Here is a 144,179-nt window from a genome sequence, read left to right on the forward strand (position 1 = left end):
CCTCATATGAAAGGAGTTCACAAGAATCTGGTGAAACATTATTCTTAGTCTGGTAAGAGTTATTTTGGAAAAAGGTGAAGGGTTTGCAATTAATTCTTCCTATGGCTGTTCTCTCTTAGCTCTTTCAGTTGCCTTAAAAGTCATATTGGATCACATAATCCAGTATTATTCAGTTAGTCTAGATGCTGGGAATCTCATATTCTGGGTATGTTCTTGAATTTGTTTTGATTTTTTGGTAGCAAGAATTGGGGAAGCTCTACAACTAAAATGGCTACACTATCAGAACTCTGTAATAAACAACTTTTTAAAATACTACTAAAAATCTGAATCTTTAGAAAGGATGTACTGATGCTTTACCTGTGCTCCAGAAGAAGTTCTGCAGTAGGCTGGTAACTGAGTTAGTAACTTCTTATCTGACTGTCACCACAGTTTTTCCTGTACCTTAAAATGTCCAGATTCAACCGGATGGTTTAGAGGAAGTCAACTAGAAGTAGATGTGCTCCTCACCATATACCAAATAAAGTTTTAGCAGAGTGTTGTACATGTGAACACTCTCAAAACCCCCAAAGAATCCCCCTTATCTTCGGAATACACACCATTAAGAACAAGTTTCTTCTGAACAAGTACACAATGGAATGCAAAGAGTTAACAGCACAATCATCTATGTGATCATCACACTACAGTAGTCTTCTGTTTAACTAGGAGGCCTAGGGGGATCTGCTACTTACAAGGAGGTTTCTCAAGAGGGAAGGCATTTTCTTTTCGAAGTCCAAGAGGCATCCAAGCTGAAACAGAGCGAGCTTCAGTTGTGCACGGTCCAGATGGCTGTTCTTGGGAAAGCAGCTCCAGTACAAGCAGAAGTACTAACCCTTGGGATTGCAAAGGTCATGAAACCTGCCTTGCTTACAGAAATACTCCTGTCTTATTTGAAACAGGAAAGCATCTGATAGGAGTCTAAAACAATGATTCCTCTCAGATCAAGTGTGGGGCTCCAGCTGGCCTCGAGCAAAGCCCAACACAGTGGCAGCGTCACTTCAGCTGTTGCTCATTTCCCCCTTGCTACCTGTCAGCTTGAAAAGAGTGGAAGTTCTTAATAGTGGCCACTGTCCACAGAGAGCAGGCTTCAGACAAAACCCACATTGTTCCAGAGAGCATCTCCTTTCTTGTACCACGCCTCTCCTCCATGCCAGTACTGTCAAAGAGCAGCAGAGCAAGATAAGATATCGGAAAAAAAATATCCAAACTCACTATTTCAAAGCCAAAAAGAGACTTTTCAAGAACAAGGACATCAGGATTTACTATTCTGCAAAGATTTTGCTCTGTCCTGTTGGTATTTCAGTGTTTAAAAGAAAACACAAACCATCTGGTTTTGGTCAGTAAAGTGTCCATTTAATAAACTCCTTAGCCACGTTTCCCACCCTGTCCTCCCACCCTAAAATGTCAATTCACACTTAAGCAGCAGATGACATAGAATTTGATGGTGTATAACAGAAGTTTTTAAATCTGCACTCTTAATACTAAGAGTATCAGAGGCTAATATTTTACAAAATTACCTAGAGCTCAGATGTGCCCATGCAAAAAAGCAGATTTTTTTATACACAGTCCCTATTTTTCTTACAAATTTAAATATTTTACAAAACTGTATTTTCAAAATGTATAAAGTTTAGTGAATACCCCAAACGTATCTTAAAATAAAATGTTATCTGATTTCAAAGGTTATTTCAACAATGAAGTCTAAATTGCACCAGATAAAAGGCACTTGTGCTGTGTGATGTCTTGAGCAAATATATGTTAGTTTATAATACAGTAATACAGTGTCTTCTTGAATTCATGCAGTTGTCTCCGAGCATCAAGCATCATTAAAGCAGCCAAAAGAGATCGTGAGTAAACTTGATTCCACAGTTGTAAAAACATTTTCTATCGCTACGTCAAACGTGCAGCATTGCGCTCCAGCTCTGACTCTACAATTAAACGCTACAGGAAAACCGCTGTCATTCACATGGGAATTCAAACTACGTTTCATTCTCTCATAAGTTACAAGAAGTAGTATGCCATTTAATGATGAAACTAAAACACCAATGAACAGCTCAGTGTTCAAATAGTTTGTGCCAATGAAAGTCTGTATTTAAAACCAAGCTAGGGGCTAGTTATTCAAGGAGCAGTGCATCGTATTTTCCATTTCCACTTCACTGTTGAGATAAAAGCGCAGTCCTATTTGCCTTCATCTTCTCCAGCCTTTTCATTAAGTGGCTATTGGTCATCTCCATCTCTTCTATCTTATCCAGTGCTATTCTTAACTATAAAACGAAATGAAAGCAAAAGTTACGATGGCTTTAATTTTACTGGGACTTTCTGCTGTTCTTAAGCTTTGACAGAAGAAATTAAATCAGGAATACAAGTATTACATGCTTTAGAAGAGTGACAGATAAGTTAAGACACAGCACTTTAATCATTGCAGTCAGATGAACCAGAATTCCACTGTCAAAATAAACATAATTGGAAAGCAATTGAAACATGAAACATGTACTCATTCCAAAAGAACCAGATGCCTGCAAATTCCTATTACATGCTATTTAAAGGTAAAGTCCTCTTCCCTATCCACGCTGATGGATACATATTCCTGTGAGTAGCAGGCCTCATGCTAGCTAGTCATGCAGCAGCTCGCAAGCATGACCAACAGCTCAGTTAAATAAAGCTTCTTCCCAGCACCCTGTGAGGTGCATGCTGAAAACTCCCCAGGCTGGCACTTCACATAGGGAGCATTCAGCTCTCCAGTAATTTTTATGGAAGCATTAGTTTAGAATAGTACAAGTTATCACATACAAAAGAAAATACAACTTTAGACCCTTTCAAGCAATGTGCTACAGTTGTCTTCTGAATGCAACACTGATAGACTTGGAGGTCTCCTCAAAAAACACGTAAAAGCTGTAACTGAAGATTACAAAAAACCACAGAGCTTGGAGGCAAAACACAGAGCAGTTCAAGACTGAAAGAAGCATACAGCTGAAAAGGAAATCAGGTTAATTACCTCTCGTTGAAGCTTCCTCTTTTCAGCTTTGAGTTCATCTTCTACTTTTTCTGCATTTTCTGCTGCATTTTTATACCTTGCAACCTGCCCCTCAAGTCGCCCAATCTGCAAACCCAACCAAGACAAAAGGAACAGTTACTCAGGTGTTCCAGCCTAAGCTCACCTGCCACCAGCTGTTCTTCCCTTTCTGAAAAGCCACCATAACACAAGGCATCCTGTGAATTATCCATAGTATCTCCCTCTAGAAAGAGGAGGTTTAGCAGTGTTAGCAGCAGCCATAACTTCAAAGACAGTGTTTAAAAGAACTAATAAAACAGTAAAATGGATTGTGGGCAGAAACTTCGAATACCCTTCACTGCCTGTCCCTCCCCTGGTGAGGGTCACAGGAAATGGTATAGAATGGAACAGCATAGAACACAGTTGACAAGATACAGAAGGTTAAATAACTAAGCAAGGACAGAAGAGTCTGAAAAAGAAAAAAAAAAAAATCAAGAATTGGGGAACACATGGGATTAAAAACAAAAGCTGGAAAGTAGAAAAGCCAAGACCACATGAAAAGGTGCAAAATAGACTAACTGTTATCAGGACATGATGCAAGAGGTCTTCAGCTCAAGCCTAGAGGTCAGCAGTAAAGAGTGGGCTCGAGACAAATCCTGGTTGCCATCTGCAGGTGTTAAAGCCCACTCACTGGATTGTTATTGTTATAGCTCCCTGCTACCCCCAAATCCATAGGGCAGGCTAGCAGCCTGTTGCTGTGCAAGAGAGAACAACTATGCATCTCTGATTCGTTCATATTGTAGTCATTTATGTGATTTTTAGGTGAGCTACACAGATGCTGAACTATAATACCATGTTACTGACTTACAATCACAAAACATGAGTAAATCACTGAGACATATGTATCTCTACAAGAACAAACTCTTGAATTTCAGAGAGTAAATTATGTACCTTCCACAGCCTATACAACTTTCTTACAAGTAATTAAGCTACATAAACTGATTTTCTGGAACTTCAGTTCCTCTTCATATTCTGCCATACATTCACGTGAATTTTAGTAAATTAACTCCAGATTATTTTCTCTTATAGTTACACTATGCACAGGTATTGAATTGCAGGAAATATGAAAAAAAACAAATGTAGTGCCATTCTGTGCCAACTAAAGAACAAAGAGTAAATCAAAGGATGAATTTTTTTTTTTTTTTAGTTTTTGTTGCAAAAAGTATTCTAAAAGTGTGCAGAGCAAGCATAATGATAACGATAAATATGAAGACAGACACACTTACATTTTGTTCCAAGGTAGTTATATCTTGTTCAGCTTTTGAAAGCTTGAATTTGTATTCACTAATTTGTCTGTTGGCGTCCCCTAGACAAACATTGACATGAATATATTACTCAAAGCAACTCTCTAAACTGGCAGTTTCCCTTTTAATTAAAATTCATTAAAAAGACCATTTCATTGAGAAGCCTGTATACAGGACTATAAAAAGGTAAATGTTCTTTCAGAAATCTTTTTGGGGTATATGAAAATGAAAGAATTTTCCTGTTATTTAGAGAACACAACTACTGTCTCTGTGAGTGCATTAAATCTCAAATGTATAAATGAGATACACACCTTTTAAAACATACTTATTTAGATCAGCAAGCTCATCTCCCAAAAAAGAGAATCAACAATAACCAACATACACTATAAAATGAGTCAAATCACAATCATTGTAATACCAGCAGCATTTAGCATAGACATCTGTAATAACGGTTGAATGCTGAGAAAAAGTCTTGAACCCGCCTGACAAACTCCAAGGAGCTTTGCAAATTATTTTGGTGTTATATTTCAGCCTTGACATTGCCAGTGGTCTGTTCATGTTCATTGCCACAAGCATATTAAATGGCAATCTGTCAAACAAGTAGAGCTCTCAGCTGAAGAAACAGCTTGCTTGAAATGGAAAATAGCAATGAAGCAACACTGGTTATATTAACCTTTAATAATTTTTGATGGTTTACTTCAGAGAATGGGGCTTTTAGATTAAGTTTCTGTATCAAAGATTCAACAAAATTAAAAGATCAGGTAGAATATATTAACAAATTACATCAATTAAAATAATATAATTTTAAAAACTGAAATTGTTCGAGTAGCAGCACCCATACTAGGTAAGGTCATCAACTGAAAAATAACTGCCCAGAATGTCGTTGCTTGACACTGAAAGGGGCAGATTTTTAAGCTATTCTGCAGTGAGAAATTCCCTGCAAGGAGACAGACCAAAAAATCTTGCTGCTCAACAATATATAATTCACATTACCACTGCACAACAATATAGGAAAAGAAGATGAAAGAGTCTGTTTCCCCAGTAAGAACACATGTGAACAGTAACCATATACCTACTCTGCATTTCAATCAGCTGCAAGTCAGAACCATTCTCTAAGCCTACGATATCTGGATTCATGCCATCGCTTCGAGAATATTTCTGTCGTTCTTCTTCCAACTGCAGCTTTAGTTTTCTAACCTGAAAAAGAAGTGCTCGTTTGTGAAAGAGAGATTCCCAGAAGTTCAGTAGTTGTGTATCTAAGCATTCAGTCTCCCATCCCCATTGCTGGGTGAGTGCCCTCTGCATGCCAACACACAGCCAAAACCCACCAGCCTGGTCAGTGCTGCAGGGATCTTGGCACAATGCAGGGGCACCCAGTAACTCTAACAGAGCTGCCTTGCCAGAGGAGGAGGTGGCATTAAGCTGTTTATGCATTTCTCCTACAGTATACCTTGTACATGCTAAGCCGTATGAAGCTCATGAACAATATCCTGGTGAGTTTACCGAAAGAATAATGCACAGCTTTTTTGGGATCCTCTCTTTTACTCCACCTGGAAGCAACAGTCCTAGGCAAGTCTGTAGTGCGCATTTGTCTTAAATGGTTCCATTTTATGATACAGCAGCTGTCGGGATTTTTCCAGTCGTCACGGAACATAGATTTCTCAGCTATGCTCTCTGTGTCTGGAGTTTATGAAAAAAGTGGGAGCTACTTTTTTGACTCTTATAAAAATATTGCCCTACAGATTAGCGGTACAGGAGTTATACTTGCAAAACTCCCATTCATGATACAGATCAAATATTTTAGCAGTGATTTTTACAATTGTATAGTGATAAATATACATATACATCATTATATACTTATATTTAATAGCCTTGATTCAATACTAGAATTTATTGGCATTCTAAACCAAGTATCTGTATTAAAATGACGGTATACTCCCAGCAAAAACAAGTGTTAACAACATCACTCTAAATTTTCAATGTGTTCAACTAGAAGTACAAAAACTATGGTATTCTTAATTGCTCAATGGCTGTATGTTTTCATAGATTCATAGATTCATAGATTTCTAGGTTGGAAAAGACCTTAGAGATCATCGAGTCCAACCGTCCCTAATCCCCATTAAACCATATCCCCAAGTAGATCATCCACCCTATTCTTAAACACATCCAGGGATGGGGACTCAACCACCTCCCTGGGCAGCCTATTCCAGTGGCTGACAACCCTTTCAGAGAAGAAATACTTCCTAACATCCAACCTGAATCTCCCCTGACTAAGCTTATACCCATTTCCTCTTGTTCTATCACCCAACACTAATGTAAAGAGCCCTTCCCCTACCTTCCCACCATCTTTTCTCAAGTATTTGTAGGCTGTAATCAGGTCTCCCCTCAGCCTCCTCTTCTCCAGGCTAAACAGCCCCAACTCCCTCAGCCGCTCCTCATAAGTTTTATTTTCCAGCCCCTTGACCAGTTTAGTCGCCCTTCTTTGGACCCGCTCCAGGAGCTCAATATCTCTCTTAAAGCGAGGGGCCCAAAACTGGACACAATATTCCAGGTGCGGCCTCACCAGTGCCGAGTACAGGGGCAGGATCACTTCCCTATTCCTGCTGGTTACACTATTCTTGATACACGCCAGTATCCCATTGGCCTTTTTGGCCACCTGGGCACACTGCTGGCTCATATCAAGCCGGTAGTCAACCAACACCCCCAGGTCCTTCTCCGCCAGGCAGCTCTCCAGCCACTCTTCCCCGAGCCTGTAGTGATGCTTGGGATTTTTATACCCCAAGTGAAGGACTCTGCAGTTGGCCTTATTAAAGCTCATGCCATTGGCCTCAGCCCAACGATCCAGTCTGTTCAAATCCACTCTTCTTCGAGTCCACTCTTCTCAATACCAAACTGTATTAAGAATATATACTTCGATAATATTAATTTTCTATTTGAGTAACTTCGATGATGAAAGAAATAGTACCACTTATCAATTTAGAAGAAAGCGCACTTGACCTTATGAGAATGTCATTTTACTGGCTTTAGTATTTCTGCGTAAGACAAAATAAAAGAAAGAACAATGCTGAGTACGTGCACTAATAATAGAGCCAGCAGCAAGTTAGATTTCAGCTAACCAGTTAGTGAAATGAGGGTTCTTTACCAACCAAGATCAAAGTCACATGGATGTCCTAGTGAGAGGAGCTGATAATTCCTGGTACCCAGCCAGGTAAGAAGTTGAGTTATTTTATTTTGCTTTAGTGCTTAAGTATTTGATTAAGAACCTTTGGTGCTTAATATTTGTTTATTTCTCCTATGTTAATACTCTGCAAGAGGACACACAAAGGTCTATTTCTGAAAAATAACAGCTTATTTTACCTGGGACAATAATTCCTCCTTTTCTCCAGCCAGTTTTCGTAGCCGCACATCTAAAACCAAAGAACCCAATTAAAAACCAAAGAAATCTGTAACTAAGAAAATACTTTTCATATTTTTTTTGTTCATTTTCCATTAAAATGCTCTTCGAACTTAAAGCTGATAGCACTGGAAGCTTAAAACTTTGATATCTCACTAATAGCAACATACCAGCCTTCAGTTAAAAGCAGAAAAAGGGGAAAAATATTTCATTCACAGTGTTTATTAGTATAACAATTTTAAAAGACCTTTGAGTTTAGTAATTTCCCAAATAAATTAATGACCGAGATTTTTTTTTTTAAATGGTAAAACATAGTTTGCCCCAATATCTGGAACAGCCATTTCCAAAAATATTTTCTTCTGATTGTATAGTCTTTTCCCTGCTTTATTCTTAAATATTGCTGTCTCTTCAGGGAAGGCGCTAAGCTTCCCCATATGTTAAGAACGTTTGTAGAAAGTGTTCTCAAATAACAAAAGAAGTACTTGGGAAAGAACCCACAGGAATGTTGCAGTATCTCTAATCAGTCAGAAGATTGGTAATGGCTACAAAACAGTCTCAAGCAACATTGAGCAGCTCCCTTGGAAATTGTAAGTCTGACAGTAACAAAGCATAAAGACATCTGTATTTCACTAAGATGGAGCCAGAGCAGAAACATGTATCAAGTCTAATCTCTGTCAAAACTAAAATATGTGACTACTCTATATTACGCAAATGTAATGCAAGTCTACAGAGGTTTTTTTTGCATGTTACCTAACAGGTTTACAGGTGATGGACTCTGCATACAGTTACTTGTTCAACCTAAGCAAGTTAAAATAAATGCCTCCAAAATCATTCTATCTTTCTGTTGTCCATATCTTTTTTTGAATGTTTTTAACACTGTTTTTTTTCTAATGAATGGGATTAAAGACTAAACTTGCTTTACGCTAATGAAGTCAGAAGTATTTCAAGGAAGGGGAAAGAATATACTATGCCTTACTTCCACTTTCTATAATGGAAGTTCTTTCATTGATGATACTTGCTTTTAAAGAATTTCTCTTTCATGAAACACAATGAAAAACATACTAATCCTAAAGATTATACTTTTAGGCAAGATATTTTCTGACAGTAATAAAACAGAAATTGGACCAAGAGATCTAATCAGCTACAAACATCCAAGCACACACCATTATTTTTTTTACTCAAAATATACATTTGTCTTTTACTCAGCATAAAAAACAAACAATAAAAAAAAATCACACCAACCAAAAAACCCCAAAACCATAATCTTGAAAGTTGTGTAATTGTGTATTCCAGAAGCATCACAGGTACCTTTTTGTGGCTGTAAAACACAACCCACTGTGAAGAGGAGGGAAACAAAGACTTCAAACACTCTATGAAGTATGTTGGGATATTTTTACCTAGTGGTCCTTCTCCTGCAGATTCCAAGACTTGAGCAGCTTCCTGTGATACAACTGTTATTGCACCAACCACTGATTCATGGTTTACATCACCATTTGGTGTGCCATCTGGAATTATAACTAATCCATGTTTCTGAAAATACAAAAGAAAAAAACCCTCATATTCATACAAGAGCAGTGCTAAAATATGATTGGACAGAAAAGTTTTAAAGAGCTTTTCAAGTTGATCAAAACAGTTATGACAAAATGTGCTGTTTATCCTACCCTGAGGTCAGGTTTTGAGACTGCACAAGAAGAGTAACCATTCTTCCTCTTTTGCATTGACCTTGATTTCATGCCCCATTCCTGGATTTCTGTTACTATAAAGTAACTACTACCAACATACCTCTCCTCTCGTCATTGTTTCCTTCAGGTCAGCCAACTCCTCTCTGAGCTGATCTCGCTCATTCTTAATGCAGTCAAAGTAATCTTTCTGTCTTTCTAGGGCCTGGGTTCAGGCAGATAGCAAGAAAAAGAATGGCACAGAGAAAAAGCATATGACAGATAGCAGAGAGATCTTCTACAAGTAAATACAAAGAGCTTAATAAAAGTAAAGAAATTAAAAGGAGTATTTAATATATGTCAATACACATCTCTGATAACTACCTTTTACAAGCTGCATATCTAGCCTCATTGTTGCATGTTTGCCATGACAATTTTTTTCCCAGGTGAGTCTTATTAGATTCTATAATAGATTTTTATTTAGCAGATTTTATTTTTGGTAAATTTTGATAAACTAGATTGAACACCAAAAGAGTAAGTGATTCTTCTTAATACAGGCACTCCATGCCCAGAAATAAAATTTGCTGGAACTCAATTGGCAAACATCCTAAAACATTACATCTATTGAACTAATTTGTCTACCTTTTGCAGGGTACAGAAGTAGAAATCTTACCTCATAAAAGACCTTGGATACATAAGCTTGTCATCCACTTACAAATACTGGTTTATTTACTACTTGCTTAAGTATTATAACCACCCTTTACTAAAACCAAAGCAATCAGTCTTAGGGGAAAACAAAAAAAGCAAGCACTAGCAGCACTATTTTAGCACAAAAAGGGATTGCAGCTAAAAGCACAACGTGGACATAGATGGGTTTGCCTACCTATGCTGCAGCTGTGTCACCTGGCAGCTAATCAGACACTTTCACCTGATGGCAGCATCCCAAAATTCCTTTCAAATTCAATACTGCATGCATTACAAATAATCCTGACCATACAGCAACTGCAAAAGTGTACACACACTTTGCCAAGAAAATTATTCAACTGAACCTTATGTCATGCACGACTGTTTAGGAATGGACTGATACCAAGAAAGAAATGAAGGTGTATACCTGTGTATTGTAATTGCCTAGTTGCCCCACATAACAATTGAAGTACGCTGAATTCTAATAATTATCTAGAACCCATATGCTACAGCAATGTTTTAATGCATTTCTCAATTTCAACAGTAAAATTTGAGAAGTGGTGTTGCATTTGATTTGATTTGTTGATTTGATTTATTAGTATGTAAATGTAACCTTTAAAATATAGGTAATTCAACATGTGTGAAAGCATTCGCTGTCACATCATAGTTTAAGAATTTGTAAGTTGTCCTTTTATTTCCTAACACATCCTAGATGTCTAACTACACTGTTAACAGTGGGAAGAACCTGAATCATTACGTTATTTTGTGTTCCACTTCAAGGTACATACACCTTTGCCGTTTTTGAAGCACAGCAGCAGAGATGGAGGGGAAGTAAGCTCACCCACTTGCGAGAACGCACACACAGGCCCACAATCACACTGCAGGCACAGATCCTGTGCGCTTGGCAGTGCCCTGTGATGCTGCTGACCTTCCCATAACATCCTTCCTATCCTCACTCCCTATGTGCAAGTGTTGGAAATCAGAAAGCTTTCATGGGGAAGGAAGTGAAACTGATATAACCCTGTATCTCCACCTATGGAGAGATCAGTAATCGCTAATCAATGTTGAAAAGCTTTAGTAAAACTGCTAGTGTTTGTGTGCTCAGGGATTATGATATATGACATCAACTTTGCACTAAGCCTACTTCTGCAATTCTCCTGTTGGGGGGGGGAGCAGCAATCAGGACAACTAATCTCTGCAGCCATGTTTTAACATACCAGTATGATTAAAATCTGATCATTTGGCAGAAAGTAAATTTGTCTGGGGTCCTATTTTCTAAATATTCCAAAAACCTTCACAAAATTTATACCAAACTCAGACATGCCATTGCTAATTTCAAATGGGCAACGCATGTACAATTTGGAGCCACACCAAACAGTAAAATAGCTGTATATTTCAGGAATGTAAGCTGGAAGTTATAGCTAAGTGTCCTCAAATTGATGTAATTTAACATCAAATACAACCATAAATTTCAATCACTTTGTAGAAGTAGGACAATATAAGAGGGCAGGTGTAAAACAAACTCTTGCTTTGTCTGTTCTGCTTCCCTCCCCTTCTTCCTCTGAGGCAGCATCAGTCTTGCATACATCGTAAAACTAGGTTACAATTCTAGTTATAAACTACTCCTTTCTGAAGCTGGAGAGTAAAAATTAGCAAAGCTACTCAGTATTGGGGAGAAAGACTCAAAAACTGTGAGCTAATAGAAGTATGCAAATGGTTTTAGGTAACAGAATCGAGAAAAAGAAGACAGCAGCATTTTTACATTTTTTGAACTAAGAGATTTCAATTCCAATACAGTAAAAAAATAAAAACTAGGGAAAAAAACACAGATATTGTTTACAAAAACACAGAAACTGGCAGCACAGTTTTAGCTAAAGGAAAAAAAATGTCTGTCTTGTCAATCTGGGTGGTAGCTACTTTTTGAACACTAGATAAATTAAACGCTCTGTACTAACTCTGGCAACATATTTGAAAGGAAAAAAGTGCTTGCACGAAAGAATTGCACAAATTGAGACAGTCTAGTTGTCTCAAGCCCCGAGGGGGATGGGAGTCCGGTGTGATGGGCAGCTTCTGCCACCCGGACCTGCCCCCCCCCACTTCAAACCATAACACTAGTACACAAAGTTGAAGAGTAAGTACAGAAAGAATATGGTTAAAGATAAAATCTTTCGGATGAATGTTTACAAAAAACTTAAAAGATGAAATACTATTTTATGATGGAAGAGAAGACTGCAATATGGATCGAAGGACTGAAACATGAAATAAATACGGATTGAAAAAAGACTGTATAAAAGGACTTTTTTTTTTAACTGGGCATCATTGGTTAAAAGATAACTTTTCCAAGTGACTTGAACTCTAGCAAATACAGCCATTTTCAAAGAAATCTGCATACGTTAAAATCAGTGTAAAATTCAGTAAGAAAGAAATGACCCTAGAGTTACTAAAAGGCCAAAAATTCCTTTCTAAAGACTTTCCAGTTAACTCCCTCTCACCACCAGGCAATCTACTTGTGAGATCAGAGCCATGTAGTTATCACCAAGGATGAGGCTGACTCAAGTTTTACCAATTCTGTGCTGCCCAGAGGCAAAGCTGACAAACCCTGCTTGACCTACGTCAGCTGTGCAGTCATTACCAACACCGTATTACTGTACGCCCTCCCTTCCTACACAGGAGCCCTACAGATGCTCCTCAAAAGGTCCCACACGACCATTGTTTCAATTCCAACTCTCAGTTCCAATGGTTGGTAACTCTGGTGTTTTGTGTATCACAAAACCAGCTTGGTTCAGTGTTGCATCCAAGCTCACCAGCCCTGGAAGGATCAGAAGTGCAATACAGGAACGCACAAGTTGGCTGCAAAAGTCAAGATTGCTTTTTTAGCACTAGGTATGTACAAACATTCACTGAGGCTTCTCTACATTTTGACCCTTAGCTCCTACAGCTCTCTAGGTTTTCCATTATTTGGGTTATTTCAGCTCTCTCACCTCAGGTAGTGTAAACCAGACCATTTCAAAATCCACTAATTCTTATGCAAATTGTTAAGATGACGACAGAGGCAAGAGTCAAATAGTGAGCAAGGCTTGAACTGTTTGACTTTTGAAAAACATGTTTGCCTCTAAGGAGATTAAAAGCTTTAAAATCAATTTCAAATCTGTATAAAATTACATTATTGCTACATCACTATGGGTCAATATATGGACCCAGGCCATTTTTACTTTTGTTAGGAGTAAGGAAATGATGACTTTTTCAAGCCCTGAATACAGTTCAAAAGTATTTTTTAAAAAATTATAAAATTGTATGCATAACAGCTTATTATGTTCTAGATATAATTAGTATTATTCATCCTTATACAAGTAAAGACGAAGTGGAGCTCATTTTCTAAAGAGAAAGACTGTAAAACATTACAAATATTTCAACTGGGAGCAACCTTCATTTCTTTGGAGTACACAGCATTCCTTTGGGTGTGGGGGACATCCGTCTACTTCTAAAATGAAAAAATACCTTTCCCCCCATATTTGATTCATACCCCTATTTTTTTATCTTTCCAATTAATTGTCTCCTGGAGATCAAACATCTCTTTGGTTATGGAGTCTATATTCTGCTGCATACGTTGATTCTCCTGTAGTAAATAGGATGAGGGAAGAATAAAAGAGGAAAGAGAAGTAAGGAAATGGAAAAAAAAACATTCAAATAGAGAAAGGAAAAAGTCAACCAAAGAGTTTATGACAGTGAAGTTAAAGAAAAAGGGTGCAACTTAACATAATATATTCCTTATGAATTCATGCAAGAAAGCGGTAATTAATTTTATTCAATCAATGTTGATGGGAGAATTTAGTGCAGCTAGAGCTACTTTTCTTCAGTAACAGTTCCCACTGCAGACTGAGGATAACATCCTTTCTACAGGAAAACAATCACCCTGATACTTCCAGATACCTCCAAGTCCTGTGTGGAAGTGAATCTGAACGTTAACACATGGCTTTATTCATGTTTTAAATAACAGAAAACCTTGAAAGTACAAAGAAGGAAGTTTAATCTAACACTGCATTTTGCTGCTTGCCCTGCAAACACTACTAAAATTCTGTGCTATGCTTGTACAATTGTGTGTGAAGATGACATTAAGAATTTTTAGGGCTAGAGACAATTTTTTTGCCCTCCTAATAAGTGAGCTTGATTTTACATCTGCGAATGGAAGAGAATGTCTTTCTGCAAAAAGCTAAATGGCTTCAGCTAGATTTTCTGTTACTGTTAATAGATGGAGAAGTTACTCAAATAAACGGTAAACACGGGTCAAATCTTTGAAGGAACTGCACACACTTGGTGAATACTCAACATATATGCTACATTCTACCGAAGCAAACACTCCAGACAAATCTATTGTCTATTCTTGATTCATGTACTTAAAAACAAAAACTAACCACCTCAAAACAAATAATAAAAGAATAAAGTTTTTTTCAATTTGCAGTGAAGTCAAAGAGAATCCAGAGCAAGCAACAGAGCTACAAACAGAATTCGCCAAGTTTTTTTGCTTGTCAGCATTATTCTGCCACAAAATGCTGCTACTTAAGTTAATCTTGTTTCTTTCCATCTGCTAGTTAAGTCCTACCAACTCCAGTTTGCAAAGCATATTATTTTGTCAGTAACCATAACAGACCTGAGACTTTTCAGAAGTCTTTTTGGAGTTACTGTACTACTACCTGGAGAGCATCAGAAATTAGTGTGGAAAGAAGTTGATCAATGAAATGCAGTATTACATAGGTTTTGAAAATCAGGTAATGGAGACTTTGGCCCATACACTTACAGACCATCAATTTTTACCGAAACCAAAAGGTGGTGGGAAAATGACACGTTAATTGAATGACAACTATCAGTGCTAGAACTAAAAATCAATGGGAAACGGACACTTGCATACTGTTGACAAAATACATCTCTGTGGACCATTTGAAAATGAAGACTGATAGTAGCTCTGGGATTTTAGGGCACATTGATTTGTTTCCAGAAGAAAAGGGTGAGAGGGGAAAAGGACACACCACACACCCAGCAACGTGGTTTGACCCAAGAACATACTGACCAGTGTTGCTATATTTATGCTTGACTGGTAAGCAAACAAACATTCCCTACTGCGAACTTCAGTGGTTGATGCTCACAAAAATCTGAAAAAACTGAAACAAACTTTTGGGAAAAGCAAAGAATAACATTTGGTATTCTCTGTGCATCAGAACTTCTGGCTTCGCAAAAAGATTTTGGCCATACAAACCTAAGTTCTGTTCTCACAAGGAAGAAAAGATACAAGAACATTCATGAGAGAACCACGATTCTCACAAGAATTGAGGATCTTACAAGATGTAACACATTTGAAAACCTTGCAGAGACATTTTCAACTTTATAAATTTAGAGAGATTGATAGCTTAAATTCTACTCACTAAAGAAAGATAAATTATTTCTTAAAAACATGAGTTACTAAATATTTAAGCTCATTTTGTCTACGATGGCTGTTCCCATTCAAATCTTACATCATGTTTATTTGCTCAAGTTCTGTCATACACTCATATGAACATACCTCTATCAATTCATCTCTCTGTCGAAGGGCCTCTTTAAGTTCATCCAGCTTATGCTGCAGAACACTGCATGTGTGTTTCTGTCTTTCCAATTCCTATATTAAATACATCATTAATTTTTTTGTGTGTTTGACACTCATTTTCAATATCAAGTTTAAACAAACTTAGCAATATCACTTAACATAATGTTATCTAAGAAATTACTGCAACAATTTTGAGAAATTCTACCTACCAAGTGGTTAAACTCACAGAATCAGTGTTTTAGGTAAGTCCTCTAGATACTCGCTATGCAGAAGATTTGATTTAATAAAATTTAGAGTAGTGAGAAAAGATGCCAAAAAGGCTTAAGCCCAATATTAATGAGAAAAGCTCAGATACTGAATTTATCTGAATATCACTGGAAAAAACTGCCACATAGATCTTCCCTTTCCAAGTAAGCAGGACTGAACATGTCCTATTCAATTTAAACGCGTATTTTATCTTTAGTGTTTGCATTAAATAACTTTTTTTCTGGGGGTGGTGTATTGTTGTTTTTTTTAAAAAACTAACACAACGTTCAAAACATCTTTGGCCACTGAGATAGACGCTTTTCTACTAAAGCAAAAGTTTTTAACTGTTCTTACCAATTAGTCCAGGATTCTATGGTCTAGCTTTATAATTAAGAAAAAAATAAGTCTTAAAAATCTGTACCTTTGACTTGTCTTCATTCTCCCTATAGAACTCTGCTATTTGTTCTTCTTTCTCCTCAATGACGTCCTTTAGAGTATCCACCTGGTAAACCAGGTTGTTTTTCTCATTGTCTAGTTGAGCATTGGAAACCATGGCCTTCTTGTACTTCTCTTCAACTTCAGCCAGGGAATCCTACAGGTAGTAGAAAGGCTTAACATTAGTCTAACTTTTTGATGCCTGGTTATATTGTTAGAACATCATCATAATGCTGAAGAGTGCTATCTGGTTTTGTTTTCATTTTTGTTTCTGAATTATATTCGTGTCTTCACTTTAGAGACACCAAGGCACAGCCCAATTGCCATTATTCAGGTTAGGTCATACACAGCAATGAAAAGTTATCATTACAAAAGTATGAAAATTACGAGATCATAGTCCACTTGCATTTTCTATTCTGTCACCTTGACAACTTAACTCACAGGGATCAAGTAACAAAATCACAACTTTATGGTATTTTCAGTGCATGCACAAGAAAACACTTCAGAATGAGGCAACAAATCTGACAGAGAACTCAGACAATTAAACGACAAGAAGAATCACAGAAATATCTTTCAGAGTAGCGTTAACTTAACGCTCACTGTTTAAGTAGTGCTCTGTTACCTTAGATTCAAAGTTTTAAGGTAGTCACATTTTTTCAGTAATAACGATTCTCTGTTTAAGCAGACATTTTGTCTTTTATTTCTTACTAAGATCTCAGAAAAAAAATGCATGTAAGGATTCACATGCTTGATTCTCCACCTGAAGGTGCACATATGCCTTGCTATATACCCTCTTATGCGATTCTTTCACACTTCACAAAAATAATTATACCTTTTTTTTTTCCTCAGTATTGTAACAAATGTCAGCTATTCAAATACTAGAACAACTGTCACTCCAGGCACTTCTAAACATGCAATGATTTCAATATGCATTCTTTTAAAAATACAAAAAATTGAGTTTCAGAGCCCTAATTTTAGAATTGAAAAAGAACTAATAAGCCATTCCCTTTCCAAAGTAGATCTGTGCCCTGCTACAAATCCCCTAGTATTTCATGTAATCTCTTCTTTGAAGGGACAAGTAGCATAGCCTCAATTTTGAATTATTTGTATTATGACAGTAGAAGTACTAGCACAGAAAGGGCACCAGGCTTGGGTTTTCCAGAAAACAGAACAGTAGGACTAAGGTCTAAGATATCTGGGGAGAAGGTGGTAACAATCTAAGTTTCTTAAGAAAAAGCTGAAGAGTGATATCTGTTATATAGTAAAATTATGCAACTGTTTTTGTTCCTGAATTATATTTGTGTTTTCTCTTTAGAGATACCAAGTCACACTTCAATATTCCATTATAAGAAAAACAAAAAAAAGCTCAACACCCAAATGCTATTATTCCATGTTATAAATCTCCATTTTGAGAAAGCTTTCCTCAAAGCATATATATTACCGTTTATAATTTTATCATAATCACATGTATTTACACCTCTGTTCCATTTACTGAATTATGGAATTTTGTGCTGGAGAAATACAGTATTTTAGAAACCCCAGAAAAAATAACTTAAGACATATCTTGATAGTCTAGAGATCAGAAGACACAAGATAGTGTAAGAGGTGAAAAATTATCATTTGGGAAGTAGTAAATTGCAAACAGCAAAGAAGACTCAGGATAAGTGAGAATAAAATAACGAAAAAAAATAATGAATATATGTAAGTGAATTCTAGTAATTCTTAAGATTGTCCTTTTATGAGGAGATTAAAAATTTATCAAAAAGTGCAACTAGGAAAAAAATCCAATTTGATTGTTTCTGTGAGTGTGATGAGTAGAGTCATGTAGTAATTTAGGTTGGCAGAAATCTCTGGATGCCATCTGGTTGCATCTCCTAATTAAACAGGGCCAACCAAGATCAGGCTGCTCACAGCTTGTCTCAAGATCATTTTAAGTATCTCCAGGGATGTCGACTGCAGAACCTGACTGGATGATTCAACTGCCTCCCTTGTGAAAAGTCTTTTTTCTTAAGGTCTAGTTGGAATTTCTGCCCTTACAATGCAACTTTTGTCTGTGGCAGATATCTTGCCCTGTCACTGTGCACTTCTGCAAGGAGGCTGCCCTGTCTTCTCTACAGCCTCCTATCGGGCAGCCAAAACCAGCAGGCATACTGCTGCCCACTCCCTCAAGACTTATCCAATTCAGTTGCCTCAGCCTCTTATTGTACACCACGTGGCTCCAGGACTCCAGCCTTAAAGAGGAGACTAGGTTGGGGCTTAAAAGATTGGATTAAAATGTCATTAATCAACGAGTTAAGGGGGGGGTGGGGGGGGTGGGGAATCCACAGTTATGGAAGAGGAATAAATTGATTTTGAGAAAGAAGAGTGAGAATTGCTTCCAAGAAAGAAACAAAGCTATGCGTAAGAGTCTCTGACCAGTCAAAAAAACTGGAATATTGGTAAGACTTCTTTGGAACTGTTTTCTTTGTTGTTTTGTGGGTTTTTTTTCAGTATTACACATGGTTCAAGAATTCCATGTAGTTTCAGTAATCTAGCAGTTTGGTGAGAAATAACATGGATATGGAAGAATTTCTGAAACACTTGAATGAGGCAGTGAGATGGCTAAGGATGAAGCAGTGGGAACAGGCTGGAATGAAAGTGTATAATAAGACACTGCACATAACCTAGAGCTATGAAGAAATATCACCCACAACTACATCAGTAAAGTGAAAGGGCTGTGCAAATTAGCCTGCTTGGCTAGAACAGGATGATTGAACAGCAGACAAAGAGGGTGGTCTGTTAACTGCATGAAAGAAAAACTGAGGACAGAGAAAGGATTCCTTTCTAGTTGATGCAAGGGAATACAGAAAGAATCGACAAAATTGAATCAAACTAAGACACAAAAAGATTCAAAGACCTAACCAAACTGGAACTATCCACACTAGAGTTCATTCTGCTGACAATCAGCAGATTTGCAGCCAGGTAAAAACCACAATTAGCAGCAGAAGGGATGGGCAATCACAGAGGTAGGAAGTTAGTGTGATTACAAACCACTTTTACTCAATCCCTGAAAAACACTTCAAGCAGGTGTAAAAACAGATATCCTAGTAACTCCTCTGACATACCTGAGATAGAACTGCCAAAGCAGAAGTTGAGAAAAAGTCAATACCTTCCTAATTAGAAAGAAAAGTTCCCGAAAGAATCTCTAGGGAAGGCAAATTAACTTAGGAACACATTATTCGGTACTAACAACAGCATAAAACTGAACTTTGTAAGCCAAGCATAGATCAAGATCTTATTGTCTATTGCACACCTTTGGTAACTGTAATGGACTACACTGAATAATAGTGCAGTAGTAATGATTCACAACAGTAGTCACGAGATGCTGGCAAACATGCAAAAGCGTGAGAGTTAGATCCGTTCTGAAAATATGGAGCAAGCTCATTTTATTCAAATTGAGTACAATCATAGCTATGTCTAACAATCTTGTAATCTACTGCTCTTTGAAGTCTTTTTAATATTCATATGGCAATATGATTAAAACAAGATGTACTTCATCCGAGCATATGGCTATCAGATTCAGAGTTACTTATCCTCTAAAGAGGAAATAATTTTTGCTACACCGAACAGCTCAAACTACATATTTTCTCTTTACCATACCATCTAGTATGTTGTTTAATCTAGGAAATTCAAGGAAGCTGTTAAATACATCATTGTTAAATGCTCTAGTACAAGCAACGTTCATTAAGTTCAGTCTCTATATGGATATGAAACAAATAAGGAAGGATCTCTTTTCTTTTACATGGAACCATTCACAATTAGATAACAGGAAAGAGAACAGAACAAATATCCTGAAAAAGATTTGTAAGTCACACCATTTGCTATAGCCAGTTTCCCTCCAACATAGGAAAGGGGAAAATAATCATATTTAGATTAACTGCAAACTGTTATTTGTATGAAAAATTACAAAATAAAAGCATACACGCTATTTAAACAAGTCAAAATACAGGCAAATCTCATTAACCTAATGCTGAAAATACCAACCTATAATTTAGACAAAGGTAACGGGAATGTAAGCCACAAGCATTACAAAAGTTTCTTTCTTAATGGTAAAGGATTACAATAAAATTATCTTCTCCTGCAAGCAATATGCCTGCCCAGATTCACTTCAGCAGATCTTTCAAAATTATTACTTTAGTTCTGCTTTATAAGATGCAGTATTTGTTGAAACTTGGAAGACTAATTCTTAACTTCTTTGTCATAGCTATGTCCCATTTCTTTCTTCCCTATTCAATACATAGTAATTGCTTTTAATATCTATTTATTTGCTAACAAAACTCTAAAAAATATGAACTGAACCTCTCAATCTTACTAGAAAACGCGTGCTAAAACCATGGAAGTTTAACACTATTTTAACATAAACCAAATAATGAACATATACTCTCATGTACATTAAAATCATATCTTAATAATTCACTCATACAACAAATTTAAGCTGATGCTCTCTATGCATTAAAAGTTAGATACATGCTTTGAAGAAATTGAAAAACTTGTTAGTAAAGCCTTATATAGTTAGTGGAACCAGTGGTATCTCCATTACCCAAAAATACCCATACAGAATGCATGCTTGGGAGGAGCCCTGATACCTTTAGTTCTTTAAGTCCCTGCATGTATCTCCCTTCTACATCGTGTATCTGGTCCTTAAGATCATAGATATCCTGCAGGACATAGGAATGAACCATTGCATAAGAAGTATGGGGAAATAATTTATAGTCAAAAAAGCATTAAAAGGTTTACATGCATTTCTGTCAAATGCCAAAGCCTGCAAGAATTCACAGAAATTATAATTAATTCACAACAACTTGATGGAAATTAAGATTTGGTTTATATGCCTGAATCCAAGCCATCTCAAATAGGACAGAATTGTTTCAAATTTAACATAAAGTCTTACCTTAATATAAACTAAACTGTTAGCACCACATACATTTATGAACACAATAAATGCAATTACCAAGATAAACACAGAAATCTCTTGTGATTGAAAATTACGTTCTCATAACTCTTTCTTACTATTAAGAATCCAGAAGTTCTGTAGCAAAGAAAAACTCCTTCTAACCACAAATACAGTTTAGAACTAGCTCCAAATTCTCTGAAAACACAATTTACCCGTAATTCACTGAGGGAGGCATCAGGATCCACCAAACTGCTCGTGTCTCCACTTCCTCTCCTAGATGAGTTGCCACTCAGAGGAGTTGCACTTACTGAATTCCGAGATGATGGCTTAAAAAGGAAACAACTTTGTATCAGGAATCATATCATCATTTCTGGTATATTTGACATTACTCTATAAATTTCTTCAGTCATAGAAGACTCTTCTCTCATTGTCTTACACTTCTTAGTATTAGCTAATAGACAATATTTTCCATTTATTATTTCCCAGCACTTATACTTCTTGGTGAAATGTTGGTTTCTCTTTGATGACTTATCAGTTATCATAACATTATAGTTTTGAGTCATCTGTTGAGAAGACTTTCATAAGGAGGCTGTTAGTGCTGAAAAACTGTAACAGTTTAAAATATATCTAAAAATTATAGATTTCTGTCACTTATGATTCAGAATAAAGTCTCCAGTGAAATCTAGCATATGCATTTTTATAGTCCTAATCTCTAAAAATTCAACCTTACCCTGTTAAGTATTTCTCACACAGAAAATATATTCTATAAGAAACTAATACTTGCTAAAAGTAAACTAAAGAATGAAATTTTTTCCTTGGGAGATAAAAGACACAAAGCATTAATTTTGGAGACAAAAAAATACATCTGAAAATGTCTCTTTGCAAGCTCTTAAAAAACCCCTAAAAATACACCCTACTAAAACCCACAGCATTTATAATTTTGAATTATTTTAATATTTGTAAGTTTGTGGATGAACACTGACTTTCAATTATTTTTAAATGAAAAACTCTTACCCTTGAAAATATTTCTGAATGTGATTTTTCATTCTTTTCTTCCAGCTGAAAGAGAAAAGGGAAAGTGATCACAATACACCTTTTGCAATAACGGACTACTGACTCACCATCTTCTGTTCAAAGATACTGAGAAATATTTAAGAACAAAAAATGAAACAATAAAAAAAAACCCCAAAAGTTAGCCTAGATCAAGACAGAAAAAAATATTCAGCCTGAAATGTAGTTTTTTACCTCAATTGCAAAATAAATGAATGTTTGCAAAGAAAAAGCCATAAACTTTTTTTTAAAGTTTTAAAAAAGTCATTACCAATATTAAAGTACTGAACAACAAAACATGTTTCACTATTTCAAATTTCAACAGGGTAGTGACTACAACACTTAGTGGCATAACAAACATGAAGCTTCATGCAAGTGCACTTCAGACAATCAGTGACACCAGGGTGAATGTCCAAGTTATCAGAAAACACATTTGTTCATTCCATCTCTTTGGTGAAACCTGCAATTACATCAGAACAAAACCAATTCAGGTAAAAGCCCATAACTAAAGTGTACCAGTTAACAGCAACCTACAAAATCATTTCAACTCATATTTTATGTATTAAAGTCTAAGCAAAAGAACTACCACCCCCCTTTCTTATTTAGGAGACTGATATTGCAAAATTACATGGCAGATTTCCACATTTTCTACATTTATTTGAATCAAAATAGGTGGAATTAAATAAAGACCTTAACACATTGCAATATTTCAAAAACAAGTATGAATATATATTGAGTATAGTATTTCAAATATCTTGCTTCTCCGAGAACATCTGCTTTTCTCCCAGGCCGGGGCAAGCGATTTGGAAGTCTGCTACAATCACAGTAGAAACAAATGTTACTTTATGAGATCATTCTTTTTCCTTCTATTGTGGTTTCTGCAGAAGCAACATTCCACGTTTATAGCAGATTCACCATCTCCAATGATGTACTGAAATTGTAAATTGCAGATATTTGTCACTACTTAGATGAGAAAATGAAGTGAAGAATCCAATCGATCTGAAGCATCCCTTTAGAATAACTTAAAAATATAAATTTGGAATCTAATAATACATAATAATGATGATGATAATAAAAGCAACTGAGAAGGTGGCATAATTGCCAGTCTCAGCCTCCACGTTTTCTGTTAGCAGAACATTACTTTCAGAAAAACAGGTCTGTTAGAGAGAAAAAAGCTAAAATTTCAACTGGAAAAAGATGAGGGTCTCATGCTCTGAGCACGTACAGACCATAAACACCGTGCATTGTTACACTACAGGTTACATAGCACCATAAGGGCACTAAATCATCTAAACGCAGAATCACAGAAACAGTGGACGTAGGGGTACGCTACCTGTCACCTCGTCCAGCCTCCCATCCAAAGCACAACTGCTGCCAACAGTCCAGGGTGGCTGTGGCTTTATGCAGCTTCTGAGACTGGAGGTTCTTCGCCCTTGCTGTAACCAGAGTGCAATGCTAACCTTCTTCCAGAGCTTCTTGCGGTGTCTAGTCTGAACCTCCTGAGCTGCAGCGTGAGGCTGCTGCCCCTTGTTCCTCTGCTTGGCACAGGTACGAAGAGTCTGCATCTTACCTAATGAAGCAGTTGCTGGCTGCTCATCACCACATAGCATCCGCTTTGCCCAAATAAATAAGCCCAGTTGTCTCAACCTCTCTTCCTACTGCATGTGCTAACCCTGTTATTTCAAAGACATGCCCAAGACCAAGAATTTCCCTATTTTCTTCCCCACTATTAAACACGAAAGTTTTGACTGCAAGTAACAAGGATTTCTAGAACTTAGAGCAGCAATAAAGAGCAGGCAGATGGGTTTGGGGTAAACAATGTTCAGACTAAAGGGAGGCCCAGGGAAAACCATCATGATAATTTTCCTGTAACATGCCCTATTGGCTTGGGTTTCAGTACGAGCATAGCCAACAACGAATGTTCCAGTAACAGGTCCTGACAAAATCTCATCATGGATGAACAAACACTAAAATGCACTAACAAGGGCACAGTTATAAGTATTTAGTCACTAAACCAAACAGTAGTATTCCAAAACTACACAAAAAAAACCCTAGATATTGTTAATTTCTATGAGGAAAAAAAAAACCCACCATGTTTTGCATTCAAGAGATGCTTAAACTCATCACATACATGCACAACGTGAAGTGTTAACACTTGTTACATGCCTCCAGCAACAGGCAAAATCCCCTTTAAAAATCAAGCAGCATGCTTTCAAAAAAATTCAGACTCCAGACATTTTTATACAAAAGCCAGCCCCAATCCCTCAACAAACCTATCTGCCACTAAATAACTCTGAATGCTTTTACAGTTATCTACTCTTTCAGAGGATGAAAAGAAAATCCATGGTTAGTAAGTTTGCTGTATTCACCACAGCGTAACAAGCAGCATTACACTCACACTATTCAAACCTTGGACATCATCTGCATCGGAAACAATGCTTCCCCTGCGGTTGGAACGACTGAAATAGTCGGCAGCAGTTTCACTTCGATCAGAAAAATCAGAGGACTGATAAGGAGAAGAGTGAAAGCGAACTGAAGAGGATACCACAAAACTAACAAAAGTTTATTTAAAAAGAAAAACAAACAGGAAATCCTAACTTAAATCTCCATTATTGCAATTTATTCTAGCTTTTCTAATAGTTTAACTGCTTTAAGATGTTTATTACTCTTCTAAATTTTTGCTATTTTAAATGTGTCTATATGAATAAAATGTGCCACACTGATAGGAATACTTTAGTCAGCACATGTAATGTTTTTAAACACACTCTTCACATGTTTATTATTCTTATAGCTTACAGTGTCTAAAACTAAAAGCAATGAACATTTATTATTGATTCATTTTCCTCATTTGGAGTAATATAAAAAAGGTATAGAGCTACAAAAGACTTTAGTACTAATATAGAGTGAACACAAGCTAGAAAAATTACCCTTTTTTAAAAAAGGTTTCTAGATTAGAAAACAGATTATATAATCAGAAGTTGATAAATAAAAGTTATTATTTTTCTCTACAAATGTTGTATTTTCTTCAAATCAGCACAATCCCAACACTATTAATTCCGAATATGATCTGGGCTTCCTCTAATTCACCATTTTTAAGAGACCTTATAAGAGAAGACAAGCTTACTCCCCAAAGCTGCATGTCAGACAGGCACCTAAAAAGGTGAGGAAAAAATGCCAGTGCTACAACTAACTGGTAAAAAAGGCAAAATATATTAACCACATTACAGTAATTACAACTGCCATGGAAATGCAAGTGAAATATTTAACTGAGAAAACATTATGCACATTAAACAGTATTTAATGAGAAGAGTAGGTTTATCACAAGTGTTGTATTGATAACATTCTAGTTCAAAATGTAGAAAGCTACTGTGAACATTATACTTCAAGATGTTTTCTCATACAATCACTTTTAAAACAAACAGTTTGAAAATACGAAATTTTCCTGGTTTAAAAAAATAATTCTTAATTTATTTGTACTTGATATACATGAGTGATGTAGCCTTATCTTATTCTGATTAAAAGACAGTGATCTTTTACACAAATGTGACCAGTTACACATAAAATAGTTCACAGATGAACACCTGTCTCAGATTATGCATGTTTAGAACTACAGAACTTGTTTTTTTTGGCACTGCTAGGTTATGTTCTACTTCTCTGACAAAGAATTTTCCAGCTAGATCTACATCTATGTTTTAAATAGCATCTTTATTTTTTTCAAATAATGAGGTAAATAAATTTTCATAGTTAGAAATTTGGATAAACTTTCTTATTTCACTTGTATTTCACACAGTATCAAGATGCTGAACAGAATTCTGCTTCTATGAATTATGCTCATAGCAAACAACTGCAGGACTATAATCTATGACAACATGGTTCTCTTTCATTCCAAACTAACTTATCTTTGCTGTTGAAAATCCCATATGTCCGATCAACCTTACTGTTCCTCCTTATACACTTTTTGTACTTCCCATATCTTTCTCAATGGGTTTATCAAAACCATTACAGTTTAAGATGGAGATGCACCGTACAGTTTTTCACCAGTGTTTTCTACTCTGTTTCCATCTTCTCTCCTACTTTTTCTTTTGATTTCCAGCGAGTACTGAAGCTGAATTCCAATGCACTACCCAGAGTGAAATCAAAATATTAACCATGGATACAGTAGAAAGTGAAAGTTAAGTTACAAGTAAGATTTTAACTTCACCTGCTTTTCAGATTTCATTAAACAAATACTTTGAATTCTATTAAACATCCACTAGTGTGAGTGTATGGTACCTTGGCATCATTGGAATCACAGATACATAATGAGATCTGATATATATTTCTACGTACAATTTGCTTTCAATAAATGAATCTTAACACTTGCTGTGAGAAACTAAGATGCCAAGTATTATTTTCACAAATCAAGAGACTTTACAGATAGATGTTAGTACCTCTGAGGTTTTGGAACTTCATTAAGCAACAGCAAAATTGCGTTTTTTCCTACATCCTCAAAAATTAACTCTCACATCTGTTGTAGCTGAAAACACTCAGTTTCTGACAAATCTGTTCTTTTTTTTAGTCTCTATAACATTGTTAAGAATATGTGAAAAATTAAAAAAGGATCAGACATTTCAATTTAACTCATACTAGATCACTGATCTACTTTTTTGTGTAGCATGATAAATGAGCAGCTGTACCAATGAAACTAAGACAGTTGTTCTGCGGCAGAAACAGAGCAGTACTATTTAAAAATCACTTTGCAGCAAAAAAAGCCATCTTTGGAATGACACTTTTAACACAATGCAGATCCAGGAACAAATTTCTCTCAATTTTCAATTCCAGTCACTATAAAAATGAGCCACCTACTTCTAACTGCATGATACAACAAAGTTTGCATGAGTCCTCTTGCTCAAAAGAAAGGTTTCCTCACATATATTATAGTAACAGTTTCATGTGCCTGTCCCAACTATGACATAAGGTGGTAACCCCAACAACATACTATACTCCAGTTTCCATTGGCTTCCATTTATATACATGAGAAACATTTAAAAGATATTTAGAAAAAACAAATTCCTTACTGCTTCCACACTTGACTGACTCACTCCTAAAACTTTACATCTTGCTAAAAATCACATCTCTGACAAACTACATTTTTTTGATGCAGAACTAAAAAATCCAGTCTGCATATCGGTCAGTAAGATGATCCCCAGTGTGAACACTCATAAATGTTGTGTGTTAGTATCAAAGCATTCAGCAAACCATGCAAGAGGAATGCTCACCACAGGACTACTTCGAACTGAGCTTGCTCTTGAAGAATAACTGTATTCGGATGGCTAAAGGAAAGTTATGAAGGCAATTTTCACCATTTTCATAGATTTTTGTCACCAGAAAACAAAGATATGAAAACCAACCAAAAGCCTATTACACTTACAGTGCGAGAACTATATGAGCTATGCAATCCATCGCCACACAAAGATGCCTGAGAAAGAGGGAATGAAATACCATTTATATTCTGTCTCAGAAGTAACTATGCCTCTCATACATTGTAATTTTTATGCACTGTAATGTACTCTAGCTTATCCCATCTATGCATTTGCCAATTAACATTATACTTTTTGAAAGAATAAACAAATTATAAAAATTTCCTCTTACTATTATATATTGGAGATTTATATCTGGAAATAGACATCCAAGAATTTCCTTGAAAAATAGACAAATTTTTTAAAATATCAAGTCTTAACTATTTTCAGAAGAAAACGCAACTAAATATTTGAATTGCAATTTGGTTTTTACTGTTCTGAAGCCTTCCAAAGTTTTAATCCGCCCTGGGAACTGAAGCTATATTGTGCACTTATCAATTTATTTCGTGCTCACCCATTCAGGTTTTCCTAAAAGAGAACGTTTCAAGGTGCAAGGCTGAAATCTATTTATGCAGAGGATAAAAAAAGCAGCACTAGGCAACACAATTTAAAAAAAAAGCAGCACTAGGCAACACAATTTAAAAAAAAATATTACAGTCTCATGCTGCTTTCCTTTTACCTTTGAAGGGATCTCTAGTAGAAATTAGAATTATATATATCTATTAGAATTATATGTAATAGCAGTCATTATGGTCTTGCTCTCTCACTGGATCTTCAAATGTTTTCTCAAGAATATGCACAAAGCCAAAAAAGTTAGTTATCTGTGTTTGTAATCCCAGCACAGAACAAGCCCTCACTAACTACATAAAAATATTCCGTAAGAAAACTTCATGACTTTCCATAGATTTAGCATGCCTCTAAACGGCAGTGTAAGTTGGATTTGAACTATTGCAGCGGTAAAAGGCATAGTTTCAGGCATGCATGTCGCTATCTTAGTCATTCTTACAGCAATTGCAGCTACTATTTTATTTTTTTTTAAGATGCAGATTAGGTTTTCATCCTATTACATTTTTCTATTGTTATATTTAAGTATGGCATCTTATTTGAAAATATTTGAAGTGTATCTATCACAAATTTCTGTCATCTCCTGACAATGATTTTGCCCACTCAAATGCTTAAATTCTTTAAATACTTTTTCTAGCATTATACATGCAGTTGTTTAGTATGCTTGGATTAACCTGTCGTAACCTCAGTGTTCTTCAACATCATTGTTGTATTCATAAACTTTTGCTTGTCTGTAAGATGATCAGTAATGCAGCAACACCTAAAATACTTTGAAGAGGCAATTTAACAATGTTAAAGACATGAAATTGAATGCCTCCACAAAATGAAACACACAAGCTGCAGCTTTATTTAAAAATATGAAAAAAAAAAAAGGCACGTATGATGCTGTCAAGCCTCATGGCCATACAATACAAATTTAAGGCAACCATGCAAATGGTGCTTACGAACCAAACTGATACTTCTTATCAAACCAGTGTTTACAGAAGGAGACACCTATGAAGAAAAGTGTAATTTTAGATTTCTGAAGGCCGTTCAAACATCTGAAGATAAGCAAGATTTTATTTTACATTGTACTAACCCTGTAACTTCTAGTTGTTGCCACTGGATCACTGTATAGAGAAGATGACTGTAGTGTGAAGAATAGAAAAAGTCAGAAACACTTTTTCCGCATGCATTAAATTTTATCTACTGCTTTATACTCCTAGAAAGTTCTAAAGATTGAAATACTAAATTTTAAGTGTATGATAGACAAGAACTTTGAGAAAAGTGAGGATAAACACTCCAAGAAAACCCATTATCTTTGAAATCATAATCCAAAGCATTAAAGCAATCTAGGATTTTTATCAGAAGATTTGTACAAGCAAATAAGAAATTAAGTAGTTTTCAAAAGACATCAATTTCTTCTTGTGACTTACTTAAACCTGACCATGACTGTAGCTGCAAGTACTGGAAGGTACTAGCAATCTCATGACAGAACACTGATTCATCATTTATATTGCTGTGGAAAGTAGTACATTGGTGCTAAGCTTTTAAGACTTTTTGTTGTTGCTTTTTAAAAACAGAACTTTGAAGAAGCAAGTATCACAGCTGCTAGTTGTTTTCTTTATATCATACTGCAATCATGAAATAGAAGTTATTTTAAATTTAAAATCCCACATACGTAGAATACAGTAACTTGCATGTTATCCATTCATTTTATAAAAGGCAACCCTTAAAAGCAAGAAATACAATTGTAACTACTATTAGCTGTAATAATTTGCAGTGTTATAGAAGGAAAGAAAGAATTTTGCTTCACATAGTGTAAGTAAGCAAACCCAAGTATATGTACTTTATACACATGAAAAAACTTAATATAGGAAGTGGAGACAGACCCGAGTATGGTAGGAAGGAACTGGTTTACTATATCTAAGGCTGCTATAATTTCTTTGATCATAGTAAATTCCAGTCTGTGGAAGGAAAAAAGAGAAGAGAAAACAAAGGTCGCATCTGTAGATCTTGTAAATAAAAGTTCTATCTCAACATTGCCCAAACGTTCCCAAGTTTAAAACTTGTAGAGAATGCTGTAAAAATTTTCTCTATGGTTGACCCAAAATCCATATAACTTTCTGAAGTAAAGTGTAAAAACCCCCAAAACTACCTATGTCCTCTGTATATGAGCATTATCTGTATTTTTAATGCCATGTCCAACCAAAGTGGTAAATACTTTTTTTTCCTCCCTAATAAATAAGGAAACCCTGAAATTTTATCTAAACCCTGACAAGTACAGTATGAAATATATGAAAAACATATTTGACAAAACTTGCTAGCAATGAGTACAATGACTTGCTTGATTTTTTTTTTCATTAGATATCATCCTGAATCACAGCATTTGGGGAGAAAGAAGGACAGAAATTCCTAAGAATTTAATAGGGGACGGATGTTTATGTGATGAGCTTTAGCCTGTACCCTACCACTGTTCTTTACACCAAGCTTGCATGCTGAAAGCCTAGCAATTATGCTTTGGCCTATTTCCACTGTGCTTTGACACTTCCTACCCAAATTGCATATATATGCACATGCAAGGAAAAAATTGATATACACCTATAAAGAAGGAAAAACAAAGATGAAGACATGGCAAAAAGTAGTGCTTTCAGAATGTAGCCCTTGGCATCTCAGTAGCCAGAAAGATTCACATTATTCATTTATTTAAGAACTGAGGGAACAAGGTGCCAAAACCCTCTGAAAAATTACATCCAAAATACTTAATTTCTTGGCACTATATTCATATATGTTACAGACTGAACTGTCTAGAGCAGTTGCTGGAAGATCACAACAGATCTCAACAGTTCACTGGGTTAACGTCAAGGTTTATGGTAAGTTCAATCTGCTTTACACCTACATTTAAAATATCCCTGATAGGAGACAAAGTGTAAATAATAGAACATGTATCTCCGTCTTGACTGAATAAACTTTAATTCAGAGAAGCATCACTGGTAAACATTTCCAAGAGTCTTCCCCAAGCCTCCAATAGAACGTGATTTCTATTCAGCTGATTCCATTCAGGGGATTCCACTGCCATAAGCACAGTTTCAAACACTCAATTTCAGGTCAGAATTTGGTCAATACCGGAAGTTTATTTTTTCCTGAAAACATTTATGTGTATATATATATACACACATGCATTTATTTATATTAGCAAGCTAATACATTTATCCATAACTGCGTCAGTACATAACTCTACAGAGTTAGTATACTTGTAATAAATACTATAGTAGAAAACTAACCAATAAATCTTTATGGGAATAAGCAGCTTTCTTCTTTGAACTATGAGATTCACTGTAAGCATGACCCTAAGAAGAAAATTTAGAAAATTAATACCACTATATAACAGCATCTTCAATCTTAAAAGATAAAGAAGTCAAAAATCTTAAATCCTTATGTTTATCACCTACAACAGAAACACCACAGAAAATTCTAACTACAGGATTGGAATAATAAGCCATACTTCAATTGCTGGGTAAAAAAACCTGATACGTGAAACAATAACCGACCTTATCTCGGTTAACACAAACTTGGCTTAAGCCAGTGTTCACATTTCACAAAAAATGTAAAACTAATAAATAAACAAAAAAATAAAATCTTACTACTAAAGACTATATTAAGCACTATATTGTGTTTGCCTGTCTGTAGGTAATTCAGATAACACTGCTGTTTAAACAAATTCAGCTTCTTAAGCTGCTTACATACTCCTTTTCGTGGTACTTGGTGCTTGTCTTTGCTTAAGGAGACACACACACAAATCTTACCTGGCATAATACCAGTGAGAACGTGATACACCCTACTACCACTTCGTAACAATAAGGAGGAACTTTTTCAAGTAAAGGTATACAAACCACCTGCATCTCAGGACTGAAATAGTTTTCCACTAGATAAAGTTTCTGTATGGAAATGGAAAATACAGATATATGCATATACACATTTGTTTTTTTTAAAAAATATGCCCTATAAGTCTAATCTGTGTATGTCACTTCACTACAAAGTTTAGAAATAACAGATAAATACTAAAATGTGCTTACAGTAAGACAGTTCTCTCTGATATGTGACTTTATTACACCTTCTCCCAGAAAACGTTTATACATGCATTCTATGGAGAGTGTTAGAATTGTACTGCTATTCTAGGTCTGAAAGGGTGATGGCACAAATTTATATGCTTTCTGAAATCAATCAAAGTAGCTCATTAGTGTCATTGCATATTAAAAACAAGGCACAAAAGCAGCCTGCACTCAAATTCATGCAAAGTGTTGACATACAGGGACTAAGTATCTTGCAGATCTATCCTTAGCACTGTCGAACTGATTAAAATCATGGAGTTAAAAAAAGATAAAAATTTGCTTTTATTCAAAGAATGACTAAAAGATTTCAAAGGAAATTACAAGAAAACATTCTACTAATTATGAACATTTATACATGAAGGAACGCCATTTATCCCATGTAAAGGGCGTTCTGAGGCTGGAACATTTTAATAAGTTTTTTTTTTTCCCCCTCAATAGCATCCCAATTTCTGAAAAGTGAGATAATTTTGAACAGCAGTAGGTTACGTGAAACATTTCACGTGGTTTTGGTAACAGAATTTTAGATAATTAAGCAAAGTCTCATACAGTAGAACGTATTAGACAGTATTTGTTAGGTTATGTGACAACAGGCTCATCTCCACACGGGCAAAGGAGCCCAGAGGACCACCAGCCAGCCCCGCTGCTGGGACATGAAACCCACCAGTTGTGGGGGCTCCAGGGCACCTTACAGACCCAGGGAGGTTACTGCCCACAGGGCATGGAAGACATTACAGGATGCAGGGGAATAGCATCTTGGAATCAGGTGAGGAATCAAAGATGGGGAAAGGAAGGGAATAAAGGTGTTTTCCGAAGGAGAAAGTGAGAAAAAGGAGGAATATTGGGATGAAAGGGCCACCTGTGTGTAAAAGGAGGAATATTGGGATGAAAGGGCCACCTGTGTGTAAAAGGAGGAATATTGGGATGAAAGGGCCACCTGTGCGTAAAGAGACTGCTGGTCTATCAGATTTGGCAACTTAACAATACTTATGAAAACAGCTTTTTTTATAATAGCTTAGCCTTGTGTCCCCACGTTTCTTGTCACTCAGCAACAGCAAAACTGGTGGAGTTCATACATATTTTTTTTTTAACATAAAAGCTTGAAAATTCAAGATTTGTTTTTTCAAGTTAATTTAAAACTTCACAGGTGTAACTTAGCCATTCTGACTGTAGGTAATGCAAAATCCAAAATGTTACTTAGTATCATCCTAAGCTTTCTTAAAAAACAAAACAAAACAGAAATTGAAGGTGGTTTGAGAGCATTACATGATATACTATTAGAATGCTAAGGTATTACTCCACGAATTTTCAACATGAGAACTGCTAAGAGGATTATAAGAAAGAGTTTCGAAAGAGTTTGTCTATTGACATCCGAAAATTCCTTCTAGAGATCAAATTAACATAAAAAATACCCTGGTTTTAGATTTTTTTTATTTGTTTATAAATTAATATAGGCCAGGTTTAGTTCCTATTATTTCATATTGTTTTCATATTATCTCAATAGTTCCAACATATCCAGTACTCATATGACATTCAATTATAATTTAATGTTATTAATGTAATTTACAGACTATGGTACTTTTTTGTGTTGCTAAAAGTATTACCCTGCAGTACCCATAGGACACTGTAGCAGTTGTAACCAACTTAATTTTTTTAAATAGTTTTTATTTTTAGGTGTTACTTCCTGATAAGCAACTTTGCTATCAGACAATAGAGACAGATCACTCAGATAATCATCATCACAACACTTAACTTACACCTTTACTTAACTATTAAAAGCTTAACAGTCTACTAACATATATTTAAGTTGCCTAAACTAGGAATACCACAAAACATACAGAAATATCCATTTCTGAACATGAAAAATTTCTGTTTGCTACAGCCTCAACTGCAGGACTAACATCACAACATAACTGAGAAAAAAGGTTTCCTGCCATAACTTTTAGCAACATTTTTGTACCTATGAAGGTTGATGGATAACATTTGCCACTTTATTTTACTTCTCTTTTGGGTATATTTAGAAGAGAGAGACTAATTCCCTTCAAACTTGAAGTCATCTTTAAGACAGAACCCTCAACACTTTGTTTGAGCCCTCAAACTTGCTATCACAAAGTGTTTGAAGACATCAATCATTGCAGCAGGCCAACTAATACCATTTTCTATAAAGAGCATGCTTTCACCAAACTCCTGCTTTGGTAAGTAGACACAAAAAAACATTATCATGTGAACACATCAAAGCATGCTTGTTCCAGGCTACACACCACAAGATCTCTCCTTCTGGAGGCACTTGCTCTGCTCCTGTGAGACCCACTGACATCCAAAGAACTCTTAAGAACAAAATCGTAAAAAATATATCAACGTATAAAATAATTTCAAAGAGCTCTAATGATAACTGTTAATCTTCACTGAAAGGCATAAAATAAGCAAGGTGGTCAAAGAAATTCCGGGTGAGCCCCTCCAAAATGAGCTCAGTTACCTGCTGAATTCAAGTTCTATTCTTTAGTCAAGGGCCAATTATTTAATCTGTCTTTGCATGTTTAGCGTTAACCAAGGCAAGAGCAGATCTGAGCAAGTCTGTAGCAGCTCACAAGTTCGTAAGCGTTGCCATAGGGTGTATTTCACACGCTTTTTCCGTAAAACATTTACCATTCGCAAAGCAGGCAACAAAAATATCTGTGTGATAAATTGCAGAAACACCTAACACCAGGACTTGCAAGACTTTACACAAAATTCAGTTAATCAAAACTTACATTTAATTGCTGAAACATCTTGGTAAGTGACAATCACTTTTTTTTTTTTAAGTCACACAAAGAAACAGTTTATTCCACCTTCCGAAATAAACAAACTGAACACCTTTATTTTAGTTATTTGTCCCTCTCCTGGCCTATATAATCTAGATCAAAGACAAGCTTATTTCTAGGCAAATCTACTAAAACCAGGAAAATGTTTACAAGCTCTCCATAAAAACATTCTTTAGCACTGTATATGACCTAAAGAGGATGCAGGAGAGCCTATACAATACAATAAATACTTATATTAGCAGTCTTTGGGATACTTTGCATCTTTCAGCAATGAATAATATATCCCCACATGCTCAAAGAAAGAAAACCCTGCATCACGTCAAACTTTTTTAACTTGTATCCTCAGGTACTACTACTTTTTCTTCCACAAAGATTAAAGAAATACAATAATAGTTAAAGTGCAAGAAAAGACACAACAGTGAGCAGACGACCACCAGCTCAGTTTGGAACGAAAGCCCAAGTCACAAATCAGTGTTACTCATGTTCAATAAGTGGCTTGATGCAGGATGACTGAGACAGCAATAGTATTTAGTTCATTAAATAAAATTTTCCTGTTTGCAAAATTTCTGAGACAGGGAAGTAGGGAGATTTTTTTCCCATTGGACTTATCTAAACTAAACCAGTGTTTGATCATTAATAGCACCTTCACACATGAACCACGAGATTTGATGTGTAGTAACAACCAGAAGACAATTGACAGCTTATGTAGGAACCTTAAAACTCTTCCATTTCAATACAAGGCAATTAATCCTTATAATTGGCAATATCTGAAGCCTACATGAGTACAATTATTCAGCTTTTTTAAAAAGAAATAAATTATATTAGACTGAAATAACACTAAAAGATGACACTGAAAACTTGTCATTAAATATGTCATTTCAAATAATTGACTGTTGAACTACATATATTTCCAAACAGTTTCCAATTACTTTCGACAACGTAAATATACTGTAAATAATGTAGAAAAGTTAAGAGGTATTTATAGTAAAAACATAGTCAAATAATTAAAACATGACAGCTGAGATTCTCGTTAAATGCAAAGATTAAAATACACAAAAATAAACTACCTTGTTAATATTGATGGCAATAAAACACCAGATGAACTTTAATATTACATGTGACTTAAAATACCAACTCCGAAACTGCTAATGCTTGGAAGACTTCAAGCATCATCTGCTCCCTAAGAAAATGAAACCAAAACTCAAACTGTTGTGGGTTTGGGTTTTTTTAAACACCATGATGGAAAAGGAAAAGTATACAGTTAAAACACAAACCAAATATGAATGTCGACTGGACCGGTGAGAATACCTGGCCCTCTCTGAATCTTCCTGAGAAAGAAGAAATGCAGAGTTATTTCATAGAGGGAAAAAAAAAAGAAAAAAAAAAGAAAATTACAAAGTAAAAGCAAGCAGAGGTTAGTAACATGCTGTTAGCACTTTTAATGCCATGTATTATTCTGAATAATCCATCATGGCAAGTGAATTCATACAAGTCAGAAGAACTGTGATTTCACCTGATTTGGGTAAGTATTCCAACACTCTGCATTAGGAGATGTAAATAAGGGAGATTAATATAATTAGTCAGTCAATCTTTCTTCTGATTACTGTATTAAGGCAGAAAAAAGTACAAAATTTTTAAAATTTAAAAAATAAAGTAAAAATTAAAAAACCTAAAAGCTTTACAAAATTACATTAGTAAGAAGTTTACTGTATAAATTACTGCAGTCAGACTGTGAACATTTTACAGAGTTATTTTAGCCCTAATAGAGATGATCATTCTCAGTTTCCTCATACATATTTCAGATTTTCTCCTCTATTATAGGAACAAAGCTTCTTAAGCAAATTGATCAATTTTAAGTTCTTTAGGGAGTTCTGCTCTACAGTGACAGTGGAAATAATAAGCCTAAAATAAAATTCAGGAGAGGACAATTAGCTAAGGCACCTTAATATCTTTTGTTCTGTTGAAAGATTAGAGAATGTTCATTTTGGCTCACACAAAGGAATATGTGAGAAGCAGCAAGACAAAAATACAACTAATTTAAAATTGAACATTAAAATGCTTCATGTGCTATAAGTTTCTCAAATTTTTAGTTACAGTAGGTACGCATGTTAAGAATAACCTTAGTTTTAAACCATCCCATTTGAAGGCTACAAAAGGGCTCTAAAACTAGGAATCCTTCCTTAAATTACTCACTTCCTACAGTTTACAGTATGTCAAACTAATCTAAAGATCGTAAGGCAGTTATCTTTAGAGTTCAAAGCTCAGCCTCCAGATCATAGATGGACGTCTAGAGCTGTTTTTCATACTGCTTAGGGTCACACAGTTACTTTCTACACTATCACTGGATACATTAACCTGTTTAATATTCTTTCGTGACTCGTCAAGAGGTCTAGTTAGCACTCCGCAAGAAAATAATTTCCCAAAGTTGGGGGGGGGGGGGGGGGGAGGAAGAGAGGTTAATTTCACCATGACACTTTAGTCTTCCTCCCGATAGTGTCTACTTTGAGTTGTAAAATGAACTTTTATGCTATATATTTTTTCAACACATTGTAGTCAGATCGTTGCCAATTTTAAATCTACTTTGTGCCTGTGGTCTAAACGGACAAATACCTGTTAATAACATTTGCAGCTTGCAATTTATATAAAATTCCTCTTAATTGCCAGCATAACACACCACTTAATAATATGCTCCTACAACGCACAACTTGAGCTGCTGATACAATTTTCTGGACATTTCTGCAGGTAATTAGGGTAACAAGTCTCCTCCTGACATACAATCAGGAAACAGAAAGCCAGTGTTAAGTGTTCAGCATATTCAGGTCAAAGGACAGTAAGTACTGCAGCACATACTGCAAACAGCTGCTGCTGGTAGCTATCAAGCTTGATTTCTAAGAATTTAAGTTTGAAATATGCACTTTAAGACAGAAGTCAGGGCTCTCAATCTAGGAAAGAAGCACACATCTGCTCAGAAACCTGCAGCAGACGTGCCTCATGAGTGCAAAAAGAAGGTGGCATTCAACTGGGTGGCAATAATATCAAAATGAGATCACTTACAAATACAATTTCTGTTCCACAGTTTGGAAGCCCTCAGTTCTCCAACAAAAATAAATCTAAACATGCATTCCACCCAGGGATACCAGAAACCTATGTTGTTCTTTATAGGTGACATGAGAACTAACACACAGATGTCAGCCAGACAAAGAGACAATATACAGCGCAGCTTTTGCAAATGAAATTCCAACGACAGTTCCAGGGTTTCTCAACAGAAGTGCCGATGAACTGTCACAGTAGTTTTAACTATTTGAAGTTATGGTTAGTCTTGGCATGCATTACTGAAATCATCTTGATTCAAAACATTTACACAGTAAACACTTCCCTAAAACCAGAAAACCTCACATCTCCCATGTGCCTTTTCAAGAGGTACATCAAGGCTTGAAAGGAACTTTCTAAAGAAACATTGCACTAAATTAGTATAAATTGACCAGCAGCTCTCTCAGATTGTAACTCAACTATTTCTACTCCTTCCTACTTAGTGGATTTAATGTAAATTAATCAACAGTCACATATTTTATCATTATGAATTGAAAACAAAGAGCGAGGGGTAAAAGGATGCAAGTGATGCATGGGGTGTATATCCATATATAGTCTATAGGCAACTGTTTTCAGTAATAAAACATTCTGAAATGACACACAGCAAACCATTAGTAAATTACTTCCTCCAAACCCTATGTTAGTTCTCCGAGTGGCAAAAACATGCACAACAGGTGGTTTTAGCCTACCATCCATTTCTGGATATGAGCCCATTTTCTATCATATGAATGCTGAGAAAACTACAGAATGTAAAAACAAACAAATCATTTAGAATATAGATTAGTCACCACTCAAGACTGGATTCCTAAATCAAAAAAATCTGGAAAAATCTAAGTTAATTGCCATGTAATCCTCAGCATAATATCAGATACCTACAGCAGTTAGAAGACTCAAAGTATGCAATAATGAGAATCGTATAAAATCGAGGCAAAAATATGTTTTGTAAATTGCACTTGTTACCACACCAATCCCCCCCAATATCAGCATTTACATGAATCTGAATGTAATAATGATAAATACCAAGTCTTTTGCACGCTATGTCAAAACCTGAGTCAAATGCAAAAACCATGAAATAACCAGACTGCTTAAAATCTAGTTCCTAGGGTTTTTTGCTCAAGAAATGCAAACTTTTTTTTTTAGAAACATGTGGAGCAACACATAACTATATGTGTAAATATTATCCCAATTCTATTATTTTTTCTTAAATAAAGATTCTGACAAAAGGTACTTATTGTGAATACTTCCAGTATAATCCACATGGGAAGAAATTGACTGAAACCTGCATATTCGAAGTCACATATCCAAATTATCCACTTACTAAGAATATTATATAGATTAAAATGGAGCAACATCCTTCTCTCTACTTTTTCATAGTTGTTTATCCTATACATTAGGCAGTGTACATTTTGGGTATGGTCACATTTATTGTTTATGCTGTGCTGCCAGTTATCCATATTTACATGGACCTTTTGCACAGCAACAACAAGCAAAGAAACTGCCACGTGTTAAGTGATTGTTCTTATAACAGCATGAAAGTCACCAGGGTGATTCAGTCTCAAATCTAGTAATTTAAATCCAGACAACATTAAACTTCACATTAGAAGTTGAAAACTGTTCCTCTCCATGCAAAATTATTTATGCAAGTCTGAGTTCTGGACATTATCATTATGTTCTCTTCTGCTTATTTAAAATCAAATAAGCAGTCATAAGAAAGACTCAGTCCTTTAAATATCTCGAGATAAACATTTAGATTAATCTTTGTCCAATTTTGATGGCTAGCATTGAATTTACTGCATTTGTTAAATGTAAAACATCCAAGCATCTGATTTTGCCGGTAAAACTAGAATTTAAAATCACATAAAAAATATTTTAGTTTTCATTTGAAAGCAAGAATGCTAATAGCCTATTTTGTATAGCAGATTTTTTCCACAATATGAGCGTAACTATTAAAGAAGTTCAAAATGAACGTTCAGATTAGTATTTTGTGAGGTGCTATCCACAGGTAAATACAAAGCAAGGTATTCTTTTCACCACAACAGTATATAACCTAAAGGGAAAGGGAAGGGTATCGAGGGGAGAGAGAATCTAACAGTTACCTGATGCTGAAAAGACTAGCATGCAGCTGAATTACAGCAAAAGACAAAATCTGACGCAGGTATAAAAATAAAACACATGATGAATTTTAGTAAAGGTTTGCAACAATTCCTGATGATTTACACTACCTCTTTCTGCTGTCGCTCCAGCTCTCGCATGCGTATATCTCTTGCTTCTGCTCGAGCCGCCCGTTTGGCTGCGAGCCTGGCTTCTGCCTACAAGCAAATTGAAAACACTGCAAGTTAAAACCACATTTTTTGTATAATGGTTTGAGTATTCAATTTAATAATCTCTTCACAAAAACACATTAAGATTCTAATATTAAAACACATAAGTAGTAAAGAAATCGGAATTCTTAGAATGAAACCTCCGAAAGGATATACACCCAAGTCTTTACAGATATCGTTACTAGTTAAAAGAATCACATGTTGATAAAAGAACTGAGTTCAGAAATATTACTATCACTAAATCTAAAACTTCATGTCTTGCAGACTTTAACAGAACTTTGCCTATGCATAATATTTAAACAGACATGTATACAGCTGCAGAATCTTTGGCCACGGAAAGACATTCAAACAAAAAAGAAAGAATCAAAACAATTTTTTTCATGTTTGAATAATGAGTTGATGAAAATTGTCTCTTAAATTCTTAAGTATTAAACCACTGAAGACAGGTTTTCCACAAAAAATTCTAGTTGTCCACCTAACATTCACAAAAAGCTTATGAGAAACATCAGCAGCCAAAAATTCAGAACTCCCATATAATTAAATGTTTTGGATGTTAGAACTTCTTAACTTCTAAAAGTTCTTAAAACTTTCAGACTTCTTAAATATGTAACATTCAATGGGATTTTGCCCCTGGTTGAGGATAGGGTTTTTTTTTCTGCTTTTGTCACTATCGCAGCAGTTTTACATAAAACATTAGAAACCTATAAAATTCACGACAATGGTAAATAACTATCTTTTACTGTGCTTCAGGAAAAAGGAAGGGGTATTTAACATGGAGTTTAAATTATGATTAAACTACAGGTACCAAAATATCTATCCAATAACGACAAGAAAGAAGACAAACACATTATAGCTTTGTTACTTCAATGAGTTTGTCTTAACTTCAAACAACTCTCATAAAGACCGTTTTTCTCTATTTTGCCTACTCAGATGAAATGATTCCAAGTCTGTGTCAGCATTCTTGACTGCCATGATGTAATCCTTTTTCAGAGCAGCATAAAGCTACTCTGTTTCCCCCGCCCCTTATGACAGCACACCAGAAAAGCTAGGGAATTCCCACGCAACAGGAAGTCTTTTCTCACTTGCAGCCCTACTCTGATTGTCTGTAATCACAGCTCGGTGACAGATAAGCTTTGACAGACATGTACGCAGCACAGAGAGAGAAAGGACTCAAGGAGCTGGTATGTCTGCGTTTAGTTCTGCTATAGATCAGCAGATATATGCATCCAGCCTTTAGACCCTGGCAAGGCTTTACTGTTACAGATAGAAAGTTCATTTGTTTACTGATTCATGCTAAAAATCAATTCACATTTAACTACAGCCAGAGATCTAACTTGCACATTCCTACAGCAGAGGGGAAACTTCATTTCTTCCAATTTACTAAACCGTTCATAGAACACAGGGGAATTGTATGAACTTTTATCATAAAACGGGTGCCTGAAATGGAAGAAAAACTATTATCTTTTTAGAGAAAGTTTTTACCAAAAACTGGTTTGATATTGCATTAATTATTAATCTGAGCAACCAGACTCCTCTAACAAGCATACAATTTCAAAAAGACAAAGAAGTTGGCAAGTCATAATCCAAAAGGACAGTTTTCTTCCCGAGTGCTGCTGTTCACTCTGTTGTGTTACTGAAGAAAGCTCATAAAAGTTGTGCAAACAAACTTCTCCCAACAAACTCTTCACAAATTAAATTCTTCAGCTATGTTGAAATAATGTCTTAAAATATCTGTTAAAGGAAACAGTGCCGCAACAGCTTTGGGAGACTGAGTTGAAAAGTTTGGACTATAGAAGCAGTGCAGAAAAAAATCTAGACCACTTTTTCTTTTTTTGAAAAAAAAAAACAAAACAGCAAAAGGACAGGCAGTCATGTTATAACGCTTTTCTAATTCAATTAGTACTTGAATCAAAGAGCATTCCAAATACATCACTGTTTCTTGCTCATAGAAGCTTGGGAGTCAGTACAGGTTTTACATTAAACAAATTCCAGTCTCAGAAAACTACAGACTGGCTGCTACAGTCTCAGTCTTGATTTCAGCTTCATTGGTCATTATTCTCTATAAAGACTTTAGATTAGACTATTAATGACATATTACAATATCATCTAATTGGAGTACAGCTTGTTAAAAAGTGATATAACAAATTCTTATTTTCCTGAAGTAAAAATTAAAGTGGGTTGTCCAAGATCTAGCAAATCTTTATTTTAAAAGTTTCTCAAGGGGACTTCCAACTGCTAAAAAGAAATGTGATAGTTGAATTTCGTTGAACACTTCAACTGCAAATAAGAGATAAGGTATTCAAACCTGTTAAAGCCATACCAGAGACTTACATTGGTGGCTAAAATGGAGAGAAATTGCTTGCTTGGGTATATATTCTGGAGGACAAGTAGGAGCTATTAGGTATAGATACAACAATTTTGCATGGAATTTATCAAGGGAAGTGATCAGGAAAGGAAATAGAGCACTAGAAATAAGATCTTTGTAACAAAAGAGATTGAGTACAAAAATACAAGGAAGAGGTCCTCAAGACTTTGTTTGGACAGGAAAATAAAAGACTAATTAATAAAGGATTAAGAACTGAGTCTATTTTTTTTTTTTTTTTAATATATGAGCACACTTATACTACTCCTTATCTTTTACCTTCTACCCTAAGGACAAATACATGATTTTAAACCAAGTGCCATATTTGCATTTCTTTGGGTATTAGCTCTGCTCTGAATAACAAACCAAAGTCATCTGTTCACTACTGAGTTCTGGAATTCTTGATTTCAAAACATGTACCAAAAAGCATTACATGCAAAAAAAAACCCCTAATGTTTCCTTGCACCTGCATAAATAGCATTTCATTCCAGAAGAATATGATGATTCTGGCTGTTTTCAAACAGTTAAGCTACTACCTTGAAGCAGTACTCACTTTTAAGTTATGTTTCCTAAACATATACAGTAAAATAAGAGTAGCAAGATAATGTTCTCCTTCCATTACAGGTGACACGGTCAGTTTCCTCATTTTCATCTAAAAAACAATTACTAACAACTACTTACAGCCATTTGGAAAACCATCTCTGCTTACTCTTTTTTTTTTTTAGATACCTATTCTGCCACAATCTTTTGGAAACCTTTCAAACCATTTTATCTCCACTTCCAAGGATAACATTTAGTTCTTCGGTTAAATCCAAGATATTTTTGGCAAGAAAGGAGGGAGCAAGGGAAAGAGACTAGATTTTAATTTGAACACCTTCGTAACTACTGAGTTTGGAGTCTCTTCTTCCTGAAGTGCTTTTTCTTAAACTCTTCACAGCAATGACCAAGTTCTTCACCAGGGTAAGCAGTATCCTAGTACACAGAATTGATATGGTAGAAGCTTCCCTCCATGTTGAGCAAGCAGCGTAACATTTGTCTCTGTAGTGTAGACAGGCATCTTTCTCCTTAGCCTTGCTTGTAAGGAGTTCACTAGAAAGCACTACTATTTTTTTTTTCAATTTTCACGCTGCAGAGAAAGTGATTCATTAATTAGCTCAGTTCAGATTCAGCATAAAAGCTCCACAAGGATAAAATATAGGCTATACTAAAATTAGTTATTCACCTCTGGAAAAATATGAACGTTTTTCCTTGAAAAAGTAGAATTATTTTTTCATCATGGGCTGCAATATGTGTAACTCGTTTCTTTCTCTGTCAAGGGATATGCGGCGTTGACAATCCAGCAGTTTCCAACGCAGGAGGCCCAGGCAAAGGAGTTTTCCTTCTCCCACCAGGGGCAGCAGTGAGGGTGCCGGCTGCCCTTGCCGAGGCACCCAGCTCCGCTTCCACCACAGCACGCTTGACAGCGCGCCAGGACATTCTGCCAGCTCCAGCAAAGCATCCAGACCAGCATTTTAAATACATTCACTGTATTTCTGCATACACTACTGCACACTGCAATGTAAAATTTATTTCATCATTTCTTAAGTGAACATGCATTATTTCCCTCTTCTGCTGCTCATTTATTCTGTATTCTCATTGCCACACTTTTTACCCACATCATCTTACTGCCTCACCGACCCAAGGCAACACCATCACTCATGTGTCAAATGTATTTCTTATGCTTCCTCAGAAATATCTTCTTTCCAGTTATTTCTGATGTGCCTACTCTTTCTCAAGTTGCCCAAGAAGCAAAGATTATAAACAAAATCTCAAAGATTACATGACTTAAAGATTTAGGATTCTTTACTTCTGGTCTCTCTTATTCTTTTTCCATTTATTATACAGATCCATATATAGATTAGAAAAAACTCTAGAATAGTTTACCACCTAGAAAATATCCTTAACCACCATTAAAAATAACAGCAAACAAATTTTTGAATTGATACTTAAGTAGAAATAGTTGATTTAAAAATATTTACATGATCTCTTACTAAAACATAAACTCAAAAAATCATCTAGCATCTACAAAGACAAGCTCTGTATGAGGGTGAGGTTCTTTAGAGTTTTGTTTGTTTTCTTAAGAAAAGCTGAAGCTGTATGCACAGAGAAACATGTACTGAATTTTGAATACATTCAATGAAAAAGACTATGTTGTCACCTGTCTTTAAATACACAATATAGCCTTCAGACATTTTAAATTACTGAACTCTTGGCTGTTTCTACCCTGGCAATTAAGTAACATGACATTTTTACTAAAGTAAGTTCAATTGCACCCTACCCAAAGTTTGCACAACTACAGAGTGAATTTTAAATCCAAATGAATCTTTCTTCTCTCCCACAAGAAAACATCTCAAGAGTTTCCAGGCTCCTGCCGTCCAATGAAAACAGTCACAAGAACAGTTCCTGAAACATACAGACAAGATGCTACAAGGAAGAAATCAAGTGAACAGTGATGCAATCGTTGCCCATGAGCTCTAGTTCTTTGTCATCTAGAGTTACTCAGCCCTGAGAACGGAAGGGTTGCTGAGGCAAGCATGGAAAGAAAGGATGTAAAAGGTAAATCCTGATCGCGTCTTCAAAGTGCTGCTTATTGGGTTGAGGCTGGTGAGATGGCAAGAGTCAAACTGTTCTCACTTTCTGGCACGATGTTCCTTGTATCAGAGCTTGAACAGAGGTGAATGTAAGAACACAGAAGTGACTGAAGCCTCTGCTCTTGCAGGTAAGCCTGGTCTTGGAGAAGGGAGGTCTCAAGTAATCGTGAGAGATGCCTGGTGACAACTTACTGCTGGATATTTAAAATGAACACAACAACTTGTCTATAAAGACAAGTGAAGCAGTGACGCAGATGTCAGCTGAAGATATTCTGTCCACAAAACAACTTTATAAGCTGAGGATCTCAACAACAAAACCACAGGAAAAGCAGATCTTGAGATTTTATCAGCTGCATCCAATGTAGACTGTGAACATAAACTTGAGAATACAAGTGTCAATTTCTATTTATTTAGTTATTTGTTAAACAAAAAGGATTCCCACATAAGAACCTAATCTTGGCAGGAACCTGAAGTCACACTAGACAATCCCTACCTGTTATTGGGAATGGCAGATCTTTCCATGAGACAGAAGAAACTGTCTTTCACACCAGCTGGCTTATACTTGTCATTCTGAGAAAGCTAACAGCTTCAGAATCTGTTACAACAACAGCTAGAGAAAGAACCAGAAGGTGGTATGAAAGAACTCTTCATATTTTCAGGAGATAAGCATTTTTACATTTTGTTTTTTTAACAAGAGATTAGCTGACTTCAAATTAACCTTGCTACAATAGGAAGACACTTGGCAATACGCCACTCTAACGTGGTTGGGTGCATTTACACCCAAGTAAGAAAAGTTCCTCTTCTTGTAGGGAACACCTGGACAATATACCTAACACCTGATCCCACAGCTTTTGAAACAAAAAGGATAAACTGGTAATGCTCTCTATTGTACCAAGGTAAGAGCTCCAAACTGATCAACTGCAACTAATCTCACTGAAGACACTGAACAATATAGAGTGCATTGCTTCCAGGAAAGGATGCACAGACCCCCATCCCTGGATATGTGTATCACCTTTACTCTTCCTCAGTTTCAGTCAGCACAGGGAATTCAATGCCAGGAAGAATAACACACGACTGAGCACAAAATAGAATATAAATACCTGAAGAGAGGGGTCTGGTAACTCAGAAGTTCTTGGATAAGGCAGTAATTCACTCCAATGTTGATGTAGCAGCATACTTGTGCCTTGATTAGTGCAGAGGCATTGCAGAAGAGCTTGTCTCAATGCAAGCTCCCACAGTAAGGAAAAGATATGAGAACTCTCCACTTAAGTGCTACAAGAAGTGAAGGGGAAGAGACACAAACAACAGAAGAAAAGTTCTCTAATGCAGAGGAAGGATGGAGAAAAATGAAAGAAATCTCACAAGGAGAAAGTAGTTTGATCAAGCCCCTCAGATCCTACGACAGTGCCCTTGTCTTCCATTAAATATTTTCATGTAAGATGACACATCACACTCAACCATTGCAGAAAAATGACTATATAAATCAATGTATTGCATCAGTACCAAAGAAAGCTTTACACAAAATTTCCTAGAAAGCAGATGCTTGTTGGTACCAAACCAAAAATACCACATTGACACATGCCACAGAACAAGGAAATCTCAATTTTGTCAATTAGAGTGGTGAGAAAGAGTAAGATATATGCTTTCTGAAATCTGAACTTTTGGAGGAAAAATACCTTGAAACTTCACACACTACAAGTGTTGGCTACTATTACAAATTTTGATAATCCCTAGTGCCATTTTGTGACTGCTCTGAATCCCAGAGCATTTCCATGCAGTTTTTCCATGCAGGTCATCCTGAGTGCCAGCCTTTTGTTTCAGCATATTCTGTTTACCATCTCTTGATACCTAGAACCTAAAAGGTTAGGAACATTTTCCTGACAAGACATCCGACTTCCAGATTACAGGACACAATTCAACTGTTGTAACATCTGCTAAAAAGGTAATTTCAGAAGAGGAAGTTGAGGAACAAAACACCCTTTGACAATGCAAAGATAAGCAAGCCATGTTGCTGAGATACTGGCCTCTGAACAGCAAAGTGCATCTACTTTTTATATTCATGTACTGAGAACTGGCATGCCCTATGTCAGCATGGAAACCGAAAACTTCCCCAGCCTCAAATGATAAGGCACATGTATGGCACAGTAAAATCAGATGCTATTTAAAGACAGAACTTAGTTTCATTAACTGGCCTCTGCTGTTATATCCTAAGAAATGCATTTTGTAAGTTGGCTAATACTATGAATTACAGTTACCAATTCAACGACAACAGCTGCTGTCTGATATGGGATCCGAAGGCCAGCTTCTCCTACACAGACCAAGGGATTAACAATCTGACAGCAGCACATACTGTGATAATGCAATATTCATGATGACACAGAACTTTTCACACTATTTTAAAATCAGAAAACAATTTTAAATTAAGACTCCTAAAGTGAAACCTGGATATGGCATCACAAAAGAAGAAATGGTGCTACACACAGCCTTGGAAACATGTATGTAAAGGTAACAAACCATTTTATTCTGAAGTTTGTTGAATTCTCTTCTGCCTGACAAGTCATGAAAGGTGACCCTCAAAATACAGAAAAACGCCAGAATATTAGAAAGGGAGAAAATAATTCTAATAAGAAAATCAGAAGGGACATTTAGAATGATTCCACCTGGAATACTGTGTTCAGCTCTGGAGTCCCCAACATAAGAAGGACATGGAGCTGTTGGAGCGGGTCCAGAGGAGGGCCACGAAGATGATCTGAGGGCTGGAGCACCTCTGCTATGAAGACAGGCTGAGAGAGTTGGGGCTGTTCAGCCTGAAGAAGAGACGGCTCCGGGGTGATCTTATTGCAGCCTTCCAGTACTTAAAGGGGGCCTACAGGAAAGCTGGAGAGGGACTTTTTACAAGGGCATGTAGTGACAGGACAAGGGGCAATGGATTTAAACTGAAGGAGGGGAGATTTAGATTAGATCTAAGGAAGAAATTTTTCATTCAGAGGGTGGTGAGGCACTGGAACAGGTTGCCCAGAGAAGTTGTGGCTGCCCCATCCCTGGAAGTGTTCAAGGCCAGGTTGGATGAGGCTTTGGGCAACCTGGTGTAGTGGAGGGTTTCCCTGCCCATAGCAGGGGGGTTGGAACTAGATGATCTTTGAGGTCCCTTCCAACCCTAACCATTCTATGATTCTATTTATTTATAGATATAAAACAGTTAAAGACCATATGAAATGCCTACCCCTTAAATGATACGCTGATCAGCATAAAAATTTGTTATCTTCAGTAGATTTAGATTATGTCAGAACACTGAATAAGTTTTATGAGCTTTTCAGCAAGCTGTTTTCCAGTTTTTGACAGGAGGGAAGACTTGATATACATTAATCTATGGAATAGAAATATTCAACTCAGTTATCTCTAGCTGTGACACCTAGTTTAATTTAGCATTAAGGGGGGTAAAAAACCCTCTTCATTTTGTTTAATTTACACTCATGCTTAAATTTTAATTGAGGGGGTCAGCGATGCAAGAGAACAAAGCCCCACAGTAATTTTAAGTAAGATAATACTTGTTCCACCTTGCTCTTGAGACCTTTTTTCTAGGCTAAATTGCAAGTGATGTTGCAGTACTGGAACCATGCAGAGAATCCTCTAAGGAAATTTAAAGCCAGACTCCTCCTCTTTCGTTTACTGTTTTTACCAAAAAATGAGATGGAACTTGATGAGTGAGACTGTACATGACCCAAAGCCCCACATACCTGGCAGGGTGAGAACTTCCATTAGATTTGGTGCGAACACAGCTTTCTGGAAAGTTACCAACTGAAAATGATTTTTTTTTTTTCGTGACAGAGCATTTCTTTTGCCTACAGTTTATGATGCCTACATTTGAAAACATATACAGAAGCTGTTTCCAAAGACCTATCACCTATTCGTCTTACATATACACATATGTATATACACACTATACCCACATACATACTGAAACAGTTTACACTACAAGGCCAATTAGAATCTGCGTTTTGCACTCATTTATGTCAACTAGGGTGAGCAGCTTTGTAGGTAGTGTAGCTTAAAGCTTCTGTATCCACTTGTACACAAACAGTACTAAGGCTTTTGTTTCCAAGTCACAGCGTTTCCTCCCAGAAAAACTCAAGTCCAAATACACAGCTACACGACTCCAATTCCAGCTGCCTCCTTCCTATATCCGGTGGGACAAAATTCCCCTTTGTATACAAAATTCCCCTTTGTATCAACTTCTTGTTAATTGCATTTTTGGCTCATTACCTCTAGTTTTCTATTTTTCAGGTGGTGACTGTTAAGAAAGTCCTGGTGTATGTACATACTAGGCTTATTTTGACAGAAATGGGACTTTTCACACTTGAAGTAGAATATATTAAATACCTTTTAATAATGGCTATGACTCATTCAACACTAATACACTATACCTACCATCTTAAGAATACTACACACTGCAATGGGATAATTGTGGATTTTTTTTTCGTTTTAGACCCGAGATAGCAACTGGCTTTCTCATTTACCTTTAGCTAAGCATATAACTATCTGTAGAAATATTCACTAAGCTTAAGTGTGATCCTGTGAAGTTACTCTAATCATACAATTAATACATCATTGTGACAACATTTCAGTAATCGTGATTTTTTTTTTTTTTGATCGAAAATATTCTGAGTTTGTACTGTCATATTCTTGGCTAATTACACTTTTTAATGCGCAGCTTAAAAAAAAATAACTTTTTCTAGATAACGAGATTGCTTTCATCCCTCTTTCTGAATTTAAGACAATTTGAAATTAACAAACCTCTCTGGCAATGTTACTCAAAGCTTCATCTTCTGCAGAAAACCTGTCTTTCACTGGAGTTCTCTTCCGTCCTGATCCAGGAGTCCCCATTTTTATTCTCTGGTTCTGTATTTGCAAAAACAGACAGAAAAAAACTCAGTTTTCAAATCTGGAATTAAAACTAAACAAACAATCCACACCCCAAGATTTAATAAATTTTCCAATTCTTTAGCTACATAATACTGAAGAAACCTACATGCCATTAGCAAAAATTTATCCAGCAGTTGTATTTCTGGGAAAAGTTTATCACAAAATCTTGTAGCAGCTTTACAGAACACCACTGCATCCTACAAGGTGCACACACAGCATTTTTCTACCGAATAGAATCCATCAGTTTACCCACAGCTTCAAAGCTCTGCACAGCTGTCCCTAGCTCAATGACAACACCTATGCACCCTTTCACTTTTCACAACTCCTAAAAATAAGTATCGATTTAATTTTATGCATGTGAAGAAAACCTACAGGGAACAACAGGTTCAGGAATTAACCTTAAATGATCATTAGAGCTCTCTCCAAAACAGAAAAGATAGATTCAGCAGACAAACTTTTCAAAGCATCCAAGTAGGTAGATGGGTCTTATTGACATTTTAATTCAGCCGCAATTGAAGGAGAACTGCAGCCTTCTACTAAAGTAAAAGTTTTACTATAGCAGAAGTAAAAACATTTTTACACAAACACACATTCTTTTGTCTAACAAGATTCCTAGTTGAGGAAATAGAGAAACATACTAGCATCACACATCCAGAACAACACATAAAATACTCTTAGTCTTCTTCCAGAAACCTCTGTTATCAATTGCAAGAATACAAAAATCACCACCAGACCAAAACATAGCACATACAGCCACAGACAGTACAAAATTACTCAAAAAAAAAATCTAAAGTAGTTTGTTTTAATATCCTAAAGAAACTCTACTTCCAGACATCCAGGTCCTTCCAAAAGTCAGATCAGATTTGGTGGTAGTTCAGCTATTTGATAGAAATGAGATAAGCATGCCACACAGGGCTTGGAAAAACACCTTATTTAGAATAAAATTTTCTTCATGCAAATGGAAAAAGTCTAGAAGGGAACTACTATTGGTGATCCTTTTGAAACTGAACTGTCACACTGGGTCTAACCAGCAAACATTCAAGAATTCCTTACAGTTTAATCAAGGAGGGGGCATGGAAATGCGATGGGTATTTTTATGCAAGCATAGTTTTTACTTCATTATTATACAGTGATCACAAAGCCAAAATATACTGGAGTACCTTATGGCATTCAAAGACATCAAGTAGCCTCATAGCTTTTTTGTGTGTGTATTTTAGCTTCTATACTTGCAGGAAATCTTTTATTCTGCTTCAAATTCTGCAGGCATATGTGCTTAGATGAGGGAAATAGAATATTTGCTCATAACAGAAAAGACAAAGACTTGAAACTACATGTCCTCCCTTCTTGAAAGCTCCTGCATGGGACAGATACAACAATTACGCAAATCTTATTCATTTCCAGTTGCTGTTCTGAGACCAAAACTAAATATACTCAATACTGCAGGTGCACAAGAACTCTATTGTGTAAAAGCTTTAAAGGAGAGCTTGCAGTGTTTGGGGATGAGTAGCAGAGGGATAAAATCACAGTACCTGAAGGTGCCAGAAAAGGTGCAGTTCTATCATCCAGTAACGAACACACTCCTGATGGGGAAGAGCTGACCTAAGTACCCCCCTGGATTCCATCCATTCCTTCACAGGCTGTTCATTGGTTTTGCAGTGCAGGGTGTTCGGATAAAATACAGGCATTTGGACCAACACACAGGACTCACCTGCCAGGGAATGTTTCTACCATCTGTCTGCAGCTCACGGTTCAATTTATTTGTTACTCCCCCCCAACATGATTTCATTGTTGTTTGTTTTGGCTTTAGTTCTGGTGCTCAGTAGCAGCACACTTTCAGGAAGAAATACAAGTTTCCAACCTCACTCTAATCAGAGGTCGGGACGGGTCTTGAAAGTCAGTCAGCAGAGCTCAAACTCAGAGAGAAGGGAGACTCTGAGATAAGGTCTGGGACAAGTACTGCCACTGTTAATCCATTCAGTAACAGCCTGTATCTTTAGTCTTAAAAATGAGCAAGAAAACTTATGCTTTGTACCCAGATTAATTTAGATAGATACATGCAGAAAGCAGTTTGGAGATCTCTGTGGCAAAGGTTTAAGCTCAGAGCTACAGGTTGCTGCCCACATTCAGGAGAAATGTCCCCAAAAATCTACACATCTTTTTTCAGTACTTCGTATTGGCTGACTTCAAAAAAGACAAGCAGACAAGGCCCAGAGTAAAAGTTGCATCAACACAAAATAATACCTCTCTATTACCAAAGATTTTAACAACGTTATAGATTAGCCAAAAAAAAAGAAAAATCAAAAAATTATGTTATTACAATGGATCACTTCATGTAAGCAACAGAACTCAAACCTATCTACTAAGAAAGGTCATTGAGCATGAAATTAAATGCTCTTAATTTGTATGTTAAGGGTTGTATTTCTTCACTAAATATTTATCACATAAGTAAAAACTGCAGAGTAACTGCACATACCACAGCCTTGAACTGCATTTGTGGACATCCTTTAAACAACACACCACTTCTGATACACAACAACTTTGGCTTGGTAATTCAGTGACAATCTCTTAGCTGGAAGACTGATTTGGAGAATTGAATGTAATGGGCTATATAGCTATTTTTAGTATAGCTACATTCAGATTGACAGCAAATACTAATGTATATACATAGAGTAGTGAATATATATTTTTTTAAAAGGTGCTGATGCTTTACATTAGCCAAAAGCTCTTCATCTCAGTCTCACTGCAGCACAATTGTGCCAAAGCCACTGTGGAAGAAGGCAAGTGTGGCATCCCTTCCAGTCACCTGGCACGCTTCTCACCTGCGATGAGCACGGAACTCCTGACTGAGCCCAAACCCAAAAAAGGAAGCAGAGACAGATGACCTAAAGGGTACACAGAGATGTTGCCTTTGCCTACAAGGAGGAGTTAGGAAAGCCAAAGCTCAGTTGAAGTCAAAACTAGCAAAAACCGATAAGAACAACGAGAAAGGCTACTGTTAAGACCACTGGGAACAAAAGAAAGATGTAAGAAAACTGTAGGACCATTGCTTAGTGACACAGCAGACATAGTGAGGGTGCCTGCAAGGCCCACTTTGGCAAAATGGTCTGGATAATAACAAATGTGATCACAGGAATTTGTGTGTGTGAATCAAATATGCAAAATTGCCTGACAGGATATTTGCCCAAAACTGGTCATATTGAAGAGGAGGAGGATCATCAGTTAGATTAAACAGTAACTAGGGAATTGGGAAGAAGTGTTTGAAATAAAGGAGTCCTCTTGAAAAGTATACAAAATATCTAAGTCTTGACAAAGTATAAAAAAATATCTAAGTCTGTACCAGCAGTAGAGACTTTGGAAAGGAAAGAGCATTGGTCAAAACCTGGTTTGACACTGCCTGAAGTCACCCCTCTGCATCACAACATCTGGCCAGGACAGGCAGCACAGCATCCCTCCCGGAGGACCCAAGGTCCTGCACTCCAGCTAGCTGGTGGTCAGCACAGGCTGCAGCAAGGGAGAAGAAACCACACCATGCAGCTTGTGAGGAGCACTCTTACTGGCACATGCCCCAGGGCATGGGTACACCCAAAACTAGAGCACCCACATCAACCGAAATCATATGCAAATAGAGGACCCTGGCATTGAAGAACAGAGGGTAGTTAAACATTAGCCCAGAAAGGCTGTGAAATGGCCAGCCCCGAAGATATTAAAAACTTGACTGGACAAGGCTCTGAAAAACCTGCTTTAATTGACCACGTTTCGGGCAAGGGGTGACCTCCTTCCAGAATAAAAGATTCTATGATTCTACAGTTGTTATCACTGCCAGCTTTGAAACTAAACCTCAACATAAGCTTTCCTTAATCAGATGTTTTAGTATTCCTTCAAAGGTCTTGCCACAATTCCCTCCATTCCACGTAACTTAATTGAGCTGATATATGTCAGAGTATTTCATATCTTGTTACACAGTTTCGTACTAAAGAGATCTAGTTCTGTTGCTAATAGACTCGGTCTTGTACTAAATGCATTGTGATGTTACTTCTCTGACAAACAGAAGTGTCAAATATTTCACATACATGCAGAAATACGTCTTAGGTGCTTCACTTCCATAACTTGCTAATTATAGAAAAATTTATTTTGCTGCATGTTATAAAGAACTTAATATATGCTGTAGCATCGCAATTTTCACAGAAAATAACTAGGGAACCCCAAACCAAGGCTTAACTACACGAAAAAATCTGTTACACTGGCTTTCCTAAACTTAAAGATAATAAAAGGAAAGTGCATTATCTTCTGCTGCATTTACGGTTCGGAATGCCTGAGTCACACCTATTACGTGTTTCTCCTTACTGCAGGCTGGGTTACACGCTGGATTACACAACCGGTGAAGTGGCATCCTGTCGTATTTCGTTCCAAAATACTGGTTTGTTTGGGGATTTCAGAAGACCTGTGAGGAAATCCCTCAAGTTCCCTCTCTCATTTGTCTTCACTTCACGCATATATAAGTTTTATCTCCCCCAGGTCTTTGCTGTCTACTCATCTTCCTATCATCTTCTGACTAAAGGTTCTTGTTTCTTTTTAGCTTCCTAGAAAAAAAAGTGTGACCTGTCTTACGTAAAACAGAAGCTACACTACAATTTAAGGCCCTATCACTCACCACCTTCAATGGCACCACCTGTTCTGATGCCTGAGTCTACGCCAGTGGATTTGGCATCACATGCATGCCAGGCATTCAGATACTACAGTGCGAAGAGGCTATAAATACACAGACTGAAACTTGCCTTTTCTCTCGCAAGTAAGACCACAAGATAATTAAAATTCACCTGTGTAGAAACAATTTCTGCATATTTGATCCAACTACAGAGAAGAGGAGCCGGTGGCTGTTAGAACCAGCCTCAGTTTCCTAATTAATACTGGAACATAAGCCAGTAGGCCCTGCATTTCAAGTCCAAAGCCACAAACGTAGCAGTGTGTATCTTTAAAGAAGTAAATTGTTTTTAATCCTGGGAAGGAGTTGCACCTTTTGTCCATAATATCCAGGTAAAGTTTCTTGCAGTTTCAGTTGTCCACTTGCAACATTAATGTTTTCATCTGCTACTTTAAACATCTCAATTGAGTGGACTATAAAGGAGGTCCTACAGAATACTGCAGTAGTGCTAACTGCCTCTGCTGCTGGAAATTGGCATCTTTGGCATGTGATATGATAGATAAACACTACTGGGAAGTTATTCATTATAAAATATCAACTGAATGTAATTTCACCATATTAGAGTACGTAAATACCTAGGTTTGTTACAGAATTTTATCTGTCTCTTAACAAACAAGACATAACACTAAGCATTTTCTCAACAAAATTTCCTAAGAATAAAAAGGCGATGAAGCCGGCGGGAGAGGGGAACTCTGACATTTGAACATAAAGGAAGGCTGTAATTTCTTGAAATCAAAGAGTCTAAAAACCTAAAAAAAAAAGAATCTGAATGAAGGTTACTTAAATAACGTTAGAAACATATTAATAGACAAGGAGGATGAACGTAGGGGAGGAAAATAAAACAAACACATTCCTCACCAGCAAACCAATCACAGCTTGCTGATAAAACACAAACATTAGTAACTCATCTTGATTTTTGACAGTTCCACAAATGTTAACTATACTAAAAAATATACTTGTGAAACACACTAAAAAGAGCGAGCAAAACTTGTGAAACACACTAAAAAGAGCAAAAGCTTTTTCAAATGTCTAACTAAAAAGAAAGATCTAAGAAGCAGAAGTGCTATGCAATGATGATGGAGTTTAAATTAAAGAATTTATATATACTTCATAGGTTAACTGAACACTTGTTCTTTACTTCACCAAAAGAACACTGCTGATGAGTAAAGGCACAGAAGCTACCATACCCACAATTAATGCAAAGTTCTAAAAGTTAATGTGCTCACAAGAGCAGTGGAAAACCCAACCCAGCAATTTTCAACAACTATCTCACGAAACTGCAGCTCTAGCAACACGAAGCTAGAAACAAGCCAGAGGTATTATTACTGCAAAACAGCAGAAGTAGCATTCATATTTGAGGAATAGGAAAAAAAAAAATCACACTGGAAATCACAATCTTATTTGCTTAACCTTCAGTGCTTTGTGAAATGAAATTCTAAAGGAGACACTGAAATAAATGGGACACAGAACAAAAATACATGAGTTAAAGTTATGCAAAACTAACATAAGAGTCTTCCCTAGAAGATACAAGGGCATGCTCTTCGGAATTATTGTGTCTGTTGATGGGCCCAAAAGCACCTGAGAAAAAGGAGCTGCATAATCACAGGGTGACCATGATCCAGCGAAGGAGTGCGTCGGGAGCAAGAGAGGGAAATTGAACAGGGTTCCTGCAATAGTTTGAAGGACCCAATTTAGAATTTTTATTGACAATATCCTTGCTCAGAAAAAGATCTACTGAAACTAGAGCTACTGCAAAAAAAAGAACTGTTAATATGAGTACAAGAGCATAACATTAAAGGGAAAAAGCAAAGACTGAGGAAAAGCATATAATTACTGTCTGCTGAAAGATGACAGTGCTTACCACTGTAATGGAGGCAAAGTTATTTCAGTTCAGGAATAGTGTTTCCATTTTAAAAAAACCTGTTCATCACTAATCATGCCCACTTCAGAAACTGTTGGCACAAAGTTTCTGAGCTCTGAGCAGACAAGCTCACATCAGCTTCTTCAAGCCAAAAAGTTACTCTTTGGATATCTGACAGTTACTCCAGCACAAGCTGCCAACTGCACAACCTACCCCTTTAACGCAGCATATTTGCAGTTTATTTGCCATTTTAAAACCTGAGAAATACAACTTCTTCTGAGTTCATGGTGTTTAGCAATAGAATGACAATTCCTTAGAGGGGATTGAAATCTCTCAGCTTGTTGGTGTTATGAAGCTATAGAAGAACAGAAGGCAACCAAAGACCTTTTTGAAGACAAAAAGTAGACTGCAAAAGTGTTGCCTGATGGAGCCATAAAGTGTAACCATGCCTGGTTAGCATTGGTAAACGTAAAGCAATGCAAGACAGTAGCTGTACCAACACATCCTACAGCCCTGTAGAACTACCAGGCACCTCCAGACCCACCAAGCTATCTTTGGTGATCTTCCTTAGTCTTTGCAAATCACCAAAATCCCACGACAACATCATGCAGCGATGCAACTTCGAGCAGCGGTATTCACTTTATGAAGGAGTTCTTTGCCAGTACAGCTGCTAACAACTGCACTGGGAGATGCCATTACTCCACAAAATAAAAAATTACATACAGGATATCATCGTCAGTGACAAGAAGCATCTGCAAAGCTCTTATAACAGTCACTCACCAGAGGCCATCTCAGGGCACAATGTAAAGCACATGTGCATCTCAGAGAAACAGTGTAACACAGCTGGACTTTTCTAGAATCAGTGCTACCATAAATGAAGATCCAGGAACAAACGAAAAAATCAAACGTGATTTTAAAAATATGAGGAAGTGACAGTACTATAATGAGCACCATGAAGAATGATGGGAATGCATAATAAAAAACAAAGTTACAACAATCTTCCATAAACGTTTATTCTAAAATGGAACAATGATCATTTTTACACTGTCAGCTTTTTAAAAAAATCAGTATCCTTTCTATCACTCTGCAAAAGAATGATTCATTACTCACCAAAAACCAAAACAAAACAAAGCTACTATATTGAGGCTCCATTTTTTTTAATGAAACAAACAGAGAGCCCCATGGTAACAACCCACATTCGCTAACAAGCTGTAACTATTTAAGATATTTTTCCATTACCAATTTAATATTTAGTACACTCCTACACTCTTTTCTACTACTGTTACAGTACAACGAAGAAAAGCTACTGAAGCAAGCAGGACAAATTCTCCTTGGTACCCCTTGGAGCTTTCTCCACCTGCTGTTTTCTCCATCAGCTGACATCACTCCTGCTGACCAGCCTCTGCTGTGGTAGCAGGCTGGTAGGCTTAGAAACAGTTGGTTCCACCTGGCACTTTGGGAGGTGCCCCTTCACCTCCTCCCTTGGAGCACCTCTAACTCTGCATGCCTAATACAAAAAAAAAAACCAAACCAAACCCCACAACTTCATCTTCGCAAGCAGACAGCACTATTTCCATAAACTACTTTGAAGGACATGTACCACACGCATGCAAACTGTCCATTGCATACACTCATGTGTTACCTAGTTTCCGTATATTCAAGATAATAAATTTTAATTACTTTCTCAGAAAACATCTCTAACAATATTTCGTAACATTACTGAATTGTACTGACCCATGACTACCACCACACACACCTTCCCATCAGGCTATTACAAGCACAAATAACAACACAGTATCAAATCTGTTACTAGTTTCTAATCCTCCACTGGAATTATATACCAGAGGCATCCAATAATGTATCAATCTAGGTTTTTCAGGTATAGGCACATGACAACTATGGGAAATTCTAGACCTTAAGATGTTCTACAGACTCCTACTACTTGGAGTCCAACTTAAACAGCACTTTCAGAAAGTTCACATGCGTAAAGCACTATTGCCATCTACTAAAACAATGAGAGTCATTTAAAAAAGATCTCTTTTGGAGTCAGCTCACAAGAAATACTGATGTTTAGGGCAAAAAACTCACCTCTGACACATTTCACACAACTGCCTTCTATTCACAAGTTCTCAGCTAGAGCCAGGTATTCAGTTCAGGTAAGACTGACTTAACACTCTAATGTAAACCTCTCCAAACCCAAGGAACACAAAACACTGGAAAAAGCACGTCATGTATGTCAAACTATTTTGTACTGCTAGAGCACCTTTCATCTGTTCTTACATCACCACCAAGCAATTACATTAACATACATCTGCTTCCTTGCTTAAGAAGATAACTGTTTCTGGGCCCCGAATACATGTAATTACATCACTTTACAGTCGAGACACAATGAATGTTTGAAGAACTCACCAGACAAGCACTGATTTAATCTTACAGAAAATTTGTAACAAAACCCTCACACATCTCTAAAGATGTTCCATGCTAACATAGATACTTTAAAGGGATAAAGCTGATCCTAGACCTTCTCCCTTTCAAGTGACAAATGTATGTAAGTTTCTCTAAAATGAGGGAGTCACCGAGTAGATCATTCAAATTCAAGGTAGCACTGCTTCACTTTAGAATTATTTCTATTATCTATAATAAAATATATGAATACATAACACTGCCCTTCGAAGTATCACACTAGGATTGAAACTGGAAATCGCTTGGAACACACGGAGTCAATCACAGCCCAGAGCTGTTTTCAGGCTCCTTCCAAACTCCTGAACGAGCCCATCTCCTCTCTTATCATCAGCAACAGTCCCTTTGCAACTATAGCAGCAGGGCATACTAAGAATAAACAAATAAACGCGCTCTGAAATAAGCGAACAAAAACACAAAAAAAAAAGCCCGACTAAGCCTCAGCAAGGCTGACTGACCCCCACCGTAACTCCCTACCGAGGCGGCACACCCCGCTGCTCGGGGGAACGGCGAGGCTGCGGTAACGTGCTTCGAGGAAGTGCGAGGGAAAAAGGCACCGAAATACACACCGCTGTGATTTCGGGACACCTTCCTTCCTCTCTCCCCTCTTCCTCCTCCTCATTCCGTCGCTCTCGCTCGGTACCGAGGCTCGAACGGCGCCTTCCCGCAGGCCCGCGGAGCGGGGCCGAGGGACCGAGCCCGGCGTGCGGGAGCGGCGCGCCGGAAGGGCGCGGGCGGCCCCGGCTTCCCCTTCCCCGCCCGCCTCAGGGCTGCCAGCGGCCGCCAAGGCGGCGGTCGCGCCCCGCCGCCCCGAGCTGCCGCCCTCATTGCTCCCCGTTCCGTTCGCCCACCTGACGAGGGAGTCCCGGCGGAGCCGCCGTGCCCTCCCCGCTTCTCCGAACCCGAAGAACCGCGTTCGCCGCCCTGCCTCCCCGCCCCGTCCGGGTTTGTATGGATATGACATCCTTCCCCCCGCACACAGCCCGGGCCCTCACCCTCTTCGTGCCCGGGCCCCAAGGAGCCTTACCTGCGGGCCAGCCTGCTGCAGCACCGGAACGCCTTAATGGAGAGGGAGGATTTGCTTCGCTTTCCCCTCTCCCCCTTCCACGGGTGAGAGAGATTCGTAGGTCCCGGAACCGCCTCAGGCTCCTTCCTTCCCTCACTCCCCACGCCCAGAGTCCAAGGACCAGAGGCAGAAGCCGCCCCAGGGCGAGCGCGGGTGCCCGCCGGGCACGGGCCGCCCAGAGGACGCGGAAAAACAGCTGCTATCCCACCTCTCCCTTCCCTCTTCTCCTCCCACCCCTTCCCCGTGAGGGGCCGCAGGAACCGGAGCTTTAGGCAAAGACGAGCCGCACCGCTCCAGGCCGCCCTCGGCTTCCCCGCCCCGCGCTCTTGCCTCCTCCCCTTCAATGCCGGGCGCTCACAGCCACGCCGAGAACCCGGGTAGGAAACAGCGGTTCATTTCGCACCACCCGCAGGGTCCTGCGGGAGGAGGCAGGGGCCGGTGCCGAGGTGAGGCGTGGGGCGGGCGGCCGGCAGCCGCTGCGGCAGCGGCACAACTACCCACGCTGCCGCCCAGACCGGCGCGCGCCCTCCGCGCCCCCCGCCCCAGCGCCTTCCGCAGGCCGACGGGCCGCACTGCGCAGGCGCGCCGCCCAGGGGCTGCAGGGCGGTGCGCGCACATGCGCGGAGCGGGCGGGCCCGTCCGTCTCCGCCGGCGGGGTCCCGGCCGGCGCTCGGAGCGGCGCGGGGCGGGCGTCTGTGTCCTCGGGCGCCCTTTCGGCGCAGGGAGGGCAGGGCGGTAGCCAGCCGCCGCTGTGAAATGCGCCGTCGGAAGAGACGCGCCCTCCTCTCCCCGCGTTTCTCTTTTCCTCAGCAGGCAGCGGAGGAAGGGGCTGTGCCCCGTGAGGAGGGCCGCGGTGCCCGGCTCTCCGCTCCGGCCTCCCCGCATCCCCGGGCAGGCGGGCTGACTCACTGCCGTGGCGGGGAGAGGTAGGTCCGCCACCGCTTTTAGTGGGGGTTGCTTTTTTCTTTTTTTTTTTTTCTTTTTTTTTTTTTTTAAACCGGGCCGCGGCGCGCCCCGCCGAGTTGCGTGTCCCGCAGCCGCCGTTTTCACCGGAAAAGCTTCGGGAGATCGGTGTGGATGGGTGCCAGGTGGGGTCTGTGCGTGAAAACCCTGTGGAAGCGTTTCCACCGTATCTTATACTGCCCCAAAAGCTCCTGGGCTTCTGTGCTATCAAAATTTAAATCTAAGCGGGCAACAAAGTCCCTAAGGATAGCGTGTAGAAAAGGAAAATACTGTGCTACTAAATATACTCCGATTTGTACACAAAGAGCCAACTAACGGTCATAAAAGCATGGATGAGACTGCTGTGAAATAGGCTTGGGATCAGACCTGTAGTCCTTCGCTTTCAAACGACTCTATCAGTAAGTGCAGGGTGTCCGTAAGAACGTAGAGGTGATGGGAGGTCTGGAGAAGATGGCATTTCCTCTGTTAGAAATCACCCAGGAACGGAAAAGCACTGTTAAAATGACAAGGCTAGTGGTAGGACTCAACGTTCACCAGAGCCCTTGGCAGAGGTCAGATGTTGTCTTAGTAAAATTCAAGTGGATGTGCATAAAGTAAAGAAAAAGGGACGTGCAGGGGAATTAAATCTATTGCAGCAGACATAAAACTATTTCCTTGAGTTTCATTATTTTACAACTTTCTGCCTGAGAAACCCTGTACTATCTTAACCTCTTTCCTCAGCTGATCAGACAGCGTAGCCTCACCGTGCTTATTTTTAACTTCACGTTAATTTCTGTAGTAATAGATTATGATCTCACCATAGGGAAATGAAGTAGGAAGTCTCTCATGGAACGTCCATAGGAAAGATCAAAAAAAAGTACTAGCTGAAGAACTACATTTTTATTTGAAGTTTATTCTTACAGAAGGACTCGTCTGATTTCCTGGGCTTTCTGGAGAGTCTTCATTAAAAACATCTCGGGTCGTGTTGGTTTGGTCTAGCTGGTGGGACAAGTCTTTCGTTCCCTCTTGAGTGGAGGATTTCTGTGGAATCTTCTGAAATGTGGGATGTCCCAGGTCTGTGTGGGATGGTCCTCTGTTAATATATTGCTATATAAAAGGGAAAAATGTTTTCAATTGTTTGTACATTTTTCTCTGATGAAGCGTTGGCATTTGCATATGTTCAGTCTTTCGATATCAGGCTGCACATTTTTCTTTAATGATGCAGCAAAACGCCTGTCTCCTTGAGAGCAGACATGCATTTTTGTGGCTTGAAAGAGCAATTGTTTACTTGCCTGGAAAGCGGTGCACAGTGCAGCGTAGACATAGTGCAGTCACTACAGGCAGTGGTACAGGATGTCACAGTAGCAATTCTGAGTTCAGCATCATTAATGAGGAGTTAGCAGTCAAGTTATATACAGTTTCATTATAAACCTTCAATTAGAATCTAGAAAATGAAAGTTACGCTTGAACTTTTGCTATGAAATGGCTGCAGTTACAAAATATACAATTATTTATCAATCTGCCTTGAACAAATTCTTACTGAAGCTACTATAAAGCCTGCTCTGCTAATACTGAGTGCTTATAAATAAATAAATGAATGGATAAAGTATCACTGGATCTGTCTTTGAATATATTTTCTCTTCACTGTTGTCTTCTTATATGGTCGGTTAATATAGATTCCTTGTTGTATGTAATTGAACCTGCTGATTTACTCTCCCTTTTCTCTGGAAATCTCTCTCTCAAACTGTTTTGCTCCATTGAGGCATTCATGGGTGAATTTTAGAGTGATGGTCACCTAAGAATGTGTATCTAGGATGAATCAGTCAGTTGTATGGAACACTTTCAGCAACGTCAACTTCTGCAATAATATGTACACAGTACAAGAGATTTTGTCACTGAAACAATTTTGATGAGAGTTTACAGAAAGATGTGTTTTCCTGTGTAATGTTTGTTCTTTTTGTAGTTTTGAATATCTTTTTTTCATGTCTCTCTCTAGCATTTCTAATCTTCCCGTGAAGCTTTTGTTTCATGATTATTGCAGCTTCTGGTTAAGAATATAATAGTGATGTCACACATGTAGGATTATAGTCTAACTTAATCCCTGATGTCATTCCATGTATTTATTCCATTAATCCCCATGTCATTCCCTTCTGTGTCTTCCCTATTCTCTGTCTTCCCCTCCCCACCTTATGGAAAGAAAAACTTCCGGCTATTAGTTTAAGCGGTAGATTGGTTTACTGATGGAGACTGATCAGTTTAACATATCATTTTAAGAGGTTCTGACCACCTCCATCCACTTATTTCTCTCCTTCCCATTCTGTCCCCTTTCTTTCCTGTGGTTTCCATCTCCTCAGTTCAGATACCATCACTCAACAATTCATTTGGCACAGCTGAAGACGCATTTTTTTCCTAGCTGTAGTGGATCCTCTTTTGGAGGTTCCCAATGTTGTTAGTAACTGCTTATTCCACCCCTCTCCACAAAAAGGGTGTTATGCTACTCCCGTGTGACAGGTGGAAAATCAATTTTGTGTGGCTATACTGTAAAATAAGTGCAAGCTCCTTTTGTAACACAAGGAGCAACTTTTGCTTGTTTGTTTTGTTTTTGAAAGCTGTTATCAGGTGTGCTTACAGGAGGCTTCTGCGAGACCCTTTCAGTCCAGATTTTTTTGAGAGTTGAATTTCTGATAAAGATACATTTCTGTCATCGGATGCACAGACACTAATAGATATTAAATAAATGCCTTCCATCTCAGCATTTATACGTTTTTAAAAAATTCAAGAGGAAAAGAAGAAAAAAAGATGCATTGCCTACCTTGGATGCCCTTTTGCCCATGATCTCTGCACCAATGTTTTAACACAGAAATTATTAGGACCCAGAATATACCTGCAGAATATGAGGTCTGGGGAACCATAGCCATCAGTTTCTACCATAAGTTAAATGTAAAAGTTACATAAACAGACACTGGACAGTTTATAATTCAGTTACTAGACTAGTAAAATATATTTTAGTTCCTGGAAAACTAAATACGTAGAGCAAAAGAATGAGCAATCCTGTGACACAGTCAAAAGATCTTTAAAAATGATTCAGTACCAGCTCTGTTAGAGCACTTGTCATTATTCAAAGTAACGTTGATTTTCAGTTACAGTCAAAGCAATAAGCAAAGGGTTGCATGACTTAAATGTAAATAGTGGGAAACAATTTAAGACTGTAAAGAGAGTGTTTGAAATAGTTAGAAGGCAGAATGTATGCAGACTATGCTGAACATAGTCACAAAATTCTTTATTTAAATCTTTTCTAGAATTCGTTGAGGGACTAATACCAGGCTTCCTCTGTAATGTTTTTGCATACATATGACATTTACCAAGTAGTGGAAAAAACCAAGTATTCGAAGTTCCTTGCTGTTTGTTGTGGGGATGTGCACATTTCACAGCTGTTCTCAAAGGGGTTAATATAGGACTAGAAGGTTTAGTTTTTCCCTTTACCTCATTTACTTTTAATAGTGCAAAAGTCTGTAGAGCACAGCAGGAATTAGGCGTATAAGATGCGTTTTGATGGGGATTAGCACCCACAAATCTTTTTGGTGCTCTCCAGCAGTAGAATTGCATGAGTTCTGGTTCAGGTTCATTTCTTCCTCAACATGGAAAGGGTTAGACTGTCTGTTGAATAGCTGTGAGGTAGGACTAATTGAAAAATTTATATTCTAACCTTTTCGCAGAAATCTACATTTCCAAGTGAATGCAATCTTTTGTAGAAAGTGTCTGGTTTAACACAGATTTGTTAATTGACCAAACAATTGAAAACAGAATGCTCTCCACTTTCTAGGTATTTCTTTTCGCTGTTTTGGTCAGGTTTGGTGGTTTGAAGTCTTTTAGAAATAAGGTAAGCACTAAAATATTGTGGTTTATGTTTAGAATGTATTTATAGGAAGATTTTTGTAATTGCTATAGATTAGTATCCATTTTTATACAGTAAAATTTTAAGCACTGGAGTGCTCTGACCAGTGTCCAAAGATCAGCTTGTTAAATAAGAAATAAGAGGATGATGCTGGTGTTATTTCAATCAATCCTATTTAGATGTAGATAAATTATGAAATATCTTAACAAGGTTTGTGGATTAAGAGTTTGTGAGAAACTTTTTGTTTAGAGAAAGTAAAGCTATATTCTAAAATAATTAATTTTAAAATTAAAGTTTTACTTTAAAATTTGAAAGTTTTTATACTATGCATAGCAGTGTATTTAATTTTCACAGAGCTTTTCATTATTATTCCATTGTAAAAACAACTAGAGATGCAAGTATTGTCATCCTTACAGACCTGATAGATGTACTTTTAAATGTCTTTATGTTCTGTTTGATATCTAGAGAAATACTGACAATTTCTTATGCTAAATGTCATTCTTGAAAACTCAGTCTGAAGTCAGGATCTATTCTTTGTGTGTTATATATCCCCCAAAAGAGACAGTGTAAATGCTACTTGATTTTACTGATGACAAAGAAGCCACATAGGGGAAATCACCTCACTCTTGCATAGCTGTGTGGGGTTTGCCAAACTAACGAGCAGGGTCTATGTTAAGCATAAATGAGTAAACACATGGATCTATTAGTACGTACTCATGTGTTTTTCCTAGTTACTTTTCTGATGGCTGTTATATTTTTTTATGTAGAAACATCATTAGGATGTAAAATTTAAATATGGCTTTTCAAGACATTCAGGTTTTATAACACACTGAAATGGAATGGGAGTTTATCAGAACTCTCCTATGCCTGATATCCCCACAACCCAAATTACCTTCATATGCTACAGTGTTCCCACCAGGTATGCCGAAGGGAACAAATGACTAGCATAACTAAGACATATCTACTATGATTTTTTTGTCTTCTTTAGAAAATATAATAAATATTTAAATACTCTCTTATTTTTGCTTCCTACCTGAAGAAACCACTCTTTTGCAATTCTCTTTAAAGTCTCAAGTGCACGGATTTTCCATATAACAAAATAGCTTTCATTGAGCCTTTGTCCCATCTTCTCTAGCAACAAAGTGGACCCTCTGTCTAATGCATTTGAAAAAGAACTAAATGGAATAACTTCAAGCCAAACTGAGATGCTGCTTTTCCATTAGTATTGAGCCTGTCCACCACATGCTGCTGCTTCAGTGCACTTCTCTGTTGTTGTGTTTCTGACATTCACTTGCATCATTATTTGAAGGTGAAGGTGGATGCTTTCTTCATACAAGTACTGTGAAATCGGAGAAGCAAGAGGACACTGAAATTTAAATTTTGAATGTCAGGCTCTGTACTGCACTTCCACTACAGAGATTGTCAAATCTGTATATTGCTCACAGAAGCCAGTCAATGGTAACTTTATCTTCTTTGCACTCTTAATCACCCACTTTTAGTCCAATTTTTTCACCAAGTGGTGCTGCTACTTCAGTCAATGGCAGTGTGGATGCTCAGCACTCCTGAGAGAAACAGCCTGTTCAAATTAAGCAGATTTGGTTTAATAATTCCATTTACTCCAAATGTCTACTTGTAACATTAGAACTGGCCAAACTGAAAAGTGGATATATAATTTGAAAATATTTAAGTAAATTAATTGAGCTAGATGAAGCCGATAATATTCCTTTAAATGTACATTGCATTTTAGAGCTTGAACATAGGATTACTTATATTTTGTAGCAAATTTATCTCCGTGTACTTCATGTTGAATCTTCTGAGGGTTATGGCAGCTCAACCTTTGTGACCTAGCAGGAGTAAAAAGCAAGTTTTTATATTTCTGTACGTAATGTGCTGTTCTGATCTAAAATAACTTTAACACTGTAGAATTCTGTATTTGATACATGAACAAGAAAAGATTATTTGCGATTTCTGAGGTTTGGGTTTGCCTTTTCAGGGTTTTTTAAGACGATCATGCAAATAATCATGATTGTTAGGGGATGTCCTAAATGACACCTCTGCGTGATACCTATGTGACTCTGTGAGACTTCTTGAATTGTATTAGCAAAAGCCAAACCAATTGAAACAGAGTAAACAAAGCTATAGATGATGCAAGACAGAGAAGCTGTCTGCTATTGTTTCCAGGCTGAGCACATGTAAAAGCAGTATAAACGCTATCAGATGTCACTCTAAATACATACTGGGCAATTCTATTTCCAGGCATGATTTAATTCTGAAGAGTGACATGACAGTCTTGCTCAACATTTCTGTAGCACTCGAAAGGAGATCCAGTAACTTTTGTGATGATTCATGCCTGAATATTTTGTACGCTTATTAACTATTCTGACAAACTCAGCTAAAAAAGAGAGAGCAAGCACACAAACTGGATTGTAGTTTTCTTGTGCAGGCTTGTTTATTAGCATCCAGTGAAGAGAGCTGGTTGGTTACTTATGCAGCCTCAGCTCAGCTTGCACAGGTGGCACCAAGGACGTCACTTGTCAAGAACGGGATTACACAACTGTAATGAGGACACTGTTTGGCAGGGAGAACAGGAGGGGAGACGTGAGCAAGAAGTAACGCTGGGTTATTAACCTGAGCCAAGGTTGGGTTTGTGGGCCTGGCAATTTGGAGGGGGGAAAAAGCAACCAACAAACAAAATATTCCCCTCACAAAAACCCAGACTCTCTACATGACTACAAAAAGCATATTTGGTGTCAGAACCAAGGCACAACAAATATGGATTTTTTTTTCATATTGTTTTTACAGTAATTTTTCAGAGCAAGGCTGTACTTCGAACCACACCTTAAGCTTTTACACAACAACTTAGTTTTGCTACTTTGTTTTAGACCTCAGATTCTTTAATTACCTAAGGTTGTAAACAAATATTTTTAAGATTTATTCATGAAAACAGGACGGGTCAATCTACCAATCAAATTGCCAACAGAAACGGTAATTTTTGTTTATATATAAAATACATGCAATATATATGCATGTATAGAACAGAACATCCAGTACTAATAAATTACGTATTAAAACTTGGCTAAATGGAATCTTAAACAGATTGCAGTGTCTAATGACAAGCAATTATTTAAATAACCATTTCTTGCTGCTAGGTTACTCCTTCACCGAAGATTTTGCAGTATTCTCCTAACTCTCCGCGTCTGCTTTACTTCAAAACCTCTGAGAAGAAATTTGAATAGTCACCAGACCAGCGTAAGTAAGATGAATGCTGACTTTTCAAGCTTTGCCTGTTTCTTGAGGAGAAATACCACAGTCCTCAATTCCTGGTAAGCGAGACAGCTACGGTCATTTTTAGAACAACCAGTTCTGCATTTGCGTTTATCTCCTTTTGTATGTTATGGAGAGGACATTTGGCTGAGTTGCTTGTAAAAGATGCTACCAAACATAACCAATGGGATGATAACTGCTATCTACATATGAAAATATGGGTTGATAGAGCTAAAATTTAGTTGCTTGAAACTACGTAATAGTCGTTGTGTTCCTTATTATTTGTCATTGATAACTGTAGAAGTAATGTCTGGAGTGTAACCTAGAACAGGACAAAAGTGTCTTGCTAACTATGATATGTTGTTACTGTTAGAGCATGCACACTTTTTCCTCACACACACAAAAAAAACCCCAAACAAAACAAAAAAAAGAAACTTTCATGCTGGATGAGGAAAAGCAGCAAAACCCTTCTTATTTCAAATGAGCTATTTGAGGTACTTGTTCATTTTTGTCAGGTTTAAAGGATGAGCATCCAGAAAAGCTACTAAAAGATGTTTTGTAAAACGTTACCCCAGAAATTATTTGGATCAAGAAAAAAGTTGTAAGGAAGACACCGTTTGTTAACTACTAGTATATCACAAACAGTAACCAATACATTTATCAGTACCTATAGATAAACTGAAATCGATCTAAGCTTTTCTTAGATGCAGTTATTTTACTTGCTGGCTCTATTTTTGGCAACTTAATTTAAGGTTAAAGGGCAAACTGAACGAAACTGTTTTACATCTGCCCTTGACTGTGCTCAGTTAAGATGGGAAATTGAGTTTTGCTTGGAGATTTTGTAAAAAAAAAAAAAAAAAAAAAAAAATCCTGGAGTCTTTTAATTTGAAATCATTCCCTTGATAATGACAAATAAAAGCTTAGAGCCCAACACGCAGCCTGGAAAGTAACACCAGTGGCTCACCCAGCCGCTCTGACGCCAGCCCGGGACTGGCACGGTGCTAAGTCTGCCCAAGGTCAGAGCTCGGTGCGAGGCCCCGTGGGCTCCCAGGTGGCCCAGCAGTGAGTGCCAGGGTGCAACGCCGCAACCCAACGCGCCCTTACGGGCTGGGCACCTGGGAAGCAGCTGCTCTCCACTCTGAGCCAGGCAGCTGGCCGAAACTCAGGACTGAGAACTCCTTGGTTTAGCACAGAGACGAAGGAGTGGAGTTTGCAGGGGCATAGTAAAGGTAAGAAGAGAGAGAAGGAGGTGCAAAAGTATAAGCTGTTATCCCCAGTCAGCTGATGAAAGCTGCTGCTGCGTGCAGCCTCTCGCTGGCAGGGAGTAGGCTCTTGCTGCACCTTACGATAACAAAAGCGCTCGGAAGGTCAGGATCACAGAGATGGGAAGGTTATTACTCTCGTGTCCTGAAGACCTGATACTTGTATCCTTAACGTTAGGCAGTACCACTGCTCTCATTTCTCAATATTGAGCTGTTATCTCTACAGCGATGCCTTTTTCTGATCCTTTGTCTCTTCTGTATTTGCAGAATACAGAAGATTTTTGTCTGATTTTCAGTCCCGTGTTTCAAATTCTGCTAATAGTTTATATTTTCAGTATTTATACTTTCCCCTATTTCCAAATATGTCAACAAACAAAAATATACTTAAGTATTTAAAATATAACAGTCAGTAAGATGATGTTAAAAAGCAAACAATTCTTGGTTTTGATTTAAAAACCAGAAATATTTTCTGTGTTGACCAACGTACCTGGTATGTTTCTCATTCTTAAAGAAAGCATGGAATTTCAGTCAGCAAGCCTTTTGAGTATATTCAGTATTTACATTCTTCTTCTTCCCCTCCTAAAAATCATCTTCTCTGGAAACATTGGAGGTAAACCTCAGTTTTCTATGCTTTCAGTATTTCTAGCTTTGAGCAGCCTTTGTCTTTGAGCAGTCTTGGTGTTAGACTAAATAAACAAAACAACAAATTCCTTCCACTACAGCAAAAATTAAATTAGTTTCACTAACTAGAAGTAATATTTCTAGTTGTCATTAATGGACATTAATAGGTGTTATGTTATGGTAATCTTCTCAAATAAGCACAAGGAAACTCTCTCCCCCTTCATTATTTCCTTTGTACCATATAACAAAGCTTTTGACTTGACCCTTTCTGCTTTTGTCTTCTTAGGGTGTCTCTGCATGAATGATGCAACTGGATTTGTCTGTATGTAAATCAGTGCTAACAAAAGACAAAACTGCATTCAAAAAGTGAAAATCTTTGAACTTAAAATTCAGAAATTTTATTCGCTTTTGGACAAAGAGTGATTTGAAAATGTTCACGTACTCATCTCTGTTCTGGATTGTGTTTGCAGTCTACCACCTGTCTGTTCTCTTTGCTCTGAGGCTCGTGTTGAGCAACCACTTTGTTTTCCTATATGATGTCTGCTTTTCCAGTTTTGGTTTTGGAGACTATTCTCCTGAAGCAGCAATTTCTCCTTTGATCTCCAAAGAAGTACCACCTTGATTCCGAAGTATTTCAGGCTGCTTAGGTAAGAGAAGTCACTTCCAAAACTGCTTGATAGCTTCATGGCTGTTTTGCAGGTGTAAGGTGATGGCAACAAGAGAGTGTTTTATAAGTACACACTGTGTACTTGAGATTACCAACACCACAGAAGCTAAAGATGCCTAATTCACAGTGGTTTGTTATTTCATAATAGTCCACAGTTATCTCCCTATACCTGACCTTCCTGCGTGGCTCCTGCTGGAGCATATGCTAAATGGACTACACGAGATGACACCAAGCCCCGTGTGGCTTGTGGGCAGTATATTGCCCACTGAGGCTTTCTGGCATTGTTCATAGCTGTAAGAAATGAGAAGGTTGTAACAAAGGTTGCCAAGAACAAAATTTGATTTTTACCTGCAGCACGTTACTTGCTTATTATTGTCCCTAATGGACTAGCAAAAGTTTGGACCACTAGACTACAAAGAATTAAATATCTAGAAAAATATTTTGAATAATAAAATTATGAATGTGTGAACTTTCATGTTGTGCTTAATTAGATGAACATAAAGCAATTTTTAGTACATGGAGGAAGAGAAGAAAATACTGCATGAAACGTTTTCAGTGCAAAGTGTTGGTCTGCTTTGAACAAGAATTCTATAATACCAGGACGGTGGTTAATGCATTATGACAGCAAGTGAAGAGTTATCTTTCTTACAGTATCTGAACAGAGCCAAAAGGAAGTTATGCCTTCCTTCTAAGTATTTCTGTGCATGTTTATAGTGTAATTATGAAATGTTAACTGTTTGCAACACTTTTTCTGACCGTAACGGGCTTCTTCGCTTCTCTCAGTATCCTAACAGCAAGATTATCTTAGTGCTTTGGATTGTGGCAGTTTATATTGAAGATTGAGTTGAACAGAGGTCTAGGGAGCTACATGATATAGAAATAACATTTCTTGCTATTTTGGATAGTTACAGGAGGGCTGAACTGAATAAGGCAGGATAACAGAAGAACAATACGTGACACTTGACACTTGGAAGTCAAAGACTAAATAATGTGTCTCTATTCTAGCCATTACCAGTAGGAGATAAAATTACATCTCGGTGTTGCCATATCTGTGTATTCTGACCCAAGTATCCACATCAGGCCCCTGGCTGAGCACAAGGTCTGGCCTTCATCTCTCTGGTAGATAATTCAGTGTAGCACTTCTGTAAGTATTATCGTATGCATTCAATATAAAAGATTCACAGAGTAAAAATCTAACCATAAATTCTTTAGTAAACACTGACTTACATCATAACTCTGAGTTTCTTTGGTTGCATGCAGATTGCTGCTAAATGAGAATAAGCAGCTCATAATATGACTTCTGGTTTCTTAAGAATGATCTGGCAGTGTTGGAAATCATAATCAAATTGCCTGAAAACCTTTAATTTAGCCAGATAAAGTAACAGATAACGTGGTTGTCTTGCTCTTTTTATGCCAAGCTAGTCTGCTTTGTGTTGTAATACCAAACAAACTTGTAAAATTGCTGGTATCTTTCTAGGGCTGAACTTTCAGATTATGAACTCTGTGACACAAAGACACTGAATGCAGTTTAATACTGAGGCAGTGCTCATCTACTCAGCATCTCTTTTGTCTTGTCCCCCACAGATGTTACTCCAAATGAAGTTTCAGGTGCTGGAAGACAAGTTGAGGTCAGCTTAGTTTTTCTTGATATAATGGTTTGAGTTCATATTACATTTACTGTGAATTTAACTGTATGATTGCAACCCTTTGGTTAACACCTCCTCCCCTTTCAGAGCCACAGGAAGGTCACAGTTTGAAGCAAATTACCAGAGGGAAGTACTTATGTGAAGACTTGTCACTGTTTTGTGGTGATAGCTTTTTTTTTTGTTTGTTTGGTTTCCTCTGTAAATGTAACATTGTAATAGCTGTACCTGGTATTTGTTAAGCCAAACCCCATGTCTTCGGCCTTTTCAGAATAAGCAGGGAAAAACTTCCCGTGTGTGAGAGAAGACTGTAGAATCAAAGTGACAAAATAAGGTGAGCAAAGTCAGAACAATTCGATTATTAGAATTTGAGTTTAATTTGAAACAGTGCATGTTAACAGATGAATATGCAAAGTCACCTAGTTACTTGGAGCATTCTGAGCAGTGTGGTAATTGCTTCCTTTTAAATAATAGTTTTCTCAAGTCAAATAAGTGCTTCACATCTCAAAATACTGCATTGGCAGTACTTCTTTGCAGACAAGGGGGATAATAGAAGGGAAGCACGTCAGCATGTCATCCTTACATACAGGTGAGCTCCTAGAGATGATGAAATAGCATGAAAATACAACAAGGAGAGCATCTCTTTTCATTCTGTGTGTATGCAGTTAGGTTAGGATGTCTTCTAGACCACAGGGTTAAAAATATTTTAAATGATGAATCTGGTAACAGTACCAAATGGTCCATGTTTCAATCCCACATCCACCACTAAGTGGCTGTGAAGTATCTTGAGTTTTCCAGAACTCGCTTTATTCGCCTGTAAAATGACTGGTGCTTATCTTATGGGTATACCATCAAACCTACCACATGTTTCTAAAGCGTTTTAAGAAACCCAGATGCCATCTATGCACATCCATACTGAATAATAACTCTGCTCCTGTAGTAGTTCAACAGAGGGGATAAAATATTCACTATTTTCAACTGAAAGATAGGTCGGGGCAATCCCAAACACAAGTACGGGCTGGGCGGAGAATGGATCAAGAACAGCCCTGAGAAGGACTTGAGGATGTTGGTTGATGAGAAGCTCAACATGAGCCAGCACTGTGCACTGGCAGCCCAGAAAGCCAACCGTATCCTGGGCTGCATCCAAAGCAGTGTGGCCAGCAGGTCGAGGGAGGTGATTCTGCCCCTCTGCTCTGGTGAGATCCCACCTGGAATACTGCGTTCAGCTCTGGAGTCCCCAACACAAGAAGGACATGGAGCTGCTGTAGTGGGTCCAGAGGAGGCCACGAAAATGATCCGAGGGCTGGAGTACCTCTGCTATGAAGACAGGCTGAGAGAGTTGGGGCTGTTCAGCCTGGAGAAGAGAAAGCTCCGAGGAGATCTTATAGCAGCTTTCCAGTACCTAAAGGGGATCTACAGGTAAGATGAAGAGGGACTTTTTACAAGAACGTGTAGTGATAGGACAAGGGGCAATGGATTTAAACTGGAAGAGGGGAGATTTCAACTAGATACAAGGAAGAAATTCTTCACTCTGAGGGTGGTGAAGCACTGAAACAGGTTGCCCAGAGAAGTTGTGGCTGCCCCATCCCTGGAAGTGTTCAAGGCCAGGCTGGATGAGGCTTTGAGCAACCTGGTGTACTGGAAGGTGTTCCTTCCAGTACAGGCAGGGTGATTGGAACTAGATGATCTTTAAGGTCCCTTCCAACCCAACCCATTCCATGGTTCTACTCTTTTTTATGTAGAAGTGCCCTATGGGCCTGTCATTGAGAGTAGGTCAGACATGAGAGGAATTTTAGGCCTAAAGCCCTTGGTTTCTTCAACCAGATATTCCACCTGACTCAGGGGGTGGCAAAGCTTGTAGTAAAACCTGGGAGCTAGGAAAAGGAGTTACGGAGGATGAGAAACACTTCCCTCCAAAACATTTGAAAAGTAAGAGTAGTAGGGAATTTAGAGTACAACAATACTTGAGCAACAATATAGCAGTATCAGGATATTCTCTTAAATGCTGACAAATTCCTAATCTGAAATTGGCTGAATGTTCTTAGAAATCTGTTACATTTATAACCTTCATATGTTCTGAATTCAAGCACTAATTGATAGATCTAGCTACATGAAACCATTGTCTTTGTGCTTTTATATGTAATGGCTTTGTGTAATCACAGCACAAAAATGCGTATTTGGTCTGTTTTGTAGACTCTAGAAACTGTGATGCAGGGAAGTAGTATAGTTATTCCTAAACCACCGTTTTCTGTATTCTGCATCCATCAGTTTCATAAATTTGATGTCGCAGAAGAAAATTCAATGTTTTCCTTAATGATGTATCAAACCATACACTGTTGTAATTGGGAAAAAATACTTCCTGATTCTCTTTGCAACTATCAAGGTAAGCAACTATTTCAAATGTTATTCTGTACACTTCCTTAAGAATCTGTCGTGCTGTGACTCAATGACTTTCCTCAGCAGTGAATTCTGCTGGGTGTAGCATCTCCAGTGATGTGGTTTGAGGTGTTCTCACTTTAGCTAAAGGGATCACATGAATCAAAGTGGTTGTTTTAGCTCTTCCCAACCGAATAAACTGAATGTCTAACGATCTTCGCTGGTATTCTTAGCCCTGCTGACTAGAAATGATTAAGCGAAATCATTTGCTGTTTCTTAATGACAGTGCTTAAGGGGAAAATATTATCGTAGAATCAGAAAAATCCCAGCAGGGAGATAATTGTCTTAAGAAGGTGTATCTCTATTCTTAAAAAGCATCTAAATAAGCAGTCATTCCTTTGACCTTTCTGTCAGCAGTTGGACAATCAAAGAGGAAAACTAATCACGTGTTTGCAGCAAATTGGGTAGCATGGCTGATCTTGATTAAAATACCAATAGAAGCACTGTGATGCAAAACAGCTTGGCTGCGTGGGTGAGGGGGCACTGGGAGGGCTGGGAATAGAACCTAGAATAGAACTCCTTGAAACCAGCCCACTCGTCTGCCATGAAGAAACTTGAAGCAGCAAGTTCTTTTCTCTTTTTAGATATAAGGCTCTTGCCCATATGGATTTGTTGGTTGTTTTGTGTTTGTTTTTGTTTTTTTTTTATAATGTGATTCCAGAAATAAGAATGAAAGTACTCGAGTGAGAGTCTACTGCCAGCTAATTTAAAATCAAACTCGTGACTGTCATTGCTGTTGATACTAAGGATCTGCTGTTTTATAGCATCATTGGCTCCCTTTTTGTAGCATCCAGAGCTTTTGAAGTACAATTAAAATGAAATGGAAGTTAGGAGAAAGGTTTTGATGCTCTAGACAAAGCAGAAAGGAAATGCCACTTCACAACGTAGTGATAAAATGAAGATTTTTGTTTTAGGAAAGTAAGACTCCTGCAAGATCAAATCCGGTCACTTACTTTTAAATCTCTCCATGTCTTATATTCCCATCCACAAGAAGATGCCTCATTTGGATTTGAATAAATCCAAATCATCTTCCTCCTTCTGCAGTCCTGACTAGTGAGCCAGTTTACTGCAGTGGTTCTTAGTAGTCTTCAGTGCCTGAACTTGCACCTTGTACTTCCAGAAAGAGAGGTGTGTGGCACGCCATGTGATCTCTGGACAACTTTCCCAGGAGAGGAGAGAAGTTCCTTTCCCTCCCCAGGTGCAGAACAGCAATGCCTGTCAGCTTTTCTTCACTCCAAAGTGAGTTAATTCCTCTTGTAAGTCTGAACAACTGCAGCCTTGAGGCCACCTTTCAGCTTTCTCAGATGGTGCCCTTGCTCCTTCCATAGCCTTGTGCATTTTGAACGCACAAATCTGACTTTTCAGTCAAGTCACTCGCTGTCTTGATTCAAATGGCTATTAATGAACATTTGTTCTTAATTTTACCTTCACTGAGATCAGACCGATATCTGGGCACCACAGCTGAATATATGAATACACAAATAAACAGCAAATAGGCTGTTTGCTAAGCAACCATGAAGTCAGCCACATGGTAAAGAAATTTAATATTTGATATCCAGCAGGTTACTTAGAGCAGCCTGTACTTTGTACATAAGGATTATACAGCAGATGTAGAAACTTCGGTTTGTATCAGTTCCCTGACCTGAACGTTTTTGAAGTTTCATGCCCCTGTTGGTATAGTTTTGCATTCGTAATACTGACAATGACTCCGTAGAGGTATAATCTTCTAGAACACTGGCATCTGGTGGTGGTTTTAAGTCACAACATTTAAATCCAAAAGTAAAAATGGCAATGAGATCACGCAACACAAATGCTCTGATTGTCCATTTTATTCATATTAAAGCTTTTAGAGTTCTAGTCTCAGCACTGCAAAGGATTTATTTTGCACAACTACTCCTCCTTGTCCTGTGGGCTGCTGGTACAATGAGTTGTCAGTTTTCACTGCGCTTTAGGTGACGTGTGCTGTCATTTGTAACCTTTGTGCTGAAGTAAAGATCAAAATACTTCCTAACTGAAACTGATTACCTGTGCGCTCTTTGACCACTTTAACATCAACATTAGTATTTTGAATTTTGTAAGTAGGAGTAAAAACTGCAATTATTACCAAAGGCAACATTCCATAAACTCACTGTTCAACATTCCATAAACTCACTGTAAAGAACAGTGGTGTGCACATAAGCTCTGGACAGTAACTCCTGTTAAATGATTAGTGCTCCTTTTTGCTTAGCTTTGTTTACTCTATTACCAGTTCATGTTCCTTTATTTTTAAAGTAAATCCCTCAATGTCAAATATTATCCAGGAAGAATAATAGCAATATTTTGTATTAGATGTTATTTTAATATCCAGGAGGAATAATAGCAATATTTTGTATTATTTTAACAACATGATGATGATGTAAATAAAAATTCAAACATGGCAAACCTCCTTTCCAAAGAAAATATGAACCAACATTAAAAAGTTATGAGAAACACTACATGTGTTATTTTCTTTTCTGTCTTTTCATATTTGTGATGGATGACTGGATTGAAAGAACTAGCTGCTAGCAAATCCATACATTTTTCACAAAGTAATTGGATTTGTAGGTGTGGAAAAGAGTATTGAAAGCTGTATTCATAATTTATGGCCATGGGTTTTTTGTGACTTCCAAAAAACTGCCGTAACTTAAAAGACAGCATTTTAAAAATCAAATTAGACTGGCTGGAGGCCATATGCATGAATACTTCAACCATCATTAGCAACTAAGATAGTTACTGGTTGAGATAGTATCAGCTCTTTCAGTAAGCGAGTTGCTTGTTAGCTGAATTCGAAGTAGCACTTAGTGGGATTGCTTCAGTTTAAAGCGAAGCCAATTGCTCAGCAGACTGGTATGTTCCTGAGCGATCTGAAGTAACTCTGGGAACATAAAGCTATCCAGATCCTGCCCGCCTTCGCCTCGCTTGCAGCAGCTCCTGCACTCAGGGGACTCAGCACAGTAAGTCAGCAGAAAATGATCTGCTCTTTGGTCAGGTTAGTTTTCTGCAGACTCAACACGCAGAAATGACTAAGGGAAAGGCCTGACAAGCACCGGAGCTAGTGCAGGGCAAGGAATGGGACTGCAGGGATGTGTGGGCCACTGTCGCTGACAATTAGAGCAGTCTAGACTGCTATGAAAACAAAGTCTTTTACATTTAGGCTCTCTTATTCCCTTTCCCACGGAAATACATTAACTGCTATAGATTTAATTTGGAACAGACCTTAATTATCTACCATAACCAGTGTGGTTTGCAGATAGACATGGATCTTTCACAGACAGTACAATCATGTCATAGTTCTCTACGTTAATTGGTGTACTTAAGGAAGATAAAAAAGGAGGTACAAATCTTCTCTTTCAACTACTATTTTTAACTTCAAAAACGCCAAGATCAGATTGGCATTCTAGAAACAAGGTACTATTCAGTTAAGTAAGGGATTTTGACACCATGTGAATGTACGAATATGGTTCTGGTCATTTCCCGGCAGACTTCTGCGGGATTTAAACGCCTTGTATATTGCAGTTATGTTTTAATCGAGCTTGCCCTGGCGCTAAAATATTTAAAGCTCTTTTAGAAGGGTTATGGTAGTATTTTGCAGAGTTATCATATATATATTTTCAGAATTTGTATAGTACTGCTTAATTTGGGATACCAGATACATACCCACGTATTACAAAATATCGCTGTCTTGTACCAATTCAAAAGCACAGAAATATTCTCCTTGCCCTTGATTTTGTAAATGCCACCAATCTGTGTATGATTAAATGATACAGACAAATAATACTTTACGTCTTCCTAAAACCTAGGTTAGGCACTTCCTGTGGAGAATAGGAGGTGATTATGTACATTGGAATTTATACAACAAAAGATTTTTTGCTGGAAAATATCTAACTAAAATAAATATCTATCTAAAAAAAAAATTTGCTGGAAAATATCCAACTATATAACTATTTAACCTATTAACAGAGTTCCAATTAATTAATCACCTACCATTCTCTGTTGCAACTAACTTCAGTGTAGGAAAGAATAACATCTTTTGTCATAGTTTCTAGTCTTGTACTTGTTCTCTTCTGCATAGCCTTTAGTCCTTTGAAAACATCTGCACTATGAGAAATAGCCAGAACATACTATCTCAAGCTTTAAATTTTCCAAGGAAATAATACAGAGCTCTCGTTTGTTGGATATGTTTTATGAAAGAAATAAAACTCTGCTTTCCTATTTGATAGCTGTAAGAGCTACTGTCCTTTCGATTATGCATCTATCCATCAAATTCACATACTACATTTAGTGACTTAGGTTTAAAATTACAATGTAATCTGTAGATGCTGAAGAGAATATGAGCTAGCACTGGAAACAGCAAGTAGGTGTGAGAGAATCCTGGATTTATTAGGAGATTGAAGGTTGTTAGAGGGTTCCCAAAGGATTCCTCAGGCAATGCCCCTCTCGCTTGCTAACCTATGAATTGTACAGCCGTGCTGCTGCATGTCATATTTAGAGGGAATAGAGGCTACCTGACTGAAGTAGACAATTTTGCTTTTTATGGCTGCAGTAAATGTAATTGCCCGTTTTATCTCATTTCCTCATGGACTGCTATTCAGGTGGTTTTGCCCTTTCTGGAGACCTTTTCCTACACCTCAGTAAGTCAGCAGAAAATTATTTGCTCTTTTTTTGCTCTATTTGCTCTCTGTTTCAACTCCACCTATAGAAAAGAGAACATAAAAATCTTCTATATACTTATCTTACTATTATGGCTTGTAGGTTTGGACTAGCTTTTTTGGAGGTGTTCCAAAGCAACACTCGTACTCACTAGAAATCAGCATAGAGTGTGCATCCATCCACCATCAATGTATATACATTGAAACACACACAAAAAAGGATCACTATCAGTCTCGGTTTATCTACAGCTAAACAGACTGCTGAAAATTACTTTTTTTTTTTTTTTGACATGTAGCAAAAAATCAGGAAAAACTTACAGAAGCTTACGTTTGCTGTAGACGTATTGTGGTCAGCGTACAGCGATCAATCCATTTCTGTTCCTATCCACTTTTTTCCTCAAATTATTTCAAGATGACAGGAGCGTGTTTCAGTGAAGGCGTTTGTGATGAGGGCACGCGGCCTCCTTAGTGTACTGCACAGTTCTGCATTTCTTGCCAACAGCGGAACGTATTCCCAGCCTTCATAGGGCATCGCTGTCAACACAGCAAGTTTCAAAATAGTCCTACTGTTGGAGAAGGCCACTGCTGGCAGCTCCGCATCCACACCGACACGACTGAATCCACCGCGCACAGATCTCCGGCGAGGGATCTAAAGCCATAGGTTCTAACCTAAAGCAGCCAAGAAGGTTTAACCTCTCGTTTCAAAGGCGTAATAACGACGACGGTGGCCAACACCGCCTTTCCGTCTTTAATCGTACTCCGTTTGTGGATGAGACCCTCACTGACCGACCCGGAGGGACCGTGTCACCTAAGGGCTTCCAACCGCCATTACCGGCGCTCTGGCAAACGAGCCTCCGCGCTGATTTGCCACACGCCCTTCAGGTGAAAAGGATTTATTTGTCGTTACTTATCCAGCCGCCCGGGGAGCCGTCGCTATGGAAGTAAACAACAAACAGCAACACCGGGCAGGCGGAGCTCGCCACGCCCGCCCTTTCCTCCCGGCGGGCAGTGCCTCCCCTCCGCCCGCGCCGCTTCACCTGGAGGAAGGCGGCACCCGGGCCCGGCGCCCTGTCCCGGTGGGGCGGCACACCGCCTGCGCCCGCCCCCGGCGCGCTGGGAGGGAGGGAGGGAGGGATGGCTGGCACAGGGAATTCCGCTGGGAAGTTTGTGCCTCGTCGCGCCCCGTACCGCGCCGAGCGCTCGGCTCCACGTCGGCTGCGCAGGCGCAGTGCCGCGCTGTTCACCTGCTCGGCGGCGGGGCGGGGGGGGGGCCTCGGGAAGGAGAGGCGGCGGCTGCGCGGGGCCGGGGCGAGCGGAGCGCAGTCCCCCCGCTGCCACCCTCCGCCCTTCGCGGGAGGCGCCGCCCGACGGGCCGGGCAGCCGTGCCCCGCACCCCTCGCCGCCGCCTCCCGGCCCCCTTCTCTCTCCCGCCACCATGTTCAAGAAGCTGAAGCAGAAGATCAGCGAGGAGCAGGCGCCGCCGCGCGGGGCGGGGGCACGCGCGCCCCCACTCCCGCCGCAGGTACCGCGGGGCGGGGAGGGGAGCGGGCGTCCGCCGGGTGGCCGGGACGGAGCCCCGGGCGGCTCGTCGTGCCCGGCTGCGCGCCGGGGGCCTTTCCCCGGCGAGGCGGTGTGCGCGGCGGGGCAGGGCCGCGCTTCGCCCGGGAGGGCCGCGGCGTTCTGCTGCCAGCGGGGCGGGTCGGACCGGCTCCGCCGACCCGGCCGCCGGGAGGGTCGCGCAGCGCCGGCCGAGGGCTCCGGGCTGGGCCGGCTGGCGAGCGCCGCACCCGGCTCTGTCAGAGGCGGCTTCGCGGTAACTTCGGAAGCCAACTTTGTTGTTCCTGAGCCGCCTCCTCTCTGGGAAGCCTCTCCGGTGGCTTCTGAGACTGTTCTTTGGCTGCTCCACAAAGGCTGTCTTTTAGAGGAATGTGAAAACCATCTCTTGGGGGAACATCAAACAGAGCTAAGCAGAAAGCGTGTTTCTTCTTTAGAGTTTAAAGGAGTGACGTTTTCGTGTGCGCTGGGGAACAATCCAGCATTGAGATCGCTGGTTATCGTTTTCTCTCGTCTTAATGCTTGTTCTTTCAGTTCCTGTGAGTTCCTGTGAGTCCCTTGTGTTTCCATCGTTTAGGAGCTTGTCTGCGTACCTGAACCTTACTCTTGCTTTTTCTACCTGTGGAAAAACTGAGAATATAGTATAAAGCTGAGAGCAAGGTTGTTTGTGTTTCGTTTTGTTTGTTTGTTTTTTAATTATAATTTAATTGGCCATTTTTCTCTTATCCACGCTTTCACAAAATTATGACTGGTGTTGTATTCTCGGAACTACTGTTTTTAAATGATAATAATGCATATTAGATACGACATGGGTGCAGAGTGTCTCTGAAAGTGACAGAGGCCAAAAATATGCTGCGATGATTTTATGCATGTGTCGAAGCAGAATAAACTCTCTCTGCCAGTTCAAATTTGGGTAGAAAGACTGTGCCAAGTTAACTTTGTGTTGGCAAACTTTGTGCTGAAAAAGATAATGTCTGCCTGTGTCTCTTTGGCTTTTTGCTGGGTTAAGTGTTCTTTGCATCTTGGAATCTAAAAGAATAAAACTGCTATAAACTCTGTATCGTGTGAACGTTAAGCTATAGGCAGTTAATTTGGTTAATTTTACAAATAGGAGATCAGTTGCCTGGGCTTGATCTGAATGTAATTTGAACCACTGGGAGGTCTGACGCTGCATAGTCTCAGTATTAGGCCACAGTTTCAAAACTGCTGACGTTCAGCTATGTAGTATTTTTTTAAATCACTGGTTTGTCAAATAGGGGCGGTATTTTTGGAAGTAGATCTACTGTAAAGCTTTGTGTAGCTTATTGAGTTTTATTTTAAGCCCTTTCATAGTTATTAACTCTGGGTTTTCTCTCGTTGGTGAAGTACAGTACGTTTTTGTCAGTAACAGTTTAGAGTGGTGTCCTGAATTGGCGTATGTGGTGAGCTTTCAGTACGGTGGAAAGAAGTTGAACTTCAGAGCCTACTATTTTCAATAAGCAGCAGCTGAATTATGGTACCTTGCACTCAATATTGTAACCCACTTAGTTCAGAATACTTGGTGCTTGTCTTAAAGGGTTGGTACTTGCTGAAGATCAATAAATTTGAATAAATAAATTGAATAAATTTGAGCCTGAGTGCACATGTGCACCCAACAGCATAATTTATTTCAGTCTTTATTTGGCTGTAAAAATTAACATTGACAAATTTCATGAAACCTAATACAAAAGCTTAGGATAAATGATACTTTCACCTAGTCTGCTGTACTGTGAACGGAGTAGATCGTGTAACTCCAGGGTTGACATGAACGGAAAGGCAGAAGCAGAAAATAAGAATATATTTTTATTTTTGTGTAAAATAGTTGTCTTGCAGTATTCTTTATTCTTCAGTTGATCTCAAGTAACACTAGAGGGAAATTGGAGTTAAAATTGATCTTAAAATAGGCTGGTCTGCTAACTCTTCGGCTCTCATTTGGAAACAGGCTCTGTAAACAAGGAAGGAGTGAGGAGGTTTTGAGACCTGTAAAACATACTGGAGTCTTGCAGAGAGTGTGGAATATATTTTTGTGAACTTGCTTTTAGTAATTCTGATCCTTAAAATGCGTTCCACTTATTGAGTATTCTGTCATAAAATAGATGATCAGCGGCTTTCTATTGAGACATTTTCAAACACTTAACACTTCTTGGTTTTATGAGACTTTTGTTTGCATTCGTTTTTGCTCTTTTCTTTCTTATACCCTCTTGTAGGAGGTTTTGCTCACCATACCCTCTCTGCTCTATTCATGTCTTCTACTTTGAGACCTAGAGCTTGTAATTTCTGCTCTGGTTTGTAGTGTTGGAGACTAAATTTACTGACCTGAGACTGATTAAATCCAGAGGTAAAATATCTCAAGCGTAACACTTTTTCTGAGGAGGCCTTTGTATTCCTCCCTCTTTCCTATGAACGGTTAGCTAACTGATGTCATCTTCAGATGGAGAACACCTGTGCTCTGCTGCACACAGGCTGAACAACACATCAGTTTCTAACTGCTGACAAGGAGAAAAAGAAAAATGCTATTGCAATTCCAGGTGTCTCTTGGATGGATACTTGTTGAAGATGGTCACCTGATAAATAGAGAGGAAGAAAAAGCGGAGGCATTCAATGTGCTTTTTTCCAGTTTTTAATAATGCTGATAGACCTTGGGCCGCCCGGTCTCCTGAGTCAGAGGACTATGACTGTGGGAACAGTGACTTTCCATCTGTAGACACTGAAAATGTAAGGGACCAGTTGTATCAGTTGAATGTTCAGAATAGAATAGAATGGTTTAGCTGGAAGGGATCTATGACAATTATCTAATCCGACTGCCTGACCCCTTCAAGGCTGCCCAGAAGTTAAAGCATGGTATTAAGGGCATTGTTCAAATACCTCTTAAATGCTGACAGGCATGGGGCATCAGCCACCCATCTAGGAAACCTGTTCCAGGGTGAAGAAACATTTCCTAATGTCAAGTCCATGGGGCCTGATGGGATTCATTCCAGAGTACGCCAACAGATGTTACAGCAGGACCCCTCTCAATCATCTACAAAAGCTCTGAGGAGTCTGGGGAGATCCTCGCTGACTGGAGGCTAACCAATGTTTTTTCCATTTACAAGAAAGGCATGAGGAAAGACCTAGGAAAACACAAACCTGTTTGTCTAATGTCAATTCCTGGAAAAATTATGGAGAAGATCATACTGGGTGCTAATAAAACACATTTAAACACAATGTAATCATCAGGCACAGTCAACATTGGTACACAAAGGGAAAGTCTTGATTGACTGATTCAATATCCTTCTACAATAAGGTCACTCCCCTAGTGGATGAAGAGAAGGTGGTGGATGTTTCTGGATTTTAGTGAGGCTTTTGATACTGTCCCTCGCAGCATCCTTTTGGATAAGTTGTCCAGCTGTGGGATGAGCAGGTACTCAGTGCACTGGGTGAAGAACTGGCTGAACAGCAGAGGTCAAAGCGATGCAGTGAGCAGTCACCAGTGTTGTTCCTCAGGGCTCAATTCGAGAACCAGTTCTGATCAATACTCTTGCCAATGATCTGGAGGGAGGAGCTGAACGTGCAGTCAGTAAATTTGCTGCTGGTACTGAACTGGGAGGTGCTGTTGACTCTCTTGAGGGACAAGAGGCCTTGCAGAGGGATCTGGGTAGACTGGAGCATTGGGCAATCATCCATGGCATGAAATTGAACAAGAACAAATGCCAGATTCTGCACCTTGGATGGAGTAACACCAGACACACATTGGGAGAGGAGTGGCTGGAGAGCAGCCCTGCAGAAAGGGATCTGGGGGTGCCGGTCGGCAGCAGCTCCGTGTGAGTCAGCAGTGTGCCCTGGCAGCCGAGAGGGCAAACCGCATCCTGGGGCGCATCAGACACAGCACAACCAGCCTGTCCAAAGAAGTGCTTGTCCCGCTGTATCTAGTGCTGGTGCAGCCTCTCCTTGAGCATTGTGTGCAGTTCTGGGCCCCATAACTTAGAGAGGATGTTGAGGTACTTGAATGTGTCCCGAGGAGGGCACCAAAGCTGGGGAAGGGGCTGGCAGGCATGGCCTCTGAGGAGCGGCTGAGGACACGAGTTCTGTCTGGTTTGGAGAGAAGGAGGTTGAGGGTCGACCTCATTGTTCTCTCCAGCTTCCTGAGGAGGGGACGTGGAGAGGGAGGTGCTGACTTCTTCTGCCCGGTACCCAATGCTAGGACATGTGGGAATGGCTTAAAGCTGCACTGGTCAGGGGAGGTTCAGACTTGATGAAGCCGAGCACATAAGCGGGGCATGTCTGCTTCTGTCGGGGTCCTGGGGGTGCTGGTGGGCCTCAGTGGCTGGGACTGGGCTGCCCTGGGACCCCCACCGACTCCTGCCGAGGGCCCAGGGGCCGTGTCTCAGCTCAGCCTGAGCCATGTGTAGGTGTGTCTGTCTGTGCCCTGTCCCCGGGCTGGGCCTGGGGCTGCACTGCAGGAGCTGCTCTCCTGGATGGAGCCCTCTGGCCACAATACACCATCTTGTAGCTTTTTATAGAAAGTAGCAGATTTTTGTCTCTTCTATGCCCTCAAACCAACTGAGAATGTCAGTTTGATGAAATTACTGATCATAGAATGGTTAGGGCTGGAAGGGACCTTCAAAGGTCATCTAGTCCAACCCCCCTGCAAGGAACAGGGATATCTCCAACTAGATCAGGTTGCTCAGGGCCTCATCCAACCTGGCCTTGAACGTCTCCAGGGATGGAGCATCCACCACCTCTCTGGGCAACCTGTTCCAGTGTTCTACAACTGATGATGTCATTCAGTTATAAGAGAACTGTTTTTTTATCTCTCATTGCTAAAAGCAACAATTAAAACCAGGCTTTCAGCACACACGTGGTAATTACATGGCAAAACTGGTGCCATGAGTGCAGAAAGCCCAGTGTGGCACATGTCCAGATGTGGATCGGAGAGATCAGCAGGTGGAGCGAGGCTGGAGACGAATTCCCTTGCCATGAGAGGCCCGTGTCCAGAGGGCTTTGATGAAAAAGGCAGTCTTTATGTAGCAACGATTTGAAACGACATCGGATTTGTGAGCTAAAACCTGCAGTTTGGGTTGTGCTTGGAGATGAACTGGTAGCCAGCGTGTTGTAAGAGCATCCTCTCTGCAAAGGGCTGTGCGAGGCAAACCAGTGCTGATGTAGCACATCTTGGAACAACCAGTTACAGCCCTACTAATTGCATTCCAGTGTTGTGGGGGATGCAATCCCATAAATTGGGCCCCACCATTCAAAAAGGACACTTCCCAAGGAGGGCACCGAAGCTGGGGAAGGAGCTGGCAGGCATGGCCGCTGAGGATTTGGGGTTTGTGTAGTTTGGAGAGAAGGAAGCTGAGGGGTGACCTCATTGCTCTCTCCAGCTTCCTGAGGAGGGGACGTGGAGAGGGAGGTGCTGATCTCCTCTCCTTGGTAACCATTGCCAGGACATGGAATGGCTCAAAGCTGCGCTGGTCAGGGGAGGTTCGGACTTGATGCGAGGAAACATTTCTTTACCGAGAGGGTGGTCAGAACCTGGAAGAGGCTTCCTGGCCATGCCCATGAGTGTTCAAGAGGCGTTTGGACAATGCCCTAAATGCCATGCTTTAACTTTTGGTCAGCCCTGAAGTGGGCAGGCCCTTCCAGTAGAACTCTGCTGTTCTGTTCCATCACCTGTGTTCTAGACAACTTTTCTTACATCATCTTGTTGCAGAAGAGCAACAAATACTGGTGCTGCAGAGCTTGGTGCCACTAAATGGCTGTAAATTTGCAAAGAGTCTGGATGCAGCAGTTAAAACTGTTTGTGGCTGAGGGCAGAGTGAAGAGGCACCTTCATCCTCCTTCCGAACAGCAGCAAAACGATGATGGATATTTGCAGAGCGCTCATGTGTGGGGTGAGGGCCAGGGACGATTGTCTTCAAATTGCTCACGTTAGGTTAAGGAGTGGGAGTAAAAGTAGGAGAGCAGGCTGTTGGCATGGGTAGGTCGTTGTTGGTTTTCAAACCCTATGAATCCTTTTGGTGTGAAATTTTTCAGCAGGACATTGAGCTTCCGTGTGAATGGTTATTTGTTACTAGGTGGGGTGTTTGACTTTTGAGTTGTATTTTCAGGTGGGAACGTTGGGTCCGCTTGGTCGGACCTGTAACTATGACTGATTATGGAATCATCTTGTGTTTTGTGTGATGTTAGAGTTCGTTTGTTAGTTTCCAAGTTTTACAAAACATACCCATAGTTTTAGGCTATAAAGTATGTGTAATTCTCTGAAAAAGTGTGGGTTTTGATAATGTCTTCTCAGTGTACTGTCAGTTATGTTTTAGAACATCCGGCTCTGTCTTGTGAGAGGGACATTTTGCAAGACAGAATTTCTGTGTGCAACCTCAGTGATGGGGCTGCAACAAAGTGTTAAAGGATTTGTGGTCGTTATTTTTTCTTTTTTTGCAACACTTTGTTCATTCTGGTTGTATTGTAGAATAAACCTAATAAGAGATTTCAATAATTAGTTTGTTTTTACATAAACCCTTGTTCATATTTTATCGTTCTTTGCATTTATACTGAAATTTCATGTTTGAATTTTGAAGTATGAGACTGACAAACTACATTTGAGTTGGGTTGGCATGTTACAACCTCACTCAGAATGAAATTGTGAAATTTCTTTGAATAGATGTTCAGTGCTGACAGGAACAACAAGTTCATATTGACATCATAAAATGCATCATTTCGTTCTGGCCTTTTTCTTTGTTTAGATTCAATTTTATAAGTGTTGTTGTTATTTTCTTAAAGGAATCAGGTGATATTCCCTGTGCAAACACTCTAATCTCTGTCAGTTTGCAAAACTTTTGAACTTCAAGCACCTGTACTATGTTTCTAACGTATTAGGGGCATCTAGTTTCAAATCTGGTCTGAGAGGTCCATGTTCAGAAATAATCAAAATAACTAATTTTGTTGCATGCTCTTGTGGCTGATTCATGACACATTCTGCTCTGGAGACTTTGAAAGGTAGAGCTTGTCACAGATGATACACAGAACTGGTTGTTTCCTTTAAAAGGAAGATCTAGACCAGTCTTTACTGAGATGTTCTAGTTAGTAATTGTTGAAGTGAATTATGATACAGAATAATTAGTTCTGGACTTAATATTATTACTTGTTTATATGTTATCTCTGTGTAGATCACTTCCAAATCCCCTCCACCAATTGAAAACAGAAGCAGAACTTCTTCATGTGCAGATCAGACTGATGAAGGCACTTTAACACCAGATGAAGAGGTCAGTTGAGAACTGTTTTTCTGTATTTTTCAAGTTTACAAAAAGTAAAAGAAAAATCTAACTTTGTGTCATTGATTAACTGTTTTGTTTTTGTTTTTTTCCTCAATCTCACTATTTTCTGTGCATTTATAGATAAAAAGAGTGTAATTTTTAGGTTAAATACTGAAGTGTTGAATATTAGCAAAACAGACTTTTAAGCTGTAGTGGTTAATGCACAGATTAGGAAACAAAGTCCTTCAGGTCTTAAAAATCATGGTTGGGGGAATCCAGTTAACTGTACAGGTAACTTGAGGTGGATGAGGCTAAAGGCTTAAACTGAGCCCTTGTGAATGTTTCTAACCATACCAGTAATAATTATCAAACTTGAACAATACCACCCCCACCCCCCCAAAAAAAAAAAAAAAGAAAAAACAACCTGAAAAACCAAACAACAAACCAAACTGAGTCTAAATTATCAATTATAAAATATCATTAAAATCACTATCAGGATGATGGGTAACCATGACTTGCATAATAGAGCAAACAGAGGACGTAATCAACACTTTTTTTTTTGTATTGAGTACTGTGGCTTTTTTGAAATGATTTGATTAAAAAAACCCAACAAACAAACATTCTGTGGACTTTGTCAGAGGAAGTGTTGAGTTCCTAGGCAAAAAATTCAGTTACTGGGTTTTGCTACAAAAGATGTGTTTTCTTGCAGTGGGACAGTCCATTTAATTTTTAACACCATGTTTTCTTCAGGAGATGGTCAGCTATACCTGAAATTTGTCTTAGGTTCCATTATGAACACTACCAATGATTGCAGCTTGGCAGTTCACTTCCTGCAATGGTAACAGAATTGAAAGAAAGAGCACCTCATGATTTTGTTTTGTATTTTGGAAATGTAGTATTAAGTTTTCTAATAAATGCTCATTTTCTCTACTGTTTTTTATATATATATACACACACATATATATGTATGTATGTAATGTCTTCCCTTCATCCTTGAAGAGAGGTTCTCTGTTAACTGATATTCCAAAATGTCAGCAAGCAGTGTCAACTGGGATAAATTATTAAGTGTTTCAGGAAGGAGAGTTTGCTCGTTTTTTTGTTTGTTTGTTTATTTTTTTCTGAAAAAAACAACCTGCATTTCTGCTCTTAATGCAGAGTATATAGTGGCATATTGCCATATGAGGACTACCACTGTGGCCTAGAAGGAATGAGTTGGTGCCATCAGTGACCAGTGCAAACATAAAAACATTCCCCTGTTTTTTAAATTTTATTATCTTTATCCATTGTAAACTGTGCTAGAGGTTAAAGCACAGATTTGACCAAGGTTTTCAGACTTGTTAAGCAGCAAAAGCTTAGTGGTACATGAAATATTGAAGCCACGAGACACAGTGATGTTCCTCTGTGGACTGATTCACTGCTTTTTGTCTGTCATTAACTTGGTGCTGCCTACAGAAAAGGAAGAAATGTTTCTCTCTCTTCAGTGGGAAACAAAGGGGAAAGATTAAGCGATAACACTCCTCATCACTTTTAATATACAAGTACCAACTGCTTTTGTCCTCAAATAGTATAACTCACACATTGAGTGAAAGGCAAAATACTTTCTCTTAACTTGTATTTATTTTTGAAGATGTCTGCTTTTATTCCAGATCTGAAGAATTCTGTGAGCCTGAAGGCTTGTCTTCTTTTCAGTGTTATCAATTGATTTAGTAAAAAATACTAGCACTCTACACAATTCGGGTAACCTATTTAAAAAATGAATATGTTTTCAAATGTTGTTGGGTGACACTGATATGCTACCAGCATGTATCAATGCTTTCTGTAGTGTTCACTTCTATGGAGAGCTCCGTTTTGTCTTGTACTGCTTCATTAGATATATGTTGCCCCCCAGCAGACAGTCTTTTCAGACTGCTTTTCCAGACAAACCCAAGAAGCAGAGAATTCCCCGCAGCACAGGCAAGGTTATGTTGGGAGAACATTATGCTCTAAATACAGTGGTTACACTGGAGAGATCAGAGAGGCAGAAGGAGAAATAAGATTAAGAATGGAAACAGAGTACTAAAGTGACCTCAGACTTACGGTTATCCTTGGGCTTAGGGAGCTGCTATGAAAATTTTACTTGTGAAACATATCCTGTAATTAGAAACTCAGAAAGTAGTGAAGCTGCTAAGGAAGTTAAAATCTCTTCTTTTTTTTTGCAAGGACTGGTTTTATGTGAAACGGAACATTTTACTAAAAGAAAGATAAATTTAAATGATCAAGACATGAAATCTCCCTTCTCCAAATACTTCTCAGAAATGTTAAAAGAATGATTAGAAGCAAATAGTCTTGGAAATTTGTTTGTTGGGTTAGATTTTTCTTAAAATTCAGTGTAGCAGCAGTATTACTATGCTTTAAAAAGATGCAGATACTACATACTATCTCTGAAAATATGTGCCCTGATTATATGGGTGCGTTTCGTCTTTTAGGGGGTGCATTTTTTGCAGAGTTCTCATCTGATCAGGCAGGTGCTTTGTGTACAGGTGTCAGTGGCATTACAATGAGCTAAAGTTGGACAACATTTAATATACTGAAAATGTTTGGGTTTTGAAGAGCATCATATGCTAAAATGTTCCTACAGTACGTGAATAGCTGCTAACGCTTTTGGTACTGAAAGTTTAGCAAAATTGCCGTGTTTCATAGCTCTCTTGTATGTTCTCTGTCCTTCCTCTGGGCTGTTATGTTTTGTATGTCTTTAACAGATCATGGTTTTGGCTTTTTAGTGCTTATCAAAGTTGCAAGTATTGCATGTGAAAGCTTTGATTTAACCTCAGAACAATTTTAGAATAAAAACAATTTCAGAGTGAATTACAGTTGTAAATGACAGCATTACTCTGATCAAAGAATTATAGTGAAATGTACAGGCAAACATTCTTGCTTTCTATTCTGCGGTGATGAGACTTTTATTTTTCGAAATTCCAAAACATTCTCAGTTTTAAAAAAAACCCACAAGTTGTATGCTCCATTCGTGGAATACTAGGTAAGTTTCTTTTCAGTGCCTACTTTCTTCTTCAGCTTCTATTTTATCAGAGCTGTGGATCTCCAGAGGCAGTGTTACAGAGAAGCTCATAATTTTTTTGTGTATCAGGTAAAAGCAGAAGTCTGTCTAGTTCTGCATTCTGTTGTTGCAAGTAGCCCGTAAAATATGACTACAGTGTGAGGTAAAAGCATTTATTGGTACTTTCATAGAACTTTTTTGGACAATTTGCTTATTGGATGCTTTCTGAGTTGGTCTTGGGTACTGTCTGAAGCAGCCCTGGCTGATTAAAACATGCTTACTTAGTGCTTCCAGTCTTTCCTAGGGAAAAAGAGTGTTTGGTTTTCAAACCGTGACTGTATTGACTCCTGAACAGAATTTGAGGTGAAATATATTGATCATATTCAGTATAGTTCCTAGAAGTTCAACATTTTCCTTACGTTGTATAATTCACTTAGTTATGAGTCAGGCCTACCTGCAGAAGATAACAAAGCTGGTTTGGAGCCATCAGCTGAGAGCAAACAGCTGATAGCTTGCTGTGGGTGACCTACCAGGCATGCAGATCCAAATACCACTCACATCCCCATGAGTGTTATGGATTAGTGACAGCAGAGCACAATATATATAGCTCTTCTTAGAGCTAAACTAGCCAAGGTACTTTTCAGTCTCACTTCAGTGCTGTATAATGACTGTGTTTTTAAATTAATTGAGATGTTTTTCTAGCGTGGGCTATTAGTGAAGCAGGACAAGTGAAGCTGAAACAATAATCCTTCAGTACCTTTGTTAATGCTGCATCTTTCCTGTATTCATATACTAAATTTGAAGTACTTCTAAATCGACGTTGCCGTGCAAAGGTGGTAGTGGTTCATATGTGTCTATATGTTTTACCTTTGACATGCAAATTTAAAACTAAATTTTGGAGGCTGTATAACCTAGTTTGTATCTAAAGCCCAGATTTTACAACTCCTGGTGCATACACCGGCATGTTTAGATGGCTCATCAGGATAAAAAACAAACCAGAAAAGAGTTGTGTTTGATTTCTGTACTACCTCTTTCTGAAAACGCAGTTCTGCACTCTTAGATTATGGGACTTTTTTAATTGCAGAGAGAAACTTTGAGCTTTCAGCTTTTCAGTCTTTCCTATTCCCTGATCACAGTAGGGGTGAGGCATAAAATGTTATGTCGCAGATTGCACAAACCTTCTATAAATAAGTATTTATGTAATTCAGCAGATTACTGAGTTATTCACAACTTTTTTCTGGCATTCCCCAACTTGGACAAATAAGCAAAATTATTTATTCATTTATTTTACTGCGGGGATTGAATTGCTTGTCAGTAAGTGTCGAAACTCTGAACCTTTAGCCTGATGGCCAACATCTCCCAGCTCCTTGAACTAAATGAGCAAATACTGGCTTGTCCCTTAGGCAGGCTTGTAGGCTGATCCCTTTCTGTCTGTCTTAGTGTGCTTGTGTACAACGTAGCAGAACTGTCCACGTACAATTATAGAACCTTTTAAGCATTAACATACTACAAGTGCATGTGTACCATGATGCACTTTGCTAATAAAATGTATGGATTTTCAAATTTGCGTGATAACAGGTTAATCTGAAATTTGGAACCAGTGATTCTCTTCTTTTTTTCTGGACGGGAGTAATGACTGCCTTTGACAGTCAAGCATGGATTGTATGTGTGTAACATGCATTGGTTCAACTACTGCTGTCTCCAGAGCAGTGAGACTTGGGTCAAATTCTAGTCCCTGTTAAATTCTGGGGTTTGTTTCGTGGGATGTTAAGGAAGCCCTTTGATCTAGGGATTGCATGTACCTTTGGCCTCTGTGCTCCACTAATCAGAATCTTAGCACAGGAAGATTTGAGTATGGTAATTCTTCAGAGGGAGGAGGAATAGCAAGGACAATATGGACACAGTTGATTGTGGAGTTGAGAAAGTCTGTTAAGAACAAGTAAGGCTGCTTAATTAGGCCAAACTTAAGGGCTGCAAAAGCTGTTCAGGACTTTGGAAATACAAAGATTATTTAAAAAATCATTTATTGTTCTTTGGTAATATTGAAGGAAACATAGCATCATCTGGTGTCTGGTTTCATCACCGTCACCTAATTTACCTCATTTGTAACTTTCCAAGATAGAAATGTTTGTCAATCAATTAAGATTTAACTAGCAAAACCAAAAAAGAACAGGAGTTAAATATTTTGACAACAGGTCAGCAATATTATAGCTTTAATTTGGTATCTGAGGTAAAGGTCAGTATGGGGTAGGGAGTTCATTTACCCTGGAGTATGCTCGAAACAGAATGTTGGAATATCTTAGTAGGATTTCTGTAGCAAGCTTCAAGTGTGATTTGATGGCATTCAGAGGGTTGGAGAAGGTTAGTTAAAGGATTATCTGCATCTTTGCACATTCGATCTGTTTCCAGTGTGCTTCAGCTCGGCTGGATTCCCTGCTTGTCTAGTTTTATTGATCCCATTACTGGCGCAGCGCTAATATGGTGCTCGCGATACGTTAGAAAGTATAGCACCAGGTATGTTTAATGTTGCTGAAGCTACTGAGATAATTCAGAGTGGGTTTGAGGCCAAATCCTGAAGTGCAAGATTCATTGTGGAAATATATGTATCTGTTTAATTTTGGCAGACTGGCAGGTTTTTCCAGGCATAAGTGAAAAATTTTTAGTGTCTTTTAAACCCTGCCCACCCACCCCCCCCCCAAGTTAACTAGACAGTTTTAAAGCTATACTGAATAGTTGATTTAAAAAATTAAAGAGTGCAGGTAAAACCCTATGTATTTATTGGGAAACATTCTGTAGTGTAATTACAGGACTCATTAGACAGCTCTGTCTATAACTTAGCTGTAAAAACATAGCAGGTAATGAGCTGCTGGCATAACAAAATACTGTGAGCAAGTACTTCAGTGTTTTCATTGCTGGGCTCCCAACATCCAAGAATGGGGGATGGACTCATTAATGAAAAGGTGCAGCCAGTTCTAACTGTGCTAAGGAAATGCCACTCTTTGACCAGGACTGAGTATATTCTGTCTTTAGTCGCTATTTGAAGTGTGAAACTTGTCTTGGCTACTGGGGAGGGAAAATTTTGTGATTTCATTTTGATAAAGTGATTACTGTTCTGCCTCGGTATTGTTGTCTTCTGCCCTCCTTTATTTGTAGGATGGGCTCCTTCCCTTTTGTGCTTGCCTTTACTCAAGCAACAGTCGGGTGAAGCTGTGATGATTTAGTGATGTTCTTGCATCAGGGTTCTCACTAATATCTGTGAAACTCAACAGCATTGTTAGTTGCATTCTTCTGTTTGTGTAAACTATTAGTTATGATAGACCCTGGTGCTGTATGTCTGCAAACTCAAGCAGTACTGCATCAATTTATATTCATAACCTTTTATTTGCTTTTTCTCAAAACCATACCAGTTGGTAATGTGGATTGGCATATTTTAGGCTGTAGATAGCTTGGATCTTCTGACCTTGCTAAAAAGAAGTTACATACACTCCATATCACTTGCCTACCAGCTGCTTGGAGGAGATCCTTAAAATTAACTCTTTCCATTGTTTAAAGCTCTTCATCGTATTACCTGTAAGTTTTGGGTTTTGTAATTAATGTTTTGTGAAATACTTATTGTCTAACCCTCCTGTTAGAACTTGGCTGCACTGACATGGTCATGGACTTCAGGGGATGATTTAAAGTATGGATTAAAGTATTCATGGATGCTGAACATGCTGACAGTCCCAATTTTTTTTTTTTTTATTTCAGGTGAAGAATAGTAACTCGTTAGAGATTAAATAGGAATTATTTTTAATGCAAGTTGCTGGGTGTACTATTTAATGGAATTAGGATTAAGCAAAATAATGCTGTGGTGAAATGTCACAACTTAGTATTTTGAGAAGCAAACATTAGCATAGTGTTACTATGAAGAGGTAATTTGAACCATCTGTGATTTCTGAAGTTCTTGACGGTTATGTTTTTAAAAGTGACTTAACTAAGCTAAAGATAATATATGTTACATGTTGAAAATGTTCATAGTCTTTTGGTTAATAATCTTTGCCATAATCCATTTATGAGTGCTTTGCAAACTGTGTTGCATCATCTTAACTGGTTTTCTCTAAACATACAAAGTAATTTTTATCTTAAAGATTTCATCATTTTATTTGTGGTTGAGAATTCGCATGCTTATCATTGACGAGGCCATCAGCCTTGCTTGTAGTATTGGTGCTGTACGTTTGTACACTTATGTGTACGTAGTATTTGCCATTTCTTTTTCTGGCATATACTCTTTCAAGAGATACAGGTACAAAATGCATAGCATGGCCAAGGCAATGAGCTTCTACAGCCATCGCCACTTAACGAAGATTTTCTGGAATCATTAACTCTTCTCAGCTTCTTTATTTTTGTTTTGCCTAAAAGCTCAGATGAGGAAGGAAACTTACACGAGTTTTACAAACTTGAATAAATACAGAGCAGGAGCTTTAACACAGCTTACTCGTAGGAGTTATACTTCTAACAGGCTGAGAGAGAGGGACTGGTGACTGACCTGACCAAACTCAGCATGTGGTTGCAACCACGGTGGATACACTGGGCGAGTGTGTCCAGGCCGAGGGGAAGAAGACTGGGAGTAGGAGAAATGGAACCGTTTTTTTTGTTAGCAGCTCGAGTTTGTAGTAGGTTAAAAGTGAGAAGTTTCACCCAAGTTGCTCAGACCTAGCTAGTTCTTGGCAAATCAAGTAAACTATTGGAGCACTTGTCCTATGCCAGCTTTGGAAATGCTGTGACAAGGGCAGCTAAGCAGTAGAAGTCAGAATTAATTGTCACTGTACTTACCAGTTTGAGAAGTAAAAGTTGGGCATAAATTTTAGAATTAATGCTCTGCAGATACCCTGTCTGCAAAGACAGTTCACAGTTTCGTAGTGGGGTTTGTATTGTTTGGGGTCTTTTTTGACCATGAACCAAAGCTGCTTTCCCTTTGTAGCTCCAGAAGATCTTCTGATCTAACTAGCAGGATTCTCCAGCAATGGACACTTGTACTAGCGGGGTGTGTGTGTGTGTGTATATATATGTATGTATATAGTATAGTGAATCAGATAGGAGGCGATGAAAGCACATTGTTTAGGTTTTTATTTTGCTTTGTTTTCTGCAGCATTGGTAATTTAGGTCTCAGTTACTGATTTTTTTCAGTAATTATTTGGTTGTCAGCGTAGAAATACATTGGAGAAAAGACATAGAGAGTCAGTACTGATGTTCAGAGGCTATTGAATATGACTTAATTGAATGTCACTGAACATTAAGCACTTAATACGTGTTCTGAAAGGGTTTCGTGGACACGAATTGCAAGTTGTAGCATTTCAGATCTTACACATGAAAATATTTTTCCCCTCTCAATTTGAATTTATGTAATTCGTCTACTGGAGCACTAGAGTCAATGAAACAGTCACAAAAAAAAATAACCAAACTCTTAACTTATGTTCTAATAGATTTGATTCCTAAAAATACTATTTAGTAACTTGAAATAAAACAAAATTGTTCTAAAATAATGAGAAAGAAAAACCATATTGCGTTTTGGATCAATCAGTAGACAGCACAGTTCTGAAAACTCAAGTTATGAGAAGGTTGAACCTTGAACTTTTGTGTGTGAGTAAAATAATGAGTATTTTTTGAAATCTGTTACAGCATTGTAACAGCATTAGATTGCATTACATTACATGCGTATACCCTGCTTGAATTCAGATTCCAATCTCTTTGTTTTTAGTCTCTAGGAATTTAAATCTCTTATTTGATACTGTCTTGATAAAATGGTTGATTCAACTTGTAGTGTTTTTACAAAATAGTCTTGTTAGTAGTTTGAAAAATTTTGTAAGGAACTTTTTTTCAATATAGTTAGAATTCTAGTATAGAAGAGCACTGGAAAAAGTCAAAAGCATGAATTTGTATTGTTTGTAACTGAAATACTGATAGAATTTTTACAATAACGAGTTTTTCACGCATAACTGAGAGCAAAGAAGGCTCAGTGGTATCTGAAGATGAGTCATCCATGGAAGTTTAAAAAAAAATTACAATATCAGTGCCTGAAACATGTCTTTATCTTCGGCTAAACTCGGATTTTTTTTTTTTATATGTGTGTTTCTTTACTTCCAAATGAACAAAACTGTGTTTTGGCTGTTCTTAAATGATCTAATGCATATTTTCTGGTTATGTCCTGCCTTTATCAGTATCTGTTGTTTCATAAACTGCTGTATGGTTTTATGATGTTTTTAATAGTGTGGAAAATTGAATAAAATCGTGCAACGTTCTTTACCTTATTACTTGATTTATTTTCGTTTTCCTGCTTTTTGCATTGAATGACAGCTGCTAGCCGGGATGATAGCAGAACCTGCTTTTCTCTCTGAGTATACTATCTTTGCTTTGGATCCCACCAAACAACCTAAGCCACAGAGTGACGGTGTGGTGAGTCCTCCCACCCCTCTTAGTGATGCCTTTAGCAGGGGGAGGAGAGTACTGTACTAGAAGGCAAACCTAGCGTTGCTTGTGGCTTGTTCTCACAAAGGCATCTATCTTAACTACCCTGTTGCTAACCCTGCACTAAATTTCACGGAGGTAGTACTTTATAGCTCCTGGCTGGTGTGCTGGATGATGGGAGTTTATCGTAACATAAAAACAATTAACACATTTTCTGTTATACAGGTAACCACGCTCTGCACAACTCTTAGATAATTGTTGCACAAGTTTGTATGTTTGTGGCTTAAAAGTCATTGAAAGTCTTCCTCTTCGTTTTTATGTATGTCTGTATGCATTTCAAGATAAATGGATATGATAAACGTTGAGATTGTTTTTGTCTAAAAATGACATGCTTTTTGCTGTGTACAGTGAAAGCCTCACAATGTAATTTACTACTAATGGTAGCAGGAAATAATTATCTCACATAGAGACTGAAATTCAGCTACTTCTAGTTGGTAACTTGGCAGCTATTATTGTGGTGATAAATAGTTTGGATTTTTCTAATAAACAGGTTTTATTTAAAATAGGTATTTCTGTGCCTGGAAAGGTTGTTTTCACAGTATACAAGTGGAGAAGCTCAGTGAGAAGAGAACAAGGAGTGGAGAAAAAGAAGCAGGCATAGAGAGGAAAGCCACTGCCTTTCGAACATGGGCACGTATAAAGCTGTATTCATCCCATTATTGTCACAGGACTGAGATGGCATCTTTCACGTGCTTCAGAGGCATCGCATTCCTGAGCCCATAGTGATTCAAAACACAGTGGTTTTTAGAGTCCCAGCTCATCCTCATGTTTCGTGATTACTTTGCTTTTCCAGTTTAGCAAGTGCTTTTTTACTGCTCATGCAGAGGCTGAAAATGACAAGTCACTGAAAGGTATAACGGTAGGAATTTGATAAGCAGATGGACATAATGCAACACATCATGTTGTCTTGGACTTGTCCCCCTCAAGCTAAGCAACATTGGACTGAAACAGTGATTAAAAAGGTGATCTGTGGAAAGTCTTCGTTTGTTGTAAAGGGTTATACTTGTTTAGAGCATGCCCTTAGAGCACAGGTTCATTACTAGCTCAGTCATGGTGCTCTCAAGGTTGAGCTTTTTGATGAGGAGCAGAGAGGACGTTCAGACTGTGCTGAAATCTGTAGTTTTGAAATAGTTACTAGATTTTTTTTTTTTCCAGTTCTAGGTATTTTGGCCATATTCCAGGTCCAGTGATCACTACTTGGTTTCACTGCAAATTTAATGAAGCTTTTCTACACTTAGAGCAGTAAACAGTTCTGGGCTGCTTTTCACTACTGTCATGGTTTAACCCCAGCTGGCAGCTAAGCCCTGCACGCAGCTGTTCACTCACTCCCTGCCATGGGATGGGGGAGAGAATCGCAACGGTAAAAGTGAGAAAACTCATGGGTTGAGATAAAGACAGTTTATTAGGGAAAGCAGAAGTCGTGCACACAAGCAAAGTGAAACAAGGAGTTCCTTTGCCGCTTCCCATGGGCAGGCAGGTGGTCAGCCATCCCCAGGAAAGCAGGGCTCCACCATGTGTAATGGTTGCTTGGGAAGACAAACGCTGTAACTCTGAACATCCTCCGCTTCCTTCTTCCTCAGCTTTACATGCTGAGCATGACGTCATATGATATGGAATATCCCTTGGTCAGTTGGGGTCAGCTGTCCCAGCTCTGTCCCACCCCTAACTTCTTGTGCACCCCCAGCCTACTGGCTAGTGGGATCATGTGAGAAGCAGAAAAGGCCTTAACTCTGTGTAAGCACTGCTCAGCAGTAATGAAAACATCCTTGTTTATCAACACTCTTTTCAGCATAAATGCAAAACACAGCCCCACACTAGCTGCTGTGAAGAAAATTAACTCTATCCCGGCCAAAATCAGCACAACTACACTACAGAACGTCCCTAGTAGAGTTGCATTTTGAAAAACATTATGCAAATACTCCAATGTTGTCTTTATATTATCTTTTAGTATATACTTTAGTGAAAGGAATCACTGATTTGCATATTTATGTACGAGACTGCATGCATGGCAGATGATGATAATGTAAGAGTTATCATTAATGTCTTACCAATGTGTATTAATAGTACAGTACCTGTAAAACTGATTTTGTTCTCTGAACTTTTTGAAAGCTCTGGAGCTGTACTCTCACAGTAAGAGTTGGAGGGGAGAAAACAATGACATAAAAGTTTAAAGGGAAGAGGAAGGCCAATTATATACAAATATTTATTAAAAAAACCCACATACATTTGGGAAACCTAGTTAAACTAAAGGTGCGGGACAGGGAAAGTTTCATCAACACACAAAAATGCTTATTAATTCTGCTGAAAGAGAGCAGTATTTTAACTGTGTGTACAAGCAGCGTGGCATCCAGGAGAACGTGCGTCATAGAGAAGTGATTGTAATTGTGGATTTTTCGACATAGACAAAGTTAGTATAAACTCTTTACCAGCTAAGCTGTATGGGTTCGTTGCATGAAGAAATAGTTCAAATATTCTTTGACAGAGATTTTTTTTAAAGAAAAAATAAAGGAAAATGAGAGCAGTTGATGTGTACTAAGCTCTCCTTTCTTCTTCCATAATCTACTCAATTTTGAAGTACCTGAGAAGGAGGGAGAACAGTAAAATGTTTTTAAATTCAGACATTTAAGCTTTCACTCTTTAGGCTTATGAATCTATGTATACCGTTGAGACATAAACAAGATGTATTAGTTTGCATTTCAGAAATTGGGAAGTAAGGAAGCACAAATGTCACTAAAATGTCCTAATGTGCTCCAGTTAAAACTGAGCTCTGATTTGTACATCTTAATGACAAAAAGCAGCCTTTTTATTAGAGGTTGTAAGTATAGCGCTCTTTGGATAGACATATAGTTGTGTATGTTCTGTGGGTTCATGGAGGAAAGACTTCTGTTGGTCTCCCGAAACCCTGGCGTAACTCTGCTGGTTTTTAAGACTTTCAAAGCACCAGCCTGTGCTCTGTGCTTCTGGTTTTGCTGAAACATCTCTTAAGGCTTATGAAAGGCTAGGGCTTTTAAGCTCTTCAAAGCCTCTGGAATCCGTTCTTATCTATAGCAACTTCCCTTCATGCTTACCTTTCACTATGTGGACACCAGAATATGACCCTTTGCCCTAGAGCACAGTGACTTAGAATTGCAGCAGCTAGGTAATTGTGGTAGTCCAGTTTTTATATAAAAAAAAATCTTTATATAAAAGATTACTAGTATCCCTTTTATGATTTATGCCAATAGAAAGTCTAATCCCAAATACAGGTTCTAATTTTGTTCGCGCAGATTGAATACAAAGATGTCAGCACAATTAATAGGAGAAATTTAAAAGTGGCCACGTTAGTTTTCAAATGGCATTTTTTAAGGATCTTCATAAATCCTTAAATAGCAGCTTTTTAATCATCTTCACAGAAAAGAAAAGCATCTATCATTTTTATATTCATAAACACCTTATTAGATATAATAAATCTACTTGATCTTGTGTTTTGAAATAGATCTTAAATATTATTAAATTATTCCTATCAATTAGATGTACAGCCCTCCATACCTTTCTTTAATTCTTTTTATGGGTATGAGAATATATGATTTTGAAAGAGGTTTGTAACTTTTTTGTAATTCTTGGTAAAGTATTTGTCTTCCTCTCTTGTCAATCCAGTACTAGCATGGTAGATGCTTTGTAAATTATAAAGCAGAAGATAAATTTTTATTTGGATTACTCTTATTACTAATTTTCCAGTTAGGAAATGAAAAAGAACAGGTAATGGAGCTGAGAACAAAATGTAGGAGTGCTTTTGTTTAAAACCCAGTAAGAGCTCTTCGTCTATCAGGAATAAATCCACCGCAACAGAATAGAGCTCAGAGACAGAATGCAGACTTTGTTCAAGCCAGGTGAAGCGCGGTTTCCAAATCCAGACTTCTTGTGTGACTGGTTATTGCTCATTGCACTTTGTCTGAATCTGGGTGACTGCTCATTTCTCTGGCTTCCTCAACTGTCTGGGTTTCTCTTTCTTCTGTGCTATTTTTGTGCTTCCTTAAGTTTGCTCCATGTCAAACCTTTCCAAAGCCCTTTCACACTGAATCATTCCGCTTCTACGTTTATATTTGCTTATCTGTGTATCCACACAGACCAGAAGCTGTGGGTGTAATTGTGTAGCAGATAGATGGATGATTGTGATTGATGTTTTAGTTGTATGATGTACACCTGAGATTTTACAGCTGCGTATAACTGTCTGGGTACATCTTGATGAAAAACTAAAAGTTACTCTGCTTTTAGCTGAATTCCCCGTACTTTGTTCATTATGTCTCAGTGCTTTGTTTCTCTTGGAAAAAATTTATATCCAAGATGGTTTCTGACGTGTTTTGCTACTTCAGTTTGACCTGGTGTAAACACCAGAAAGCCATCTGGATTCATACAGGTTGGAAAAATTTGTGAACACGGGACATAGGAAAAGCAGAATAGACAGAGTAGGAACAGAAGTTTCTGAATTCTGAAAAAAAAAACCCAAAAACAAACTAAAACCAAACAACCAAAAAAACCTCAAACCCAACAAAAACCCAACAAAACTCTTGTTTTCTGTTGTGTTGGTTTTGGTTTTGGGGGTGAGTTTTTTTGTTTGTTTGGGAATGCAAAGCAATGTAGGTGTGAAGTTTGGCACAGGGTGTTTTTTCTGAAAGTCTGTTTTTCTTCCTGTGCTTTTTTGGATTCTTAAACAGCCTGTTACCAGCACTTTTTTTCCAGGCAGTTTCCATCCACCCCCATCAAAGTGTACTTAAACAAAGTTGATGTTGATTGCACTGTTACTCATGTTGGCTGTAAACAACACTGGTCATCAATTAGATTTTTCCTGCTATCATTTTGTCTTTTTGGTATTTCTTTGATTTGTGCATAAGTGTTGCATAAATAATCATTATGAATAATTTAATTGGAGATGTCAGCATTTGCAGATGTCTCATACTAATCCATGCACACATAGCTGCTTTGTAGTTCTGTATATTGCAGCAATCTGTTTTGAATTTAACAAACTAGCTTGTTTGCATGAAGACATCTTAATAAACATTCAAAAGAAAGTACTAAAAACACAGGCAAGGAAAAAGCACAGATGATATTTGTAGGAATCGGTGAATTACAATCCTTGTAGTCTATTCCTTCTAACGGTTGTTTTTCTTCCTGTAGAACATAACTAAACAACCACTTCCCAGATCAACAGAAAATGATGGAATTGGACCAGCTTCCCCACAGGTACGGGGAGGATACAGGGGGTTTGTTTCCTCCTTCACCGCTTCGTTGTCTTTGTGTTACGTTGGCTTAAGTGCCCGATATGTATCTTTGTGCTGGAGTAGGGATGACAAGTCCTCACCTGTCAGGATACTAAGGTGTTTTGTTTGTGTGTAATCCTATTAGCTGGCATTAAGCATTGTCACTGATGCGTGGAGCTTTTTTTGCAGGGGTGGATAAGCAGCACCTGACGGCGTGCCGCAGGCTGCCTCATTGCTCAGGCAGCCAGCGTGGGATTGGGAGTGTTCACCTGGCTCTCAAAAGTAGAGGGAATATTGTGTGGCTAGAAAGCTAATTTCTAGCTGAAGGGAAGGAACTGATAGGCTTAAAAAAAAAACGTTGCTAGTGATAAAGGTGGAAGTCATTCTTTAGTATGTCTCAGAAAACATTTAGCTTGCTGGAGTGGGATTAGCAGTAGCTCCTAGCACGTGTGTCCCAACATTTGATGGAAGGGGCGACATCGTGCAACAATGCTTTCACATCGCTTCTGTAGCACTTGCAGTATGCTGTGCCATAGCACAGAGACTTTTTTTTTGAATGACGTAAATACCTTAGCTGCATGAATCGATTATTTTATGTAAAAATCATAAAGCCGTTTAAAATAAAATTTTAAAAAAAGACTGTTTAAGACAGCATGCTAGAACTAACTACTGCACAAGGACTTTTACAATAAATTTGTTCTCTTAATCATAGGAAAATATCTTTGTGCCTTTGAGATAAATACAGTCTACAGACTTCACTCAAGAAGTGAGTCACAATTATTTTTTTTTACATTTGGAAGAACAGTAAATGCAACTATTTATTTTAGTTACATATTCTTCACTTTTTAAAGGGGTTCCACAGAAATACATTCTTTTGGAAGTTTATATCAGAGCTGTAGTTTATTGGATTTAGTTGCTCTCTGAAATTGCCCACGTCTGGTAGTTGCATGCTTGATTTTTCGGCACAAGGAGGTGATTCTTCTAAGGGAGTGGTAGCTATTTGGTGTTGTGCATGGGATAAGCAACAGTCGTTCCTTTGCCCTGGTCAGGTCTCTCTTTCCGGGGCTTTAGTGTGTCTGTCTTGTCTAAAAGCAGTGCCGAAGTAATTGCTTGCTTTGAATTTTTGCAGCCGAGTGACACTCAGTCTTTTGCCCAGAGGCTTCAGCTCCGAGTTCCCTCCATGGAATCTTTGTTTCGAAGCCCAGTAAAGGATTCCCTGTTCCGCTCTTCTTCTAAGGAGTCCCTGGTACGATCTTCTTCAAAAGACTCATTGAATCGGCTGGACTTGGATGCAGCCGGTCCCACCTTTGATCCACCTTCCGACATTGAAAGTGAAACAGAAGAGCCTCTGGGAAACATGGACAGCCTCAGCAAAGAGCAGCTGCTGCAGCGACTGCGCAGGATGGAGCGCAGTTTGGCCAACTATAGGGCAAAGTACTCTGAGGTAGGAATGTTGTTGCTGACTTACCTGGGTGGAGAGGGGAAAAAGATGAGGCTAACAGGTACTGCGGTAGTGGATAATCGTGTTCTCCTGTTTGGAGCAAACGGATCAACTCACAGCTAACATGGAAGTGAAGTTATTGTTTTAAGTCTAGTTATTTTTGGCCTAGATAGGCCAGATGCTTTTCTGGTAATAAAATGAGGAAATGCTGTTCTTCTCTTGTTTGTAAATAATTTGAAGTTGTCAGCAATAGAGATGAATTAGTAGTTACTCACGTGAAGTAGGCCTGTGATGCTTTCTGCTGAAAGCCTGAAGCAAGGGGTGTTCAGTACAGAGGTGAGAATGGCTCCTACTCACATGACAGCAAATTTATTTTTCCAAAACTTGTTATTGAAGTACGAAATGTGTATTCAATGTATGTGCGATGGGCAAGTGCTTTGTTTTCAATAAAGGAGTTCTACTGCCCGTAATTTGCAGATATCCCCTGGAAGGAATTCATTTAAGGACTATTTGTTTTGCTGTTTGAGTGAAAATCTGTGATATAAGTAGTTTTGCTACTCATTTTCCAAATTGTTGGGAAAAGTAAAGCTTTCCAAGTGGTGGTGTTGGATTTATTTATTTTTTAAGTATGTGTGTTTTGCATTTAAAACCAGTCATTTGCACTGGTTTTTACAGTTCTTTAAACATTTGTTGCCCTCAAATACAAAAATTCCTGTGCAGACTTTTGGTTATTACTGCCAAAATCCCTGGAATCTAAAATATGTATATAGCAATTACAGTATTCAGCATGTGCCTGAAAAAAACAGTTGTCTTCCTTTAGTTCAGGAATTGTTGTCTCCCATTAATTTTTCATTCTGTTCCAGCTAGTATAATGAGATATTTTTTTAAAAGTCTCTGTAAATAGTCTTGCCAAAATGAAAATTCTTCAATTTGTAGGTTTGTTTTGTTTTAGTTTAGTCTGTCCAGGAACTCTTAATTTTCTCTATCAAAAAGGTCTGGGTTTTTTTCTGGTTTTGTATTTCTTTAGTTCAGTTGGAAAAAACTGTTTTGATGGAGCTTAAAAGAAAGTACTTTCAACACGTAATGAGAATTTAAAATGTAAATTTTTTTTTCCATTTGAAGTAGGATACAAACTTAGTATCTCAAAATGTGGTAAGGGAAACCATCCATAGTAGTTTTAGTTTTCTTTTAAGTGCAAAATAAGTATGACTGAAATTACTTTTATGAAATGAAAAGTAATTTTGAATTCTGAAAAAATCCCTGTTTATTTTAAATAAGTGTTTAAAGCTATCATTTGACTTAGAGTTTTCTGGTTTTGGTCTTTTGGATTTGTTTTCCTTTAATTTTTCAGCGATTTGAAAACGGAATATTCTAGTTCCAAGTGCCATTATGCTACTTAAGCTTTGAACAGCTTAGGCAATTGTGATCAAATTTTTAATTAAATTGTGCAGTTACTCATGAAGTCCTTTTGTCAGCTTACAATGAGAAATATTGTCCCCTTCCAGTCTGTCTTTGTCCGCTGGGTATATGCAAAGCACATGGGATGAGAACATTCAGTATTACACAGACCATTTTTTGCTAGACTTGTAAGTGTATTTTTTTAATGCATACTCATTGCAAAATGAATTTTATTTAAGCTCTCTGGGACCTGTACCCTCACAAATGTACATCCCTGCGGGGCAGCTCTCTGGGATGTAACTTGATTTATATACAGTTGTTTTTTTGACTGCCTGTATTGAAGCATGGCTGTTCTTAGAGGTCTTTTTAGTGAAGGGAAAACTGCGTGAATGCTGAGTAACCTCATTGTTTTGTCATGTAGGCTTTATTTTTTTAAGACGTTGGAGATATTTTAGAAATGGGAAAAAGGAAACATTGAGAAAATTTAAGTATGTTTCTGTCAGAAGAGCTTTCTCATGTGAAGTGAAGAGTTTGAAAATGCAGATAGTGATAGAACTAAGCAAATTATTTTGATAGCTGTAAGCAGATCATTACCATCATTGTACCTGATTTCTGTGTTTTAGCTAGTTTCTGCTTATCAAGTTATCCAGCGGGAGAAGAAGAAGCTACAAGTAAGCATTATTTTTCATCCCATCTTGTCCGAATGCTTTTCTGAATCTTAAAACGTGTAGTGCAAACAAGGATTTTCAAGGCCCGGTTGGATGAGGCCCTGAGCAACCTGATCTAGTTGGAGATATCCCTGTTCCTTGCAGGGGGGTTGGACTAGATGACCTTTGAAGGTCCCTTCCAGCCCTAACGATTCTATGATTCTATGATTCTATGATTTAATTTTCAGTGCATTGTGTGTGTATGTTTACACAATATCTTGTGTGTGTATATATATGTGTGTGTGTGTATAACAAAATACTTTCTTAGCTGGGGTTTCTAAGGAAGCCAAGCTAATATTAGTTTGTCAAAATATCTGTGAAGCTATTTGTACTCCAGCCTTTTCTATTGCATCAGCTGAATTCAGGTGAGAGATTGCCAACCTGCAGTTGACAGTTCATGATAATGCTTACACATCAAGTTTGACTTGAAAGAGAAATACAAATCATTAATTCTTCTGCTGAAATACAGTCCTATGAATTTATTTGTACTTTATAAATAAAGTTACGTTTAATACACCTGATGTTTATTCTTCCTTTTTTCAGGGCATTCTGAGTCAAAGTCAGGATAAAGCACTTCGCAGAATTGGAGAACTGAGAGAGGTAATTTCCTTTATCAATTGAGCGTTTACTTTGTGCCACACATACCTAGGCTCTTTCTCTGGCTAGCTTTTGATTTTTTTATTTCTTTTTGTTCACCTTACAAAATATTTCCTATCGCACAGCAGCGTTGTTTACCACTTCTTTTCATTTGTTTATATGGGGTTATTTCTCTGGCTTGTTTTCCATTCAGCAGCTTATTGTCATACTCTTCAGCCAGAGCAGCTGATCATACCAACTGAACTGCTTTTCTGCTCAGTGTGAAACGGGTAGAAATGTACGTGGTTCTTGCTGCAGTATTACTGGGCCTAGCAGTAGATGTCCCTGTGCAATTTGTTGTTCTTCTAGTATTGAGAAATACTAATGTTAGGCAAATACAAGTAATAGGCACTTTTTAATAAAGATTTTAATGACCATCAATAAAAAATTAGGATCAAATTTTTAAAAATACTCGTCTTGATCTAAGTTATAAAATTTACATTGTTTTAATGGATTTGCAGTGTACTTTGATTTCGATCATAACATCAAGTAGGTTGTGTTGTAATTTTTGTCTCATTAGGTTATAGAGAAACTAAAGGAGAAGCTCTAATGTATTTGATATTGATAATAAACACATGAAGCTGAATTAAAGACATGTACAAATTATTGGGCAGAGCAAATCAAAAGGACAATTTCACAAATTCATACTGTCAAACCCTGATGAAGCAGAATGCGAAGCTGAAGCCTTTTTGCTGCCCCAAGAGCCGGTGCAGCATCAGGTTTGGAGATGTGTGAGGGCCTCTCTGTCCATGCTCTTACCTCACCTGGAAGCTGGGTACCAGCTTGCTCAGAGCCACGGGCTTTCTCTGTGGCTGCACTCCTGCTGTAGGTGTGCGCCGTGCCAAGCAGCCACACTGGCAAGGAGGTTGCAAGAGCCATCAGATCATGGTGAGGTCCCACCTTTGCCTGAAGGCAGACCAGCTCCAGGCAGTCCGACATCTCTCCCACACACAGGGATCAGGGTCATTCCCTTGAGGGCGAGGGATGGCAACTGTGAGCATCCGGATGTGCTCGTAAGCCCCTGCACAACCAGTCAGGCAGGCAGTCATTTAAAAGGAGGTCACTGGCAAATTGGTGGGCACTTTTCTTCAGCAAGGCAGGGTGTAATCCAGGTAAGCAGGCTGTGAACCGTGTGTGCCACGGGGATAGGATTTTGGTTCAGATCTGTGCCGTTTCTGCCCCAGCAGCTGAGAACAGGGGCCAGAATACTGAGTCTGCTGCACTCGCCAGAGCCTGTGCCTTCGCTCTCCTCCTGTCCTAAGCCAAACTGTCAGCCCATAGGAGGGGAAAACCCACAGCATTACTGACAGAAGTGGTTTGCCAATGTTTTTTTTTTCCAGTTCACTACAAGGTCAAATGAAAGAAGCTCGTCCTGTGTTAAGTCTGTATCTGCATGCTCCAGTAGGTTTAGTTTTCCAGCTTGTTGGGTTGATAAAGTTTGGAAGGCATATATATGCCACAGTTAAAGCTTTTGATTATGAAAAAGGGTTGGATGTGTGCATACTTATTTTTCACTTCTTCTGTCATAGTCTTTCCAATCATATATATCTTATATATATTTTTTTCTGAGTTTTATGTATATAAATTTATATATATATTTGACGTAAAATTTAATTTAATTCTTGTAAATCTTGTAGATTTAAAGATTCCTTCAAATCTAACACTGACATTCTTTTTTGTTAATTGAAAAACTTCAAAAAGTAGTTTTTTAGTCTTTGGGAAGCCCAAGTATTATAGCATTAGGTAAAACAGACTTAAAAGAAAAATTACAAATAAAATGGTATGTTGTTCATTGTGGAAGCTAAAATGATACAAAATAGATCACTCATTGATGTAATAATTTGTTATCAGAAATGAATTTTAAAAAATATTTTCTTCATCATAGAGTCTATTTTCCCCATACATACATTGAATCAGACAAGTTTCTTCTAAGAGGGCCGTGTAAGACTAAACTAAGTCTCCTCTGAGGCCAAGTTGACAGCATGAGAGAGTCACTGGAAATCAGTGTGTCTCTTGCTTACCTTAGTTTTTTCGTGTTAAGAATAATTCCTCAATAGCAGTTTTCAAGCAGTCTTAGCGTTCTCCTTCTCAGCCAAGGATCAGATGGGACTTTGAGATCGAAAGAGGACTATTTCTGTGTTGGCTTCAGTAAATCTCTTTGGCGCTTGTTCTTGCACTGAGCTGCTTTGCTTTGCTTGGAAGGAATTGCTTCCAAAGCTCAGAAGCACGAGGCAGAAGGGTGATCAGTAGCTGTGGAGAACCTGAGGTGATGCGGGGCTAAAAAGTGGATATAGTTATTTGGGGAGAGAGAGGAGTAGTTTTCCCAGGGATGCCTTCCAGCACTGTCCCTCGTGTGCGTGGCTGGGCAGGCTCAGCTCGCACCGCTGTGCTTCTCAAAGCGGCTATCAGGCTCAGGTATTGCAGCCAGGATTTGCTCTTGGAGGTGGGGGATAGGCAGCAAGAGAGCAGAAAAGCAAGATTCAGAGTTGGAGGAAAGCAACGTGGAAAGCATCCAGTGACCTGTGTTCTGTCTCTTGTTTGCTTTTTCATCCTTTCCTTCTCTTTCTGTCATCCTCTATCTTTGCCTGGCTAACAGAACCCATGTTTATGGGTAGTGCTTGCTTTTATACAAGTGATCTTTGCAGAATAGTGCTCATAGAAGCATTAGTTTCCTGGGATAAATTGCTGGGGAGATATATATGGATGAAGTAGATATATAAATAAAAAAAATACAAGTTTGGGAAATTATTCATAGTACATGCATGAAATGCGTATGGTTCTGATTCTCTCAATAAGCAGTTAGATGTGAATTGATTTAACTTTAAATGCTTTTTTATTAGAACAATAATTATTTAAAGAAATCAAAATATTTAAACTTCAAAAGTGTAGAATGTAAATGAAAGAAGCCTCCCTAGCCAGTATTTTGTAAGATTATGTAGATCCTACTAATGCATTTAGGCAACATATGAAAGTTTCTAAAGGTGGTCAGTCAAATAAACGCAAGTAAAGCCACACACTTAAGTTCTTGGGCATATTCTGGCGTTCTTATTTGTGACACACTTGAGGAATAAAAAAGCCGATGGCATTTGTCCTGTTAGAATGCTTGCATATTGAATGAGCATAAGAGGAATTTACATTTCTGCTGTTCATGTTGACTTAATCTGGTGGCTAAATGAAGAATTTAGTTTACCGAAGTGCAGTCTTCAGCTTCCAGGACAAATGTGTGCATGGAAAAGAGTTTTCAGGAGCAGACTTGAAGTGCTCCCTACACAAACTTATTTTTAGAAAGAAAGAATCCTTGATAGTTTTGCATCAAATCTAGACTCTTGCTGTTTTAATGCTAGCATTGTAATGATATGTTCTTACTGTGTTGTGTGGAATGTTGTATAGTGAAAGCAATATCCACTTTATGGTTGTATTCTGGGGTCACTGCTGTGGATAAGTGTTTTTAGTATTATTTCATAATATTTTGATAAGCCTTTTAAATTCACATTTCAGTTTTCGTTTGAGATGTGTTTGTTTATGATTCTCAGGAGCTCCAGATGGATCAACAAGCTAAGAAACATCTTCAAGAGGAATTTGATGCTTCCTTAGAAGAAAAGGATCAACTTATTAGTGTCCTACAAACTCAGGTGAGATACCTTACCCAACAGATATTCTTTAAAATTGCTGCTCTTACTTTTTTTCTTAAATTATGTATTTCCTATAATGCATGTCCATGGCTTATTGTAATTGCTATGATGTTGTAAAACTTCTTGAGAACTTATGGTTATTTAGAAATTAAGTGCATCTTTGTGGTAGAGGATACCTTTGTAAAATCTCACTCATGGTAAATATGATTATTTGATCTGCGCTTATATACCTTTGTAATGCCTTTATGATCAAGAACACAACATTAGCAGATGTCTGAGCTACAATTGCTTTGGCAAAACTTGTGTATTCTGCTTAATTGGTCTTTCTCCACTCATAATGATACTATTTTTGTTAATTGGAAACATAATTCTAATTTTAAAAAATGCTAAAAAAATTCAGACAGATATTTCGTTTCTCCACTTGCTGATAAAATTTTATCTAGCTCTCTACTTTTGAAGATGAAAATATGATCTACTTAGAATCCTTGTTTTTAACAACAAGAATATTTTGTTTAGGTATCGTTGCTGAAACAAAGGCTACAGAATGGTCAGATAGACACTGAATTGCCTGATCCCAATATCCAACCACAAGTTCAGAGTCCAACAAAAGAAATCAGTACAGAAAATACTGCGGAACTAGGAAGCCGTGGTAGGTATTGCAGCTTTTTCAAGAGATCTTGAATTTTGGGGGATAAGCCTGCTGTTATTTGTGATGGCGTAACAATAAGGACTGAACATGTCATAGTAAGGATATATTTTCTAGGAGGAGACAATTGGTTTGAAACAGTAAAATATTACCCAATGTGCTAGTTATACAGAGAGGAGTACAGCTTGGAAAGACGCTAAACATGGCCTTTATCCTGCTGAATGTAGTATTGCCAACTTGGATATTTTAGAATTAACGTCATACCCAGCCCTGAGAAAGCAGGAATCTGTGTGCTTGGCACTCGAGCAGTGTGATTTGCTTTGCTTTGTGTTTTTTCCTGTTTGTGAATATTTTCTTAGTAGCAGCAGGCAGGTTTTTAAATCATGATGACTTTTTAATTGCACAGAAAACCTTGTTGAATAATAGTTTGGTTTTGAGGCTTGTTTAGTAACTGTTTTGTGAATTAATTTGGGGTGAGAGACTGCATTTACGATTTTGTGTATGTGTAGCATGCTTCTGGCAGTTACAGTGGTCACTAGGAAGTTTTTCAGACTTTGCACAGCTTGCTGTAGAGACCTGTGAGTTGCCTGCAGTGTGAATGATGAATGCAGATTTACATTTTGGAAACAGTATCCATACAATAACGTTGGTATGTTGTCTCGTAGAGGGTAGTGGAGATTCTGTTAAAACACTGGAAACTCTTAACCAGAGGGTGAAGCGCCAAGAGAACTTACTGCAACGTTGTAAGGAGATGATTCAGTCTCATAAGGAGCGCTGCGCCCAATTAACCAACGAGAAAGAGGCACTTCAAGAACAGTTAGAAGAAAGACTTCAGGAACTGGAGAAAATGAAGGTGTGGAAAATGCTCTTAACTCTTAACTAAAATACAGTAAGAATCATAGAATGGTTTGGGTTGGAAGGGACCTCAAAGATCATCTAGTTCCAACCCCCCTGCCATGGGCAGGGAAACCCTCCACTACACCAGGTTACCCAAAGCCTCATCCAGCCTGCCCTTGAACACTGCCAGGGCTGGGGCATCTACAACTTGTCTGGGCAACCTGTTCTAGTACCTCACCACCCTCTGAGTGAAAAATTTCTTCCTATAATCAAAATCTCTCATCTTTCAGTTTAAAGCCATTGCCCCTTGTCCTGTCACTACACGCCCTTGGAAAAAGTCCCTCTCCAGCTTTCCTGTAGGCCCCCTTTAAGTACTGGAAGGCTGTGATAAGATCACCCCGGAGCCTTCTCTTCTCCAGGCTGAACAGAGAACTCTGAATGGAGTAAGAACTCCATTATTTCCAGAATTTATTAATAGGGCAGACCATTAAACAAACTGTCCCTGTACTTTTTTGTAGTTAAAGGTGCAAAACCCACCTGCAATGAACACATTGAGCAATTACTCAAAAAAACTGTAAAGAAGGGTATTAAAACTTACTGTATGAATAACCATCAAAATGGTATCAGAAATAAAGTAGCTGTGGGAAGTTGGGGTGAGGAAAAGACTGTCCTGTCACAGAAGACAGGAGGTAAAGTGAGAGAAGCTGAGCAGAGCTAAACCTTTAAGACATAGTGGAAGAAGCATCAGTTATGTAAATAAACAGAAAATAAAAAGAGGCAGGTCAGTGGAGGGCACAATATAGTGAAGATAACATAAGTGCAGTGCCAAAGATAAATTAATATTTTGCTCAGTTTTCCTTTTAAGGCCGTTAATGCTGAGTGTGGTGTACAAGTAGGGCGACTGATAGTAATGCAAACGTGAAAATGTGCTGAGTAGAGCTGTACTCATCCTCACTTCTGGAGATCAGGTTCTCTTATCTGCCTTGTTCTCTGAGCACTAGCCCAGCTTGAAAGAGCTCTGAAAGACTGGAGTGTTTTAAGGACCTTTTCCAGAGCAAGGCAGGTAATAAGCAGTTACGCTGCATTGCTGAGATCCTCTTGTAAGCCACGATGCAGGTAACAGAGCAGATGCCTTAGGCATGTTTCTTGCCCGTTTTGCTGTAGCAGCTCTGACATCCATGAGGGAACTTTGGAGGCCTACACAAAAAAAAAAGGCCTACACATATCTGAACAAAGATACACATATCAATTATCATGAAAGCCATGAGGCAGCCTGGCACTGAGAGATTTAAAAGTAATTTAAAGCTGTCTCCTTTAATTTCCCTGGATTCTGTTTGGTGCTCTTCGTCCAAGGCATAATGCAGGGTAAGAGCTGTTTGTCAGAATAAAGCATTTTCTTACAGATGGCAGTGCTTTAAACCTTGTGGTTGGGGTCTTTTTTTTTTTTAGGACCTTCACATGGCTGAGAAGACTAAGCTGATTACGCAGCTGCGCGATGCAAAGAATTTGATTGAGCAGCTAGAACAAGACAAGGTAAACAAAAAAATTTCTTTCAAGTCAGTGTAGTTTGTGAAGATGATGTTTTAAAACTCATAGTATCTGGCTTCTTGGTATTAAAAGCTGTTCTTAGCTGTCTGATGTGGTTTGGTTTATGTTTTAACGAACAAATAATTCAAGCTGCCCGAGGATTTTATTGTATAGATACTTTAGGGTATTTGTCTGTTAGGTTATACTTAATACTGCAAGACGATGTTGTTTTCGATGGAGCAATTATGCTGAATACACTCCTCAATGCCAGCTTTAAAAAAGTAGAACATCAGAAAAAACCAACCAACCAAACAAAATACCCCCAAACACTAATGAAGATGAGATACAGTGTTAAAGGATTTAAAAAATGACCAACGAAGGAGAAGGAACTGTAGTTTCTTAGAAATATGAAGAGTTTCTCTGCTTTTTGTTCCTTTAAGTTTTTTTTTAGCACAGTCTTGGTACATGGAGTAAGTTCTGGTGCTGTGATAAGCAACATGACTGACACTCATTGTATGTTCTCTAAGGAGAAGCACACACACTACAGTCCTTTTAGTTTTGGTTTCTTTACAGAATGCATATTTCAAAGACAAGTACCTGTACCAGAAGGAGGAAGTTCTCTGATGGTCCTTAGTTCTTGGAGGAGTTCTTTTCACTGCTAGATAAAAATTTGGCTACTCTTCAAAATAATCCCTATTCTTACCTTCTTTTTATTACCATTTTCTGTTTTCTAACGTAGAGAAATACTGTGATCTCTGGTCTTGTAGTAGTAGACTAAAGTTTATTCCTGACAAGTATCGTGTTCTGACTTGAAATTGGTTTAGCTATATGTTTTATTTATTTGCTAGCTTTTTATCACAAGGACCTTTTCCATAGGGCATGGTAATTGCAGAGACAAAGCGACAAATGCACGAAACATTGGAAATGAAGGAGGAGGAGATAGCCCAACTGCGTGCTCGGATCAAACAAATAACTACAAAAGGCGAGGAATTAAAAGAACAGAAGGAAAAATCTGAAAGAGCTGGTAAGAAATTCTGGGGATTATTCACTTTCACATTTAAACATGACAAAGCTTCAGCGTGGTCTTCTTGCACTCTTTCATCACTTGTGGTTTGGAATGAATATTAAGAGATGCTCTTTTTCCTAATGTTCTGCATATCACCCCTGCTAGCATCCTTACTAACTTCACTTCTGACCAGCAGAGTTTAAGGGTTTTTTTCACTGGTTTGTCTCTGTTATCAATTCAACTGGAGTTAAGAAGGAAACTGTTGAAGAGCAGCTGTACTTTCCCATTTGTAGGAGAAAAGATTGATAGAGTTCTGTGCTGGTGTAACTTCAGGAGGGAAACTTACAACTATCTATAAATTATCATTATTACGCCACTAGTATTTTACGTAGTAAACGTAGCCGTGAGTGTATAAGAGCTTGGGAAAAAGTAGAAATGAGAGGATTTGTTAAAACCATAATAAGCATTTTATTTCAATAATTGTAGCAGAAGCATTTCTGATTTCTATTTAGCGAAACAGCAGTGATGATTCCTTTTGCTTCAGGCTTGGAACCTTATGTAACTGTTACATGCTGTAGTTTGCTTTTGATGGAAATTGGGTAACATTAATTACGTGTGCCTGCAGTTCTCCTTTTGCTTGAAACTCAATTAAAAGGTCAATCTGCCCTACCTTTGTTTTTTAAACAGTGAAATTGTTTTGCACAATATGTATCAAAATTATTGTAGAAGAATTTAGTTTTCTCTCATAGGCGTCTAAAGGAGTTCACTTTTTCGGCAGAAGCTCAGATGTGGTTAGCTTGCATGAAACATGGTGCATATTTTCTTTCTCTAAAAAGCAATGAGAAGTTCAAACAACACAGTTCATAGGGTTTTATTTTAAATCTATGTCGATTTAGATCAGAACTTTCAATTTTAAAGATTACTTTGGGTAGATGATTCAGTTGTGATACAGAAAAGCAGCTTGAATGTCCATCTTGTGAAAGTAACACATTTGATTAGGTGCCCTCCTCTCCTACCCTTTCGGGTTGCACATGTCTTTTTAGTTCTGGAAATTCATATTTCAGAAGTCAGTCAGTCCTGCTAAAGTTGGATTTTGTTCAGTTCTTGGAGACTAGGAAGCTTTTCTTCATGATTTTTTTTAAAAAAAAAAGGCTGAAGAATATTTTAATATTTTTATAGATGTGAAGTTATTGCCATTGTTTGAAACACTGTGTTTTTTGAAACGATAGAAACCTCTGAATTATGAACTAATATGTAGACACTCTCATTAATACTGTAATTTCCTCAGGTTTGCATAGCCAGAAGCTGAAAACGGGTTAGAGCTGATGCTCTGGATACCTGGAAAACTTAACTATTGTACTGAGAAATAATTTCACTGATGAATAATGTGTTGAGTATGCTGCACTTTTCTAGGGGAAGTTTTATGTTATATATGCTCTCTTTTAAATAAAATTTTAAATACTTTTGGTAACCTTTATGGTGCATAAACATCCACTTTACCTTTGAATGCATTTATTTTTGTATTCTGTCAAGCATACGTATATAAATATTGGAACCTTTGGAAAATTACTTAATACTACTTCAAAGACAGGCAAAATTGTACAGTGAGCTTTATTAGATTTTCCTATTACTTCCTTGGCTTTATGCTTTCCAAAAAAGTTGTGACATACAATGGAAGTGTAGTTCTATACAGTTGAACTAAATTGTTCAGGCATTCGAGAAAACCACCCTCAATATTGGAAGAGCCTGAAATTCCTTCTAGGTCACAACCTTTGAGTTGTACCAGTTTTAAGAATTTGGCAGTTTCATGATTTTGAGGTCAACATGTTTAAAATTCTGTTTCTCGGATAGTTGATGTGAGATGCTTTTAAATTCTAGACTTCTCTTTTTCTATATCATGATTTAGTGAGGAATTGACTTCATGGAATACTGTGTTTGTAGAAATGTTAATTTCATTTATGTTATGATAAAATAAGGATAAGCATAATACACTTATACTTGGAGTTCACTTTCATAGTGGTATATTGCAGGCTAAAAAGTAGTGTATTTTTCCACTTTGTGTTTTTAACTTACCTAGAGTTACGTGTCTGGCTTTTTCTTTGTAATTCAGTGACTTTAGTGAAATTTTCCAGTGTTTGATTTAATATTAATGCATTTTGTGTACTGAAATAGTGCAGAGGTATGTATGCTTATTTTGTGCGTGTTGTGTGAACTGTTAACTTGGTCTCCCCAGTTGAAGTTCATTTTTTTTGTAGTTAGAGGTACATTATGTTGAAATCTCACAGAGCATCTTGTTTTTGTGCATCCACACATGCCAATAAGTGAATCATGGTGCCTTTCCCAAGCCTTGTATGAACAGGACTGGGGTAAGGGCTCTTTTTTCTTACATCACACATTGGGTGCTTGAACTGGGCTCTAAAAAGTAAATTCTGTGCTTCTCAGGCACTTTTACTTGAAGTAACTGCAACTGAATTTTTTTTTAAGCTTTGCCATGTACATAGATTATTTACATTTTGCTTCAACAAAGCTATTTATAGTATTTGTAACTTTACTGGTAAACTGAAGTTTATTACTCCTGAGACTACTTAGCATAAGTCCTTTCTAACTTCTCAGGATGCTCATTATTGACTAACTTATATTCTGTACAGTAAACAAAAAAAAAGTCTTTAGAAAGCAAATTCATTTTGCTTCACTTGCCATTTTTTGTAGGCAACATTTCTTTTGCAAGCTTAGCTAACATGTGCTTTGCACCTTGTTACAGAGAAACAAAAACCTTGCACTGTGCGTTTAAAATCCTGCCTAGATGCACACATCAATTACAGGAAATAAACTCAACCTTTGTTTCTCAAACTCTTGACAAGATGCCTGCTGTCAGCCTTCAGGAAGAAAACGTGTAAATCCCTCCTTTGCCATCCTGTCCAGTGCTTTCTCCAAGACTTTCAGCAGCAGATGGCACTGCAGTTAAAGATAACACGTAATGCAGCCCCGGGAAGTGAGCGAGAAGCCTTGGCAGTGGGGACTGGTGTTACACTGGGTGGGAGAGGCAAGGAGAAAGGAGCTGAGGCTGGTCTTCTGGAGTAGCGTGTGTAAAGCAGTCAACTCTCTAGCACACGTTTTATAAAAATCAGGTTTGCAACCTTGCACTTCTTCAGCTCTGCTCAGGCTCTTTTTGTGTAATTGATGCCCAGAAATTGTGATCTGTCTGGCTTGGTCACATGAAAGGGATTTTGTAAGACTCTCTTGGTGTTCTTGTTCCTGGTTCTGATTTGCCACTGTACCTTTGTGAGACTGCACTTAGGCAGTACCTCGGTTAACAGATCTTCCCTCAACAGTAGCTCTGCTGGTTGGGGAAGAGCACAGGTAGCGCCTTTACTCTTTGCATTCAGAATAGATGGATTTGGATAAAACCATCAACTTTTATTCCAGGCTGTTATCCACAGTAGAACTAAACTCTCCCATAGATTAAAACCAATAATAATAATTTGCACCATGTCCTTTCCACTTGATGATGGTTTAGCCCTCCGCTCATTTGAAACTTCATTGTGTCATGCTACACTAGAATTAACTACTTTGAATAAAAGTGTTCTGTTTTGCTCCAGTGCTAAAAGTGCCTGAGATGCATATAATTTAACTTTTAGAGAGCTGAGTGTGTTTCTGTGAAGCGTTGCTTCTTTGTGCTTTCATATCCGCTTGGCATCTTCTCCATCAGCTTTTGTCTAGCTTCTGTGTTAGCATCCTGCCTGCGACGACGGCGATGCAGCTGGTGCTCTGCATGTTGCTCAGTTCTTCTATATCAGTAGTCAATCCTAGTGTGAACCTGGGTCTTCTCTTGGGCGGAGTTGTGGGCTGTGGCAAATGCATTCTCTTTCCTTTTGTAGAAGTTAACCGGTTTCTCAAATGAAGTTCAAGTATATGTTGCTCAGAACAAGAATCTGAAAACATGTACAGAAAAGTGAAATGACCTAATCTTTTACTTGCAGGCTTTATTCTTAAGCTATACTTGGTAAAGGTCTGTAGGGTTTTTTTTTAAAAAAAAAAAAACAAAAACAAAACATTTATGATGCTGTAGTACTGAAGGATTTGGCCCATTTTGCTGGCTGTGAGTGCTTTTGTTAGGGCTGAGAGGAGCTTCAGGGAAGTCGGTGCCGTTCTCCAAACACACTTGTGCAGGCTGGGTTCATAACCGAGTTGTGCTCGGGTGGACTTGAGTCCTGCAGGTCCCAGGTGGCAAATGCCTTCGTGGGGACTGGGAAGAACTGTGCTTGGAAATAGAGGAACTGTAAGCCTCATGCATGTTTGCATTATGCTTTGGACTGTTCTGCTGTTTGAAATAATCTCTAGTGCTCTTAGGTTTTGGTAATGATTTTTAATATTTATTGTTCAAGTAGAACTGGGAGTGAAAAAGTGAATGCAGTGATGTGTTTTGGTATTGCCAGGGTCAATAACAACCCTGTTTTGCCCTAAAACATGATTGTTGCTGTGAGTAGTTAGAAAAAGACTTCCTCAGAAAACAGAAGAAAATTTTGGAAAAGGTCAGCATTTGAGTGAATGCAATGTTACAGAATTAAGTTACTTGAAAACATACTTGCAGCATTGCCTTAGAAGTATAAATAGATTGTGGTTAAAAGCTTCAGTTTTGAATGTTATCAGAAGAGGTGGAATGGGAATTATTATTCACTTCTCAAACATATGCCTGAATGTTATTAAAGATAGTTTTAAAAGAACAGGGATTATGAGAATTGTTGTGAATGATTATTAAGTAATCGTGACTCAAGGAAACCAGGGAAATGTGTACCTGTTATGATTATCTTTTGGAGATAGAACTATGTGGAAGAAAGCTTAGCGTACTGAGGAACACTTTAAGAATTATTCTGTTCTGTCTGCTCCAAGTAGTCCAGGGTATAGTAGAATAATATACTTCTAGGGTTTTTGTGCCCTGATAAATTACAATCTTGATACTGGCACTGTGATTTTGAATTTTACAGAGGTGTTTTGCCAAAGTTCTTTTGTGCAAAAAATTACCCATTTAGTAGGCTGTTCTGAGACTGAATTTTTCTTTGATATGCAGCAGGGGTTTTCCTCATTGATGATCTGTCTATTCAGGAAAGGAGATTTCCCTAATAATGGTCAAATTCTAGTCTTGTGTAGTTCTGTATAGATTCTGCCATCAGTTTCAGTGAGGAACTCAAATACTGGTATTTAATAATAATAATAGTAGTAGCAGCAGTAGTAATAATACAACCAGCTCACAACACAGGAGTTTATTTGCTTTCTCTTTATATCTAAATTATTGTCTATGAAGTGAATAATTATTATCTATGAAGTGAACCTCAGGCCAGGTTGGATGAGGCTTTGGGCAACCTGGTGTAGTGGAGGGTGTCCCTGCCCATGGCAGGGGGGTTGGAACTAGATGATCTTTGAGGTCCCTTCCAACCCTAACCATTCTGTGAATAACGTATGTTAGAATATTTCTCCTTAGCGTGGGAAGGAGCTATGGAATTATTGTTTCCCATTTGTAAATTAAAATGTGTTTCAGCAGACTTGTGCATCTTATGCAAATGTAAATAAATTTCATCACTGCAGCTTGAGTGTTCTTTTGAAACATCTTACAGATACTCAAAATTTTTGGAAGCAAATCTTAATATTTTTTTCTGACATTTTATTTGCAAAGTTTAGAAGCACAGGATAGTCTTCATAACACAGAAATGTTTTTCCAATGTCTCTGATTTGCATTGATAGTAGTTTGCATTAAAAGTAAACAGTGAAATAATGAAATTAGCAAAGCCATCCCTATGGACTCACCCAGCCCGCTGTTTAAAGAAAAGATTATTTAGTTTGTACAGTTTGAAATGAGCAACTTTTAGGTAAATAAAGTGCCTGGTATTATACTTCAGTGTTCTTAGGATGAACTCTTTCATGATTCAGTAAAAACTTGACTGGCATAGCAGTCATTCCTGGTTTATGTCTGCTTGTTTAGTGGATGAACAACTTGTGAATTGCCATTTCTTCATGCAGCTTTTTTCCTCTTCTTCAAAGGTATTCAGCATATATAACCAGAAGAGCCATAATTCATTTATATGGCTTATGTATTTTATAGTGATTTTAGGGGAAGAAGTAGAAGCTACCAAATGTATTGGAAGACTTTCACAACTATTTGTCAGTTCTCTTTACTTTCTAGATAATAAACTCATGTGATTTCTTGATGGATTCCTAAGTTCATTCTTCTGTTACTTGTGTAGTTTACAGTTACTGAGAACTCTCTTCTATCAATGGACATACATATTTCTTGACTATTATATGCTTTTTTTTTTCTTTGCAGCTTTTGAAGAGCTTGAGAGGGCTCTGAGTATTGCCCAAAAGACAGAGGAAGCCCGGAAAAAATTGCAGGCAGATATGGATGAAAAAATCAAAGCAGTAGAAAAGGCAAGTGAGGAAGAGAGGGTAAATCTTCAACGGGAGTTAACCAGAGTGAAACAAGAGGTGGTTGAGATTATGAAGGTAAAAGCTGAAACTCACCCTGTATTATTGGCTTTTAATCTAATAATTCGATTACAATTAAACTATGGTTGTAAAATTGCATTAGTATATTAGAACTTTGTTATTAAAATTTTTGCTATTTAATAAATTCTATAAAAATTACTGTCTGAGATTAAAGATTTGCTTAAGACAAATGTGTTTCTTTTAGTAGAACTGTGAAAGAGTTGAGAATGGAGATAGGTAACTGCAAGCTTGAAAATAAGGACTGTCAGGGCTTAATATAAAGCGCTGCGAGTGATTGTTACTTATTCCAAGGGAGCAAAGAGATGGTTTTGGTTTCCTCTCTCTGTTGCACTGCTTTTTTATTAAGAAATAATACAAAGTGTTTTCTTATTTAATATTTTGAAATTAGTTTTTTCTGACTTTGATTCACAGAAGTCTTCAGAGGAGCGTGTTGCTGAACTAGAAAAATTCCATAAAAAAGAAATGGCTACCAAAGATCAGGAGCTAAATGAGAGATTACAGGCCCAAGAAAAGGCATTCGAGGAGAAGATGAAGGCAGCTCTTGTAAGTATCCCTAAAACGTGTAGAAAGACATTTATCTAAGAGTGAGGTGGGACGAGAATTCTTCATCTGACCCTATTCTGCAGTCCTTCTGCACTCAAAGATACGAGTGTCCTCCAAAAGCCAAAGAGTGCGGACTTCAGCCACGAGAAAGGAAAGCAGCTGCAATGATCCAGACTGAATAATGATAATTAATCACTATCACTGCTCATTAACAGCTGCATCTTTGAAAACTCTTTTTGTTAGATTTGTTTGGGTTTTTTTATTTCTTCCTCTGGATCATTGGCGATTAGCCACAGCAACTAGAGTAAAAGAGGTACAAAGAGGGAGGCTGTTATTTGAAAAGTGTTGCAATCATTATGTCTGGTTGTCTTGTGCTGTGTGAACAAGGTTAATTATTCATAGTGTTTGACCACAGAAAAAAATTTTCTTCTAGGTTAGGCTGGGAGGAATCATTGGGATTCTTTGCCCTTTTTCATAAACTGCAATCCACTTTAGGTCATCACGTAATTTTACCTAACAAACAGTAGATTTTCTTTTCTGCTCCTCCATGATAGTCGGTGACTAGGACTGAAGGACTTTGACAGTCCCTTCCATGGCTGTATTTTTCTACCTTTTTCCCAGGTTATTCTTTTAGTTATAAGAATAGAAGCTTAAAAATACATTAGCAGTGCAATCAAGTGAGGACAGACCTTTACTCCTCTAAGGTGTTAGTCTCAATTAATTGTGGTAAACAAACCAAAATGAAAGGTTGGATTCTATTAACATTTTTCATACAAAGACAAGTAGAAGGCAAATGATTCCCAAGAAGAGAAAATGGAAGTGATTTATAACTAATTTTGTTTTCACAGATGAAATACAAACGGGATGGGGGGAGAAAATACAGATGATTAGTATATGAATCCTATTAACTGATTTGTAAATATCCTATTATACTAGTTTTGAAGTTATTATCACTATATTTATAGTTTATTGTTTTGATCATAATATTTGATACAGGAAAAAAATCAGAGTGAGTGTTTAAAAACCCTTCAAGAACAAGAGCAGCAAGAATCCCTAGCGTTAGAAGAATTAGAGCTGCAGAAGAAAGCAATACAGTCAGAGTGTGACAAGAAAGTTCAGAAGATGCATCAAGAAGTAGAGACTTTCAGAACTGTGAGTAAATACAATTCCAAAAGCTTAAACATTTACAAAAATTCCTTTCAGTATATGTTTAACTGTGACAGGTTTACAAAATCTGTGGATTTTTTGTGATTGGATTGTTTTAATCTCACAATGCTTCCTGTAGTGACAGAAATTTAATGTATTGCTATGATATGCTGCAGCCTCTGTTTTTTTTTACAAGATTAGAAGGCAAAATATAGAAATACATTCACTTGATATCATGGCATAGGATATGAATTTGCTTCCATCTACATAATTTTTATGTATGTTATACAGGAGAGTTAAACTTTAAACTGTGTAACTTCTGGGTGCTGCTACCATACACTTAGAAGGATACTTGAGTAGGTAAAAAATTTGCTTAAATTTTTGAAGTGTGCTTTGCTTTATATAATGGGTAAGATTGTATTATCTGCCAATGCAAGTTTGTACATTATTCCACCACTCCCAAATATTAATTTGAAAGTTTTACATGTAGAAGTGTTTTAACTTTACAGCAGCATTTCCATGATAACGATCTTTCATCCTATGTATTGGTACTTTAGCTTAATAAAAAACTGTGAACATATCTCATAAATATCATGTGAATTATTTATTTGGAGTATTTAAATTCTTTCCAAGTTTTTATTGTATCTATTTTCACTGCAGTGAAATAGGAAATTTATTAAATTTTATTTTATTAAATTATTTTATTAAATAACTAACACCATAATGGAAGCAAAGTTTACAACAAACTAGATGAATGAAAGGCTTATATAAAATGTCAATATTCACTAAAAATAATGGAATAAGTGTAGTTCTGTAAACCTGGTGAGATTTTTTTAAATTTAATCAGCTTGTTACCTTTTGGATATTCATATTATTTTAAAACTATATTCTCTAACAGAGGATTCTTGAACTGGAAAGCTCTCTTGCAAAGTATTCACAAGATGACAGAAAGCAATCAGAGGAATTAAGTACTCTGATGGAGTCTGAAAAAAAGCAGCACAATAAGGAAATCAATGATATAGTTGAAAAGCACAAGAAAGAATTGGAGAACGTGAAACAGCAGCAGGAAGAGCTTTGGACAGAAAAACTTAGAATCTTAAAGCAACAGCAAGTAACAGAAATAGAGAAAATGAGAGAGAAACAGCAACAAGAGATGGATACAATTTTGAAAGAGAAAGAAACAGTTTTCCAGGCACACATAGAAGAGATGAATGAAAAAACATTAGAAAAACTTGATGTGAAACAAACAGAACTAGAAGCACTGTCTTCTGAGCTATCAGAGGCACTAAAAATACGTCATGATTTAGAACAAGAGCTCTCTGAATTGAATAGTAAAGTATGTGAAGCGAAGCAAGAATTGGAAGGAAAATTGGAAGAAGAGAGGAAACGACACGAAGAAGAGGTTGGAATGATGTTAAAAGAGCATGAAATGTCTATTCAAGGTGTTGAGAAGATACTCAAAGAGGAACTCAACAAACTCAAGCAATCATTAGAGGAGAAAGACAGGCAACTGGAGGAACTAAAAGCACATGAACAGAAACTAAAGGAATCTGCAGAAAGATCTGAAGCTGAACTTGTCCAAGCGACTGGAAAGCTGGAGGAGCTTTCAGAATCTCATCGGAGTACTTCCAATGAGCAGGCAAAGATTTATGAAGAGAAATTAGCAAAACTGGAGCAAAATCTGACAGATCTTGAAGGTGAAAAATTGCAGCTTCGTGAGCAACTAGAAAGAACTGAATCCCAGCTGAATGAAGTCAAGAATGAGTTAGAAGCATACATCTCCCAGGTACATGACCTGAAGCAGCGTTTGCAAGAGCAGAGTAATGAAAATACACAAAAAGTAACTTCTCTAACACAACAATATGAAGGTCAACTGAAGGATCTACAAAGAGAGGCTGATGAGACAAAGAGAAGTCTAACTGAAAAGGAAAATGAAATTGAACACATGAAGTTAGAGGACAAGCAAGTAGAAGAGCTGAAACAGAAACTGTTAGCCACAGAGGAGAGAATTAGTGCTTTACAAGGGGAATATGAAAGTAAACTGAAACGTCAGGAGAACAAATTGGAGAAAATTAAACAGAAATCAAAAGATATGCAAGAAACTTTCAAAAAGAAACTTGCTGAACAGGAAGCTAAACTAAAAAAAGAGCTTGAAAACAAGCAGTTGGAGTTCAGTCAGAAAGAGAGTGAGTTCAATGCTAAAATGTTGGAAATGGCACATGCCAGCTCAGCCGGAATCAATGATGCCGTGTCAAAACTGGAGTCTAATCAGAAGGAGCAACTAGAGAGTCTTGCTGAGGCTCATAGGAGGGAGTTGGAAGAAATTGCCCAGAGTTGGGAAAAGAAACTCAATCAACAGGTCGAAGAGCTCAAGGAAAAACATGAAATGGAACTGCAAGAGAAAGAGCAGGAAGTTGGAGACCTGAAACAGAAACTTGCCACCTTCAGTGCTGAGAAGGAGGGCTCCAGAACAGAAATAACCCAACTGAAGGAAGAACAGGTGAGAAGGGAGGAGTCCCTGAAGGAATTGCAAGAAGAACTAAGGCAGTCAGTGGCTAAGGTGAACGCTTTGTCGGATAAGGAAAATGACCTGAAAACCCAGTTGAAAAAATTGGAAGGTGATCTTAATCAGTCCCTGAAAGAGCAGTCAGGACTTCAAGAACAGCTCAGTAAACAGAAAGCAGTTGAAGAAAAGGACAAAGCCAAAATCACTGAGCTGGCCAATACACTGAAAACACTTGAAGAGAAACTCCAAACTGTGCAGTCTTCTCAGTATAAAGATCATGAAAATTATGAGAAAAAAATAGAGGCAATCCGGCAAAAAGAAACGGAGTTTAAAAGGCAGTCAGCAGAACTTGCAGCCCAGTTGGATGCTTCTTGGAAGAATGCTGAAGCTTTGCTGCAAACAAAAAGCAATGAATTAATTGAAAAATGTAATGAAAAAATCGGTGTAGTAACATGCAAAATTGCAGATTGCGAGCACCGAACTGCGAAAGTTAAAGAAGCAGTATTAATGAAAATGAGTAAGATTCTTGAGCTAGAAGCTCGACTTGGAGAAGTAACAGAGCATCATTCTGCCGCAAGTACTTCTTTGCAAAAGTCAATGCAACAGCTACAAGAGAAAGACGATTTAATTATGTCCATGAGAGCTGACATTGAAGGACTCGTAACAGAAAAGGAACAGTTGCAAAAAGAAGGAGGGCATCAGCAGCAAGCAGCATCAGAAAAAGAAACGTGCATAACACAGCTGAGGAAAGAGTTATCTGAAAATATCAACGCTGTCACCTCAATGAGCGAGGAACTCCAGGAAAAAGAATCCGAGATCTCTGCTCTCAACAAAACGATTAATGACCTTAACGTTAGACTTGAGAGCATGGTAAGTCTAACGGAGAAGGAAGCAGCCATGTCTCTGTTAAGCAAGCAACATCAAGAGGATCGGATGCAGTTGTTAAACCAGGTACAGGAGTTATCGTCCAGAATTGAGATGCTGAGTCAAGAAAAAGCATCGGCTCTTGAGCAGGTAGATCACTGCACAGCCAAGCTGTCGGAGTGGAAGACGAAAGCACAAACCAGATTTACGCAAAATCATGATGCTATTAAAGATTTGCAGAGCAAACTTGAGTTAAGCAATACTGAAGCCAATAAGAAAGATGAAGAGCTAAATAAACTGAAGGAGCAGCTGGCTAAACAAAGCAAGAATCTGGATAGTTTAAAAAGTGAATTGGAACAAAAGCAAAACAGGAGGGAAAAGGAAGAAAGTGAGTTAACTGCAAAGTTAAAAAACCAAACAGCAAGAATTGCTGAACTAGAAGAACACGTTGCTCAGAAAACTTTAGAAAATGATTCCTTGATGGAGGAACTCAGAAAGTATCATGAACAAAAAGACACAGAGCAGAAAGAGATAGCTTGGCAACTCCAGCAGGCAGAGAAGGCGGCTTTTGAAAAGGACAATAGGTTTAAGGAAGCTGAAGAAAAAGTGCTTAATCTTGAGAAGCAAATAGGGTCACTGAAAGCTGAATTTGAAGCAAAGGAGAGGGAATTTGATCGAATGAAATCAGTGATGCTTAAAAGCAAAGAGGAAGAACTGAAAGAATTGGAAGAGAAACTGAATGCAGAGAACAGCACTAAGCTGGCAGATCTGAAAAAAAAGGCAGAGCAAAAAATCGGTTCTATTAAAAAGCAACTGATGTCTCAAATGGGTGAAAGGGAAAAGCAATTTAAGCAGGACAGAGAAAATCAGTTAAGAGACTTGGAACAAAAAGTGCAGGAGAGAGAGGCCAAAATTGAATCCTTGGAAGAAAAAATTAAGTCAACAAGAGATTCCACGGAATTAGAGAAAGAAATGCTGCAAAAAATAGAAAGTGTAAAAGCTGCTGTAGAGCAAGAAAAAAATAAAACGCTTCAGAGTGTCCGAGAGACATATGAAGAGAAAATGCACGTGTTACAGAAGGGCTTAACGGAAAAAGATGAATTGTTGCAGAAGTACGAAAAAGAACAACGAGAGAGTAATGACTGTCGTCTAGAACTGCAAAACAAACAGGAAGAACTCCTTAAAAAATTAGAATGTGTTGAGAAGAGCCATCAGGAGGAGCAGATTAGGACTGAAAGCCTCAGAAAAGAACTTGAGGAGCAAACCAAAAAATACTCACTGTTAGCGGATGAGCATGCTCGTTGTGGTGGTGATTTAGCAAGCACCAGGGAAGAATTAAAAGCTAAAGAGCAAAAACATCTTGATATGGAGAATGTAATTGGAGATTTCCAGAAAAAAATGCAGGAAAAGGAGGCAGTCAGGCAATCTTTAGAACTGAAGATAAAAGAGATGGAAAATTTAGTGAGGGAAAATGAAGTGCTTAAGATTGAAATGGAAGAGAAGAGTTCGAGATATGAAGAAAAGCTAAGAAGTTTACAGCAACAGTTGGATGAAAGAAATGACAGTCTGAAAGCTTTTGAGGAAAACACTGAAGGAAAGGCTAAATCTGGTTTGGAGCTGCAGAAGTTACTGGGTGATATGCAGAACCAGCAGGAGGACTTGCAGACTAAACTGGAAGAGACTGAAAGGGAGAAACAGAAACTACGCAAAGAAGTGAATAATCTTCAAAAAGACTTACGTGCTCTGCGAAAAGAACATCAGCAGGAGCTTGACATATTAAAGAAGGAGTCCTTAGAAGAAATGGAGCAGAAAATCAGGTAAATTCTTTGGTCCTGGTCTTGCTACTATTTCTCTGCTTTTTTTTTAACCACTAAACCCTCAAGAATACCTTTTTAAAGCTCCATTTTTGACGATGAAATAGTGACTGGTGTTTTTCTGTCATTTTTATAAACAGAGAAACAAGAAGAAAAGAGCTACTTGCAAGTAGCACTTCATGAACACGTAAAACATTGTCTGAGTCATCAGTTTAAAAAGCGGTTTATCTTTTGGCAGAGTAATATCACTTTTGATTTGTATTAGTGATGGTCATTTTCAGCATTGCCAGGATGTAAAATATAGTCCTCTTTTCCTCAAACAGGAAACAAAAGTTCAATCAAACTGAGTACTGAGAGCTTCATGTTCAAATGATATCAATAATTGTTCGTATGTACTGCACAAAAATGTGATATACTGCTCAGCACTCGAATAGTTTCTCCGGCAAGGAATTTCCTAAAAATTCTGGTTTTATGCAGCACATTCTTTACTTCCAGTTCTTCGTCTCCCTCATTGAACACTCCATGTCTTTTGGAAGGGTTCAATTCTGGGTTGTTTTTTAAATGAAACACCTACGTCTTCCTGGTGAATTCAGTGGGAGGGGAACAAAAAGCCTCCTTGAATCCCACTGATTTCATCTAATTCAAAACCATCCCATTCTAAAACAGTTCTTGAGAATTCTCAGATCTCCTGCCTTGCTAAACTGTTCTTGCCGTCTCTTCAAACATTTCATTTCCTCACTATATTTTTTTGACAATTTTTTAATAGATGTGAACAAGAAGACATTGAGTTAAAGCACAACTCCACCTTAAAGCAGTTAATGAGAGAGTTCAATACTCAGCTGGCTCAAAAAGAGAGAGAATTGGAAACAGCAGTAAAAGAGACAATCAGTAAGTGAAATACTAATATAACTGTAATCAGTAAAATAGCCAGAAAACCAAATTTTTGCATGTTTTGGGGAAAGGGGTTTAGCTGGAACTCTGATAAAGACAACGTGTTTTACGACTGCCTGGAGAACTCGGGGAAAGAACTTCTCTTGCTCAGGAAATAACACAGAAATGTTAATTGTAGCAGAATTAACAATACTGTGTAGCTGTTCTTCCTTATCCTGTGGGATGGATCTTTGATGTAGCACTCTGCCTGTTTGCATCTGTCATGGCAAGAGTTACCCATGATAGCCATAGGTGCTATCTTTTTATCATAGGTACAAAAGAAAATAAAAAAAAAGGAGAGTAGGGTTTTAGAAGTGAAAGCACGTTGGTAAGTTTTCACTGTAATACTGCTTTGGCTTCAGCAATACAAACCTTTAACCCTCCATTGTTGAATGGCACTAAAGGGTGCCTTTTAGAGAAACTTAGATCCATCTGGGAATCAGAACTGCATTTTTTTAGCTGCATTTTGCAGACTTCATTCACTGTAACCACTAACATGTACTAAATGGATATGATGTCTGCTATACCATATGGTTATAACTAGAGTACAGCATATTTCAGCTTCTCTTCTCTGTCAGTCCTTTGCCACCATAGTGTAAGTTGGAGGTCAGAGAAGTCAGCGGAAGGTATCTTTTGACTCCAGAATTACTTGACTCCACAGTTACTGGAAGTACCCCTACAAGTGAGGAATTTCTGGAGATTTGCAGATGTTTCAGTTGCTTCTCTAGATAGAGTAGGAGATAGAATTAGTTGATAAATATTGATTGTGATCTTAACTTTTAGAGAAAAATTCCAGCGTGAAGTAGGAAAAATTGCTCTGGATACCAAACTGCAGACAGCAAACTTCATACATATTAGGATCAAGTGACATAATTATCACTGACAGTGTGAAAAATTAATTTTCTGGACAAGTTTTCCTTATAGATGCCTTCCGCAGTTGTCTTTAAGCTTTTTAATAAGTTGTGACATAATTTAACAAAACAAATATGCTTTTTTAATATCACTTGACTCTTTTTTTATAGGTAAAGCCCAGGAGGTAGAAACTGAATTGATAGAAAATCATCACATAGAGACAACACAATTGCATAAAAAAATTGCTGAAAAAGATGATGATCTAAAAAGAACTGTGAAAAAATATGAAGAAATCCTCGAGGTATCTTTCTGAAAAGTGATATAACTACATACATTTCAAAATAACTCTTTCCCTTTTTTCATTGCACAGCTGGACAGAAAAACTCTAATTCTTTCTAGTAAAGATCTTGCTGCTTGCATTGCATTTGGTATGAGTGGTGGCTTAGCTTGCAATTAAAATGATTGTTTCTGTGTTTTATGAACTTGAAAGAACAGCAGAAATTAAGTCTCAGCTCTGATCATTCAATGAAAATTGTGCAGTTAGGCTCTTATGTCCTTGAGCAGTTTGTGTTCTAGATTGAAATGAAGAAACTGAGTTAAATTTAAGTATTACTAGAGTTGTGGTGGTGTGTTATTTCTTTTAAGGGTTTAAATACAGTGTTTTTGAGTCAGCCTCACTGTCTAGCTCCTTCCTCTGATGCCCCATCCGGATTGGCACCATAGCCCTTAAAGTAAGGTTCTGTTCTATGCAGGGTGCAGTCTGTTTGCATCGTTTTTATGCTAGCAAAGCTTTCATTTTTACTTGCAAGCAAACAGTTTGTCTGCATGATATTTGCAGATAGATGTAGTTTTGCTCTGGCAACGTTTCAGCCAGAAGTTAGCAGCCAGCTTCAGTCTAAAGATACCATCCAAGGATGCCTCCTGTTTCAGCCAGTTAAACTGTCCCAGCCCCACACGTATGGCAACAAAAGATTGAATGGTTTTCAGTGCTAGACTGTACGTCATATTGGGATGCAGGCTTTAATTTTGCTAATCTTAGTCCTGTTTGCACAAATAATTAATAAAAAAGAATGTCACTTGAATGGAGCCAGTGGTAATAAATGTAAGTGAACTTCTGTTTGTTTATTCTCAGTTAGTAGCCCAAAGAGCTATGGTACTGAGCGTGACTGAGTGTTTCATACTAAAAATTTCGGTTTTGTAGGCAGGTTAGTGTGTTCCATTCTGATTTTTGAACTTCGAGCAAGTTGGATGGAGATGGCAGGGTTTTAAATTTAGAGTCTCCTTTTGTTTCCTAATTTAAAAAAATTGCATCATATAAACCAATTGAGATTACTTTTTTGTACCATAGTTCTGAATTCTGCATTTCTGAAGGATTTATATTTCTCTTACCTGAATGTGCAGTGCCTTGCCATTCAGGTCCTTGCTTTACAGGCCCAAATAGGTCTGTGATTTGAAGTCATGCAGGTGTAATTCCTCGCTGTTTTCTGGTGCATTCAGTCTGTACGTATGTCAGAAACGTGCTTGCAGTACGCAGCGTATGATCTTGAAGGTTTAGGCTAATTTGACTTCTGTGCAATTGGGAGACATGAAGACTGTTATTTTTTGCATCTCATTGATGATGGCAGCAACAGTTGCCTGGAACTAGAATAACCTGTAGTTTTGATGTTTTGAATTTTAGAGTACATGTTTCTTTTTTAGGTAATGGTATATTTTCGAGTCTTTCTATTATTTTAGGGAAGGGAAAAAAAAAGTTCCAAGAATTTGCTACCTTTTTTCCTGAAAAAGTATTGCAAGCATATCAAAAGTTAAGAACTATTTATGTTAAATTGAGTGTGTGTGTCATATTTGTTGAGATGCCTGATTGAAATAGGAACATATGTATCAGCAGATGTGTATGTTTTCTCAATTTAGCCTAAAGTTACCAGTTATTACCTCGCTCATACCTGACTTGGCTCATGATAGGTTTGAGAAGTTTCACATCAAGACATTTATGCAGAGAGATTTGTCTCTGTCATAAATGGTAAGAACATGAAGCAAAAATAATACCAATTGCAAGACCGAATTTTGCTCATATAACTTTGTAGCTCTTTGCTGCGTTTTAAACATGGTTAATGATGCTAAAAATTAGTCTAACTTGATTTGAGTATATATCCTTAAAGATGAGCAGGAATCATTCAGTCTGTTAAACTTAATATGATTTATTTGGGAAGTGCTCCCCTGGTACTTCTCTTGCTTTATCTGCTGTTGGCTTATCTTTCATAAAAACTGCTATCACAGAAGATTTCGTGAAAATCTGCCTAATTAAAGGACTTGTAAATCAGCATCCCTTGTAATTTGAGGCCTAAGTCTTTTTTCCTCAACTAAAGTATATAATTAGAGAAACATTGAATGCTGTGCTCCAGCTAGCTTATTTTAAAGCCTATCTATGAGCTAAAACCAAAATATCTTAACTTCAGGTATATATTCTTTCATTTGTCGTAATGCCTCCCATGTGAATGCAGGATATGGTTGAGATTTGGGAAGTTACAACTTAATTGAAGTCTTAGTCTATAACTGTAATTAAATCCAAATAGTGTGCCGTTTATTTTCAGAGTATGCCAGATGCTGTATAGAACAATAGGTTCTAGTATAAGTATAGATTTTGTAGCATGTTGGAACATCACGTGATCTCTAATTATTTCAAATTTTAAATTATAATCTCTATTCAGGGTTTATAAAAAAAAAAAAGCAGCTCACAGGTAGGTCCCTTTAACCGGAGGTGTGATTCATCATTTTCAATTGAATTTCTTTTCTGCATTTCAACTCTCCTCTATGACTAACAATGCTGTGCATGCAATTTCGAGTTCAGTGAACAGTAGTCTAGGAATTGTAAGATTTTTAGATCCTTGATGTAAAAAAAAAAACCAAAAACACAAAAAAACACCAAACAACAACCATTACCACACCACCCTCCAAAAAAAACGCCAAACAAGAGAAAATAGAAGCAACTGAATATGTCAGGTATTGAAGATTTTCCACTAGAGGAGTTATAACCGTGTATAAAAAAAATCTTAGTAAAGGTTAATTGTTGGTGTATTTTTGAGGGCATAGAAAAATCATATGAATAAATAAAAAATAGCACTCTTCGGGGATCATGATGTTTGAGAAAGGTTTTTTTGTTGACGATGGATATTCTTAAAACTTCTAGGCCATAAAACTTTCGTGGGTCCTGTGATTTCCCACTCCCTGGCTTCTGGAGGGGGTGGGTTGCTGTGTTTCTTGTTGCTGGTGGTTTCTGGGCTGAGAGGCTGCATGTTTTATTCTTAAGTAGGGTGCAAGGAACGCATGAAAAAGTGACCTTACAGGGAAGTAATTCTGTGGGGTTTTTTTTAATTTTACTTTTGGCGTACCCTAAATCTATTAAGTCTGGACCAGCTTTCCAGTTCTGCGCTTAATTTTCCAGTGAATGTTCTGTATCGCTGTAGTTGTACTCCTGATGTTTTGAATGGAACAAAACTTGGATTAGCAGTTCTGTTCTTGATAACAGTTGATGAATTGTACTAATTTGATCTGAAGTACTACTGCACAGCAGAGCAGGCACCTTCCTGCCCTGAGTAGTTGGCATGAATGAAACTAGAGTTGGAGTTGAGTTCAGCAGCGGAGACATGCGTCTGAGTTGGAGTTTTATAAGCTCCCTAACATGTTATCTCACAAAGAGGCTGGAGGGGACAGTTTTTAAAAATATTTGTTTTTGCAAAGTGCTATATAGGTGGATTAACTTGCTAAGGTTTAGGTCATCGTATTTTTCTCCTATAAATGTACTCTTCACACTGTCATAAAACATACAGGAAAAATTCATTTCCTCTCTACCGTTTTTGCTGCTGCTTCTTTCCTCCACGCTGCACGGTGCCCTCCAAACCGTTGTGAATGGGAAGCTGTCGTTTCTGAAGATGTGCTTAGAAATGCTTTAGGAACATCTTTGTGAGAGTGAGTGAGGAAATGATCTGAGTCCTTGTCACTTCCAGAGCATAGGAAGGAACTCTGTACCATCATGTGCCCCTTTCATGACAGTCGTGTAAGCAAGCCCAATCTCTCCAGTAATACACTTAATACCTGAATGCTGTTTTAGTGCCTGATAGAAATAGCTCTTTTTTGTAATTTTCAAAAAACTTTTATCCTAACTATGTCATTTTAATTGTCCAAGGCCTGCAAAATCTTGTTAAGCTCCTATATTTGTTACTTGCCCTTTTCAGTAGTCCCGCAGTGTAATTAGCCTTTATACTGAATTTCAAGCCTATTCTTTCTGTGGTCGCATAACTTTTTGCTGATTGCTTTCTGTCCACTGTAGTTAAGGTTTTGAATTGTTAGGTGATTAAGTGTATAAATAGATGATTAAGTGTATAAATAGGTATTTTTTCCTGTATTTTGAAGGCTCGTGAAGAAGAGATGACAGCAAAAGTTCATGAGTTGCAGGCACAGCTAGAAGGTTTGCAAAAGGAATACAAACAAAGGATGGCTGAAGAGGAACATTGGAACAGTGAAAAAGTGAGCTGGCACTAATGTTGATTTTTATATCTTTAGCTGCGAAATGCTTCGTCTTCATAAAATTCTGTGGTTTGCTCTTAATTGGATTTTATTTATAAATCTGGCCTTCAATTTTCCATACAGTTTCTATTCTTTTAGATGTTAACTTCTTCAAAAGTGAACCTCTTTAGAAACTGGAGTATTTGATACCACCTTTTTAATGGTATGCTAAAAAGTCCAGTTGTGTTGTGATTATTAAAGTGGGGTTTTTTGCCCTCTACATGTCTTTTTTTATGTTAATTTTACTGGAAGCCTTTTAGAAGGAAAAGAAATCACACTGGGTCACTTTTAGTGTGATTTTTTTTTTTAAGTTCAAATTCAAAAGGGCTCTGAAATAGTGCCTTGAATATATCAATTATGGACAGAGAGGTCTTCACTGAAACAAGACTGGGTGCATGCTTTTTTTCTTTCTGAGACCTCATTTTAGTTTGAGGAATTCTTTGATGAAAATGTGACTAGTTATGCTGAGAAGAGACGAAGGTTAAGAGGTGTTGAGTCATTGATGAGAATTCATATTAACTTTATTTTAAAATTTTTCACTTTGGCAACAGGCATCAACGGAGATACTAAATGTATTTATTTGACACTACAAACTTACGGTACAAATTACCTCACTGTCCTAATGTTTGTCCCTTCTCCCTTGCACTTGCTTACAACACCCTTTAGATTACTTTTTTTAAACTATTCTGTGACATGAGTGTTGTATTCATAACAGGAAAAGCAGAAATATTTGTATCAGACTACCTTGTATTTTTAATCAATCCTTGTCCACTCCCTGATGATAACCTTACATATTCTTGTTATCTGGAGGAAGATTCTTTGAGACTCCTAAGCCCTAAAACATTATTTTGAGAAGTACAGAGACTATTTTATCTTTAGGTTGTCTTCATTAACTGTTACAGGCAGTTATTTAGCATCATATTATATATTCATCTTTGGGATTACATACTCACTGATAGGACTTGAAAGTTATATCAAATCTATGTACCAGCAATGATATTTCATGTATTTCTCAATTCTTTTCAGAAATGCATTGCACAGATTTGAAATGGTAGCATAGAGCTGTAAAGTATTTGAGTATTGCAAATATTACATCTCTATGTAAAGATCAATCTGCTTACAATAAACAAAATAAACAGCTGATTTTGCCCGTGTTTGGAATCTTGTCCGCGGTTCTCTACTCCTTGGAGTTTCCATGACATTTGTTGGAGAAACTCAAAGGAGTTGTCCCATCTGTGGCAGGTATAAACCAGTTGAGAGAACTCCATGGCTGGTAAATAGTTTTAGGGGATAAATGATGTGTCATTTGGCGTGGAGGAAAACCAGGTTGTGTGGTAGTGCATGTACTTACGTACTGCTCAAGCATCCAGGTTTGAAGTGCTTGCAGAATAAGAATGGGACTTTTTTGGTGAGTGTAAGGCAGTTAAATATCCATGATTTCGCTTGCATACAGGCATCAAGCTTTCTTGAGTAATTTTGAGAATTCCATCTAAATTCAAACTTAGCAAATTGTTCACAAGCTTTCTTTTGCATAGCTCTAGTTTAACTGAATGTGAATTTTGTATTTCATGCTATTTACAATGGTGACTTCGTCTCAAAACAGCATAACTATTCTTATAGTCAGCTTATGCTATTGAGTGTGCAGATAGCTCCTGGTACATCTTCTGGCCCAGTAAAGCTCAAATATTTAGAGTGCTGTGAGTAAGCGAGCTTCCACTGTCAGTATTTCAGGATTGGATTCTCCTTCTTTGACACAGTCTGTTCTGGGAGGTAGTTTTCTTTTTTCCTCCTTAGAAATTAGGAGTAGTTCTTCTGAATTCTTACCTGTCTTAATTTATCCATTGCCTGTCCTTGATGTGTCTGTAGGAAACTCATTTTGCTGTTACCTGGTACAATATCATATATTTGCAACTGATACAATAGCGTATGCGTGCAACATTACAGAGCTAGGTGAGAAAATTGGATGGGACCGTGTCCACATACCTGAGCAGGAGTGTACAAATCCACATCTGGATTCTACATGCACATTCAAATTAATTCTGTCATCTTACATTTGCTATGGTATCTTTTGTCTCACCTTATTTCTTTTTATTTTGTTGCTTTGTAATGCTTTTCTCTCTTGATGTTTTTCTTTTCCTTCAGCACTAGTAGTAAACAGCTCAGAAGTCTTCTGTTGACTGGAAGCAACATTTTGCGGGCAATTGATACGTTTGTCACCTAAAGTTGGAGTCTTCCAAGTCACAGAAGTCTGTCTTATAAAACCTCCTGTGCTGCTTGTTGTCAGTCTCGGCCAAACATCACACCTAACGTATCTGCTTTGACATAAAGTGTAACTATACGTTTGAACAATACTTGTCTGACTGTAATAAGCAGATGGCAAATAATAGCATCCTTAAGTGTTAGTGTTGGGATGTAAAAATACCAGAAACTGTCTCTCTTCTTGAGAAAATACATGTCTGGTCAGATGACTGAGCTCTTCAGAAGCAAGAATTGCCCTTACAGGTTCGACGTCCATGGAAGAAAAATTTTCCTCTATATTCTGTTTGTGGAGCATAGGAAAACCTGCAAGTTTTATGAACTTACAGAAATGGGGAATAGCTTTCCTTTTCAACACAATTCCAAAGACACTTGGGAAGAAACAAGTAGTATGTACCACCTCTGCGTTAAGGTTTAGGTTACCTTAAAAAAAAAAAATAAATTTCACACACAAATTATTTGATGTTAAAATGATTTTACAACCTTGAGTTATACCCATGACTACTAAAGCATTATTTTCCTTAGAGTTGGAACACTGACAGGTAGAAATTTCAGCTTAGAATTGTTTCTCTACTTCATAAACATTGCTATCTTTATAAGATGCAGAACTCATGAAGCTCTTGAGCTGAAACCATTTTCAGATAAACATTCACGTTTTCAAATGCAACTTGAAGAATTAAGGAAAAAGATACAATATTGTGAATAGTATTAATAGTAGTTAGGGTTTTCTGGCATGTGCTTTATGCTCATTCAGTTATCATTCACCTCCAATATGCATTTTATAAGGATTTGAAAGTACTAGGTTTTTAAAGTTCTATTCATGATAATTGTCTTACAGAATTAAATGAAAGAATTTAAATATAAGCTTTACGTACTGCTAATACAAAAAAGTTAAACTCTGTTTATGGGACTACTTATTTTTAAAGGAATATGTTGGTCATTTCAATTTTTATCAGACTATCAGAACTAGGTGATTGATGTTTCTTTTTTTTTAAACTGTGTCCAGTGTTTGATGTACTCAGTATTTTTCATGCATTTTAATCGAAATTCTTGTTGTTCTAGGTCACGATAACAGAACTTCAGGTAAGTCTTAAATTTTGTTGATTTTGCTCTCTAGATAATTCTGTTTCGCAGCAGTTTGAAAGCAGAAATACTGCTTATAAGTTTATGTGCATTAAGAAGAGAAAGGTTTATTGAAAAGGCACCTATGATAAATCTTCAGCAGTTTCTTGATGATTTCCATATGTGACTGTTCTTTCAGGCACAACTTGCACAGAAGACAACCCTTGTCAATGATTCAAAACTGAAAGAGCAGGAGTTCAAAGAGCAGGTAAGGGATGCTGTTTGAAACAAGTAGAAAGTATTCTTGCTTGATACTTTGTGTTCGCAGTATTAAAATAAAAGGTTTGTTCTTCTCAAGTGATGAGGTAGCACATCTCCGCACACATACTACGGAAATAACGCACGTGGAAAATACTTTTGACTCATACTTGCTCTCAGAAGGTCTGTGTGTTTTTCAAAGTACTCCTCTATCCCCGGAGAATGGAAATACCACGTGCTTGTGGTACAGGTTAGCAAAACATTTGTGCAGTGAAAAATGGAACAATGCACTTAATGAAATTCTGCTCTTTTGCTAAACTAAACATTTTTGATGTTAAGAACAATTTTTGTCATGTTTTCTTCTCTATGTATACTTATGTGTATGAAATAGAAGTGTGTGTATATATAAATACATATATATGCATAACGTTTGCTATAGATATTCTTACACGTATATACGCATCTACACACATTTCCTTAAGTAACAATTAAGGGACAATTTTTAATAACACAGTTTTTAATGTTTTCCTTCCTTAAAGAGCAAAAGTATTTTGCTTTCGTAGAAGGAAATGATATTTAGGTAAAAACGGGTTTAATGGCGCTTATTTTAGATGCTTTTCAACACCATTTATCATTTTGACTGTTCTCTATTTAGATTCATGTACTGGAAGACCGGCTGAAAAATTATGAGAAGAATATGTATGTCACCTCAGTTGGAACACCATACAGAGGTAAGTAGGCATTTTTCATCACAAATGAGCTTTTCGTTTGTTTGAAAGATATGCTTTGGTTTAGACAATTTGTTGAATGTCAGTCTCTTTAAAACACTCATATAATATTTTTATGACATCTTATCCTTGTTTTGTCTGTTACAGTAGAGCTGCTGTGTGGTTTTCAGATAAGCAAATCACACAGTGTTTTGTTTGATGTTTGTTTTTATGTCATACAGTTAAAAGAGCTCTATATCAGAGTTCTTAAGCTTTCTGTATTCCCGGGGAGAGTGGTATAGACAGTGGCACTCGAAAGTGTGTGGGGAGGAATTATCCATTTGTCTTGGCTGATTAAATATACATTTTATGACTCTTTAAAATTCTTAACAATACAAATATCCTGTTTCCACTTGTAACCTTTGTGATATGTGTCGTTGAAAGTGTTTTTTGGAGCTGAAACAGCCTTGGTATTTCAGGCAAGTAGGTCTCATCCTTCAACTCATGGTGAGTGCAGGGAATAGGACAGAGTAGTTCTCCTATATTATACCTGGAGTTCTGCCTGACGAGCTCTGACCCAGGCCACAGGGCTCCATCCAGGAGAGCAGCTCCTGCAGTGCAGCCCCAGGCCCAGCTCGGGGACAGGGGCACAGACAGACACACCTACACATGGCTCAGGCTGAGCTGAGACACGGCCCCTGGGCCCTCGGCAGGAGTCGGTGGGGGTCCCAGGGCAGCCCAGTCCCAGCCACTGAGGCCCACCGGCACCCCCAGGACCCCGACAGAAGCAGACGTGCCCCGCTCATGTGCTCGGCTCAGACACTTATGGTTGGCCACTCTGGAGACCAAGTACTGGGCTGGATGGATCTTCACTCTGATGGAGCACAGTTCTCAGATTCTTCTGGTTTAGCATCGTTTTCCAAGGGAAACAGCTCAGGCATTTCTAGAAATGAGTACAAAGAATAAAAATATATCCATGGGTAATGAACAGGGATTGCTCACTTCGAGAAGATTTGCAACCATTCAGTTGAGGAGCATGTCCTGCTCTAGACTGAGGGCTTGATTGTTGAGCCTCATTAGTGTCAGAGACGTGGGGTTTTGCCCTCCTGTGGAAACCAGCGAAACTGGATGAACACAGAAGACTTTCAGAAACTGCCCTTCACACCTGCTTTTTGCAAATTTGTCCAGAGGGTCAAATGATCTGGAGGTGATCCACAGCTCTCACCCCCATCAGAAGGGACACATCTCCTTTCACAACGTGACAGAGCCAACCCTTGGGCTGGGACATGGTTATAGGTATTCGCTGCCTTCTGCTAGTGCAGGGCTGGGAAGAAATGTCATCAGAGATTTCCGCAGCAGCGAATGTTAGGGAAAGGAGGAGGTAGAAGAGTAGAATAGAATAGTTCAGCTGAAAGGGACCTATAACGATCATGTAGTCCCACTGCCTGACCATTTCAGGGCTGACCAAAAGTCAAAGCGTGGCATTAAGGGCACTATCCAACTGCCTCTTGAACATTGATTGGCATGGGGCATTGACCACCTCTCCAGGAAACCTCTTCCAGTGTTTGACCACCCTCTTGGTAAAGAAATGCTTCCTCATGTCAGGTCTGAACCTCCCCTGACCAGTGCAGCTTTAAGCCATTCCCACATGTCCTGGCATTGGGTACTAGGCAGAAGAAGTCAGCACCTCCCTCTCCACGTCCCCTCCTCAGGAAGCTGGAGAGAACAATGAGGTCACCCCTCAGCCTCCTTCTCTCCAAACTACACAAATCCCATGTCCTCAGCCGCTCCTCAGCAGCCATGCCTGCCAGCCCCTTCCCCAGCTTTGGTGGTGTCCTCCTTGGGATGCGTTCAAGTACCTCAACATCCTCTCGAAGTTACGGGGCCCAGAACTGCACACAATGCTCAAGGAGAGGCTGCACCAGCACTAGATACAGTGGGACAATCACCTCTTTGGACAGGCTGGTTGTGCTGTGTCTGATGCGCCCCAGGAGGCGTTTGCCCTCTCGGCTGCCAGGGCACACTGCTGACTCACACGGAGCTGCTGCCGACCGGCACCCCCAGATCCCTTTCTGCAGGGCTGCTCTCCAGCCACTCCTCTCCCAGTTTAGACTTGTGTCTGGTGTTGCTCCATCCCAGGTGCAGAATCTGGCATTTGTTCTTGTTCAATTTCATGCCATGGATGATTGCCCAATGCTCCAGTCTACCCAGATCCCTCTGCAAGGCCTCTTGTCCCTCGAGAGAGTCAACAGCACCTCCCAGTTTAGCATCAGCAGCAAATTTACTAACTGTGCATTCGACTCCTGCATCCAGATCGTTGATAAATGTATTGATCCATTTCCGTGGATCTAGAATTGAATCCTGAGGAACACCACTGGCGACTGTTTTCCAGCCAGATGTAGCCCTGTTCACTACAACCCTTTGAGCTGTGCCATTCAGCCAGTTCTTTACCCAGCGCACTATCAACCCACTCATCCCACAGCTGGACAACTTGTCCAGAAGGATGCTGTGTGGGACAGTATCAAAAGCCCCACTAAAATGCAGAAAAACTGCATCCACCACCTTCTCTTCATCCCCGAGGTGGGTGACCTTATTGTAGAAGGGTATTGAATCCGTTAAAACAGGACTTTGTCAACCCTTGTTGGCTGTGCCTGATGATTGCATTATTCTTTAAATGTCTTTCAGTAGTACCCAGTATGATCTTCTCCATAGTTTTTCCAGGTCCTGAGGTTAGAATAACAGGTCTGAGGTCCCCTGAGTCTTCCCTCATGCCTTTTATGTAGATTGGAATAACGTTGGCTAGCTTCTAGTCAGTGGGGACCTCCCAAGATGATTGAGAGGAGTCCTGCTGTAACATCTGCTAGCTCCTTCAGTATTCTGGGATGAATCCCATTAGGCTAAATGGACTTGTGGACATTCAGTGGACACAGCTGGTTCCTTACAGTTTCAGTGTCCGCAAATGGAAAGGTACTGTTCCCACAGTTGTGGTCCTTGAACTCGGGACAGCCCAAGGTGCCCCTGTGGCCGATAGCTCTGGCACAGGGAGGGGACGGCTGGTAGAGGTGGTCTCTGGGCTGCAGGGATGGCTCTGCCCTGGCCGGAGAGAAGAGGAACAGCCCTGGGATTGTCCCCGGGAGCCGAGTGGCAGAGGGTGTGTCAGGGACACCCATAGCTGTGCCCAGTGCAGGACACCAGGGGCAGGGACAGCCCCTGGGCACAGGGATGGCCTCGGGGCAGCAGCCAGAGCCTCCTGGAAGGTGCTGGGGGGAGGGGAGGGGGCGGGGCCTGTGCCCGGGAGGGGGCGGGGCCTGTGCCCGGGGGGCGGGGCCTGCCCCCCCATGTCACAATGCCAGCACCCGGCAACGCCCACCCCCGGGCACTATAAAAGGGAGCGTCCCCTGTGCCCGCAGCCAGAGCTGGCCAGAGGGCAGAGAGGAAGGACGGGAGGAGCCGCTGGGATATTACTTGGCGGGGCCTGAGGGAGGAAGAGCAGAGGCTGGACGAGGCTGCTGGAGGTTCTCCACTGCAAGGCCAGCTCCTGGCCAGGCCACCTGCAAAGCCCATCTGATGGATGGAAATCCCGCTTCAGCCTTGGGGAACAGATGCAAGCAGCTCAGGAGATGAGGAGAAACACCAAGCCCTGGAGGTGCCTGAGGCTCTCAGGCTTTTTCAGCTGGACAGCAGAGGCAAGACCAAGGGAATGGCTTCTTGAGGAGCACTGCAGAGCTTGCCATCCTCATCCCCTGCAGAGCCAGGGGCAGCAGCCGTAAGAAACGGGATGCAGAGATTTTTCCAGGGGTCCCTGCCAGGCATGGGAAGGATTTTTGCCCCCAAAGTGGATCAGGCCAGGGGCCTTTGGCCCCTCCTGGAAGCCCCTGAGATGGCTCCAGGTTGAGGGAGAACAGGGCTTGGGCACCTCCTGGGAGGCGTGAGCAGGCTGTGGGAGGAGGAGGCAGGTCTTGCTGCCATGCTTAGGGAACAGCCGATTGCCAGTGTTGGGGTCAGGAAGGAATTTTCCGAGGCTCCTCTGGTCCCTTTTGGCCACTTCTCGCTGCTGCTGACGAGCTCTGACCATGGCCTACTTATCTCATCTGCTTTAGACATTGATGGTTGGCCACTTAGGAGACAGAGGATTGGGCCAGATGGATCTTATCTCTGATGGAGCACCGTTGTCGTCAGGCTCTTCTGTTTCAGCCTGTTTTTCCAAAGGAAATCAATCAGGCATTTCTAAGAAGGAATACAAGGAGCCAAAAAAATTCCACTGGGAAATGAAGAGGTATTGCTCACCTTCAAAAGATTGGCAGCTATCTGGTTGAGGAGCGTGTCCTGCTTCAGACCGAAGGCTCGGTCTTGGAGCCTTGCTAGTGTCAAGGTTTTGCCCTCCTATGGAAACCCGGCAAAACTGGACGAACACAGCAGACTTCCAAACAGCACTGCACACTTGCTTTTTCAATCTGGTGCAGTTGGTCCAGTTCTCTGGAGATGATCCACAGCTCTCCCCTCTCAGCAGAAGGTACATGTCTCCTTCCCACAAGGTGACAGAGCCACTGCTTCGGCTGGGACGTGGCTGTGGGTATTCAGTGCCTTCTGTTAGTGCAGGGCTGTGCAGAAATGTCATGAGAGGTTTCCTCAGCATGTGCTGTGTAGGGCGAGGAGGAAGGAGGAACAGGAGGAGGAGGAGGAATAGGAGGAAGGAAGAGCAGGAGGAGAAGGAGAAAGAGGAGGGAGAAGAAGAGGAGGAGGAGGATGAAGAAGAGGAAGAGGAGAATGAAGAGGAGGAGGAGAACGAAGAGGAGGAGACAGAGGAAGAGGAGAAGGAGAAGAGAGGGAGTTTATTGTTCTAAAACGTGCTTTGCTCATGTG

At 38.5% G+C, this 144,179-nt stretch overlaps 2 protein-coding genes across 4 annotated transcripts in view; one reads left to right on the forward strand and one right to left on the reverse strand.

Annotated features, from left to right (window-relative positions):
- Positions 1-1,534: 1,534 nt before the first annotated feature.
- LRRFIP2 (LRR binding FLII interacting protein 2) lies at positions 1,535-60,646 on the reverse strand. 2 transcript variants are annotated; one of them, XM_086614290.1, is made up of 27 exons: positions 60,473-60,646; positions 50,294-50,398; positions 40,409-40,495; positions 38,876-38,926; positions 36,371-36,424; positions 34,557-34,622; positions 32,497-32,538; positions 31,471-31,536; positions 30,079-30,153; positions 29,286-29,333; positions 29,156-29,200; positions 27,715-27,762; positions 27,563-27,616; positions 24,703-24,810; positions 22,269-22,313; positions 21,467-21,580; positions 20,947-21,018; positions 16,308-16,478; positions 15,620-15,712; positions 13,589-13,681; positions 9,506-9,607; positions 9,121-9,253; positions 7,687-7,736; positions 5,406-5,526; positions 4,312-4,391; positions 3,029-3,133; positions 1,535-2,297 (listed from the first exon to the last, which is right to left on the reverse strand). In XM_086614290.1, exons 2-27 carry the CDS (start codon positions 50,381-50,383, stop codon positions 2,187-2,189), a joined length of 2,124 nt encoding a protein of 707 aa, XP_086470416.1. In that variant the 5' UTR covers positions 50,384-50,398; positions 60,473-60,646; the 3' UTR covers positions 1,535-2,186. The 2 variants fall into 2 exon arrangements, with proteins under 2 accessions (XP_086470416.1, XP_086470417.1); XM_086614291.1 differs by lacking the exons at positions 9,506-9,607; positions 13,589-13,681; positions 20,947-21,018; ... (9 more) ...; positions 36,371-36,424; positions 38,876-38,926.
- Positions 60,647-81,343: 20,697 nt separating this feature from the next.
- Positions 81,344-144,179, forward strand: part of GOLGA4 (golgin A4) — a 77,057-nt gene continuing 14,221 nt past the window's right edge. The window contains exons 1-22 of one of the 2 annotated variants that reach the window (XM_086614324.1): positions 81,344-81,430; positions 88,623-88,718; positions 98,077-98,175; positions 103,402-103,467; positions 104,614-104,928; positions 106,947-106,994; positions 107,574-107,630; positions 111,200-111,298; positions 111,815-111,947; positions 112,610-112,797; positions 114,231-114,314; positions 115,185-115,332; positions 121,634-121,812; positions 122,227-122,358; positions 123,355-123,510; positions 124,403-128,691; positions 129,455-129,576; positions 130,641-130,771; positions 134,881-134,994; positions 138,352-138,372; positions 138,551-138,619; positions 139,265-139,340. In XM_086614324.1, the coding sequence (XP_086470450.1) occupies positions 81,344-81,430; positions 88,623-88,718; positions 98,077-98,175; positions 103,402-103,467; positions 104,614-104,928; positions 106,947-106,994; positions 107,574-107,630; positions 111,200-111,298; positions 111,815-111,947; positions 112,610-112,797; positions 114,231-114,314; positions 115,185-115,332; positions 121,634-121,812; positions 122,227-122,358; positions 123,355-123,510; positions 124,403-128,691; positions 129,455-129,576; positions 130,641-130,771; positions 134,881-134,994; positions 138,352-138,372; positions 138,551-138,619; positions 139,265-139,340 (6,709 nt within the window). Of the gene's footprint in view, positions 81,431-88,622; positions 88,719-98,076; positions 98,176-103,401; positions 103,468-104,613; positions 104,929-106,946; positions 106,995-107,573; positions 107,631-111,199; positions 111,299-111,814; positions 111,948-112,609; positions 112,798-114,230; positions 114,315-115,184; positions 115,333-121,633; positions 121,813-122,226; positions 122,359-123,354; positions 123,511-124,402; positions 128,692-129,454; positions 129,577-130,640; positions 130,772-134,880; positions 134,995-138,351; positions 138,373-138,550; positions 138,620-139,264; positions 139,341-144,179 lie in introns of those variants that run through there. The other variant, XM_086614325.1, reaches the window with a different exon arrangement.

This window comes from Tauraco erythrolophus, chromosome 7 (genome assembly GCF_009769465.1).
Source record: "Tauraco erythrolophus isolate bTauEry1 chromosome 7, bTauEry1.pri, whole genome shotgun sequence".
Lineage (NCBI taxonomy): Eukaryota > Metazoa > Chordata > Aves > Musophagiformes > Musophagidae > Tauraco > Tauraco erythrolophus.

Excerpts from the sequence above, each read along its gene's own strand:
- LRRFIP2 (XM_086614290.1), bottom strand. The coding sequence starts at position 50,383 with ATGGGGACTCCTGGATCAGGACGGAAGAGAACTCCAGTGAAAGACAGG. Across the intron at positions 34,623-36,370 it reads CCAGTCGACATTCATATTTG|AGTTCTTTGGATGTCAGTGG; the intron begins GTTTGTGTTTTA and ends TTTGTTCTTAAG. Across the intron at positions 3,134-4,311 it reads TAACTACCTTGGAACAAAAT|ATTGGGCGACTTGAGGGGCA; the intron begins GTAAGTGTGTCT and ends TTGGGTTTGCAG.